The sequence below is a fragment of the Nycticebus coucang genome, chromosome 18, assembly GCF_027406575.1.
Source record: "Nycticebus coucang isolate mNycCou1 chromosome 18, mNycCou1.pri, whole genome shotgun sequence".
NCBI classification, from domain to species: Eukaryota; Metazoa; Chordata; class Mammalia; order Primates; family Lorisidae; genus Nycticebus; species Nycticebus coucang.
In genome coordinates this window covers 52,614,860-52,756,099 of record NC_069797.1, presented here as the reverse complement: position 1 = coordinate 52,756,099, position 141,240 = coordinate 52,614,860, and the positions used below count along the sequence as shown (strand labels likewise).

The 141,240-nt window shown below is 46.0% G+C and overlaps 4 protein-coding genes and 1 pseudogene across 6 annotated transcripts in view; 2 read left to right on the top strand and 3 right to left on the bottom strand.

The window, feature by feature from the left end:
- The window catches only part of UBE2Z (ubiquitin conjugating enzyme E2 Z), a 20,252-nt gene extending 3,347 nt beyond the window's left edge, over nt 1–16,905 (top strand). Inside the window, exons 3-8 of one of the 2 annotated variants that reach the window (XR_008375437.1) lie at nt 2,812–2,999; nt 5,677–5,788; nt 11,034–11,146; nt 12,272–12,362; nt 12,447–12,551; nt 14,886–15,022. Coding sequence is in view for 1 of the 2 variants with exons in the window: in XM_053568070.1 (XP_053424045.1) it covers nt 2,812–2,999; nt 5,677–5,788; nt 11,034–11,146; nt 12,272–12,362; nt 14,886–15,056 (675 nt within the window). In the remaining variant the exon portion in view is untranslated. Of the gene's footprint in view, nt 1–2,811; nt 3,000–5,676; nt 5,789–11,033; nt 11,147–12,271; nt 12,363–12,446; nt 12,552–14,885 lie in introns of both variants that reach the window. The other variant, XM_053568070.1, reaches the window with a different exon arrangement.
- Nucleotides 16,906–18,214: 1,309 nt separating this feature from the next.
- SNF8 (SNF8 subunit of ESCRT-II) lies at nt 18,215–31,924 on the bottom strand. Its single transcript, XM_053568071.1, has 8 exons — nt 31,771–31,924; nt 31,319–31,369; nt 28,239–28,377; nt 26,645–26,749; nt 23,452–23,524; nt 22,133–22,274; nt 20,491–20,565; nt 18,215–18,435 (listed from the first exon to the last, which is right to left on the bottom strand). Exons 1-8 carry the CDS (start codon nt 31,822–31,824, stop codon nt 18,298–18,300), a joined length of 777 nt encoding a protein of 258 aa, XP_053424046.1. The 5' UTR covers nt 31,825–31,924; the 3' UTR covers nt 18,215–18,297.
- Nucleotides 31,925–35,131: 3,207 nt separating this feature from the next.
- Nucleotides 35,132–41,926, bottom strand: GIP (gastric inhibitory polypeptide). Of its 2 annotated transcripts, XM_053568068.1 has the most exons (6): nt 41,881–41,926; nt 40,682–40,788; nt 39,319–39,465; nt 36,960–37,049; nt 36,099–36,200; nt 35,132–35,251 (listed from the first exon to the last, which is right to left on the bottom strand). In XM_053568068.1, the coding sequence occupies exons 2-6, from the start codon at nt 40,765–40,767 to the stop codon at nt 35,242–35,244; spliced, it is 435 nt and encodes a 144-aa protein (XP_053424043.1). In that variant the 5' UTR covers nt 40,768–40,788; nt 41,881–41,926; the 3' UTR covers nt 35,132–35,241. The 2 variants fall into 2 exon arrangements, with proteins under 2 accessions (XP_053424043.1, XP_053424044.1); XM_053568069.1 differs by lacking the exon at nt 35,132–35,251 and having other exon boundaries at nt 36,095–36,200.
- A 20,497-nt stretch (nt 41,927–62,423) lies between these two features.
- IGF2BP1 (insulin like growth factor 2 mRNA binding protein 1) lies at nt 62,424–113,911 on the top strand. Its single transcript, XM_053569009.1, has 15 exons — nt 62,424–62,887; nt 64,037–64,097; nt 93,367–93,415; nt 94,069–94,120; nt 98,251–98,314; nt 101,124–101,405; nt 102,222–102,356; nt 104,455–104,577; nt 105,409–105,544; nt 107,062–107,184; nt 107,583–107,702; nt 108,521–108,595; nt 109,374–109,505; nt 109,750–109,863; nt 113,819–113,911. Exons 1-15 carry the CDS (start codon nt 62,713–62,715, stop codon nt 113,909–113,911), a joined length of 1,734 nt encoding a protein of 577 aa, XP_053424984.1. The 5' UTR covers nt 62,424–62,712.
- An 11,331-nt stretch (nt 113,912–125,242) lies between these two features.
- On the bottom strand, nt 125,243–126,563 carry LOC128570093 (ADP/ATP translocase 3-like; annotated as a pseudogene).
- Nucleotides 126,564–141,240: the final 14,677 nt, after the last annotated feature.

Here is a 141,240-nt window from a genome sequence, read left to right as displayed (position 1 = left end):
TCGGCATTCTCTCATACTCAGATGTACTCCAATTTGGATGATAAATTATATGGTCATCTTGTCCTTTGTACTGCCCAGTTCTTCTCCTATCCCAGTACTCTTTTTTTTTTTTAAGACAGAGTCTCACCTTATTGCCCTCAGTAGAGCGCTGTGGCTTCACAGCTCACAGCAACCCCTAACTCCTGGGCTTAGGTGATTCTCTTGCCTCAGCCTCCCAAGTAGCTGAGACTACAGGCACCTGCCACAATGCCCAGCTATTTTTCAAATACCCTTTTATCCTAAAGGAGGACCTCTTTTGTCCTCCACACAGAAAAGTTAGTATATAATGTCAGACTTCTCTGGCGTAAGTACCCTAGGCTTCTCTGTCACTAATGCTTTGCTCTCAGAAGTGAACTTGCACTTAAAGTGATGCTGGGAAGAAATCAGATTTTCTAAATCTGGCATGCTTTAAGTGAAAAGTCATATTTTCCAATTTCTTATAGTGAAAGTTCAGATTTTGTATTGTCAGTACATCTTTTTTTTGTTGTTTGGAATAGCTTCCCTTCATTCAAATTGATTTTTTTTCTTTTCATGTGGTTAGAATGTTTTCTCTAGGACATCTTAACCTTAGTCAAGTACCATCATTAATGTGCTAGTCCCTGAGGTCCCAGAATTGATGCTCTGTTGAGAACAGTTAAGTTTGCTATTCCAGATAGCTGAGGACTAAAATATAATTTAGGGCCTTGCCAGGGCAAGGTAGGGATGAGGGTCTAAAGACCAAGGTATTGGATTGCCATGTCCTTTTTCATCTTGTTGTTCAAATTCTGAGCAGACTTAAATGCTCAGGAGCCTTTGTAGAAGAAATATAACTGAGTCAGTTCAGGTTTTCAGAAGGAAAATCTTTTTTTTTTTTTTTTTTTTTTTTTTAATTTGGCCGGGGCTGGGTTTGAACCCGCCACCTCCGGCATATGGGACCGGCGCCCTACCCGCTGAGCCACAGGCGCCGCCCCAGAAGGAAAATCTTATTCAATAATTCTGGCTTATAGAGGAAGAGAGTTTAGTGTTCTGTTTCCAGGGCTGCTGTTTTTTGGTTTGTTTTTTTTTTTTTAAACAGTGTTGGGGAAAGTTTTGGGGATGGCTCTGAGTCTTCCTCATTTTCAGTCAGACTGTGCTGCCTGAGCCACATCCTTTGCGGCAGTAGTAGGTTTGGTCTTCTGCAGAGGAAGCAGGTGCATACGTGAGACATCCATCACTACCCTCAGCTCTATACCATTACTGTGCTGGTGCTGTGGCCCCCAGTCCCTTTCTTCTTTTCTTTTGATATTACCTCTGCTTTGTGCCACGTAAATGTAGGGTAGAGTTGCACCATTTGCATGTTTAACAAATCCAGACATTATACACTCAGTAAAAAAAAATCTGTGCTATGTAACCTGGCTTATTGTACCCTCAATGAATCCCCAACAATTAAAAAAAAAAAAATTCTGTGCTAACTATTTTTTTGAGACGGTCTTCTTATATTGTCCTCAGTTGAGTGCTATGGCATCACAGCTCACAGCAACCTCAAACTTTTGGGCTTAAGTGATTCTCTTGCCTCACCTGCCAGCCCTGGTATATGTAGCTGGCGCCCTAGCTACTGGGCCACAGGCGCAGAGCCTGTGTTGACTTCTCAAAATTAAAAATTCTATAGGCCTGTAATCCTAACACTTTGGGAGGGATAGTTTGAGGGATCACTGGAGCCCAGGAGTTTGAGACCAGCCTGAGCAACATAGTGAGACACCCCATCTCTACAAAAAAATAGAAGAATTAGTTAGGTGTGGTGGCATGTGCCTGTAGCTTCAGCTACATGGGAGGCTGAGACTGAGGTGGGAGGACTGCCTGAGCCTAGGAGTTTGAGGTTGCTGTGAGCTATGATGATGGCAGTGCATTCTAGCCTGGGCAACAGAGAAGGACCCTATCTTGTAAAAAAAGTTTTCAGAGATACTCAAGGATGGCTCAGCACTTACAGCTTAGCAGCTAGGACACCAGCCACGTACACCCAAGCTGGTGGGTTCGAATCCAGCCCAATGACAACTACAACCAAAAAATGGCCAGGTGTTGGGGCGGGCGCCTGTAGTCCCAGCTACTTGGGAGGCTGAGGCAAGAGAATCGCTTAAGCCCAAGAGTTTGAGATTGCTGTAAGATATGACACCACAGCACACTACCTAGGGCAACATAATGAGACTCTCTCTCAAACAAAATAAAAATAAGTAAAAATTTTGGGCGGCGCCTGTGGCTCAGTGAGTAGGGCGCCGGCCCCATATGCTGAGGGTGGCGGGTTCAAACCCAGCCCCGGCCAAACTGCAATAAAAAAAAAAAAAAATAGCCGGGCGTTGTGGCGGGCGCCTATAGTCCCAGCTGCTGGGGAGGCTGAGGCAAGAGAATCGCGTAAGCCCAAGGGTAGAGGTTGCTGTGAGCCGTGTGACGCCACGGCACTCTACCCGAGGGTGGTACAGTGAGACTCTGTCTCTACAAAAAAAAAAAAAATAAGTAAAAATTTAAAAAAGATATAAGGATGATTTTGACTAAATTCAGTTTTCACCTTAGACTCTAACTTTAGAGTAAGTTAGTTACTCCTGAGTAAGACATCACTCCACTATAATAAGATTTCTTAAAATTCCAAACCTACCTGTTGGTATGAGTGAGTACAGGACATTCATTCTACATGGTGAGGATATAGAATATACATACCAGACTTTGGGCCCTGCTTCTGGCATGGGTAGCAGGTGGTAGCTGGGGGGTGGGGATGGGATGGGGCATCACCTCACAATTTTGAGATGGGGTTTTATTTTGCAGATTCACGCATTGATCACAGGCCCATTTGACACTCCTTATGAAGGGGGTTTCTTCCTGTTCGTGTTTCGGTGTCCGCCCGACTATCCCATCCACCCACCTCGGGTCAAACTGATGACAACGGGCAATAACACCGTGAGGTTTAACCCCAACTTCTACCGCAATGGGAAAGTCTGCTTGAGTATTCTAGGGTAAGAGGAGATTTCTTAGTAGCTGAATTAGCAGTTAGCAGATAATTACAGTAGAACCTCTGTAAGTTGACCACCCCGGGGACTGCAACAAACTGGTCAACATACTGAGGTGGTCAACATAAGGAACTAGGCCTACTATACTGATTGCATACGTGTAGTGCATTACCAGTCTATGAAAGTTAGGTCAACTTTGGGAGGTGGTCAATTGTGGATATTATACTGTACTCCAGGCTACACTTTTATCAACCAGCATTCCTCATCTGAACCACAGAACACAGAAAATGATTGAGTGACTTTTTTCAGTTCTCCCTAGAATGATACACAACTGGTATCTTTCTAAGTGCAAAGGAAAGAGGATAGTTTATTAACATCCAATGGATTCGTTGTGAGGTGGTTCTCAAAGTGTGGTCTCTGAGGAGCAGCATCAGGTAACTTGTAGCTATACAGATTCTAGGGCTCCACCCTAGACCTACTATTCCGGAACTCTGGGGTTGGGGTCAGTCATCTGGTTTTTTTACAAGCCCTCCAGGTGACAGTGATGCACGCTGTAGTTTGAGAACCACTCCCTTAGGGCATTAGGGCCTGTTCTCTCCTGAGCAGGTTGAGAAAGGCTACAGATCTGTGTCATTCCAGGTAGTGGGTGTCTTATTTCTGAATCTCTTCAACAAGTGACTTTGGAGGTAGTGGTAGTGGTGATGATTATATTTTAACAATTGAATGACAAATGTTTGAGATTGGAAATCCCATATAAAACATAGAAGTTTCAAGTACCACTGGGTGCTCCTGAGATTTTGCTTTGTAGAATTCTCATTCTGTTTTAGTTGCCTTTGGGGTTAAAAATTCCTCATGGAAATGTCTTTTAGCATATTTTGGATTAGTTTTTTTATTGTGGTGTGAATTTCTCTGGGGAAGAGAACAAGTGAGCATAAAATGGAGAAGGTTGCCCAAACTTGTGATCTTCTTTTCTTCCCATCCAGCCCTTTTCAGGTTCATGTAAGGGAAAGGCAGCTGAAACAAACTAGAGACATGATTCATTTTTCTAGAATGCGCAGATTCAGGGATATGTTCTGCTGTCATTTTGGCAGTGACGAAGTCCTTCAAAAGAGATTGTCCTTAAAGTCCTTTATCTTGTTAGGGTACTTAATTGTCTGCTGGTAGGATAAAGCCTACAGTGGTAAGGAAATTTAGTCATTGCTTCTGTATGAACTTTGTTCATGTCCTAGCACTCCGGGAGGTCAAGGTGGGTGGATTGCCTGAGCTCATGGGTTCGAGACCAGCCTGAGCAAGAGCAAGACCCAGTCTCTGAAAATAGCTAGGCATTATGGTGGATGCCTGTACTCTCAACTACTCGGGAGGCTGAGGCAAGAGAATCCCTTGAGCCTAAGAGTTTGAGGTTGCAGTGATCTGTGATGCCACAGCACTCTACCGAAGGCGACAAAATGTGACTCTGTCTCAGAAAAAAATTTTTTTTGTTCATGAAAATGTATTTGTAGTAGGTTTTCCCTCATTAGGCCAAAGAAAAGTCTTTTGAGCAGACATGAGCTCACAGTAGAAACAGGAAGTCAGATGGTGGGATAAAAGTAGCAGAAGTGTGTTGGGTACAAAAGGAGAAGCTTCCTTAAAATTGAAAATCTGCCACAAATCACAGAGTAGAGAATTCCCACATGTTCTTAGTTGACTATTAGCTTTATCAGCCTCTTTCCTTTTCTCTACCTAGAAAACTCTGTTGGGCTGATTCACTGAGGAAACAATGAGAGCTGATCCTGTATAAAGAATAGGAGGTCTAGAGTTCTGGGGGAGCAGAGCTGAGAAGAGAACAGCTTATGTTCTCTTACCAGTCCAGAGGCATGCAAGAGCAGTCCCTGATCAAGTTACTATTACATATGACTGACTGGGCTTTCCTCAAGTACAGCAGGGAAAAAGGAAGGAGCCAATTAACTTGAAGAAGCCAGTCCTAACTCAGATTGTGTTTGGCTTCCAGCTCTTGTGCCATCTCTCCAATTAATTAAGCTGAAAATAAATGTCAGTGTCTGAGCTGCCCCCTCACTTAATTATTGATAGCACTACGAAGAGAGCAGCAATTTTGGCATTTCTTACCATGTTTGAGATGTTTCCCATATATTATTTTCAGACCCATCAAAGCTTAGAAGTGCCCTTTATTATCTTCCTGTCCTTTGGCAGAGTTGTGTCATCTTTGGAGGTTATCCCTGATCATCAACCCCACCACATGGCCTCTAACCAGATGGCTTGACTCACTTGTGTCAACTCTCTCTCTCTGCTCAACTTCTCTCTCCCCTCACTATGTCACCACATAAGGACACTTCTGAAATCCATAGAGATTAATATTTAGACAGTCTTTGGAGCTATTTTCTTACCTTATTTCTTTGTTTTGATTATTGTAACCTTACCTGGCTACTGTTCTCAAGCCCAAAGAAATTTCATCAAAATTATATTACTTGTTTTACCTTCTTTTTGTTTGTCCCACTTCATATGAGGATTAGCCATTTGACTGATTTCTGGTGAATGAGGGTAAGACGAAGGTTGGGAAATTACAGAGTATTAATAATGAAAGAGAAACTTATGGTGAGTCACTTTCAGTGGTGTTGCCAAGTCCTGGATTATTGACTCTGGTTTGTCTCTGCCTCACCCTCTTCCCATCTCTCTGATGTGTTTGCAGTACGTGGACTGGCCCTGCCTGGAGCCCAGCCCAGAGCATCTCCTCTGTGCTCATCTCCATCCAGTCTCTGATGACTGAGAACCCTTATCACAATGAGCCTGGCTTTGAACAGGTAAGAAGACCAGGTGGGCCCAGCTCTGGGACATGGAATAGTAAGTGTTTTAAAGAGATCTGAGAGATCTGCTTCTGCTTGAGAGTCTTTTGTTTTTCTTCTTTTGATGTGGTACAGCCACATTATACTTATTATAGGAGAAAAGAGGTATGACATGAGTATTTCTTTTCTTTTTTTTTTTGAGACAGAGCCTCAAGCTGTCACCCTGGGTAGGGTACCATGGCATCACAGCTCACAGCAACCTCCAACTACTGGGCTCAAGCGATTCTCCTGCCTCCACCTCCCAAGTAGCTGGGACTACAGGCTCCCACTACAACGCCCAGCTGTTTTTTGGTTGCAGCCCTCGTTGTTGTTTGGCGGGCCTGGGCTGGATTCGAGCCCGCCAGCTTGGGTGTATGTGGCTGGCGCCTTAGCTGCTTGAGCCACAGGCGCCGAGCTGAGTATTTCTTAATAATGAGGAGTTTTTTTATTTGTAAGAGTAGCAGTAACATTGTTAAGTATTTGACTTGGATTAATCTACAGTGTAGAAATCAGTGGAGTTATTTGGAAATTAATTCTGAGCCTGCTTTCAGGGCTCTTGTAGCTGGGGGTGGTTCCATATGCCTACATTCTCCAGCGTCTCCTTAAGGTGCTCCTTGTGACCGCCACTCAGCCAGTCTTCTGGAGTTACAAAGGACCATTACCTGCAGACCAAGGAGCTAGTCGTGAGGAGGGCAAGAATATTTTAGTCAACACTGCTAAAGAGAAGGTAGAGAAAACTCAACATTTTTCTAAGAGTTTGCTATATGCAAGACAACATCAAGTGTTTCTCTGTAATTTGTGTTTAATTCTCATCCTAATTCTGTGAGGTAAATATTGTTATTCCCATTTTGAAGTGAGAACGGTGGCTCAGAAAGGTTAATTAACTTTCACAAAGACACACAAAATTTGCACCAGAGCCCAAGTTCTACCACTGTTCCAGTGTATCTTTTTGGATTACTCATGAGCAGAGGAAAAAGTGCCATGATATTTTCAAAAGAAATGATTCACTTGGGCGGCGCCTGTGGCTCAGTGAGTAGGGCGCCGGCCCCATATGCCGAGGGTGGCGGGTTCAAACCCAGCCCCGGCCAAACTGCAACCAAAAAATAGCCGGACGTTGTGGCGGGCGCCTGTAGTCCCAGCTATACGGAGGCTGAGGCAAGAGAATCGCTTCAGCCCAGGAGTTGGAGGTTGCTGTGAGCCGTGTGACGCCACGGCACTCTACCCGAGGGCAGTACAGTGAGACTCTGTCTCTACAAAAAAAAAAAAAAGAAATGATTCACTTTAGGTAATCAGAACAGCTTAATTTTTTTTTTTTAACTAAATAGTAACTTCTCTTGAGCATCATTTAATTCATTTTTAAACTACTTCAGGTAGGCTGAGCATGGTGGTTCACACCTATAAACCTAGCACTTTGGGAGGCCAAAGTAGGTGGAGCACCAGGAGTTTGAGACCAGTCTGAGGAAGACTGAAACTCCATCTCTAGTAAAATTAGAAAAACTAGCCAGTCATTGTGGCGGGCACCTGTAGTACCAGCTACTTCAGAGGCTGAGGCAAGAGGAGCACTTAAGTGCAAGAGTTTGAGGTTGCTGTGAGCTATGATGATGCCCTGGCACTCTTCTACCCAGGGCACAGAGTGAGACTCTGTCTCAAAAAAATTAACATAAAGAGGTTTGGCACCTGTAGCTCAAACAGCTAAGGCACCAGCCACATACACCAGAGCTGGCAGGTTCGAATCCAGCCCGGGCCTGCCAGACAACATTGACAACTACAACCAAAAAATAGCTGGGCATTGTAGCAGGTGCCTGTAGTCCCAGCTGAGGAAAGGCTGAGGCAAGAGAATTGCTTAATGGGCGGCGCCTGTGGCTCAGTGAGTAGGATGCCGGCCCCATATGCCGACGGTGGCGGGTTCAAACCTAGCCCCGGCCAAACTGCAACAACAAAAAAAATATCTGGGCGTTGTGGCAGGCGCCTGTAGTCCCAGCTGCTCGGGAAGCTGAGGCAAGAGAATCGCGTAAGCCCAAGAGTTAGAGGTTGCTGTGAGCCTTGTGACGCCACAGCACTCTACCCGAGGGTGGTACAGTGAGACTCTGTCTCTACAAAAAAAAAAAAAAAGAATTGCTTAAGCCCAGGCGTTGGAGGTTGCTGTGAGCTATGATGCCCCGGCACTCAGGGTGACAGCTTGATTCCCTGTCTCAAAAAATAAATAAAACTAAACTACTTCAGGTAACATTAACATTGATTATTCTTCTATGGACCTGAACAAAGGGTAATAAATACCCTTTAAATACTTTTCAAATAGGCCAGGCGTGGTGGCTCATATCTATAATCCTAGTACTCTGGGAGGCCGAGGTGGGTGGATTGCCTAAGGTTTGAGAACAGCCTGATACAGAGCAAGACCTCATCTCTAAAACTAGCCAGGCATTGTGGCAGGTGCCTGCCTGTAGTCCCAGCTGAAGCAGATCACCTGAGCCCAAGAATTTGAAGTTACTGTGAGCTATGACATCATGGTACTCTACCAAGGGCGACAGGTGAAACTCTGTCTCAAAAATAAAATAAAATGGGCGGCGCCTGTGGCTCAAGGAGTAGGGCGCTGGTCCCACATGCTGGAGGTGGCAGGTTCAAACCTAGCCCTGGCCAAAAAAATAAAAAAATAAAATAAAATAAAATAAAATACTTTCCATACAAATAATGTATCTGATTTCAGGAAGAAGTAGGAATGGGTTCTCAGTGCCCATAGCTCAGTGGTTAGGGCACCAGCCACACGCACCGGGGCTTGTGGGTTCAAACCTGCCTCGGGCCTGTTAAACAACAATGACAACTACAACCAAAAAATAGCTTTAGCCAGTGTTGTGTTGGACACCTGTAGTCTCAGCTACTTGGGAGGGTGAGACAAAAGAATTGCTTAAGCCCAAGAGTTTGAGGTTGCTATGAGTTTTGACACCATGGCACTCTACTAAGGGTGACATAGACTCTGTCTCAAAAAAAAAAAAAAGTGGGAATGGAAATGGATCATTGGCTAAACAAAGAGCTGATTTTTTAGGTCTTTACTTTGTAAATTAAAAGAGATGTGACTTTCTTAATACTACACATTCTTGGTTCACATTACTTATAGTATGTCCCTAGTGTTTTTCACAGTTTTCAAGACAAAGAGAAATATGAAACTCTTTTACTTATGAAGCAGTTAGGTCTAACTTACTTCTTTCTTAAATAACTATGATTACTTCATAGGATTTGTATACCTGTTGATACTGTACAACTTTTTTTTTTTTGTAGAGACGGAGTCTCACTTTAACACCCTCGGTAGAGTGCTGTGGCGTCACACAGCTCACAGCAACCTCCAACTCCTGGGCTTAGGCAATTCTCTTGTTTCAGCCTCCCAAGTAGCTGGGATTATAGGGGCCTGCCACAACGCTCTGCTATTTTTTTTGTTGCAGTTTGGCCGGGGCTGGGTTGAACCTGCCACCCTCGGTGTATGGGGCCGGCACCCTACTCACTGAGCCACAAGTGCCGCCTGACACTACAACTTTTGAAACCTGGGAACTAGATTGGGCCTTACTACTTCTATTTCCTATTCCCTACTATTTTCTTTTTTTGTCTTGCCACCCATTCTTTGTAGCCCCACTATTTTCATATGTTACTTGCTTTTTCTCACAAGAATGGTTGAAAATTCAGCTTCACAAAGATAGTATATCATTAAAAAAGTGCAATTTAACATTAAAACTATTTTTTTCTTTTTTTTTTTTTGTAGAGACAGAGTCTTACTTTATGGCCCTCTGTAGAGTGCTGTGGCCTCACCCAGCTCACAGCAACCTCCAACTCCTGGGCCCAAGCGATTCTCTTGCCTCAGCCTCCCGAGTAGCTGGGACTACAGGCGCCCGCCACAACGCCTGGCTATTTTTTGGTTGCAGTTTGGCCAGGGCCGGGTTTGAACCCGCCACCCTCGGTATATGGGGCCGGCGCCCCACCGACTGAGCCACAGGCGCCACCCAACATTAAAACTATTAACTACCTATCTCAAACTAGTAGTGTGCATGGTGTTCAACAGGTGTTGAATATTATGGTTTTCCTCAGAAGTTTTAAAATACCCTACTGTGTCCTGTAATTTTGCTGTGGTACTGTTTGGGAACGAAGGCAGTAGGCTTCCTGAACCAGGAAGTAGGCTCTTTCCTGGTCATCAGCTATTTTTATCAGGGGGCCAGGGCTGTAATTGACTAGAGTTGGTGTTAAGAGAAGAACAAAGGAAGAGATCAAGGAAAACAATTAAGTTCTACTTCTGATTTACGATAGTTGGTTCAGTGGTAGTGGAACCCTATAGATAAGTAGTTAATAAGAAACATCCTGGGCGCCTGTAGTCCCAGCTACTCGGGAGGCTGAGGCAAGAGAATCGCTTAAGCCCAGGAGTTGGAGGTTGCTGTGAGCTGTGTGATGCCATGGCACTCTACCAAGGGCCATAAAGTGAGACTCTGTCTCTACCAAAAAAAAAAAAAGAAAGAAACATCCTTTAGGGTGGTGCCTGTGGCTCAAAGGAGTAGGGCACCGACCCCATATACCAGAAGTAGAGGGTTCAAACTCAACCCCGGCCAAAAAAAAAAAGCACTGCAAAAGAAACATCCTTTTGGGTGGCGCCTGTGGCTCAGTGAGTAGGGCTCTCGTCCCATATGCCGGAGGTGGCAGGTTCAAACCCAGCCCCGGCCAAAAACCACAAAAAAAAAGAAAAAAAGAAACATCCTTTATTGGTTGATGCCTGAAGGTTTTCCACGCTGAGACTCCTAATATCATTGATACCTTTTTGTCTCACCATCATCCTTATACTTGGTTATTTCCCACTTAATTTTTACCCAGTAGACTTTGGGTTCAGGGAAATTTGATGGATCTATGATAGTTTGCTGGTTTTTGGTCTAATGACCTGTAACAGAATGGGTGTTGGTATGTATAGGGAAGTTGAGGGGGTAAATGTTCTCAAAAATAAAGGTGTAAGCAGGGCACAGTGGTGTGCACCTATATGCCAGCTATTCAGAAGGCTGACACAAGAGGATCACTTGAGACTAGGAGTTTCAGACTGGCCTGTGCAAAATAGCAAGACCCCATCCTTTAAAGAAAACTGTAGTTACTCTTCTTGAATCTCCATATAGTGCAAAATTTATTCTTAGTTCATGTGCTTGGGCCATATTCCTCATACTAACTAATTTTGTACTTGTATGATCTGACATCTGTCACATTATAGGAAAGACATCCAGGAGACAGCAAAAACTACAACGAATGTATCCGGCATGAAACCATTAGAGTCGCAGTCTGTGACATGATGGAAGGAAAATGTCCCTGCCCTGAACCCCTCCGGTATGTGTGAAGAGGGCCTGCTTGATATTAGCTCCTTTTGGAGATTGAGTCAGTTTGCACCATAGATGGCCTTTGGGGCAAAGTCCAACAATGTTGGGCACCAGAGGCGGGAGAGAAGGAAGTATGTGGCTCATGCTTTTTGTTTTTTTTTTTTCTTTTCCTTTATTTTGGAGATAAGAGTCTTACTATGTAGCCCTCAGTAGAGTGCGGTGGCATTACAGCTCACAGCAACCTCCAACTCCTGGGCTTAAGCGATTCTCTTGCCTCAGCCTCCCAAGTAGCTGGGACTACAGGTGCCAGCCACAACACCAGCTATTTTTTTGTTGTAGTTGTCATTATTGTTCGGCAGGCCTGAGTCAGGTTCAAACCCACCAGCCCCGGTGTATGTGGCTGGTGTCCTAGCTGCTGAGCTACAGCCTGGCTCATGCTTTTAAAGAGCAAGTAGCTGAGGAGATCCAAGAGGAAGTTCAGAGAGTTGTTTTTGCAGAATGCCCAGCCTATTGGGAAAGATAGTCTGTGCACTTAGGGAACTCCTAGTTTTATGAAGGGTTGGACATAGTAACTATTCAAGAGCTAAATGTGGTGTAGAGCACTTCTTAATAAGCCCTTTTCTTCATATTTAACTTTACTTCTAAGTGCTAAAACTAGGTGAACAAAGCCAGAGTTAATTAAACTTCTAGCTGGGTGCAGTGGCTCACACCCATAATCCTAGCACTCTAGGAGGCTGAGGTGTGTGGATTGCCTGAGCAAGAGCAAGACCCCATCTCTAAAAATAGCCAGGCATTGTGGTGGGCACCTGTAGTCCCAAGCTACTCAGGAAGATGAGGCAAGAGAATCACTTGAGCCTAAGAGTTTGAGGTTGCTGTGAGCCCTGATGCCACGGCATTCTACCAAGGGTGACATAGTGAAACTCTTAAAAAAAAAAAAAAAAAAAAATGGTGACTATTATCGTCACTTGTGTTTTATAATTCCCAAAGTGTAAGAGAAGTGGACAGTCAGGCGTTCCTTTTTCCATTTAAACATTTTTGTGGGCTTAGGCATATTAGCTGTTTAACTTGGGATTAAGGTTAGGTAGTGAAGGGGTGACCTGTTCCCAGGTTTCTAACTTCTCTACCTGTTTTTTAGGGGGGTGATGGAGAAGTCCTTCCTGGAGTATTATGACTTCTATGAGGTGGCCTGCAAAGATCGCCTGCACCTTCAAGGCCAGACTATGCAGGTAATACAGCCCTCGCTAGTAATTCCAGAAGCGCTACAGCAGACCCTGTCAAATCCCCAAGGGTGACATCCACATCTCTCATAGACTATCACAGCTAAAAGGAACCTGTGTCATGTGAGGAACTGAGGCCCAGAGAGGAGACTGACTTGCCTAAGTCATATGGAGTTGGTTCTAAGTTCCTGGCATAAAGTAGGTACTCAGGAGGTACTCAATTCTATCTGAATTGTCCTTCTTTCTAGGCTAGAACTCCTTTCCACTTTGGTCAGTAGCCAAGAACATTCAGCCCTTCCAAAACCTTAGGGATTGTAAGAGTTATCTGTTAGAATTACATCCCTAGGCCTTAGAACAGGTGGCTTAGAGAAATGATAGATGTATAGTGTCATTATGTTGGTAGATTCCAATTTCTCTGATGTTGCTTATAAATGGTAGCTTCCCTGTCCTTTCATTTAAGCTCAAAGGGCAAGTCAGGCTCAGGATTAAATTGTTTCCTGACCCTTCCTTAAGAGTACATAGATGATATATGTCCTAGTTTGTTTTTCATCAGGAATTTTCATTGTTTGTGTCCAATAGCACATTACCAATATTCAGTCCATAAAGGAAAAATAACTTGTGATGAGGGCTGGGAAGAAGAAACAGCATCAGGGGGAGGAGGAGGAGTTGGAGAAATGGAACCAAAGATGAAAGAAGGAAGATTTGGAGAATTGACAGCTCCCAGAATAAGCTTAACCTTTGGGGAATAGCCTCATGAGTGAGAAGTGTGGAGTATAGTCCCAGTGACTGACAAGCACCTCCTGACACCCTGCTCAGGAGGGTATTGTGTGGACAGAAATGTGGAAGGGGTTTTTGTGAAAGAGAAAATTGTGTACCTGTTTGAGACTGCCAGGGAAGGCTGTTTCCACTTACTTGAACTCTGGCCATACTACTTTGCTATTAAAGTCCCTATATAGTATTTGAAAATCTTTTTGTTTTATACTCTCCACCCCAACCATAGTTGCTTCTGAGACTTTGAGAACAATTAAGCCTTTCTATAAAATCTTTAGAGATCTTTAATCTAGAACAATAAGGACTAACTCGGATCAAGGCTACATGACCCTGGAGCAGAGCCCAGAAACATGGACAGCAGTGTAGTAATATGTAGTAATGAGTCCCTGGGCAAGAGTACGGGTGCTTATCTAGAAGTCAGAACTCTTGAGTTCTAGACCTGCCTGTGACCTTCAGAAAAGCAAATTAACAGGTTTGGGGGGGTATTTTTTAAGTATAGGGAATGAAGGACAATTTCTCCTTTCTAAGGCTTTTTAAATTAAAAACAGGCACCAAGGCTCATGCCTATAACCTCAGCACTTCGGGAGGCCAAGGTAGTAGGATTGATTGAAGTTAGGAGTTCAAGACCAGCCTGAGACTCTGCCTCTACAGAAAATTTAAAAATTGGCGCCATCCGTACTTCAGTGGGTAGGGTGCTAGCCACATATACCAAGGCTAGCAGGTTCAAACCTGGCCTGGGCCAACTAAAATAACAATGACAACTGCAACAAAAAATAGCCAGGCATTGTGGCAGGCACCTATAGTCCCAGCTACTTAAGGGGCTCAGGCAAGAGAATCACTTAAGCCCAAGAGTTTGAGTTTGCTGTGAGCTGTGACACCACGGCACTCTACCAAGGTACAAAGTGAGACTCTGCCTCAAAAAAAAAAAAAAAAAAAGGTAAATAAAAAATAACATAGACATTAAAAAAATTGATAACCAAAAAAGAAAAAAATCCAGAAAACACAGGCATAGCTCAAGTGTGGTAGTTTGTACCTGTAATCTCAGCTACTTGGGAAATGGATGCAGGAGGATCACTTTTGGTCGGGAATTCAAGACAAGCCTGAGCAATATAACAGGGCCTCGTCTTTTTTTTTAAGAAAAAAAAAAAAAAAAAGAACAGAAAAAAGGGCACACTTAATGATTGCAATCCTATTCTCTAGCCATCTCATCCTTGCCATGCCTTCTTCTGTGTATTGACTTGCTTTTGTGGAATATAGACACTTTTTTTTTTTTTTTTTGTAGAGACAGAGTCTCAGGGTACTGCCCTCGGGTAGAGTGCTGTGGCGTCACACGACTCACAGCAACCTCTAACTCTTGGGCTTACGCGATTCTCTTGTCTCAGCCTCTGAGTAGCTGTGACTACAGGCACCCACCACAACACCCGGCTATTTTTCTGTTGCAGTTTGGCCAGGGCTGGGTCCGAACCCGCCACCCTCGGCACATGGGGCCGGCGCCCTACTCACTGAGCCACAGGCGCCGCCCTAGACACTTTTTTAAGGTCACCCCAGACTAAACCTGTTTGGGGCAGTAAGCGTGCTGTGATAATCCTAAACAAATATTTTATTGTCTGCTGTTTGAGACTATCTGTGCCATGTTATGCCTTCCTTTGTTCCCATGACTCAGAAATTGAGCTTGTATTTCACATGGGCCCAAAGCTGCTTTTTTGGGATAAGCCACCCAGACTTGAATCTTCCATCCCCTTGTCTTCCTTTCCCCCACAGGACCCTTTTGGAGAGAAGCGGGGCCACTTTGACTACCAGTCCCTCTTGATGCGCCTGGGACTGATTCGTCAGAAAGTGCTGGAGAGGCTCCATAATGAGAATGCTGAAATGGACTCTGATAGCAGCTCATCTGGGACAGAGACAGACCTGCATGGGAGCCTGAGGGTTTAGACCCAGCTCCCCTCATCCCTTCCCCAACTCAAGAGTCCCAGCAGAGTCCCTTGCCCTCACCCCAGGGATGGAGAGGCACTGTGTACCTCCCTCCAAACTTGACATCATCCTGCAAGATGGCAAGAACCAAGCAAGCTCGGATCCCAGGGTGTGGGAGTGGGGGGCTGTTCCTGATTTGACCTCCTTGGCGCTGGAGCATCTGGGGCTTATTTATCCCATATCAGGGGCCAAGGTACCTTTACAGCAGCATCTAGAGCGAGGGCCTCTGGCAAAAACAAACCAACTAACACACCTCTCCACAGGGCCAGCTCCTTAGGGATAGGTGGAAGACAAAAATTGCAATTCCAAGAGGGAATGTGCCCAAAGGTTTTATGGGGCTATCTGGAAGGGAGCTTAGGGTAGGGAGCTGTCTGTAACACTTGAGCAGTCTGGGTGTTGTCTTGTCTGTCTTCAGTCTCGAAGCAGGGCTTCCCAATGCCCTTCTCTCCGTCCCCTGCTCCATTATTCCCCACAGTCCAGCATAATTTTGTTTTTCCTAATTTATAATCACTGTTCTAGACAGACCAAAGAGAAGGAACAGTGGTGGAGTTTAGGCTGCTGATCAGTAAGCTTTACCTAGCACCTGAGCACCTTCTCCCCTGCCCCCTATTCCCTCCCCTTTTTCTAGATGTCACACAGAAAGTAAATGTGACTGGGGCTGAAACAAGGTCTTGGTAAAGCCTGCCCAGGCACCATAAGAAGTTGAAAATACTGTTTGTTCCCACAATCACTGATTTGAAAAGTTCCCAGCACAGCCAACTGCTGTGTGTATGGGATTAGAGCCACTACATAGAATAGTCTCTTAAAGATTCTCATAAATACTAGTCATGATGAGGGTATTTTCTTTTGGGGGTGGGATACAAGGGGGAGACTGATGCTAGTCCTTACTTTGTTTGGCTGTCCTTGTGTATTCTCACCCCAACCTGTAGTTGCCCTCCTCACTTCAACCCCAGGGATATAATTACAGGGAGCAAGGGTAGCCAGTGGCAGAAGGGGATTGGGGCTGGGACTCTGGAGCCTCCTCCCTTTCTCCCTTCTTCCCCAGCTGCTCTCTTGTCACTGGCTCTGATGGGTGTTTACCTGGCCCTGTTGCTTCTCTGTATTTACCCACAGTGATCCTCTAGCTGATTGGCTCAGAAAAATGCTTTAGGTGCCCTGTAATTCTGGGTGTCAAGGGAATCCATTCCCCTCCTTTTGATGTGTCCTCCCCCACTTCCAGATTCTGGTTATGGCTCTCAGAGGGGTTTTGGTAATTCATGTGACATGGGGCCTCAGTTGCGTCCAGCCACGCAAAAGGGAGGTGATAATGCACACCTCTCCTGCCTGCTGCACAGGTCTCTGCCTTGTGAATCATGGGACTCCCCTGGGGGAAACTGTGGGGTGAGGGTGGCAAGACAAAAGAGAATGCCCTACTTGGGAGGGCAAGAAAAAGAAACTGGAGGGGTGTGGGGAACAAGTTTATGGATGCCTGAAGGCTGAGTGTCTTATCACATAGAGATGTGAAAAGGGAACCCCGATTCCAATTTCCCTCTTCTGTTCTGGGGACTAGTTGAGGGATTAGAAAGATGCCCTTGGTCTGTGGGTCCGGTGTTATCTGTCATCCATTTAAGTGTTCCCACTTTCAAGTGACAATCCTCTCCTTGGCCCTGCCATAGGGCAAAGCATGTCTGGCATAGCAGCCTGACGTAAGCCCTAATCTTGAGTTGAGGAAATATATGCACAGGAGTCAGAGATGTCTTTATATATGACTGTACATAAATGAAGTTTTTTTTTTTTTCTTTTTGGTGCAATAAAGTTTGTTTTGGCAGAAGGAGGAAGTGCCTGTGGGTATGGGAGGGTTTATGTAGGGAGGAATGGGATCATCTAGTCAACTGCATCTCACCTACGCCTGGAATTATCAGGGAGAAGGAAAAGTACTCAGCGAATTGTTGGGAAGTCGAAAACTTGCATTATACAGTGAGGGGCCAGGAAGAACAAGACTATTGCTGACAAGTTTTCCACAAATTGGAGAGCTCTACCTTTGAGGCTATGGCTCTGTCAATGAGAGGAGTGCCTTCTTGGTCTCAGTGGCTTCCAAAGAAACACCTATTCCAAAGCTATGGGGCATGAGTATGTACTGCAAGGGTAGGAAGAAATAGAAGCCCAGACTACTTACCTCTGGGCAGAAGAAGGGTCTTGGTAAGAAGCCAATGGCTTCTAGTTTTCCAGTAAATAAAGCAGCACTTCCTAGGAATTGAGCATGTAGGCCACAAAGAGTGAGACTAAAAGTCCTCGGGCCTCTTTCCTCATCACTGCTACTTACTTTAGGCGATTCTTGTTTTTCTGGGCAGAGGCTTTTTCCTCTTGGCTGAACAGGTATGTAGAAACAAATGTCTACGTACAATGTGACCTACTATCCTGTACTGTGCAAAGCAGTGAGATGGGAAAGCATGGGCTCTGGGATTAAGAGACCTTGTTTTAGCCTTGGCTCTACTTAAGCTCGTGGCCCCCCCAACAAATTACTTTGATCCACCACCAGTGAAGTTAAGGCTACCTACTTATCTTTTAAGGTGGTTATGAGGATAAAATGAGGTATATATAAAATATGGTACAAGGTGTTTAGTAAATGATTCCCTATCCCACCACTGAGGCTTAAGAGACCTACTAAAGAGTACAGGAAGGAAAGAAAGCTAGTAAGCAATCTGAGGAAATAGAACATTGACTAATTTTTTCTTTCCTCCAATTAAGCCACCACTGACTTGTATTTCCTTCACACAAAGCTAAGTCTATAGTAACAAGAAACCTGTACGAAGGAATAAGAGACTGAAAAAACAAGTGTTATTTACTAGTCCATTAGGGCCTGCTATTTTGAAATAAATATTTTATAAGAGGTCTGAATTAGCAGAGGCTGTAATTTGTCTCACAGCCACAGAGAAATTAGGCCAGGAGACCACATTCGAGGCCCAGCGCTTCCATGAACAATTTATATTTGGCTTACAGTTAACTTGTGTTACTCAAGTTATCATTACTAGATAAATGAGATTTTCTCCAATAAAAATGCAATATGAAGACACTTTGGAAAAATAAAATACTGGGAGAAGAAAGAAAAACTTGGTATCTTTTTTCTAATTTTTTTTATGTAAACAAAATTGTCCAGGTTTATTCACCAATAGGTCTTCCCTCTTCTCCCTGCCTGCTATTGTGTGCCGTTCCACAATCTCAGTCAGGGGAGGGCTTCTCTGGCCTCCTCAGCCGTAATCTCCTGGGAGTAGAGGTCAGTGAAGAGAGCTGGCAGCCAGTAGTGAGCCTCTCCTGGGGCCTGCAAGTCCAGCCAGGCCAGCCCTTCCTTCAGCAGGTGTTCCTGCAGGGAAAAGGTAGGAAGAGCATTTGAGAAGAGAAGTTCCACTGACAGAGTAGGGTAGATGTTCATTCTCCAAACCTGTTTTAGCTTCAGCGAGGCTTTCAAACTGAATCTACACACAGGTGCCTTTACACATTTATGCAACCAAACTGGAATGATCTGTCTGGCCTTGTCCTTTGCCTGAGGTATGAAAAATGCCACCAAATCTTTTTTTTTTTATTGGAGACAGAGTCTCACTTTACTGCCCTCGGTAGAGTGCCATGATGTCACAGGACTCACAGCAACCTCCAGCTCTTGGGCTTCCACGATTCTCCCGCCTCAGCCTCCCGAGCAGCTGGGACTACAGGCACCCGCCACAATGCCCAGACATTTTTTGGTTGCAGTTCAGCCGGGGCCGGGTTTGAACCCGCCACCCTCGGTCTATGGGGCTGGCGCCCTACTCATTGAGCCACAGGCGCCACCTGCCACCAAATCTTTTAACTTGTGCTGCTGAGGAAAAGAGTAAAGCAAATCCAAGCCAAGCACAGTGGGATGTAGTAGGGAGAACGTAGGGCAACAGAGATCGACTGAGCAAATCACCTTGCCTCTGTTCCCCCAGAAGCAAAATGGAGGTCATTTTTTCCCCCTGTTTCACTTTGTCACCCTCAGTAGAGTGCCACAGTTTCACAGCTCACAGCAACCTTGAACTCTTGGGCTCAAGTGATTCTCTTGCCTCAGCTGCCCAAGTAGCTGGGACTACAGGTGCACTCCACAACACCTGGCTATTTTTAGAGATGGGGTCTTGCTCTAGTTCAAGCTGGTCTCGAACTCCTGAGCTCAGGCAATCCGCCCACCTCGGCTTCCCAGAGTGCTGGGATTACAGGCGTGAGCCACCGTGTCTGGCCTCTTCTATCTTTGATTTAATTCACTGGGCAGTGGTTACAGCGCTGGCCACATACACGGAGGCAAGCGGGTTTGAACCCAGCCTGGGCCAGCTAAACAACAATGACAACTGCAACAAAAAAATAGCTGGGCAGGCGCCTGTAGTCCCAGCTACTTGGGAAGCTGAAGCAAGAGAATTGTTTAAGCCCAAGAGTTCGAGGTTGCTGTGAGCTGTGACACCTCAGCACTACAAAGGGCAACATAGTGAGATTGTCTCAAAAAAAAATAGTAATTTACTGGGTAACAGATGCTAGAAATATGCTCAAGATGGGTTGGTTCTGCCCAGTAACATGAAACAGGTAATTAAGTTATTGCCATTTTACAGATAAAAGTCCTGGATAAGGAAAAAGGTGCTAACACCCAGGCTCCTACATTCTCATGCTGCTGCTGCCTCTTCACAGCAGTCTTTTATCAGTACCATGAAGTCTGTATATATAAAATTATATACAATATGCAATATAATGCTTAGTGTGTAATTATAGATATGTAATTATCTTAAGTAGTTAATAATTCCCTTCACTCTTTGCTAACAGTATTATTGCTACTACAAACTATATTAACCTCCTGACCAGCAACTCCAGCTCAAGATATTCAGGAAAGGGGCAGCGCCTGTGGCTCAGTGAGTAGGGCGCCGGCCCCATATGCCGAGGGTGGCGGGTTCGGACCCAGCCCCGGCCAAACTGCAACAAAAAAATAGCCGGGTGTTGTGGCGGGAGCCTGTAGTCCCGGCTGCTCGGGAGGCTGAGGCAAGAGAATCGCGTAAGCCCAAGAGTTAGAGGTTGCTGAGAACTGTGTGATGCCACGGCACTCTACCGAGGGCGGTACTGTGAGACTCTGTCTCTACAAAAAAAAAAAAAAAAGATATTCAGGAAAGCAACTGGGTGTCTGTTCCCCTGGAGCAGAGGCAGCCTGGTATTACATGCATGCCAAAGTTAGAGGCCTGCCTTGGTGAGTTCTACCTCTTCAGTGCCATCTTCAGAGAAAAGTGCTGGGTTCCCTTCTAGCATGGCAGCAGTAGCCTTCAAGGCAAGAGACCAGCAAAGTGAGGCTGAAGCTTCTGACTAGGTGAAACCCATCCACCCGCCTCCTCCCATCTGAGATTCATCTTTTCTGGGCCATTCCAAAGTCACATACCAGCACTTGCCGCACTCGCTCAGTCTCCCATTTAAGACTAGCTTTGATTTCACTGACAGTCACGTAGCCATTTTTCTGAAGGAAAGAGGAATGGGGATGGAGTCAGTTAAGAGTGTGCTTTCCCTAAGAACTCAGCATTTGCCCAGGAACAGACCTAAGCCGCAAAAGCAAGAGCTGCCCTTGGGCCAAGCTTTCATGAGCATAGAAAAAGAACTTATATTAACTTTTTTTTTTAATTGAGACAGAGTCTCACTTTGTGGCCCTCAGCTGAGTGCTGTGGCATCATAGCTCACAGCAACCTCCAACTCTTGGGCTCAAGCGATTCTCTTGCCTCAGCCTCCCAAGTATCTGGGACTACAGTCATGAACCACAATGCCCGATTTTTTTTTTTTTTGTAGAGAGGAGGTCTCCCTCTGGCTCAGGCTGATCTCAAACTCCTGAGCTCAGGGCAATCCACCCACCTTGGCCTCCCAGAGTGCTAGGATTACAGGTGTGAGCCACCACGCCCAGACAGAAAAAGAACTTTCAAAGGTCCCAGAGAGGGTAGGGATGGGGATGGGGTGGAGGTGACTTTCAGGATGATAAAGATAGCTTAGTAGGGGCGACGCCTGTGGCTCAGTCGGTAGGGCGCCGGCCCCATATACCGAGGGTGGCAGGTTCAAACCCGGCCCCGGCTGAACTGCAAACCAAAAAATAGCTGGGCGTTGTGGCGGGCGCCTGTAGTCCCAGCTACTCAGGAGGCTGAGGCAAGAGAATCGCTTAAGCCCAGGAGTTGGAGGTTGCTGTGAGCTGTGTGATGCCATGGCACTCTACCGAGGGTGATAAAGTGAGACTCTGTATCTACAAAAAAAAAAAAAAAAAAAGATAGCTTAGTAGGTTCAATCTTACAAAGTGGGGACCCTGGTACTAAGATTAAGTTAGACTTCAACTGTATGACAATGGAATATTCAGAATAATTAACTGATAGGAAGGAATAGCGATAATCATAAAATATTAATCTAAAATTTTTCAATATTTAATCCTTGCTCTGCCTCATTCTACCATCCCCCAATATAGAAAAGCCCCTCCCTGATTTAGTTTTGTTTTGTATTATAACTAAAACTGAACTTGTCTTCCCTAAATACATGATGGGGATTTGGGGAAAATGGTATATGCTATAGGCATGCTAAAGGCATGTTGAGGGATGTGGGAGTGGCAAACAAGATTTTATAAAATCTGTTCTGAAGACTCCACAAAGTAGTTTCCAAAGACATCAAAGAGTCTCTCTATTCAAGGAAGTACAGTTAGCTGTCTGCATGTCTATGTGACTAGACTGTAAGCTCCTTGAGAGCAGGAACTATACTGCACCTATCTTTATATGCCCCACAGCCTAGCTCAGCACTATAGCTGATTAATAAATGTCTGCTGAACCAGCACAAGTCTGAGTAATTCATCCACAAGACAGTCACCCCAGAAGACCTGGGGAAAGCACAGAACAGCTCCCAACTCCCCAACCAGACTGTTCCTTTTTTTTTTTTTTGGTTTTTGGCCGGGGCTGGGTTTGAACCCGCTGCCTCCGGCATATGGGGACCGGCGCTCTACTCCTTGAGCCACAGGCGCCGCCCCAGACTGTTCCTTATACACACAGAAGGCCCACTAGTACCTCTGCCAGCTGCAGCACCACGGTGTGATCCATATTGAGCTCAGCTGGAACAGACTGAATGAGGTAAGTACCGCCCACAGGGATGATGCCGAAGCCAGTGCCAAGTGCCTTTAGTTTCTTGATGGCCCTGATCAGGTCGTCTCTGAGGTGAGGAAGAGCTGCTTAAAGACCTTTGGCAGATCAGACCCAACAATGCTAGTTTCAGCTCTACCCTGGGTAGGATACTCTGACAGAAGATTCAAAAAGCTGCACACCACTGAACTATGTCAGTAAAAAGGCAGGGATAAAAAGGGCCAAATGGTGCTTAGACAATCGAGGGAGATGTTACAGGAGTCAGGCTTTCCACTCAGCAAAGCATCAATTCCAACATCCAGAGATCAAAAATACACCTGCAGGAGCCCATCAGGAAATGTGAATGAGTGAGCTGCAGAGGACTATAGTGTGAACTATGGCAAACTAGAGAATTCTTATCCATTTCAAAAAGGGAAACCCAGCTGGTTATTGCCATTTGAAATTCAAGCCCAGTACTGCCACGTTTTCTGAGGGCTTAGCTGACAGCCAGCTCAAATCAGAGGAAAAAAAACCCCACAAAATAGCACATAGATTATACACGTATATCCAGCCCACATACTGAGAGTTTACAACCACTGCCAAATCTCAAAGATCACCTAACCAGCCAGGCAAAGGGGATTTTAAGGTAAATTGGAATGCTTTCTTCAACTCTCTAGAATAGCAAATTAAAATCTATTTCAAATGCACTAACTCACCCATTCCCTATGAGAATTAATCTGCAATGAGTATAACTAGTATCTTTTGTCATCACTTTCTTTTTAAATATTCCAGGTCTTCATGATCTCATCCAAGGCTGGCTCCTTATGAGTGACATCAAAAACAGCCTTTTATTTTTTCTTAAACCGGGCTTACACATAGAGGCTGGTGAACCAGATCAGTTTATACCCTTCATCTCATCCCCATCTCTTTCCCCATCCTTTCTAGGCACCTACTCTAGTCTACTTGGCCATCAATAATCTGAGGAGTATATACAGCCCCAAGTATACTAAAAAATAATATACAGGTATGCATGAAAAAAAATACCTAGAAGGAAATATATCAAAATATACAACAGCTGTCATCTCAAGAAATTAACAAATGATTTGTTTCCTTTTTTATATCTCTGCACTTTCAGTTTTCTAAAATAAAAATATATTTTATTCTGATCTTACAGATTCTTAAGTTAGCTTAGACATATGAGAAAATATTTCCATCTAATTTTTAAAGACCTCTTTCTGTACTCCAAGGGGTTTGAAGGCAAGACCTACTGGCTGACATCCTGGGCGAATTTGCCCCTTCCTTTTAACACTTGTTGATGTAGTTCCTCCAGAGTTATCAGACCTATTAGAGAGGGGGACAGAAAGCAGACAAAGCAATTAAACTTATGGCTGCAACCACTTAAAATAAATGAACAATCATTACTTTCCAGTAGCCTACAAGTCGCAAAACAGCATTCTAGTTCCTACATTTCTTTCACTTCTGGGCACATGCAAGAAATGGGTTCTGGGGCGGTGCCTGTGGCTCAGTGAGTAGGGCGCCGGCCCCATATGCTGAGGGTCGTGGGTTCAAACCCAGCCCCGGCCAAACTGCAACCAAAAAATAGTCGGGTGTTGTGGCGGGCACCTGTAGTCCCAGCTGCTCGGGAGGCTGAGGCAAGAGAATCACGTAAACCCAAGAGTTAGAGGTTGCTGTGAGCCGTGTGACACCACGGCACTCTACCAGAGGGCAGTACAGTGAGACTCTGCCTCTACAAAAAAAAAAAAAAAAAAAAGAAAACAAATGGGTTCTGAGGGGCAGCACCTGTGGCTCAAAGGGGTAGGGCGCTGGCCCCATATGCCGGAGGTGGCGGGTTCAAACCCAGCCCTGGCCAAAAACTGCAAAAAAAAAAAAAAAAGAAATGGGTTCTGAGACCTTATTAAGACCTTCGATAAAGTGAGACCTATGAAAATCTCCTAAAAACAAAGGCAGTATCTTTGAAGAACTGTAAAATGTTCCCTTGACATCAAGGCTATGTGAATTTATAGTGGATGATTTATTACAAGTTTTGAGTTATCTTTAACTTCAACACAGACCATTCAATGTGCTTATTAAAAAAGATGGCATCAGGCTGGTGAGGTGGCTCACACCTGTAATCTCAGCACTTGGGAGGCCGAGGTGGGTAGATTGCCTGAGCTCACAGGTTCAAGACCACCCTAAGCCACAGCAAGACCCCATCTCTAAAACAAAGCCAGGTGTTGTGGCGGGTGCCTATAGTTCCAGCTATTTGGGAGGCTGAGACAAGAGGATCACTTGAGTCCAAGTGCTGCGAGCTAAGATGCCATGGCACTCTACCAAGGGTGACTAAGTGAGACTCTCTCCAAAAAAAAAAAGTCATCACAAGACAACTATTCTTTTTTTTTGGCTGGGGCCAGGTTTGAACCCACCACCTCTGGTATATGGGACCAGCACCCTACTCCTTGAGCCACAGGCGCCGCCCACAAAACAACTATTCTTTTTTTTTTTTGGCCGGGGCTGGGTTTCAACCCGCCACCTCTGGCATATGGGACCGGTGCACCACTCCTTGAGGGATAGGCGCCGCCCAAGACAACTATTCTTAAGGTTGCATTTTAGGGAGCACAGATACTCAGGTGGCTTTATCCTATCTTGGAGACAGTGCAGGCCTTAAGTTACTAATAAGAAAACTGCCAGGTGTGGTGGTTGGCAGTTATAATCCTATAATCCTAGCACTCTGGGAACCCCAGGCAGGTGGATTGCTTGAGCTAAGGAGTTCAAGACCAGCCTGAGCTAAAGCAAGACCCTGTCTCTACTAAAAATAGAAAAATTAGCCAGGGGTTGTGGTGGGTGCCTATAGTCCCAGCTACTCAGGAGACTGAGGCAAGAGGATTGCTTGAACCCAAGAGTTTGAGGTTGCTGTGAACTACAATGACACTGTGATAATCAATCGTAGGGCAACAGAGTGAGACTCTGTCTCAAAGAAAAAAAAAATCATACTTTAGGGGGAAAGGCCTATTTCCTACCAGTCTACTATTTTCTTTTTTTTTTTTTTGTAGAGACAGAGTCTCACTTTTATGGCCCTCTATAGAATGCCGTGGCCTCACACAGCTCACAGCAACCTCCAACTCCAGGGCTTAAGCGATTCTCTTGCCTCAGCCTCCCGAGCAGCTGGGACTACAGGCACCCGCCACAACGCCCGGCTATTTTTTGGTTGCAGTTTGGCCGGGGCTGGGTTTGAACCTGCCACCCTCGGTATATGTGGCCGGCGCCTTACCGACTGAGCCACAGGCGCCGCCCTTTTTTTTTTTTTTGAGACAGAGTCTCCAGCTGTCGCCCTGGGTAGTGTCCCATGGTGTCAGCATAGCTCACAGCAATCTCCAGCTCTTTTTTTTTATTTTTTTGTAGAGACAGAGTCTCACTTTATCACCCTCAGTAGAGTGCCGTGGCATCACACAGCTCACAGCAACCTCCAACTCCTGGGCTTAGGCGATACTCTTGCCTCAGCCTTCCAAGTAGCTGGGACTACAGGCACCCACCATAACCCCCAGCTATTTTTTTGTTGCAGTTTGGCCAGGGCTGGGTTTGAACCCACCACCCTCGGTATATGGGGCCGATGCCCTACTCACTGAGCCATAGGCACCACCCTTTTTTTTTTCTTTTTGTTGAGACAATCTCACTTTGTCGCTCTCAATAGAGTGCTGTAGAATCACAGCTCACAGCAACCTTAAACTGCCAGGCTCAAATGATTCTCTAGCCTCAGCCTCCGAAATAGCTGAGACAACAGGCCCTGGCCACAGCACCTGGCTATTTTTAGCGATGAGATCTCACTCTGGGTCAGGCTGGGCTGGAACTTGTGAGCTCAGACAATTCACCCACCTCAGCCTCCCAGAGTGCTAGGATTACAGGCATGAGGCACTGCACCTGGCCACTCTACTATTTTCTGTAATGACTGAGGGACTCTAGGCCTCCCTGGCCAAAGATCTTTGGAAAACAGAAATAATCGCTCAGGTAATTTTATTTATCCTTGGTTGTAGAGACCTGTCACGGATTCAACTGCATGAAACAGCTAAGATTCAAAATCTGACAGACCTGGCTTGGTGCCTGTGGCTCAAGTGGCTAAGGCGCCAGCCATATACACCTGAGCTGGTGGGTTCGAATCCAGCCCAGGCCCGCCAAACAACAATGACAGCTGCAACCAAAAAATAGCCGGGCGTTGTGGCGGGTGCCTGTAGTCCCAGCTACTTGGGAGGCTGAGGCAGAAGAATCGCTTAAGCCCAGGAGTTAGAGGTTGCTGTCAGCTGTGATGCCACAACACTCTACCCAGGGCGACAGCTTGAGGCTCTATCTCCAAAAAAAACAAAAAAATATGACAGGCCTGTAGACAGTAGGATGGAAAAATAATCTCTCCATGTTTTCTCCCACTCAGACAAATTCACAGCCCAGTTAATAGGACCTAGATACCCTCACCTCCATTCCGGTGCTTTAGCGCCAGGCAGACTTCAATAATCTGGACACCCAATTCATAATAGAAGTCCCCCACACCCAGCATCTCAGACCAAAATCCTTTTCCAGCTACAAGACAGAAAAGTAAAACCTTGGTTACTCAGTAATTTACATCCTTTTCATTCAAAGCCGGATTAAAACATTTATCTCAGGTTAAGCCTTCTCTGCCTAGCCCAAAGTCATTCTGCTACTCAGGATTCTTTGAAATAATCTAAACTTTTAGAAATAATCTAAACTCAGATAATTTCAAAGGGTGGACAATCTAAAAGTCACTTCTACTTGGCTGCTACTTCTGGTTCAGGATCCTGAAAAAATGAGTTTTCCTTTCATAACACATACAGCGAAATATAATGGGGGGAAAAAGGAAAGAAAAAAGAAATACAATGGGAGATATAATGTCTCAGTCTTAGACAAGACTAAGAGAAAGAATATGCAAATGTGGCATTGGAAACCACTGAAGAGTGAAAAATGCAGGTTATATGGTAGTAGCAATGAGAGCATAATCCCATAAATGGAAAAGGAAGTTTATATATATGAGGAAGATATGCAGTCATGAGGTGATTAAAAACAGGGATACATCCTGAGAAATACATCATTAGGTGATTCTGTTGTGAGACTAACAGAGTGGACTCGCACCAATCTAGATGGTACAGCCTACTACATCTAGGTTACATGCTGTGACCTCCTGCTTCTAGGCTACAGAACTATATCCCATGTTATTATACCAAATACTGCACACAACTGTAACATTATGGTATTTGTGCATGTCTAAATGTAGAAAAGGTATAGTAACATTAGAGTATCATTATCTTTTTTTTTTTTTTTTTTTTTTGAGACAGAGTTTCAAACTGTTGCCCTGGGTACAGTGCTGTGGCATCATAGCTCACAGCAACCTCAAACTCTTGGGCTTAAGTGATTCTCTTGCCTCAGCCTCCCAAGCAGCTGGGACTATAGGTGCCTGCCACAATGCCTATTTTTTTGTTATTGTTGTCATTGTTGTTTGGAGGGCCCGGGCTGGATTCAAACCCACCAGCTCTGTGTATATGGCTGGTGCCCTAGCCGTTTGAGCTACAGGTGCCAAACCTAGAGTATTATAATCTTATGGGACCACCATCATCTATCTTATCCATTGTGACTGAAAAATTATATGGTACCTGACTGTACCTTAAACTGTCAACAATACTTATCTGTGTAATTATGGATAAGAATCAAGAGAATTTCACTTCCTTTATATAGTTCTTTGTTGACTAACTATACAATCATATACTACTTTTAAAAAATTGAATATTTTTTAATAAAGAGAGAAAATGCCATAAAAAATTCCACTGTAGATAATTCATGGGAAGATCATGAACACTGGCTACTTGGCCTGTACTCAGCCTTTCTGTATTCCCCAACAGATTGGGCACTAGCCATCCTGCTAGGTACTGTCTAAAGACTTTATCCTCTGAATCTGCCTGCAGGCTCTTCTAGAGGATGAGTGGTAATGACAACTGGATGAGCTTCTGTACATTAAGAACCCTATGAAAACACTGGACCCCTACAGACATCTCCTTACAGGCCAGAGGATCCACCCCAATGGTTGCACACATGTCCTGGAACTGCACACGGAACTCAGGATTCTTCCGGATCTCCTGCTTGTGCTTGCTGGCAAATTCCTCCAGGTTGGTCTTGAACATGTCCAACTGCTTTGACATCTTTTGGATGGACAAAGGGGAGATTAAGGGCCGCCCAGCCAGATGATAATCAGATGCCCAAAATAAGTCCCTGGCACAGTGGCAGGACAAAGGCTGAAATAACCTGTCTCCTTCAGGCCTACCATTACGTTGTTTACTATCTCTCTCTGTTTATCCCTGCTCCTATTTCACAGTTCTGTTGTCAGCAGAAATGTTATCTGTACTGTTTCCCCAATTCGAAAACACACATTTTTTTCATGTGTTCCTGTTCTATAACCAGGCTACACTACTAATGAACGTGCACATAAAATGTAACTTTTCTTTTTCCCGCAAAAAAGTACTATTAAGGTGTACCTAATAATCCATTTTTTCTTAGAAATGAGGAAATGCAGTGTTCATGCAGTAGAAAATCTTTAGCCACTGACAGAAAGGCTGGATAATAAAAAGTAAAGCCTGTGCCGGGTGCGGTGGCACATGCCTGTAATCCCAGCACTTGGGAGGCCAAGGCAGGTGGATTGCCTGAGCTCACCAGTTTGAGACCAGCCTGAGCCAGAGCGAGACCTCATCTCTAAAATATAGCCAGGCATGGCTCAGCACCTGTTACACAGCGGTTATGGTGCCAGCCACATACACTGAGAATGGTAGGTTCAAACTCAGCCTGGGCCAGCTAAACAACAATGACAACTGCAACCAAAAAAAATAGCCGGTAGCCGGGCGTTGTGGCAGGCGCCTGTAGCCCCAGCTACTCGGGAGGCTGAGGCAAGGGAATTGCCTAAGCCCAGGAGATGGAGTTGCTGTGAGCTGTGTGATGCCATGGCACTCTACCGAGGGCAATAAAGTAAAACTCTGTCTCTACAAAAAAAAATAGCCGGGCATTGTGGCAGGCACCTGTAGTCCCAGCTACTTGGAAGGCTGAGGCAAGAGAATTACTTAAGCCCAAGAGTTTGAGGTTGCTGTGAGCTGTGACACCATAGCACTCTACCCAGGGCGACATAGTGAGACTCTGTCTCAAAAAAAAAGGCGGCACCCATAGCTCAGTGGGTAGGGCGCTGGCCACATACCCCAAGGCTGGCAGGTTTGAACCCAGCCCAGGCCAGCTAAAAAAACAACAATGATAACCGCAACAAAAAAAATAGCCAGGCGTTGTGGCAGGCGCCTATAGTCCCAGCTACTTGGGAGGCTGAGGCAAGAGAATCACGGAAGCCCAAGAGTTTGAGTTTGCTGTGAGCTGTGACGCCACAGCATTCTACCCAGAGCGACAGCTTGAGACTGTTTCAAAAGAAAAAAAACGAAGCCTGACATGAATTTTCTTTAGGCTTTGATTATGGAACACCTTAGGGATCAACAACAGATAAAGAATCTCTCAGGTGTCACCTGTAGTCCCAGCTGCTTGGGAGGCTGAGGCAAGAGAATCACAAAAGCCCAAGAGCTGGAGGTTGCTGTGAGCCATGTGATGCCACGGCACTCTACCGAGGGCAGTAAAGTGAGACTCTGTCTCTACAAAAAAAAAATAATAATAAAAAAAAATTAAAAAAATAATAATAAAGCTCCGCTGTCATACTAAAAAAAAAAAAAAAAAAAAGAATCTCTCAGGTGGGGATGTGCTCTACCAGATTGCATTCCATGTTAAGTACAAAAAGGTCAGGAATTTTCTTTTCTTTTCTTTTTGAGATAGTCTCACTCTGCTGCCCAGGGTAGAGTGCCATGGCATCACCCCAGCACACGGCAACCTCAAACTCCTGGGCTCAAGTGATCCTCCTGCCTCAGCCTCCTGAGTAACTGGACATACAAGTGCCCACCACAAGTCCCAGCTAATTTTTCTTTTTTTTTTTTTTGTAGAGACAGAGTCTCACTTTATGGCCCTCGGTAGAGTGCCATGGCATCCCACAGCTCACAGTAACCTCCAATTCCTGGGCTTAAGCGATTCTCTTGCCTCAGCCTCCCGAGTAGCTGGGACTACAGGCACCCACCACAATGCCCAGCTATTTTTTGGTTGCAGTTCAGCCGAGGCTGGGTTTGAACCCTCCACCCTCGGTATATGGGGCCGGCGCCTTACTGACTGAGCCACAGGCGCCGCCCTAATTTTTCTATTTTTTTAATAGAGATGAGGTCTCGCTCTTGCTCACACTGGTCTCCCAGAGTGGTAAGGTTATAAGCATGAGCCACCACACCCAGCCAGGTTGGGAATTTTCTGATTTTATTTGTATTATCACTTCTCTTTTTCTAATTAATAAAGCCCATCTTTTACCCCAACAAAAGTAACCACTGGCCCAGTATCTCTTTCCCCTTTGCTACATAAGAAGCTCCACATTCTTCTAATCACTTTCAGTTGACTCCTATTTGTCACCTCTCCTTCAGCCACACAGCCTATTTTTCCTTAGGTCATGAGCCCATTTTTCTGCCTAACTGCCTACTCCCCCTCTTCGACCACCACAATAACTAGTTAAATCAAAGTATGTACAAAAAAAGCGTTAGAGAAAAAAATGGCACAGTGGCTGCATCCCCACCACTCACACACATTCTGGTATGTGCCTAGATGTTATAATAATGGTGGTGGTGGGTTCCACAGGTTAGGCAGTTTTCATTTTGTTCTGAGTCATTTAAAGTAAAAGTCCCAAAAGACCTAAACCAAACAGCTTTACCTTTTACTATCAATATAACTTTGGACAAATTAACACTTCGGTGTCCTTAATGTAAAACTCAGAATAACAGAGTTCCTTCCCTATGGGACTGTAACAAGAACTGAATAAAAGAGGATACCTGAGTAAAACAGACAAAACCGGGGACATTACAAGCATGTAATTATGCGAAGATGTTAGCTATTATTATTAGCAATCACCTAGATTATCTTAGCTGCCCAAAAATCAAGAGTGGCCAAATACTCCATATTTAATTCAATCTAAACAGTCACGTTTACATCAAAGTGTCTCCCTTCTTTCCAGGAGCCCTACAACCAACTCACCTGAGCCAACTGGTCCTCCGCTAAGACAGTCCCTCTCTCCTTATATTTGGCCTATCAGACAAAGAGACGAGCATGAGTTAAGTGAGTCGGCGCTGGGGGCCCCAACTTGGGCTGCCACAAGTATAGTATGAATAGAGGAGGGTCATTTTTCTTTTCTTTTCTTTTCTTTTTAGGGAGAAGTATAGCATAGGGTGAGAGTAAAATCAACGACTGTAGATTCTGGCGTAGAATCCCGTCTGTAGTCAAACCTGGGCAACTCGAAGAAAGGGCTGGCGGATCTGGAGGTGATGACCCTCCAAACTACCGAGTTGGAGAAATTCAATTCCCCGCGTTCCGAGAAGCCTGTCTTAGATTTTTATAGGAAGCGATTAAAGGGTACATCTGCTCCAGGAGACTTCAGTATCTCACGCGTCAGGAAGGTGTGGACTGTCGTCAGCCGTCTTCTTTCTTACCTCGGCAAGCTTCTTCTTGGCGATGGCGCCGGCTCCCACCCCTCGGCGGTGCATCGCGGCCCTGGGCCCGCGGGCCGCCCCGCTGCTGGGACCCCAGCCTTCCGCGTCCGGGGTTCCACTGCCTGCTCTCCAACGCGGAAGCCCCAGCCGCACGTCATCCACGCGCGCCGGAAGCCACACGCCCAACTTCCTGCCGCAGGGTGAGTTTTCCAGCCGCCACAGGCCCAGAGACCCCGCCTTCAGGTGGTGGCCAGGCTTCGCAAAACTCCGCAGCTAGGAAGGCGTGGGGATCCAGCACGTCCCAGGCACGTGGGCGCCTACGGCCCTGGTCATCTGCGACTGGTATTTCACCACCTGGTGTCAACATCTGTTCATAGACCAACTCCTACTGCTAGGCTGTTGGCCATTGAGGGCTCCATGTTGAGCTTAAAACCTGATCCATTCTGCTCTAAGGGAGTTAACCTGTTGGAATCACATGCAGAGATTGTGACTTGGAAAGGCCTTACAGTTAAAGAAGTTGAACTCTGAAGTCAGATTGCCTAGCTTCCTAGGTCAGGTCCATTACCTATGGTCCAGTGAGGCAAATTCCCTAAGTTCTTGTTTCACTACACACAGTTGTGAAATAGAAAAGCTACTCGTGAAATCATTGTGAGGAGTAAGTGAGAAATATGTAATAAAATGTATAGTCCAATACCTGGCACATAAATATCAATTATGATGGTTATTCATCATTGGGTGGAATCAATCATCTGTTTAGGAAGCTCTATAGGTGATTTTGATAGCATTATTGGACCTAACAAGGAGCAAATGGAGGACTCTTCAGTTAGGGAGTACTTAGATCTAATTTTCACTTTAGAAAAATTACTGGCAGAATGGCTTAATCCTGTAATCCTAGCACTCTGAGACGCTGAAGCAGATGGATATTCTAAGCCCAGGAGTTCAAGACCATCCTGAGCGACAGTGAGACTCTGTCTCTACTTAAAAAAATAAGAATAGGGCGGCACCTGTGGCTCAAGGAGTAGGGCACTGGCCCCATGTGCTGGAGGTAGCAGGTTCAAACACAGCCCCAGCCAAAAACTGCAAAAAAAAAAAAAAAAAAGCCAGGTGTTATGGGGCGCTTGTAGTCCCAGCTACTTAGGAAGCTGAGGCAGGAAGATCGTTTGAGCCCAGGAGTCTGAGGCTGCTGTGAGCTGTAAAGCCAGGGCACTCTACTCAGGGCAACAGAGTGAGACTCTGTCTCAAAAAAAAAAAAAAAAAAATGACTGTAATGTTGTAGTTATTAAATTAGAAATGATGAGGGCCAGAGCCAAGAGAAGGTCAGTGAGGGTAGACAGAAAAGGACAGATCTGGGAGATAATTAAGAAGGTAAACTGGGCGGCGCCTGGGGCTCAGTGAGTAGGGCGCTGGCCCCATATGCTGAGGGTGGCGGGTTCAAACCCAACCCCGGCCAAACTGCAACCAAAAAATAGCCGGGCGTTGTGGCAGGCGCCTGTAGTCCCAGCTGCTGGGGGGCCTGAGGCAAGAGAATCGTGGAAGCCCCCGAGTTAGAGGTTGCTGTGAGCCCTATGACGCCATGGCACTCTACCCGAGGGCGGTACAATGAGACTCTGTCTCTACAAAAAAAAAAAAAGAAGGTAAACTGATAAATGGAATCTGCAGAAGTGAGAAAACAGAAATCTTCAGTTTTCTAGCTGGGGCAACAGGGTGGTGCCATTCAAAGACAGGAGGGCACAGAATGAAGAGGCAGTTGGGGGAATAAAGAGCAGTTTTGAACATATTACAGTAAGGTCTGGCTGGCATCATGACTCAGGCCTATAATCCTAGCACTCTGGGAGACTGAGGCAGGAAGATAGCTTGAGGCCAGTTGTTGGAGACTACCCTGAACAAGAGTGAGACCCCCATCTCTAATAAAAATCGAAAAAAGTGGCCAGGAACAGTGGCTCATACCTATAATCCTAGCACTCTGGAAGGCCAAGGCAAATGTATTGCCTGAGCTCACAATTCAAAACCAGCCTAAGAGTGAGAGCCCATCTGTAAAAATAGCCAGGCATCCTGGGGTGCCTGTGTCCCAGCTACCGGGGAGGCTGAGGAAGAGAATCACTTGAGCCCAAGAGATTGAGGTTGCTATGAGCTCTGATACCAGGGCACTCTACCAAGGGTGACAAAGTGAGACTCTGTCTAAAGAAAGAGAGAGAGAAAGAAAGAAACTAACTCTAACCGGGCCTTGTGACAGGCACCTGGAGTCCCAGCTACTTGGGAGATGAGGAAGAAGGATGGCTTAAACCCTGGAGTTTGAGGCGCTAGGATGACAACCACTGCACTCTATGCACTGTAGCCTGAGGCAACAGAGTGAGACTTCAGCTCAAAAAAAAGTAAATCTTTTTTTTTTGAGACAGAGTCTCACTTGGTCACCCTTAGTACAGTGACATGGCATCTTGGCTCACAGCAACCTCAAACTCTTGGGTCAAGGGATCCTCTTGCCTCAGCCTCCCAAGTAGTTGGGACTACAGGTGCCCACCACAACGCCTAGCTGTGTTTTTTTTTTTTTTTTTTTTTGTAGAGACAGAGTCTCACTGTACCACCCTCGGGTAGAGTGCCGTGGCGTCACACGGCTCACAGCAACCTCCAACTCCTGGGCTTAAGCGATTCTCTTGCCTCAGCCTCCGGAGTAGCTGGGACTACAGGCGCCCGCCACAACGCCCGGCTATTTTTTGGTTGCAGTTTGGCTGGGGCCGGGTTTGAACCTGCCACCCTCGGTATATGGGACCGGTGCCTTACTGACTGAGCCACAGGCACCACCCCCAAAATCTTTCACATGGTCTTTAAGGCCCTGCCTCTGCCCCCCTTCCCATTCTGCACTCATGCCGTCCTCCCCATTGCCCATTTTGCTATATAATAACAACACTGGCTAATATTATTAAAGCTCTCTCCTCATTCTTTGGCTATTTATGCTTCAAATGTCACTCAACTTAAATATCACTTTCCCAGAGTAGAGTTACCCACTCTTCCTGGCTACCCTACTCCATCTACATAAGGCTTCCCTGTCACCTCTCATCGCACCTTTCTTCATATAACTTAGCATATTTTGTAATTATTAACGTATTCATGTGTTTAAAGGTTAAGGTCTTTGTTGCTGGACTTTAAGCTCCACAAGGACAAGGATTTTCTTCCTTGCTGTATATTGAGTGTTTAGCACAGCGCCTGCCATTGTTCAGTATCTAAAAAGTGCTTACAAAGTGAATAATTGAATTAACAGATTCAAGTAAGAACCATCTTTCCTTGTCATTGGGTGCAAAAGACATGCCCTGTTAGCATTCAGCTCGGTAAACATTTGAATAAGTTTTCACAATGGGCACAGTGATTTATCCCAGTGTAAACTTTATTGGTTTGCCTTCTCTTGGGTTCGCTAGAGGGGCTAAGGCAGGAGCTGAGTAAGGGAAGGGCAGAGTCCAGTCCTGGGCTTAGTCAGAGTCACTGAGACCTAGGGAGAGGGGGAAAGGAGAGAGGAAGGTCATTATTGACTTGGAGTCAACCAAGCTAGTTTATCCTGGCACTCAGCCATCATCAAACCACTCCTACCTCCAAGTCACCTTTTTAATGGTAAGGGATCAAAATACTTCACAAAAGTACAGAAACTGACCAACCTCCCTATGAAAATATTCATATACTCTTCTCCATTGGTCTGGTCACACTCCTCTCTTTTAATACCTCTTTGACAGGTTCCTATCCCAGATTTGCTCCCTCAGCTCCTCCCAGCATCAAAGTCCTTGGTGTCTACATCTTGAATGAGTGTCCTGTTTCATCCTTTAGGTAGATGGATCTTTCCATAATATTTAGTACCTTGATTCTGGGGATTTCCTTGCTGTTGAGGTGGATTTAAGAGATCATTGAGGGTAGAAGTGGTTACAGAGATGGGCACCATGCCACCAACAAAAGGGGTTCCCATCACCAGGAAGGTGCCACACAGCCCCAGCACACAAAGGGAAAGCTGAGAACAGGATGGACAGCTTAGCGCAGTAGGCAGGTAAGGTGAGAGCAGAATCTCACCTGGAGGAAGCTGAGGAGGAAGAAGAAATAGAAATAATAGCTGCTGACATTGCTGACCTTAGATGTGGCCCTCAGCTCTCCACTTGGATCATCTTATTTAAACCTCACTACAATCCCATGAAATGGTTTCAATAGCTCTGACTTAATGAAAACACTGAAGTTCAGAAAAGCTAAGTAATTTGCCAGCATGTGTTGGGGCCAAGATCTGAATCTGTGTCTGACCTTCAAACTCAACCTTATAACCACTGGGCAACAGCCCCAAAGCCACTCGACTCCCCTACCTGAGCCTGCAGGGCTCTGTCTGATCCACCATCCAGGCCAGCAGCTCATGAATCAGCAAGTCCCTTAGGAAATCTTCATCACTGGGGTTTGTGGGTGGGGAGCTGCAAGGTAGACAGCCTCAAGCTGATTCTTTTAGCCTGGGCCTCACCCAGAGAGAGTAAACACAGGGCCTGGGACACCCAGGGGCAGCCACAGATGGGGGAAGGAGTCAACACAGCTGCCTCTCACTTAGCTCACCTTTCAGATCCAGAGCCACCTCTCTGCCAGCACTACCCTGCACTGCCTGCCTGGGGAATATGGACTCTGATAAACAGGCAAAGCCAAGCAGAATTCTGCTGTGAGATAGTCCACCCATTCACCTCTGAGAGTATTCCAGAATGCATCCCCAAAACCCCAGAGAGAACATTAGAAACATTCACTCTTTGGAATGATCTGTGCTACAGATTCCTTGCTTCTCTCAGAGATAGGCTAACTGAAATCAGGACACTGACTCTAGGAGGATGCTCCATTTCACAGACAGGGCACCTGAGACTTACAAGAAGTGTGAGGACAGATCCTGAGGTCTCTCCTTCCTTGCTCCTCTCTTTGACTCAGTAAATGTCTGCATGCTGAGGCATCAGTCTTAGAAACCCTGGCCCAGAAACCCCTCTAAGACCTCTCTTGTTCCTCCAAGGCTTCTCTCTTAAGCTTGGGCTGACCTCCAGGACTTATCTCAATGAAGACCCCTCTTTGAACTCTGAGAGGAAGAGGATGCTTATGGCAGGTCCTGGCCCTGCTCTGGAGTCTGGGAGAGGGAACAATGAGGGGGGGTGGGGCAGGAGGCCCTGCTCCTTCCCTCCCTGGTGGGTGGACTGACTCACCTCTGCTGCCCAACTGCTGCCTCCTTCCTGTTAGATTGACTGGCCAGCTCTAGGGCCCGGGCCTCCCTCTGGGTGATGTTGTGTTTCCAGCTGGCAAGATAAAGATTAGGGAGTTGTGGGCTAGGGGAGACTCCAGTCCAGGGACGCTTAAATCTTTCAGTACCTCAGCCTTAAGGAGCAGAAGGTACTTCTTTCTCTGTTCAGCCAACTCAGTTTATCTTCAGCTCCCTCCACCAATGAACAGTTTTTCAGAATCTACTATTGCTGACCAAACAGGAAGGTCAGGGAAAGAACACTTGGCATGGAGAAGGGAGAAGAAAGAGACAGTCGATCCTATTTCCAAAGTCTAAAGCAGCCACCAAGCACCAGCCATTGGCAGCTGCTCAGCTCCTCCTGCCTTTGTCCCCATTCCCCTGGGGATCCTCTCTGAGCTCCCACATATTTTTCAACTCCTCCTTAGAAGTAAAGAATTGAGTTTAGGCTCGGCACCTGTAGCTTAAGGGGCTAAGGCACCAGCCACATACACCAGAGCTGGCGGGTTTGAATCCAACCCAGGCCTGCTAAACAGCAATGACAATTATAACCAAAAAATAGCCAGGCGTTGTGGCAGGCACCTATAGTCTCAGCTACTTGGGAGGCTGAGGCAAGAAAATCGCTTAAACCCAGGAGTTAGAGGTTGCTGTGAACTGTGACGCCACAGTACTCTACCTAGGGCAACAGCTTGAGCCTCTGTCTCAAAAAAAAAAAAAAATTGAATCTGGCTTGGCGCCTGTGGCTCAAGCGGCTAAGGCGCCAGCCACATGCACCTGAGCTGGTGGGTTTGAATCCAGCCTGGGCCGCCAAACAACAATGAAGGCTGCAACCAAAAAATAGCCGGGCGTTATGGCGGACGCCTATAGTCCCAGCTACTTGGGAGGCAGAGACAGGAGACTCACTTGAGCCCAGGAGTTTGAGGTTGCTGTGAGCTATGATCCACGGCACTCTACCCAGGGCAACAGCTTGAGGCTCTGTCTCAAAAAAAAAAAAAAATTGAATCTAAGCAAGAGCGAGATCCATCTCTACAGAAAGTAGAAAAACTACTTTTTCTACTGACGGTGCATGCCTGTAGTCCCATCTACTCAGGAGGCTGACAGAAAGATCTCTTGAGCCCAGGAGTCTGAGGCTACTGTGAGCCATGATAAGGCCACTGCACTCTAAGCTGGACAATAGACTCAGAGCCTGTCTCACAAAAAAAAAAAAAAAAGAAGAAAGAAAGGAAGAAAGAGGGCGGTGCCTGTGGCTCAGTGAGTAGGGCGCCGGCCCCATATGCCGAGGGTGGCGGGTTCAAACCCAGCCCCGGCCAAACTGCAACAAAAAAATAGCCGGGCGTTGTGGCGGGCGTCTGTAGTCCCAGCTGCTCGGGAGGCTGAGGCAAGAGAATCGCGTAAGCCCAAGAGTTAGAGGTTGCTGTGAGCCATGTGATGCCATGGCACTCTACCCGAGGGCGGTACAGTGAGACTCTGTCTCTACAAAAAAAATAATAATAATAAATAATAAAATAAAATAAGAAAGGAAGGAAGAAAGAAAGAAAAATCTGGGTGCAGTGGCTCACTTCTGTCATCCTAGCCCTCTGGGAGGCTGAGCTGAGTGGATTGCTTAACCTTGGGAGTTTGACACCAGCCTGAGCAAGAGTGAGACCCTGTCTCTAGTAAAAAAGTAGACAAAACTAGCTGGATGTGATGGCATGTGCTTATAGTCCCAGCTACTCAGGAGGCTGAGGCAAGAGCATCACCTGAACCCAATAGTTTGAGATTGTTGTGAGCTGTGATGACACCATAGCACGCTACCCAGGGTGAGAGAGTGAGACTGTCTCACAGCAACCTCAAACTCCTGGGCTCAAGTGTTTCTCTTGCCTCAGCCTCCCGACTAGCTGGGACGATAGGTGCCCGCCAGAACACCCAGCTATTTTTACAGATGGGGGGTCTTGCTCTTGCTCAGGCTGGTTTTGAACCCATAAACTCAGGCAATCCACCCACCTTGGCCTCCCAGAGTGCTAGGATTACAGGCGTGAGCCACTGTGCCTGGCCCAAAAAAATTTTTCGTAGCCATGGAAATGGAAAAAAAATAGAAAAAATTTAAAAAAAAAATAGAATTGGAGAACAGCCCATGTTCTGCCCTTAACCTGGACTGCTGATAAATATCCAGGGTCCTGGCCGAGGTTGCATGTCTAACTCCCCATCCTCTCCTAATGAAAGAAACCACCTGGAGTTGTGTATCTCGTGGCCTGTGTGGCCAGGGATAGGGCCCTAGTCCAAATGTACGTAGGAAGGCAGAGCTAGGCAAGTAAAAGGGTAGGGTGGGAACCTATCCAACAACTCACTCATTCTTCTTCCCCTTTTGGGCCAGCAACCAGTTCACAAAGTCTTGTTGGCGAATCTTGTCCATGGCAATACTGTAGTCACTGATGAAAGTCCCCTCAGCATACCTTGGGCCTCGAGGTTGGGGGCCACTCACCTTAGTATAGGATCTGAGGGGCGGGGAGGGAAGAGAGCTAGAAACCAGGATGCCAGAAAGGGGCAAAATTCACAATGCCAAGATCCTGATTGTCACTAAGAGAAGGCAGACATTTGAAAACAAACCAGCCCATTTCTTAGTTGTTATGGAAACCGCCTGTTGTCAATGCACGGACACCTGGGACTTTATCAGCAGTTCTAGCGCCCACTTCCTGCATCTTCAATGTATGTGGCTCTGGATTCTGGGTAAAAAGGGATTGGGGTCCCCTTCATCTCAAACGACTGAATCACACAGTTCCCTCTTTCATTCCTCTTGCCATGGCCTTTTCTGATTCCATTTTTCGGTTCACATTCAATAACAGTAATAGTGAACTCACATAAAAGCACTTCGTATGACTCAGAAACCCTTCACTGTGTAAAGTCATTTCATCCTCCCAACTCTGCTATCAAGTAGTTACTGTTTATATCCCCATTTTGTGAATAAGGAAACCAAGGTGCAGAGATGAATTTACTCTTGGCATAGGTGGCAGATCTAGGATTTACTCCAGATATCTGGGCTCAGGTCATGATGCTATCTCTCCTCATACATGTTTCTGACAGCCGTGCCTCGAATTTGCAAATTACATCTGCCAAATTTACGTGGGCATGTGGTTTATCCTTGCATCTGTGAAAGCCCAACTCTTTGCTCAGACAAGTCTCTCTTGGTCCTAAAAATACAACCAGGGCTCCCTGCTGTAGTCTCTGCTTTTCCTCACAGGACTCATGACAATGTGCAACATGCCCATGTGGTTCTTTGTGTGTTTCCTCCTTGGATCTGTGTGTTCGGTGAAGGCAGGAGTCACTTGTGGACCACTATGTACATACTTCCCCTGTGCCTGGTGCACAGGAGGCCCTCTCTAAAACTTGACTGCGTGCATAAAGGAACAGTTAACTCTATCACTAGGAAAGAAGATTCTGCCATCTTCTTCAGACACTTAATCACTGAAAAGTCCTTCCAGAGATCTAACCACAGTCTCTCCACTGCAGCAGGAGCTCATAAGAAACACCCTCTGGTTCTGTGTTCATTTTGCACAGTCTCACTCTCTGACTGCGACCAAGTTTCCTCTCCAGCTTCCTTCCTCTTAGCCTGGGATCCCTCCTTTTCTCACTTCTCCCTTAACTTGAACCAAGCCCAGAACCTGGTCATCCTAAGCCCCTCCTTTGCTCCTGACCCCTCCATTCCCATCACACCTGGAGCGACCCTCTTCCTTCTCTCCAAGCCCCACTGCCAAGAACAGGAGCACCAGCAGCAGAGAGAAGGTCTTCATGGCCACCATCTTCCAAGGTTATTTCTTGAGCTAAGAAAGAAAACAGCCAGGATGTTCTGAGGCAGCAGCTAGTATGTGATGCTCTACTGGGCCTCAGAGCCTGAGTAGACTCTGAATCTTGGGCAAAGCTGAGCCCATGGGTTTGGACCTTTTCTAAAGCAACGCCTGGGTAGATAGGGGGCACTGAGCGTTAGAGTTAGTGACTAGAAGGGACATGGCACCTGATCAAGAGATGAACCTAACGTTTTGCATGGTTTGATTTTTAAGTAGCATCTGAATAGGGTTGAAGGAGGGCAGAAAAATGAAGTGAAGACCCATGTGCCTGAACATCCCCACTCCCCTGGCTCCTAGACATCATAACATGTGGTTTGGAGAATTCTCCCCTTAGAACTCTCCAGAGATCACACCAGCCAACCTTCCCACCTTTCAATTGGTTGTTATTCTGTCATTGCAGCCCTCCTCCCCTAAATGAAAAGCACACATAGAACCATCTATTCATCCCTTTTTTTTTTTTTAATGTAGAGACAGTGTCTCACTTTATGGCCCTCGGTAGAGTCCCGTGGCCTCACACAGCTCACAGCAACCTCCAACTCCTGGGCTTAAGCGATTCTCTTGCCTCAGCCTCCCGAGTAGCTGGGACTACAGGTGCCCGCCACAACGCCCGGCTATTTTTTGGTTGCAGTTTGGCCGGGGCCGGGTTTGAACCCGCCACCCTTGGTACAGGGGGCCAGCGCCTTACCGACTGAGCCACAGGCGCCACCCCTATTCATCCCTTTCTCAGGCTTAACTATCTCCGTTCATGGAAGTCCTTCCCAAACCTGACATACACCCTTCTTCTGAGGGCTTGACTCGTTTCTTCTGGTGGATCTTTAGTAGAAATGAAAAATAGTGAGGAACTTTCCACCCAAGCCCTAAAAACCAATGCTACACCTATGGAGATGTGTCAAGACTTGATCTTCCTGCCCTGGTCAATGATGTGTTAAAAGAACCCACAGAGCTACCCTCTTGTTTCTCCTACAGAGGAAGAGACAGTGAGATGCCAGGGTGCTGAGCATCTCGGGGTTGCCAAGATCCACCTCCTCTCAAGCCATCGAGTCCATCCCTGTCCCACTTCTGTCTTACCAGACTTCCTTTCTGGTTCTTCCAGGACAGGACAGGGATCTCTTCCTCCTGCTTCTGGACCTTGAGAGACTGCTGCCCCCCTTATATCCAGGCATCTTAGACCTGCTGATTAGCCTAAAAGCATCTTATCTCAAGAAATTAAGCCCACAGCTCCTGCCACATTAAGTTCATTTTACACATAATAGAGTTGCCCTTTCCACCTGAATTGTGCTAATTGGTGATTAACATTTGGATCAGCTGTGGTTTGGGGCCTGCCTGTGGGTAGGTTACCCTAAGTACCCCCTTTTTTCTTTCTCCTCCCTTTTGGGCAGAGGACCCATTAGTCCATGCCCTACTTCATTAATAGGTGCCTTGAGTTAGAAAGGGTGCACTTGGGGTGAGGTGGTGCTAACTGGAAGAGAGGGTAACCCCACAAGGCTACTCCTGGGTGGGACCAACTGGGCTGCTGTCATCCAAACCCACCTCTGGATAGTTGCCCATGGCTTTGGCAGTGTGGCAATGCTACCACCACAATATCTAGAGGGGTGTCCTTGCAGGTTGGGAAGAGGGCTGAAGGATACTGAGGAACATGAAGGATGGGGATTTCCTGGTGATAGCTGGGTGAGCTGAGTACTTGCCCTCAAGATGTTTTCCTGCTTAGGGTCAGGATAGAAGGGTAGAAAGGTATGTTTGCACCTTGGGAACTCAGAGGCTGGTGGGGTAGCTGTAACCCTGTCTATAAAGATTTAGGAGATCCAAGCCCCTCTCCTCAAATGCCCTAATGTCCTATATGACAGAAGTATGTCATCCTATCTCCCCCATTAGAGTGGGGACCTGAGGACATGCTGTGCCTCCCTATCAGACTGGAGGGCTCTCCGAGGCAGGGGCTTTCTCTCCCAGATCAGATGGCGGGGACTATGTCCTCCAGCATACTGAGGCTTCCTGAAGCTAACGGCTGTGTGTCCCTTGCTCAGCCTAGAGATTCCTTGGGGTGCACTCTTTTGCTTTTCTCCACATACTGAGCATATGGCTCTGTCCACAGGGGCTCTCAGTCCAGAAGGGGCAGGGCACAGACTGCATTTTGGGCAGACCTCCAAGACTTCCTTTCCAGGCTCCCCTTTCTCCACTGCCATGGGTATTTGGAACCATAATGGAGCAAGCTCATGCTCTGCCTATTAGCTCCAGGTCCTAATAAAGGTCACTTTCCTTTCCAGGTGAACTCCCTAGCCTGGGAGCAGATCCAGCATGAAATTAAGTGCATGTGTGGGATGAGAGGAACTGGGACTTAGAGGGCTACTCACCTCTGCCTCCTGGAAACCTTACCTATCTGCCCACCTATTTCTCACCATCTAGAGAAACTTCTCCCTAGGCAAGCTCTCCAAATTCCATCTCCTAGCTACCAATGGGCAGACATTAGACATGGATTCCGAGTTGACCTCCAGAGTGGTTTTGGGGACTGCTTGTGATCTTGCTTCCTGCTATGTAACAGTTAATATGCTCAGAAGGGTTTGTGTCAAAACCTGATCGCCCAGGCGGCGCCTATGGCTCAGTGAGTAGGGCGCCGGCCCCATATGCCGAGGGTGGGGGGTTCAAACCCAGCCCCGGCCAAACTGCAACAAAAAAACAGCCGGGCATTGTGGCGGGCGCCTGTAGTCCCAGCTACTCTGGAGGCTGAGGCAGGAGAATCACCTAAGCCCAGGAGTTGGAGGTTGCTGTGAGCAGTGTGATGCCGCGGCACTCTACCGAGGGCAATAAAGTGAAACTCTGTCTCTACAAAAAAAAAAAACAAAAAAAAACCCTGATCGCCCTTACCTAGAGGCAGAAGATATTCAAGAAAAGGGGACACCCTTCTCTGGGACCCTGAAATATATCAAACTGGAGTCAAGGAAAGTTCTATGATGGATTCCAGCAGCTGTGAGTCCCTGCCTGGTACTCTGTCGATTGGTTTTAGGGGTGGTCTACTCGAAAGGCCAGTGTGCTTTAAGTCCACCCCATCCATTCTCTGCAGCCCCCTCCCAATTTCCCTTGATCTTTGGCCCTCAAGCAGTGGACAGACCAGAAGAAGTGGCCTGGGCTCTGGGGTCAGGGAGGGGAAGGGAGTCCAGGAAGAAGAGGCAGGATGGGCCCCCAAGCTCAGAGATCCTGCTCAAGTCTATAAGCTCCATACTTCCCAGGAGCAACAGAGCAATGTGGGAAGGGCTGGGGAAGGGGGGAAGGTCAGAGAATAAACCAAACATCCAGGGTATGCCCAAAAGCCCCCCCACAGAGTGTTGAGGAGGCAGGAAAAGGGAAAAATGACCTTGAGAAGTTTCTGGTGATTGGAAGGGCCTGCTGGATATGATCAAAATATTCCAATAAATCTAACTGGCAGCTCAGACAGCTTTTCTATGTTGTTGAAGAAGTGTCCCATCGTGCAGAGTCCTGTGCAGCTTTGGGGTGGGGAGAAGGCTCAGGAGGTAACAACCCCCCCCCCCCATTCCTCTATGGAGAATTTTCAGGATGTGAAGTGTCAGAGAGGACATTCCAACTGGCCTGAAGCCCAAGCAGGGGAGCAAGTATGTAGGGATGGGGAGTACCTAGGCAGTCACAGAAGTCAGGAAATCAGGCTTGGCATCCGTAGCTCAGTGGTTAGGGCGCTGGCCACATACACCGAGGCTGGCAGGTTCAAACCCAGCCAGACCTGCTACAACAATGACAACAACAACAAATAGCTGGGCGTTGTGGCGGGCACCTGTAGTCCCAGCTACTTGGGAGGCTGAGGCAAGAGAATCGCTTAAGCCCAAGAGTTTGAGGTTGCTGTGAGCTGTGACGCCATAGCACTCTACCAAAGGAGACATAGTGAGACTCTGTCTCCAAAAAAAAAAGTCAGGAAATCAGTGGAGTAAGATGCAGACCAGGGATGATGGGTGGTACTGTTGCAAGAAAGAGAATCCACAGCCCTACTTCCCAGCTCCTCTTGAGTTCTGAGTTGGGACCCCAGGAACAAGAACTAGAACAGCAGAGCATTACAGGGTTTGCTGGCTCTTCCAGCCCCCACTGGTGACTCACCGCTAACACCCCCCAAGGCCACTGCAGACATTCCAGGCTCAGCTCAGCAGCCAGGTCAGGGTGACTCAGATGGCTGGCTGCAGCCTCCCTGCCTTGGACTCTGGTTTTGAAGTGCACTTGGTTTTCAAACTCACTGGCTGACTCAGAAAGCCCAGTTCTCTCTCTGATCTGTCTAAGAGAAAAGAGGTGACATGATGCCTGGATGAACTCTGCTGGTTTATCCTGATTCCTGGGAGGACTACTTCCAGCTCTCCTTCCCAAACACATCACAAACACAGTCATGGTCCCAAACTGCCCATACCATTCCCCAACACCACTTAGGTCAAGATAGATACTTTCTGGAAAGGTCTTCAAGAAGAATATACGACAGCCTTTCCTGGCCATCTGCTGTGCTCAGTTTGAAAGTCTCTTCTTGGGCGGCGCCTGTGGCTCAGCGGGTACGGGCACCGGTCCCATATGCCGGAGGTGGCGGGTTCAAACCCAGCCCCGGCCAAATTAAAAAAAAAAAAGAAAAAAAAAAAAAAAAAAAAAAGAAAGTCTCTTCTTAGCTCTCCTAAACCCAATCTTTCTTGCTGTTTTCAAAGTTTGTGTTTGTCAGAAAAATAGCTCAAGCCCTTAGTAGTTGCCACCTACTCTGATCTGTGGGAGAACTGTAGCAAAGAGTTAGAATGGGAGGGGATGGCCACAGGGTTCTCACTTCCCGGGAGTCCTACTGAAGGGAAGGAATTGGTTGTGCATTTAGGATGAAAGGCCACAGGGGCGGGGCGGCGCCTGTGGCTCAGTCGGTAGGGCGCCGGCCCCATGTACCAAGGGTGGCAGGTTCAAGCCCGGCCCCGGCTGAACTGCAACCAAAAAAAAAAAAAAATAGCTGGGCGTTGTGGCAGGCGCCTGTAGTCCCAGCTACTCGGGAGGCTGAGGCAAGAGAATCGCTTAAGCCCAGGAGTTGGAGGTTGCTGTGAGCTGTGTGAGGCCACGGCACTCTACCGAGGGCCATAAAGTGAGACTCTGTCTCTACAAAAAAAAAAAAAGAAAGGCCACAGGGGCTGGACCTCTCAGAAAGGGCAGAGTTCCTGAGCCCCTCTGTCTCCCTGGTGGGAACACATCCCAAGCAAAGGAGAGAGGAGTGAGAGGGCTGGGCTTTTCCTTCCTTTCCCTTTCTGGATGGAACAGTTTCCAGAGACCCCAACAGAAACTCCCTGCTCCCCGAACTCCTGCATGGGTGAGTGGGTGAGTGAGGCTTCTGCAATTTCAGAAAACATATCACCCTTAATTAGATTAGGGAGAAGCTTAGTGGGACAGAGAGAAAGGATTAGGAAGTCAGGAGACTGCATTCAAGCCCCAGCTCCACTAGCCTCTCCACTCCCAAAGTTGTGTTTGGCTTTGGAAAAAACCCTTAACCAGCTGAACCGTAGCTTGCCCATCTCTGAATTGGACATAAGATGACAAAACCTTCCCTGCCTTCTTTACAAGTAAGTGTCTTGTAATTTGAAGGCATCCTGTTGGCTGGTGGTATCATCTGGAATAATCTTTCCTGCCTTACTCTATGGTGAAAATTAAATAAGCTGAAATAATAAAGCCAAGATGACTCCACGCAGCAACTGGGACAGAGAAGGCTGTGAAAGTCCATCTTAGGACCAAGGGCTTCAGAGACAGTCTATGCTATGCTTACTAGCAGGGTAATTTAGGGCAACTTGATCTTGTTGTGCTTCACTTTGCCTTTCTGTAAAACAAGGAATGTAATACTTCCTACCTCAACATAACTGATTTGAGAAACATGTACGTGGGTCATTAGGAAAGTTTTGAGATACACAAAAATCAAGAAACAGGCCAGGCACTGTGCCTCACATCTATAATTCTAGCACTTTGAGAGGCCAAGGTGGGTGGATTGCCTGAGCTCAGGAGTTCAAGACCAACCTGAGCAAGCATGAGGCCCCATCTCTAAAAATAGCCAGGTATTGTGGTGTGCCTGTAGTCCCAGCTACTTGGGAGCCTGAGGCAAGAGGATCTCTTGAGCTTAAGAGTTTGTAATTGCTGTGAGCTATGATGCCACATGACTCTACTGAGGGTGACAGAGTGAGACTGTCTGAAACACACACACACTCCAAAATCCGTGTGGACAGAAACAAATGAAATCCTCCCAGCAACATCAATAAGCCCAGTGAGTTGAAATTTGCACAGACGAATCGGAAAGGACACTGTCAATTGTGTTTCTTAGAAGTGAAATAATGGGGCGGCGCCTGTGGCTCAGTGAGTAGGGTGTCGGCCCCATATGCGGAGGGTGGCAGGTTCAAACCCAGCCCCGGCCAAACTGCAACAAAAAAATAGCCAGGCGTTGTGGCGGGCGCCTGTAGTCCCAGCTGCTCAGGAGGCTGAGGCAAGAGAATCGCGTAAGCCCAAGAGTTAGAGGTTGCTGTGAGCCGTGTGATGCCACGGCACTCTACCGGAGGGCGGTACAGTGAGACTCTATGTCTCTACAAAAAAAAAAAAAAAAAAGAAGTGAAATAATGAATCACAACACAGTCTCAAAATTTTTGCAGTGACCTATATATGTAGAAGATACATTATGTTACAATGTATCACGATTACATTAGTTATTTTTTGCTGTGTAACAAATTACTCCAAATCGTAGCAGTTTAAAACAAACACATATTATCTCACACAGTTTTTGAGGCTCGGGAATAATCTGGGAGCAGCTTAGTTGGGTGTTTCTGGCTCGAGGTCTCTCAGGAAGTTGCAGTCAAACTATTGGCTGAGCTATAGTCGTAGAAGACTTGTCCTGGGCTGTAGGATCAGTCTGAAAGCTCACTCCTATGACTTATTTGTGGGAGGAGGACGACAGTGAGGAGTTAGAAAGGGAAGTGGGGCGGTGCCTGTGGCTCAGTCGGTAAGGCGCTGGCCCCATATACCGAGGGTGGCGGGTTCTAAACCCGGCCCCGGCCAAACTGCAACCAAAAAATAGCCGGGCGTTGTGGCGGGCGCCTGTAGTCCCAGCTACTTGGGAGGCTGAGGCAGGAGAATCGCTTAAGCCCAGGAGTTGGAGGTTGCTGTGAGCTGTGTGAGGCCACCGCACTCTACCGAGGGCCATAAAGTGAGACTCTGTCTCTACAAAAAAAAAAAAAAAAGAAAGGGAAGGGGTGGAAGGCTTCCGTTTCTCACCATGTGGGCCCCTCCAAAGACTTTTCACTTCATGGCTTTTTCCCCTAGAGGAAGAAGACAGACACCCAAGATGAAAGCTGCAATTAGTTTTTTTTTTTTTTTTTGAGACAAGAGCCTCAAGCTGTTGCCCTGGGTAGAGTGCTATGACATCACAGCTCACAGCAACCTCCAACTCCTGGGCTCAAGCGATTCTCTTGCCTCAGCCTCCCAAGTAGCTGGGACCACAGGCGCCCGGTGTACAACACCCAGCTATTTTTTGGTTGCAGCCATCATTGTTGTTTGGCGGGCCCAGGCTGGATTCGGGCTGGATTAGAACCTGCCAGCTCAGGTGTATGTGGCTGGCACCTTAGCTGCTTGAGCCATAGGCGCCAAGCCTGCAATTAGGTTTTAAAACCTAATTCTGGAACTGATATACTATCACTTCGGATATATGCTAGACCAATCTTGGTACAATGTGGGAGGACTACATGCAAGTGTGAATCCCAAGAGGTGGAGATCACTGAGGACCAGCCTAGAGCCTGACTACTATACATGTAATCAGCCCTAAAATATGTTGCCCAACATTGTTTGTTTGTTTTTTTGAGACAGAGTCTCAAGCTGTTGCCCTGGGTAGAATGCTGTGGTGTCACAGCTCACAGCAACCTCAAAGTCTTGGGCTTAAGCCAGTGGTTCTCAATCTGTGGGTCGCGACCCCTTTGTAACAATGAAAATACATCCTGCATATCAGATATTTACATTACGATTCATAACAGTAGCAAAATTACAGTTATGAAGTAGCAACGAAAATAATTTTATGGTTGGGGGTCAGCACAACATGAGGAACTGTATTAAAGGGTCGTGGCATTAGGAGGCATTAGGAAGGTTGGAAACCACTGGCTTAAGCAATTCTCTTGCCTCAGCCTCCCAAGCAGCTGTAGTCCCAGGTACTCAGCGGGCTAAGGCAAGAGAATCATGTTAAGCCCAAGAATTAGAGGTTGCTGTGAGCCGTGTGATGCCACGGCACCCTACCCGAGGGCGGTACAGTGAGACTCTGTCTCTACAAAAAAAAAAAAAAAAAAAAAATGTCTTTTGACAAGTAGAAGTTTTTTTTTTTTGTAGAGACAGAGTCTCACTTTATGGCCCTCGGTAGAGTGCCGTGGCCTCACCCAGCTCACAGCAACCTCTAAGTCCTGGGCTAAAGCGATTCTCTTGCCTCAGCCTCCCAAGTAGCTGGGACTACAGGTGCCCGCCACAACACCCGGCTATTTTTTGGTTGCAGTTTGGCCGGGGCTGGGTTTGAACCCACCATCCTCAGTATATGGGGCCGGCACCCTACTGACTGAGCCACAGGCACTGCCCCGACAAGTAGAAGTTTTAAATTTTTGATAAAGCTCAATTTATCAGTTTGGCTTCTTAAGAATCATGCTTTTGGCATCACATTTCAGCTATCTTTGCCAAACCCAAGGTCACAAAGCTTTTCTCCCAGAAGACTTTATTATTTATTTTTGAGACAGAGTCTCACTTTGGCACCCTTGGTAGAGTGCCATGGTGTCATAGCTCACAGTAACCTCCAGCTCTTGGGTTCAAGTGATCCTCTTGTCTCAGTCTCCTGAGTAGCTGGGACTCTAGGCACCTGCTACAGTGCCTGGCTAATTTTATTTATTTTATTTTATTTTATTTTTTTCAATTTTTTCAATATTTTATTTTATTTTATTTTTTATTTTATTTTATTTTATTATTTTATTTTATTTATTTTTTTTTTATTAAATCATAACTGTATACAATGATATGATTATGGGGCATCATACACTCACTTCATAAACCATTTGACACATTTTTATCACAGTGGTTAACATAGCCTTTCCGGCGTTATCTCAGTTACTGTGCCAAAACATTTACATTCTACATTTACCAAGTTTCACAAATACCCCTGTAATATGCACCACAGGTGTGATCCCACCGATTCCCCTCCCTCTACCCACCCCCCCCTTTCCCACTTCCCCCTATTGTTAAGATGTAGCTGGGTTATAGCTTTCATGTGAGAGTCCCAAATTAGTTTCATAGTAGGGCTGTGTACATTGGGTATTTTTTCTTCCATTCTTGGGATACTTTACTAAGAAGAATATGTTCCAGCTCCATCCATGTATGGCTAATTTTAGAAACAGGGGTCTCGCTCTTGCTCAGGCTGGTCTCGAACTCCTGACCTCAAGCAATCCACCTGCCTTGGCCTTCCAGAGTGCTAGGAATACACGCATAAGCCACCACTGCTGGCCCTTCTCCTTCTTCTTCTTCTTTTTTTTTTTTGAGACAGAGTCTTATTTTGTTGCTGTGGATAGAGTGCCATGGTGTCACAGATCATGGCAACCACAAATGCTTGGGCTTAAGCAATTCTCTTGCCTTAGCCTTCCAAGTAGGTGGGACTACAGGCACCTGAAACAATGCCCAGTTATTTTTAGAGATGAGGTTTCACTCTGGCTCAGCCTGGTCTTGAACCTGTGAGCTCAGGCAACCCACCCACCTCGGCCCCCCAGAGTGCTAGGATTCCAGGCATGAGTCACAGCACCCGGCCTATTTATTTATTTTTTGGACAGTGTTTCACTCTATTGCCTGAGCTAGAGTGCAGAGGCATTGTCATACCTCCCTGCAATCTCAGACTTCTGGGTCAAGCAATCCTCCTTCAGCCTTCTAGAGTAGCTGGAACTACAGGCATACACCACAGCACCTGGGTAATTTTTTCTTTTTTTCTTTCTTTCTTTTTTTTTTGAGACAGAGTCTCACTCTACTTGCCCTGGGTAGAGTTCTGTAGCATCATCCTCTCTCACAGCAAACTCAAACTCTTGGTCTCAAGAGATCCTCTTGCCTCGGCCTCCTTAGTAGCTGGGACTACAGGTGCCTGCCACAGTGCCTGGCTAGTTTTTCTTTCTTTTTTTTTTTTTTTTTTGTGGTTTTTGGCCGGGGCTGGGTTTGAACCCGCCACTTCTGGCATATGGGACTGGCGCCCTACTCCTTGAGTCACAGGCGCCGCCCTGCCTGGCTAGTTTTTCTATTTTTAGTAGAAACAGAGTCTCACTCTTGCTCAAGGTGGTGTTGAACTCATGAACTCAAGCAATCCACACATCTCAGCATCCTAGAGGGCTAGGATTACAGGTGTGAGCCACCATGCCTGGCTTGATTTGACTTTTTCATAGTTTGTTATAGACATATACTAGACTCAGTACAGAAAATTTGAAAACTATGAGTCAAGAGGGAGTGAAACAGATGAGGTGGGGTGGCGAGGGAGAGGGAGAGAGAGAGACCACTAGTGTTCTCCAAGCCAAAGACAATCACTGTTTTTTTTTTTTTTTTTTTTTGTAGAGACAGAGTCTCACTGTACCGCCCTCTGGTAGAGTGCCGTGGCGTCACACGGCTCACAGCAACCTCTAACTCTTGGGCTTACGTGATTCTCTTGCCTCAGCCTCCCGAGCAGCTGAGACTACAGGCGCCCGCCACAACGCCCGGCTATTTTTTTGTTGCAGTTTGGCCGGGGCTGGGTTTGAACCCGCCACCCTCGGCATATGGGGCCGGCGCCCTACTCACTGAGCCACAGGCGCCGCCCCAAAGACAATCACTGTTAACAATTTCTTTCTAGGGCGGTGCCTGTGGCTCAGTCGGTAAGGCGCCGGCCCCATATACCAAGGGTGGCGGGTTCAAACCCGGCCCCCGCTGAACTGCAACCAAAAAAATAGCTGGGCGTTGTGGCAGGTGCCTGTAGTCCCAGCTATTTAGGAGGCTGAGGCAAGAGAATCGCTTATGCCCAGGAGTTGGAGGTTGCTGTGAGCTGTGAGGCCATGGCACTCTACCGAGGGCCATAAAGTGAGAATCTGTCTCTACAAAAAAAAAACCAATTTCTTTCTAGACTTTTTGTTATTCCAATTAGTTTTCATTATGAAATATTTATATTTAACAAAGATAATATCATGAGGCAAGAGAATCGCTTAAGCCCAGGAGTTGGAGGTTGCTGTGAGCTGTGTGAGGCCACGGCACTCTACTGAGGGCCATAAAGTGAGACTCTGTCTCTACAAAAAAAAAAAAAAAGAAAACAAAGATAATATCAAATTTACAAGTACAGTTTTAAGAATAAAATAGGGGCAGCGCCTGTGGCTCAGTGAGCAGGGCGCCGGCCCCATATGCCGAGGGTGGCGGCCAAACTGCAACAAAAAAATAGCCGGGCGTTGTGGCGGGTGCCTGTAGTCCCAGCTGCTCGGGAGGCTGAGGCAAGAGAATCATGTAAGCCCAAGAGTTAGAGGTTGCTGTGAGCCGTGTGACGCCACAGCACTCTACCTGAGGGCGGTACAGTGAGACTCTGTCTCTACAAAAAAAAAAAAAAAAAAAAAAGAATAAAATAAACACTGCATAGCTACCAATCAGATTGAGAACTAGAACATTCTCAATGTCTTTGAAGTGCCCTCTGTGTCCCTCTGCAATCAGCCCTGTACTACTTCCCCAGAATTAACCACACTCTGGAATTTTGGATTATCATTATTTTCTTATTGTCTTTTTTTTGACAGAGTCTCATTATGTTGCCCTTGGTAGAGTGCCTTGGCATCACAGTTCACAGCAACCTCCAATTCTTTGGCTTACGTGATTCTCTTGCCTCAGCCTCCCAAGTAGCTGGGACTACAGGCACCTGCCACAACACCCAGCTATTTTTTGTTGTCGTTGCAGTTGTCATTGTTATTTAGCTGGCCTGGGCTGGGTTTGAACCTGCCAGCCTTGGTGCATGTGGCCAGTATCATAACTACTATGCTATAGGTGCCGAGCCTATCATTATTTTCCTTAAAATTTTATCTCTTCTCAATGTATTCCTAAACAGCATATTGTTTAGTTTTGCACAATTTTGAACTTATCTAAATAGAACCATAATAAGTATATTTTTTCAGTCCTAAGTCTTTTTTTTTTTTTTTTTTTGTAGAGACAGAGTCTCACTGTACCGCCCTCCGGTAGAGTGCCGTGGCGTCACACGGCTCACAGCAACCTCTAACTCTTGGGCTTACGCGATTCTCCTGCCTCAGCCTCCTGAGCAGCTGGGACTACAGGCGCCCGCCACAACGCCCGGCTATTTTTTTGTTGCAGTTTGGCCGGGGCTGGGTTTGAACCCGCCACCCTCGGCATATGGGGCCGGCGCCCTACTCACTGAGCCACAGGCACCGCCCAGTCCTAAGTCTTTAAAATAATTAATTATTTTTGGAGCTGAGGGTCTCACTACATTGTTCAGGTTACACTTGAACTCTTAGGCTCAGGCAGTCCTCCTGCCTCAGCCTCCCCAGGTACTCACTGACACAGATACCCACTGACACGCCCAGCTTCCTAGGTTTTTGTTGATCAACATTATGAGATTCGTTCCAGTTGGAACCTGTTGGTGAAGTTCATTCATTGGCTTTGCTCGGTAGTGCTTCGTAGCATGACTATACCAGGCTTTGCTCATCTGTTCTCCTGGTGATGAACATTTGTACAGTTTCTAGTTTCATTATTATAAACAATGCTGCTGGGAATATTCTTGTACGTGTTTCTGGATACCAATGTGCAAGAGTTTCTGTAGGGTAATTTCTAATCTTGTGTGCACATTTAGCTTTAAAAAAAAGGTTCCAATCATATGAACTATATGAATACAAATATTCAATTTTGTGTTGTGCTTTATTTGGTAACATTTTCCTCAAAATTTTCTAAACCCTTTTTGAACATAATAGTTATTCCATCAAGTGAGTTACTTGAATATTCCTCTATTTTTGAACAAGGTGAATAGATTTTCGTCTTAATAGTTATAAATAATACATGTTTGTTAGCTTTTTTCTTTTTAGATTTTGAAGAAGCCAATTCCACTTCTTTTGCTTTGTAAAAATTATGATAAAGTAGACCCAACAAATTTACAATTTTAACTATTTCAAGCCTAAAATTCAGTAGTATTAAGTACATTCACACTATCATGCAACCACCTCACTCTCCATCTCATGAATTTCATTATTCTCAATTGAAACTTTGCACTAATTAAGAACCATAGGATATTTGTTCTTTTGTGTCTGGCTTATTTTACTTAGCATAATGCTTTTAGGTTTTGCCCATGACTAAGCAGGGATCAGAATTTCATTTCTTTCTTTCTTTTTTTTTTTGTAGAGACAGAGTTTCACTTTATTGCCCTCAGCAGAGTGCCACGGCATCACACAGCTCACAGCAACCTCCAACTCCTGGGCTTACGCGATTGTCCTGCCTCAGCCTCCCAAGTAGTTGGGACTACAGGCGCCCGCCACAACGCCCAGCTATTTTTTTGTTGCAGTTTGGCTGGGGCTGGGTTTGAACCCACCACCCTCGGTATATGGGGCCAGTACCCTGCTCACTGAGCCATAGGCACCACCCAGAATTTCATTTCTTTTTAAGATATGATGTTTGTTTGTTTGAGAGAGTCTCAAGGTGTTGCCCTGGGTAGAGTGCTGTGGCGTCACAGCTCACAGCAATTTTTTTTTTTTACATATTGGATTTTGGATAGAAAAGTTAATTTTTAAGTAAGACAGTATGAATTTTTAAAAGTTTCTGATGTTTAAAATTGTTCTCCCACACAGAAATATAGAATGTTTTGATTTCACTATATTCTTCCTAGTAATGTGTATTATAAATAAAAAAACCCCAACCTTACTATTTTCATGTCCTGCTTAATTTCAGTTTTAATTTAGCCTGCTGTAAAATTGGTTTGCCTTCTTTTTGACTGTTCATAGCAGTATTGATAGCTAGGACATGTAGTAAACATCTGCTATGGGCAAGGGCTAGACAGCCTAGGGGTTACTGAGAAGAAGCTTGTTTTTTTTTTTTTTTTTGTAGAGACAGAGTCTCACTGTACCACCCTCGGGTAGAGTGCCGTGGCGTCACATGGCTCACAGTAACCTCTAACTCTTGGGCTTACGCGATTCTCTTGCCTCAGCCTCCCAAGAGAAGCTTGTTTTGGAATGATGTTTTTGCTTTGGATGACATACAGAATGGCAAATCTTTACCTAGTTAATGGGGTGCTAGCTGCATTCTAAGAAGGAAACTCTAAGAGACTCTTGGCAGGTGTATGTAGTTTCCCACCTGGAGACTGTCATCCTGGCTGTGGGGCATAAGGGCAAATCAGAATGGCAAAGCGATGTGGGACACTGATGGTTGCCATACTGCCTGAAGCCCTGAGTTGAGGAGAATTCTGAGTTATCATGACCAAAAACAGGGGGAAAGTGTGCTGATTAACTGACATTAGGCATAGGACTGTTACGGGCATAGAATTTAGGAGTAATAATCTCAGAGATGCCCCTTGGTTGCACTTCTTGATGTATGCTAATTAGCCTTTTAAATTATTACACTTACCTGTATTTATTTCCTTATCTTTTTCTTGTTTTATCAAAGAGAGGGGGTCTCGCTATGCTGCCCAGGCTGGAGTGTGATGACTACTCACACGGTACACTGCAGCCTCAAACTCCTGGCTGCAAGAGATCCTCTTCAGCTTTCCCAGTAGCAGGGACTACAAACACATGCCGCTGGGCTGGGCTAAATTTACATATATTTCATCTGATGAATGTGTTGTATTTATTTAAAAAAAAAAAAAAAGACACGTTCAGACTTAAATGCAGCATCTTATCTGATCACGCTGATCATGTCTTAGTCAATGTATTTTTACTGGACATCTTTCAGCCTTGTGTTAGAATCTCTGGGCAATATCTAGTCTTTGCCCTCAAGGATTTGATACATAAAATGCTAATAACAAAATTACTTACAAGCAACACAAAACACAGAAAAGTAATACAAAGAAGTGCCTAGTGAATGTTCAGCACATAAAAACAGGGAGTCCTGGGGTCGGGGAGCTCTAGGGTCTGAATCACCCTGGGATTCTCCTCAAAAACATACCAAATTTCCCCGTTTGGTGTATAAAACAACGAAGGCATCTCTGAACCCTTCCCCTGCACTAGAAATAACAGTTTGAATGGGAATAAGTTACTGATAGTGGGAGAAACAGAGGAAAAAGGACAGAAAGTTTGGATAGGTTTATCAATTAAAAAGAGGGAAGAAATAAGTTGAGGGTCATAGGCAAAGGAGAAGAGATAAAAGGGGCAGAGATGCAACAAAGGAAAAAGAAAAATTGAAAAGAGGGTAAAGGTAAAGGGGGAGGAGGAAAGGAATTGACAGTGTCGGGAGCAGGAAGAAAAATGGAGGAACAAAAGGGGAGGGGGAGGAAGAGAGAGGGGAGTGGTAGGGGGAGGGGCAGGAGGATGAAGAAGGTAGGAAAAAGGAGGGATCAGAAACCTCTTTTCAAAATTTAGAAATAATCCTGATATTTGCTTCTACACACTTTATAAACACATTTTAGGAATGAAAAGAAAATCTTAAAAATGTACTCCATAATTTTATCATATAAATGCTCACCCAGTATTTTTAGGTTATGTTTAAGAGTGGAAATTCAGTTGTCCTAATAATATATATGTTTTGAAAGTTTATAGGAGAGGTGGGTGAGCTCAAATTCTTTCTAGATTGTTAACTCATGAACATCAGAAATCACTTTTAGAATTATATCTGTTTAGTTAAACAACCAGTTTTTCTTAAAAAAAAAAATTATTAGGCTGAATGCCTTTTCTTTGTAAACCTGCTTTGTATATGAAGACAGATTTAAGTGTGTTCAGTGAATATTTTGGCAATGAAATACTAGTAAATAATACATGTCTTAGTCTTTTAAACTTAGAAAAATAAAAAACTATTGCAGCAATATTCCTGAGGTACTCTGAACTATTTGCAGCAGCTCCTGAGGAAAAAAAAACTCTTAACTTTGAAATGGAGTAAAATCAATTAATTTTATCATCAGGAGTAAAAATTTTTAAAGGCAAACAAAAATAATTTACTTTTCAGCTAGAAAAATTCTTTTAGTCTTTAAATGCATACATGTTGTGTGGTTAAAATCAAATTAACCTCATGGAGTTTGACATTGTTATGGATTCATTTTGAATTAAAATAATTTAAATACTTAGAAGGTATGTAGTTTTTAAAAACAAAATTATCTCACTGAAGATTTCTGCCTTCAATGATATTTAGATATGAATTCCTTCTCTTTTGTTGCTTTTTATTATTTGCTTTATTTTGAAAAATAACATTTATTTCTTTGTCTTTTCTTGAATTATACAATTTTCCACCAAAAGAATCACTGATCTAGTTTGCATTTTGTGCTGTAGGGACTAAACAAAATTGTTCATTATCCTTTAACTACATGATTTTGGAGTAAAAAAATTGTAAAAGGCAGTAAGAGTGTAGTGTGAAGAATGTTAATGACCATTTCTTCTATATATGCCAGTCAATAGGGGCTGAGTGCAGTAGTTTAATTTACTAGCAAAATTAATTTGGAAACATCCACTTTTAAAGTTAATAAAATAAATGATTCTTTCTCATCTAAGACTTTCTACATTGCAAATCTGAGCCAAAACAGAAAATCAACAAAAAATTGAGAGGTTTTGTCAAACACTGTGAGACTCACAGAAAAACAAATAATTGTTCTTTTTTTCCCTCTTCAGTCCCTTCTGTCTCTGGAATAAATACATTTCTTTTTGAGGTTTTAAACACTGAACTCTTTTAAATGAATGAAATTTGAAGGAGGAAAATTTTCATTCCTGCTTACATTTTTCTTACATTTTGTGAGATATCCTAAACACATAATTATCCTTATTTATTTGACAGGAGAAAAAGCTGCATGTCCTTTTAAACTAGAACTAATTTACACATTCTCAAAGTTTATAGGCATTTAAAAGAACACTAAGACTTCAAGTTGCAGGAAGAAACAAAACATTCCAAGGCAGTAACAATAAAAAAACAAGCAAGCAACAAAAACAACAACAAAATAAATTATATAAAAACCAAACACACTTCTCCAAAAGCTTTAGAACCCTGAAGTCAAAGTAGCCATATATTAAGAAATGTGAAAATTTCTTTTTCTATATTTTGTAGCAACCATAATTTTATTCCTAAATTGATTGTTTCATTAGAAAATAAAACACAATACATTCTATTTTAGTGTATTTCTCTCCTAACTGCTTTCCATTTATTTTTTTGTCCTTTCTTTTGTAAAACATGCTGAACTTTTAAAACAGAAAAGTCACTGATAAATGTGAGATTTAAAATGCAATATACATTTTGGGGATTTATCCAAAGGAGTTAATCCAAATAAAATAAAACATTTGATGTAATATATCTAAAAATAAGGATTTACTATTTATATACATTAATTGGGCTGAATTAAAATGATATTTATGAAAACAATTGAGGCAGCATGGGAATATGATTATGGTACAAAAGTAAGTAAAAAATTAAGATACAAAAATGAGAAAGTTTAAAACTCTTTTAAATGGACAAATGCTGGAAAGAAACATTTTAAGTAAAATTAATTTTTTTTTGAGATGGAAAACTGTATTTTTTTTCTTTTTTTTTTTTATTAAATCATAGCTGTGTGTAAAATTAATTTTGTATGCCACTGGTGGAATTTTTTAATCTTCTACTTCCCATGTTTGAAAAAATTTTTTTATCCTCTTAAATTGTTTTTCTCTGCATATATTTGTGTTCACACTAAAGGAAAATGGATCAGAATCCTATCTTTAAAATAGAGTCAAGTTTCAGTGTTTCTGAATTCAGAGGGGAAGTGATTCTGTAACAGCTCTCCAGGAAAAATGAAAGAGGAGGAAAAGAATCAGGAGAGAGAGAAGTACAATAATAATTATTATTATATTACATAGGCTACACAGTATACATACGTCATATAACGTAATTATTGTTATTTTTCAGAAAAAGAACAATTTATCCTGCAGCTGTATGTTTAACTCTTACACAAATGTAACTCTGCATTGAAGATTCATCTTTCCCAAAGAAGCAGTGTAGAAAAAATTGTAAATACAATGTTTATTAGTTTCCCTTAATATTAAAAGAAGGAAAGGAAAATGAAAAGTTATGGTACTCCAGGTCTGCCCATTTGTGTCTTTAACCTAGGAATGTGAGTCTTGACAAGAAATAACTCTTCTTTCAGGTTAAACTGAGTGCTGAGCTCTCTCAGAGGGGAGAGTTAAAGCATCAATCAACATCATTTAGTCCCCCAAACCTCAGCCTAAAATAGCCAGGTCATTGAGGCAAAACTGATTTGGGGGCTAAAAAGATCTGTATCTCACCCCAGTTGCCTCCTCTCTCTCTTGTATTCTTGCAGCCTTTGCAGCTTCTGATTATACACACATAAGCCCTTTTTTGGGGGGGGAGGGGGTGTGGAGAGGATTAGAATTCAGTGAAACAGCTGATTAAAAAAAGAACTACTAAAAAAAAGAATTAGCCAGTTTCAATTTAGCAATAATTGATACATTTTTAGTTAAATAACTTGCAAGAATTTTTAAATAGTAGACTGTTCTAGTAAATTTATGTTTTCTCTTCTTGTCATGTTAAAAACTAATTTCAGCTAACATTTAGGCTTCTATTATATTTTTACATGGAAAAAAAAATCAGCCTAAAGGTGAACTGAATTCAATTAATTAAAAAAAAATTTCCCCTTAGAATCTAAGAGAGGAAAAGGTGGGCTTCATTTGACAGGAATTTAGAAGTCTGGATTGAGACTTTTGTGGGGGTTAACTTGTTTTGGGAGTGAAGAGATGGAGTAGTGGATATGCCCCCCAGGGAAAAGGAGAAAATCTGAGAAGTGCTTTTTATTAGTACCTAAAGATTCAAATTAAGTGAAGGAAACAATACTTAAAAGTTTCTGGGAACTGGGATGCTCTGCCTACTTGCCCTCATCCTTGTTCCCCAATATAACAGAACAGATTTAAGGAGTTTGGGACTCCTATTTAGGAAAAGGCCAAGAAATACAACAGGCTTTTTGAGACCATCTTTTGGTCCTTTCAAAAGTCCACACACATCACCAAGAAAAGTTCCCGGGCAACAGACCCACACATTCTGGCCAGATAATTTGTTTTTTTTTCTGGACTCTAATTTTCCTGAATTCTCTTTTCTCTGCAGATTGTGTTAAGCTTGCTGTTCATTTTAAAAAATGTCTACTGAGAGCCTACTATGTGGCAAGCACCGTTTATAGCTCATTGGATTGGTTTGTTTTAAAAGTATGTTTGTGATCAAGAGCTGACTAAATTTTAAGGGTCAGATGGGGGGAGGGTCGGAGATGTGGGGTGAGACACAGACGTCTCCCACCTTGGACAGAAAACATTCTTTTTCTAATCCACAACCGGTAGCTTATAGTATTTTAATTCCTGTTGTTCCACAGGAAGAAAAATACCACAAAAATAAAAACCCGACAAACACGTGGCTGGCTAGAACAGAATGCTGATTTGGGAGGGTGGGCTCTAAGGTGGTGGAGGAGACAGAGAAACCGATTTGGAAGTCCTCCCCGCCCCCACGTCCCAGCCCCATTTCTTTTCAGCGCGCCGGGAAAATGGGGAGGGGACAAAGGTGCTGCATGTCGTCTTTTAACTCCCGACTTTTGAAGGGTGTAAAATCATTCGGCAGAAAAGCGGTGAGCTGAAGTCGGAGTCAGCTCACTGCTCAGCAAATGAAAAATAATAACAATAAAAAAATTCAAAGCATTCATACTGATGTAGCCAACACGTGTTGCGGAGTCGGCCCGGGCAGCCGGCGACTGAGACAATGGGGTCGGGGACTGGGGAAGGGGAGAGTGACCCCCTTCCTCACCTACCCTCGCAGCACTGGTGCCCGGACAGAATTTTTCTCCCTCCCTCCGAACCCCGAGTAAGACCCCAATTTCCACCTAGTTAAGGGAGACTCCGGAATTTCTGGGGGTCGACCCCCACTTTTATCCCGTTCCCTGGGCAAGAGGGGTTCTGGGGTCCCCCGGCCGCGCTCTCCGCTCCTCCCTGGCGCCATCCCAGCCCCAGCCGCTAGAAACTCGTTGGCCTTGCTCGCCGTGCTGCCGCGATCCAGGGCTTGCGCGTGGAGCGCGCGTCCCGCTCTCCGCCGCGTATCCGGGACTCCTAAACGCGCGGCGAGCCGCCGCCCCCTCCCCCACCGCCCAAAGGGGGTGCGACAGCCCACGTGTCGCCCCTTGCCCAGTCGGGTCCTTCCCTCCGGCTCCAGGAGCTGGAGGATCCGGAACGAGTTGGTCAAAGCCGAGGGAAGGGACCAGGGCGGATCCACTTCCCCCTCCCCAGGAACGGACGGGGGAGGGGCCGTCGCCCCCTCCTCTAAGCTCCAGCCCCTAGTTTCCCAGTTCCTGGAGCGGAAATTACCCCCTCCCCCCGCAGGTCTGACCTGGGGACGTGGGCGGGGCTTCGTGCTCCGGCCCCAGCCCTCCGCCCCTCTCCCGCCTTCCTAGATCCGAATCCCGCACCCTAAACAAAGTTCGGAGATCCGAACCCAGCTCTAGGAGAGCCGCAGTCGGAGTCCCGAATGGAGCAGGCGCATTGGCCTCCACCTGTCCGCCTCCTAGTCAGGAAGGGAAAAGGGGAGCATTGGGATCTCCACCCGGTCACTCCCTCCCTGAGACCTCCCCCTTTGGTCCACTCGCTTTAGTCCCAGCTACCACCCTTCTTCCTTCTCTCGGGGTCATCTCGGGCCAGAACCGCGCGTTCCCCCAGGACCCCGAAAGGTTATCATTTAATAGCCGGACTCCGGGAGAGCCACCCTGTCTCCGATGGGGATCCTGAAACACGATTTCCTGCGGCTCCCTCGTTCCTAACCGCAATACCCCGGTGTCCAGCTTCCCGGTCCCGCACTCGTAGTGTGATCGGGTCCTGGACCCCCTGAGGCAGAGGAGTCTTGTGGAGTTGCGGTGGGAAGGCAGAGACCCCCTCATTAAAAAATCTCGGGGAAAGGCGCCTTTCTTTTTAAATCATCAGCTCCTGCGACCCCCTCCTGAAGACCCCAGAGTCCTCGGCTTCTCTTTGTCTGTCTTGGCCGTCCCCCGCCTGTCAGTCGCTAGCAGTTAACCGAGGTGGGGTGGGTAACCCCGCCCCCCCCGAATTAAAAAATAACCGTACATTTTACTCTTAAAGACAGAGATTCTGGGCTCCACCACCCTCCCCCAGTTCTGGCCCGGGTAGGAGGATGGGTGGGGGCTGGGCGCTTCCCTAGGGGCCAGGTTCTCGCAAAGGGGAGGGGGTGAGTAGAGCTTCGGAGACGCTGCCCCCACTGGCCCAGTTTACCCCAGGGGTGAGGTGAGTCCCCCACCCCCAGGCGGGAGATTGTTGGATTTGGCCTGAGGGCCGAGGGGCCCTTTGGCGTCGGGGGTCTTCCCCTGCAGGGTGGGTGGGGGCTGTCACCACGTGGCTTTGCCTTTTTTTTTTTTTCCGCTCCATTTTTTTTCAAGTCGATTTTATTTAGAGGCGGCTCCGGGGCGGCCGCGGAGAAACGTGACACACTAGCCTGCTCCGAGGGGTTTCGGACAGAAGGGCAGGAGCAGCGTCGCGTAGTCCGCCTCCCTGCGTGCCGCGGGCACTTCTCCTCCAACTCTCCCGCTACCTCTGCGCGCCCTCAGGCCGCCTTCCCAACCCAGGGCTCCGGACAACTTAAGGGGTGGGGTGCAAAGAAAGTTTGCGGCTCCTGCCGCCGGCCTCCCCGCCTCTAGGCCTAGGAGGCTCACCGCCTGCGCACGCTCGTTTGGCCTTGTCCGGGACCGCGTCCTGCCCTGAGACCGCCACCATGAACAAGCTTTATATCGGCAACCTAAACGAGAGCGTGACCCCCGCGGACTTGGAGAAAGTATTTGCGGAGCACAAGATATCCTACAGCGGTCAGTTCTTGGTCAAATCCGGTTACGCCTTCGTGGACTGCCCCGACGAGCACTGGGCGATGAAGGCCATCGAAACTTTCTCCGGTAAGAGCACAGCCATCTCCCCGAAAAAAACACAACGAAATCCCTGAACAACGGAGACCTGCACCTCCTGTTTTCTGGCCCGCCAACTCCTCTGTCCCTCTTCCTTGGCTTTGGTGCCGACCCTCGACCTACCTTCGACGCCCCCAACCCTAGCACAGCACACCCCCACCCTTGCGCGCAGAAATACCCGGGATTTCCTCACCGCCGCCTCCCAGAGCGAGAGCAGCTCCGGGTTCCTTTCACCCCCCCTTCCCACCGACAGCGCGGGAGCCCCCTTTGGCTGTAGTGGGGGGGGGTGGCAGAGACGACCCCAGGCTGGACGTTAATCCCACATCCAGCCCCTCCTTATCCGCTGCTGGACGGCCCCCCAGCTTGTACGCCCCCAGATCCCCTTCTCAGTTTTAGGCCTTTCCAAACGTTGAAGGGAGTCCCCGCACCGCGTCGGATCTCCTGGGTTTCTATTGGGACTGCAGCACTCCGCAGGACTGGGGAGGAAGGGGGTCCCGCCTTCCGCCCAGGGCCTGGGGCTTGAGCCATTTTGATTTGAAAGTGGGGCGTGAGCGGGGTGGCGCGGCGGCGGCGGCGCCGGGTCGCCATGCTGCTTCCCGAGACGCCCAGGCTGGGCCGAGAGGCGCGCGCGGCGGCCGCGAGGGACTCTCCCCGCCAGGCCCCGCTCGGCTCTCCCAGGTCCTCTCCTTCACAGCCAGCCCCGACAGGTGACCGCCCCACGACCTGAAGCCCTTCTTCTTGGCCCAACAGAAAAATAAAGTTTCATTCTGCACACCGGCCCCACCCCCCACTTTCTGAGAAATGGGGAGCCGTTCCTCCTGGCTCCTTCTGCACACATCTGGGAGCCGGACAGGCAGCGCTCACACAAATGATCTCGCGCCTTTCTCAAATTGGGCTTCCAGGATCATTCTCTAAACAAGGCTCAGTGATAAAACAAAACAAAAATTAAGAAAACAACGAAGTTATAGATTCCACTATTCCTAGAGCAACCTTTTCCCGTCCAGGGGCGGAAGCCACTGCCTGGATTCTCAGGAAGATCACGAATCTCTGTAACTCTTGAATTACCCTAGTGTCCCCAGACCCTTCTCATTCGGCCCCTTTTCACGCTCTCATATTAATGTTTTTCTTTTTCATCTTTAGGAAAAGTAGAATTACAAGGGAAACGCCTAGAGATTGAACATTCGGTCCCCAAAAAACAAAGGTAGGAAAGAGCTCTTCTCTGGGGGGGGGTGGGGGGGTGGAGAGGCTGTGTTCAGGGGTCCATAGCGTCTCCAGTGGAAGAAACCCATTACTGGCCTTCCCACCCCCAACTCCGGATGTTGGGGGCAGGGAGGGAAGATTGGCCAAGATCTTGTAATGGGTGGTTTACAGCTTGTTAAAAAAAAAAAAGTTGGGGCCAGGGTGGGCTAAAAGATGTTACTTGTAGAATTAACCGGGAGAGGGGACCAATAGGGGAGAAATCTTGTTGATTTTGTACAAGGTGTGGGGCCGTTTTTTGTGGGGAAGCTTAAAATCTTAAGAAGAGTTCAGACTCATGGCGATTTCTGCAACTTTCCAGCAGGCCTCAATTTCTCTGTTTATCCCACCCTTTTTACACCATAATTCTTAAATGGATTGGGGGGAATCCTCCTACTCCTTGGAGGAAGTGGAGTTTCCTGCCCACCCCCCCCCAATACCCTGTTTGTGCTTTACTTAAATTTTTGCAACAGGCAAAGACTTTTCTCCACAGACCCACAGTCCCTCATATCTCACATCACCACCCTCCCTTCAACCCCGCCCCAACTGGATTTTCCAAAGAATATGTCTTAGCTGTACTATCCTTTTTGAGCCCCCTACCCCCACTCCTTCAGGCCATTGTTACCAGGGGACCATCTGGGGTGAGATCTTTGTGTTCAGGCTGTGAGCTGGGGCTCTTTGGAGGGTCTAGAACTCCGTGGATGAATGGTTGTGTGTGTGTGTGTGTGTGTGTGTGTGTGTGTGTGTTCATTCCAATACCCTCTATGCTCTTTCAGCAAAATGGGGTACCTTCATCATGCTTCCTGAAAATTCACAGTGGATTTCAAATCATTCATTGAATTCTGAAATCTTTCCTAGCACTCTGGCTGGGAAGTTTAAGGGCAGTCTTTCTACCTTCTCAAATAGACTTTAAACATGTTGACAGTGCAGAGTTTGCACTCATGGTGCTAGTTGCCCACCCCCCCATTTCAGCTGGAAACATGCTGACTTTCAGAATAGTCCATGGCCTTTTTTGGGTGGGAAGGTGGAGGGTGGGGTGACTTTGGGGGGGCACTTAAAAGGATCTAGGAAGTTGAATGGGAGATGAAATCTGTTCAGTCCTTCAGTTTGAGATATTTAAGTAACTTGAGACCATTGTATCGATAGATGATCAATATGGCTTGTTACTACAGTTATAGAGCTTGTGATTTAACCTTAAATGCTTGAAATACTGTTATTGGAAAGGCAATTTGAGTTAGGAATAAAGAAGCAATAAAATCCAAAGGAAGAAGTCTTATTATTTTGAAACATTTCCTGGAGATGAGAATAAGAGAAACAAAATGACACTGACACCAGCATTGAGTAGATGATATTTGAATTGATGAAAAGTATCCAGAATAACTGGCATTCTGAAATATGTGGACATTTTTTTTCTTGTGCTCTTGAGGATGGTTTAAATTTTAAAGGGAATGAAGTGAAATGTAAGAGAAACAGCAAAATGTGATGAAATGGAACTCAAAACATTTATATTTTAATTTTCATGGTCCCCGGTATTTGTGGATCTTTTTCTCCCAAGCCATCTGCTTGCTTTTAAGCCTTTTCTAGGCTCATTCTTGTTCCCTCCAAAATGCACTACTGAGGGCTCTTTTTGGAGTTGGAATGGGGAGGGGGTTTTGTGAGATGACTGGTTTAAAAAAAATCTCCCTGTCCACACCCATATTAAATTAGATCTTTTGTGTTTTCTACCCCTTCCTGAAGTAATGTTTTGGTCTAAACATTCATTCAATTTTGTTTTCTTTTCTTTTTATTTTGGGTGATGATGAGAAGGCACTTCATTTTTCTAGAATGAATCAGTTTTTGAAGTCTCAGGATTTAAAAAAGTTTATTTGCATTAAGTCAGTTTGCTCTGTCATTTTGTGTTCTTTGAGGAAGCATGTTGTGGTATGTGTCCTTAGCTTGTGTCTGAAAAGTTTTTTTTTTTTTCTTCAGTTAGATTTGTTAATGGCTCTTTCAATCTCATGGATGTACAGAACAGGAACTAGTTGGTTATGACCAACCTTCTAAGTGAAATGAAAACTGTATATATTGTGACTATGCATATACTCCATAGATAATATTTTCACCGATGAACATAGAAGAGAATTCTGGATGCACTCACCTCCAGATGAATTGTGATTCATGAAAACCTAACAACTTCACTTTTTTTTTTTTAAAGGGGAAATCAAACAAAAGATATGTTTCAATAGTCACCTCTGAGCAACTCTGATTTTGAAGTGTTAATATATTTTGTTCTCATTTTGAATAATCTATTTGATAAATATGATTTGTACCTTTTTAAGAACTCAAGAGACTGGAAACTATACATTCAAACTGAAAACAGCAATTGGTTTGAATTTTTAAAATGCACAACATAAAATTTCTCTGAGGTCAACTTCCAGACTCCAAGTCAGTATTGGATTTTGATTTAACACTTTGGCTTTTTGTTGAGAATTTGTATGTATTCACTGTCAAATATTGGAACAAAGGAGAACAACCAAAAGAATTTTTTAAAACAGTTGTGGAAAGAGTTTATATATGTTTTTATTCTGAGAGACTTAACAGTAGTTGAGGTGAAGGTGTGAGTTGTTTACTCAGGTAAATGTTTGCTTTTTAAGGGAATTAAATTTTTGTTACACTTGCCACTGTGGTGTGTCTTTTTCTAGAGGAATGTAGCCTAAAGATACCATATTTGTCAATTGTCATCAAAAATAAAATGTTGCTGTTAAATTAAAAAATGAAGGGATGCACTGCATTAACTTCTCTAGGCAAAATGTATTTAAGTTTGGTGATTTCTTTAGGCAGGTTAATGGTGATTTTTTTCCTTGTAAGTTGACTTAAAACGATGTGGGCTAACACTGTCCCTTAACTTTCTAGCTATTAAACAAAAATTGGTCTTATAACCATTTATACAGGCGTGAGAACTCTCAAAAGTGTTCAAACTTGATTTCAATTCATTTAAATTTCTGAACGTAGAAGCTTGGTGAAGGGGATGTCTTGTAAATGGCCACAAATATTTTAAATTTTATTTGAAGAAATCGTTTGTGGAGCTTCTGAAGAAATAATTGGTTCACTAAATGTTTTTAAAACGAGCTAAAAAATTTGCTTTCAGAAATGGGTTTGCATTTAATGAGGGGAGAAAACCTTATATTTTTGGGCTGAAAATGAAGGGGAGTTAAAAATAAAAAAACAAGGGAATGAAAAACTGGAGTAGGAGGATTTTTCAGGCATTATTACTTTAAGGGCTTATAATTATGGATTAGTATCCAAATCAAAAAGAAAGTTTATAACTCATCTGAGGTGAAAGATACATGTGACCAGTCTTCAACAAGTAAGCTTAAAGTAGAAACAATTTATGACCCTTTTAGGAAAAATGTTTTATTAATATTTTAGCATTGGGTTAAAAAGATTTTTTTCTTTACATTAAGTGAAAAATGGTTGAATCTTAGTTTTTCTGAACTGTTCAGAGAAAAGGTAGAAACTGGGGCATATTCTCTTCATTTTAATTTCCATCTAGAAATTAAAACTTCACAAATTTATAAATCAAGTTTTCTTCTCTGCTAGAGAATCCTTAACTATTAAAATTTGGGTGATCGTTATATCAAGATGAGACATAACTAAGAATAGTAATATTTGGCTGTCCCTTGGAAGAGTTGTAGGTTTTCAGAACCCCTTATTTTTTGCCACAAATTAAGAGAAATGAAGTTTTACCCTAATAGTTTCTGAGATGGAGAACTTTTTCGTAAAGAAGGGAAAAGAACTGCAATTCCCATCACTAATTTATTTAAAGTATAGTTAACTGTTCCAAATGTACAGTTTTAATGGCACAGCTTTTGGTGGAAAAAAACAAAACATTCTTTCTTATAATTATGTTTCAGAGATGAAATACATGACATTAGCAGTTGGAAGAATCTTGATTCGAAGGTCCTGAGCTTCTAATCTTTTAAAATTACCTTAATATATATCATTTGACTCTATGTGTGTGGGTACTTTTAAGGCTTATTTTTTAAGAGTTTATTTATTCTGTACTTTAATGGGTAACAGCCTGTTGACAAAGATACTATTGAGACAGGCTAGTAACTATACAATTTGAGAATATTTTAAAATTCAGATCTGGTTTAGTTGAGTGGAAAGAGGGAGAACCCCGAGTACTATTTGTTTAAAGATTTTGTGTTGAAGAGTTACTTACTGGTTAGATTTGTGGATTTCTCTCTGTGGAGTGGTGGTGGTGGTGATGGTGTCCTTAGAATGAATGTCTGAACCAAAGGCATTTGAAGAACAGACATTTTTCCAGCTGTTAGAATTTAAATTCAGTCTTGTTTGCTCCCCATCCTCTTAAAAAGATTCTTAAAATGTGGCTGATGTCTTCCAGAAAGTGCAGCTTAGATTTTGGGATGGGAGAGTTGAGAAAAGGAGAGGAAAAAAGCAGCAGGGGAGGCTGAAGAAATCAGACGAGTTAGTCCTGAGTTGAAAATTCCAGACGGAGAGGAGGAGGGGGAGAGAGAGAGGGAGATAATGGGGTGGGTGGATTTCCCGCTTCTCTTTTAAAGGGGAGCTGCTGGACGCTCACTGTTAGCCACCCTGAGAGCGGGTCGGAGACAAGTGTTTAGACTGTGGTGGAGTCGGCCAGGGCAAGGCTATTTTTGCTTTCGGGGTTGCCTGGCTTCCCTTCCTCTTGTCAATAAAAAAAAAAAAGAGAGAGAAAGTCGCGTCCGTGCTGGAGGCTCTTCCTGGAGAACTCGCGCCAGCCCTGCTGCCCAAACCCTTCCCTGCCCCCGCCCCAGACCCTGCCTCCGCCTACGCTGCCGTGGGGCTACCGCCTTCCTCTTCTTAACGAGCCCCTGGCCCAGGGTATCCACAGGCTGGGCCCCCCACCCGGAAAAACTTCCCCTCCCAGGGCCCTAAGACCCCGGGCTCTGGCGCGCCTCAGCTCTGGGGACACCCCAACCCCAAATCCCTCAGTGGCTTCCCCACGTGGAGGGTTTCTCCTGGCTGCTGTGGCACGCAGACCCTTTCCAGCAGCTGGGCTATCTCAAGACCTTTCCATTTTAAGGCAAAAGGCAAGTGAGTAAATGTGAAATGAAAAAAGGTAGAGAGAGAAAGAAAGAGTGTAAAAAGGAAGATAGGATGAGGGAGTAGCTGGAGAGAAAATGGAGGTGCAAGTAGCTGTTGGTCCCTTCCAGCAGCCAAGGGGCCCTTGGCCTGGGGAACAGAACCTTGGAGAGGGAAGTGTCAATTTAAATAACCTGTAATCTTTACAGAATGGGCTGTGTCTGTCTGCATGTCTGAAGGCTGACTGAAACAATAACAAGATGTTCCATAGATGGATTTTATTTATCTTGAAAAGATAGGCAACAGGTCCTCCAGTTGGCCACTGGAGAGGCTTTGTGGATCTTTCCCAGGATCTCAGCCAGTGTTTGAATCCATGTTAGCATAAACTTTTGCATCTCACCCATTGCCACCTTTCCTCTCACCGGCTACACCTTTTTAAATGCTTGTCAAAACCAGAAAAGTCTCTCAAACATGGGCTCAAAGCGTGTGATTATTTGGTTATTGATAAAATTAGATTTGGCTAAAATTGATCTTGTGAATAGCTCCTCTGATAACAACCATTGCAAGGTGGCACTGTCAGCAGGAAGCTATGTTAGTCCCCAGCTGGTGACTCCACCCTAGTACAAGAACTTGGGTTGTCCTTCAGATTTTGATCAAAGAGGACTGTGGATGGAACGGGGTCATTCTAGCATTGACAGCTATTGGCAGAGCCAGCTTTGTAAGACCTGCTTCCTACCTTTGCAGCACAATAGGTTTGCAATAAATACAATAGGATGGAACAAGCTACCACCCTAAGCACAAAACACTGATAGAAGATGTGTGTTGAGAGGCTGTGATTGCTCACACCTGTAATCCTAGCTTTCTGGGAGGCTGAGGTGGGTGGATTGCTTGAGCTTGGGAGTTTGAGACCAGCCCAAGCAAGAGCAAGACCCTAGGCTTACTAAAAAATAGAAAAAATTAGCTGGATGTTGTGGGTACCTGTTGTCCCAGGGAAGCTGAGGGAAGAGACTCACTTGAGCCCAAGAGTTTGGGGTTGCTGTGAGCTATGATGACATGGCACTCTACCCACGGTGACAGAATGAGACTGTCTCAAAAAAAAAAAAAAAAAAAGAAAAGAAAAAAGAAAGGAAAATAGTACAGAAAATGTGTGTTTATTACAAGTAAATCATAGGGAAAAGTAGGTCTGGACCTCATAATTTTAATATAATTAGAGAAAATCTGATTGCAACACACTGAAATGTAACTGTACTAGAACAAACACTATCAGAAATGCGGTCCTGTTGTAGAAATCCAGGCTCTCGGGAGCATGGTTGGCTATAAGTAAACTGCTTTTGAATGAAATACAGAGCAAACAGCTGGATGATTAAAAGAATGGGTTGAATTGTGCAGATATTTTCAAGACCTCTTAGGACAAGTTTAGTTATAAGACAAGTGGCATTTTGATGGCTGGAAAGGCATATAAGGAATATGTCTGATATGGGATGGCTGGGAATTTTGCTCAGAGCTTAGAGGAGGAGGGTCATGGAGAAAAGTCAATTAATAAAAGGTAGGAGAAGTGGAGATCTCTCCCATTTTCTCTCTTTCTCTTTCTGTCATGTCTGTTCAGTGAATTCTAGTCAATTCTTTCCCCATTTGCTTAGGAAAAGAGGACTTCAAATTTTTATTTTCCATTTTGAATTAATTTCAGTTAAATTAATCATTCATCCAGATGTTTTGGCCACTTGAAATGGCAAATGTCAAGTCTGAGTGAAATTTGATTGGATAGTTTAGTTTAGTTGATTGGATGCAGTTAGACTCAGCAGAGAAATCAGAGAATTCAGAAATTTATGCTTAAGAGTTGTTTATGTGGTCTGAGTTCTTTGGCAAGAGGAGTGAGGAGAAGAGGAATCATTTAAGATGCTTAAGGCTTGAGGAAGGAGGAGGCTCTGCAAGGTCATTCGATCTTAGGACCTACCTTAGGTTCCTTATTCAGTCTTCCACAGGAGTCTGGAAGAAGGGTCTTTCTCTCAGGAGAATTCAAGTGTTTAGAAGCAGCAGCTAAAATAAATAAACAGCTGTGGTTAGCTCCATGGGAATCAGAAATGATTAAGTGCATAGATGCTTGACAGTGCACCCATGAGCCATTCTGTCTTTGGGCTGTATGTATACCTAAGGCACTGGGTTGAGGTGTTTAAACATACTTAAGGTGATGGATAGGCATGTTGAAGGGGATTTTTGTGCAGGGTGCTTTGATATTTCTACCTGTGTGTAAAATGGGAAAGTTACCTTTTGGGGAGAGCGGTGAGATTCACCAGGGCCACCCCGTGGAGCCCTTCCTAGATTATGCCCCTCTCCCCCGTACATCTCTTGCCCATCCTCCCAGAGAAAACGGTTTGGGGAGATGAGGCAAACATGGTGGAGTATGTGACAAATTGGTCATTAGAGGAAAAGTGCCATTTATTCTATTGTCACTGATGCTCTGAACCTAGGCCAGATTTCTCAATGAATTTCACACTAAAGGGCCACCGTCATACGGTGCATCTAGGGTGGGGACACTAACTGCAGATAAGGTAGGTGTAAGAATTTAGGATGTAGTAGACTGTGTGAATCCTCTTGGGGATCTGTCTGAGGTAGGAAGGAATGAGAGCAGCAGGCCCCATCTGGTGAGAGATGGGTACATTTGTCTTAATATTCTGCTTTTGATAAGCGAACAAAGTAGCATCGGGGATCCTGGATGTCTGGGAAATGACTGTATACATTGTTTCCTCCTTCTTTTGCCCTTGTAGTGGTCTCATATTCTCTTCTTGGTCCCCTGGTCTGGAAATAGCTCCTAAAGACAAGCTGAGAACCCGCCTTATTGCCCCCCCTTTCTCTTTTCAGTCCTCCCAGCTCGAGCGGTGCACAGCACACTGAACGCACGGGCGGGTGCATGCACATATGTGCACACATGCCCATAGCCCCAGCCCAAGAAATGAGGCTTAAACCTTTTCTTACTGGGGTGGGTAAGGGAAGGGCTTCCAATCTGGATGTGGTTTTTTGCCCTTTAACAGGCTTGTGACTTTAATCAGGTACTATAAAGGGTTTTACAATTAGTTTATGTGGAATGATGTGTGTTGCCTCTTTCTGGAGTGGCATTTGGGATTGCTTGGGGCTCGTCAACTTTCCATTAGGGACTCTGAGAAGGAGAAAATGAGAGGAGACAGGAACTGAAATGGGGGCCAGTGGGTGGAGTAAGCTTGTTGAGGATGTCTATTCAGAGTTCGAGGTATTTATTCTACTTCCTCTTCAAGGTCTCTAAGTTGCCCCAGAGAAGTTAAACTGTAATAGAGACCAGTTGCTTTGGCAGGATTTGGAGATGGAGCCTTAAATTAAAGGGCAAAGATGATTCTTCACAAAGAGACGTGGCCGTCGGTGGCTGCAGCCAGTGTATTCCAAGCCAGGACTAGGAGAACTAGGATGTTGGCTGGGGAAGCAGCTGGGTTCAGAAGAATGTACAATTGTTAAGTGTCCATTCCAGCAACTTTTTACTTAATGTAAAAGAAGAGGAAAATCTAGCTGATTGAATTTATCCATCGTACTTTCCTCCCTATGATTATTACCATTTGACCCACAGGTGCTGCTTCTGTTGGGTTTATAGAATAAGGTAGAATGATTTATGTTCAGAATGAGCTCTGGGGTTGGAGGGGATGGAAAAGAATGATCTTCACAAACTCCTCATATCTCTGAAATAATCTTTCTTTCACTCTCCTTCTCTTGCCTTTCTTGCTGGCCATCTTGAATGTGTAGTTTCCTTTTAACTTCTGACTAAAAGAAGAATGCTGCCTAAGCCCAAGCTCCCTTGCTCTCCTCTTCAAAATCCCATGGTCAGCAACTTTAGCCTGGGAGTGTGTGAGAGATCCTTGTCACTGTCTAGTCACTACCATTTAAAAAAATTAATTCGCCTTGGCACCTGTAGCTCAGAGGCTAGGGTGCCAGCCACATGCACCAGGGCTGGCGGGGTTTGAACCCGGCCCGGGGCCTGAGGCAAGACAATTGCTTAAGCTCAAGAGTTTGAGGTTGCTGTGAGCTGTGATGTGACAGCACTCAACCCAAGGCGACACAGTGAGACTGTCTCAAAATAAGTAAATAAATAAAATAATTCAAAAATAGACCGGGTGCAGTGGCTCATGCTTGTAATTCTAGCACTCTGGGAGGCAGAGGCGGGTGGATTGCCTGAGCTCACAGGTTTGAAATCAGCCTGAGCCAGAACAAGACTTCGTCTCTAAAAATAGCTAAGTGTTGTGGCAGTTGCCTGTAGTCCGAGCTACTTGGGAGGCTCAGGCAAGAGAATTGCTTGAGCCCGAGAGTTTGAGGTTGTCGTGAGCTATGACACTATGGCATTCTACCAAGGGCGACAAGGTGAGAGTCTGTCTCCAAAAAATAAAATAAAATAAAATTCAAAAATAAATATTTCTGGCTTAGCAACAGTAGCACAGTGGTTACGGAGCCAGCCACATACACCAAGACTGGCAGGTTTGACCCCAGCCTGGGCCAGCTAAACAGTGATAACTGCAACAAAAAATAGCCAGGCGTTGTGGCAGGTGCTTGTCCTAGCTACTTGGGAGGCTGAGGCAAGAGAATCACTTAAGCCCAAGAGTTTGAGGTTGCTGTGAACTCTAATGCCACGGCACCCTACCAAGGGTGACATAGTGAGACTGTCTCAAAAAAAAAATTTGCTTAGCTTCTGGGCGTTTGAAAAAAAATAAAAAACAAACAAATATATATTTACAACCAAAATGCATAGGAGAAAATATTTAACAAGATGGTGCTGACTCCTTTGATAGCTTGCATGTTGCTGCAAAGATTGGTACTTGTGATCATGCATTAATTCATGCATGCATGCATTCATCCATTTACTTTTATCTATTAAGAGCCTACTATTGGATGACAGATATCTCCTTAGCTAGGTACTGGAAATACAATGGGGAACAAGTGAAAGAACTTGGTCTGGCGCCTGTGGCTCAGTGAGCAGGGCACTGGCCCCATGTGCCGAGGGTGGCGAGTTCAAACCCAGCCCCAGCCAAACTGCAGAAAAAAAAAAAATAGCCGGGCGTTGTGGCGGGCACCTGTGGTCCCAGCTGCTTGGGAGGCTGAGGCAAGAGAATCGCGTGGGCCCAAGAGTTGGAGGTTACTGTGAGGCGTGTGACGTCATGGCACTCTACCCGAGGGCGGTACAGTGAGACTCTGTCTGCGGGGGGTGGGGTGGCGGGGGGAAGAACTTTGTCTGACAGTGGAGGTAGAAGGAAATATAATTATCAGATGATTTTTCTCTGGAAGCATTTAGATTTTTTCCCCTTTGTCTTTGTTATTTTTCCCCCCTTTAAAAGTTTTTTTTTGGCCGGGGTTGGGCTTGAACCTGCCACCCCCAGCCACGCCCTACTCCTTTGAGCCACAGGCACCGTCCCCTTTTAAAAGTTTTTATTTGCTCAATCCAAAGCAGGAGGGTTTTTTTTTTTTAAAGTATTTAATTATAAAATTCACAAAAGGTAGGGGCAGCGCCTGTGGCTCAGTCGGTAAGGTGCCGGCCCCATATACCAAGGGTGGCGGGTTCAAACCCGGCCCCTGCCAAATTGCAACCAAAAAATAGCCGGGCGTTGTGGCGGGCGCCTGTAGTCCCAGCTACTTGGGAGGCTGAGGCAAGAGAATCGCTTAAGCCCAGGTTGGAGGTTGCTGTGAGCTGTGTGAGGCCATAGCACTCTACAGAGGGCCATAAAGTGAGACTCTGTCACTACAAAAAAAAAAAAAAAAAATTCACAAAAGGTAAAATTCAGCATCTTAACCACTTTTTTTTTTTTTGAGACAGAGTTTCACTATGTAGCCCTTGATCGAGTGCTGTGGCATTACAGCTCATAGCAACCTCCAAGTCTTGGGCTTAAGCGATTCTCTTGCCTCAGCCTCCCATAGCTGGGAGGCGCCTGCCACAACGCCTGGCTATTTTGTGTTGCAGGTGTCGTTGTTTTAGCTAGCTGGGCTGGATTCAAACCTGCCAGCTTCTGGTGTATGTGCTGGTACTGTAATCACTGTGCTACTGGTGCTGAGCCATCTTTAACCATTTTTAAGTATACTGTTAAATGATAGTAACTACATTCAACACTGTTATGCAACCATCACCTCCATCTATCTTTAGACTTCATCTTGCAAAACTCAAACTATGTACCCACTTAGTAATAATTCCCAATTTTCCCTTTCCATGGCCATTTTCTTTTTTTTTTTTTATTGAGAGAGAGTCTCACTGTACTGCCCTGAGGTAGAGTGCCGTGGCGTCACACGGCTCACAGCAACCTCTAACTCTTGGGCTTACACGATTCTCTTGCTTCAGCCTCCTGAGCAGCTGGGACTACAGGCGCCCGCCACAACGCCTAGCTATTTTTTTGTTGCAGTTTGGCCGGGGCCGGGTTTGAACCCGCCACCCTACTCACTGAGCCACAGACGCCGCCCTCCATGGCCATTTTCAATGACCAGTAGTGCTAGGATTCAAAAATAGGGCCATTAAAAATGATTGCCAGTTTTGTTTTTTCATACATGGTGGTTACCTCTTCATCCTAAAGAAAATGGGAGCCTTTGCCTGATCCTTCTCCTGAATAAAATATTGATTATTTGTCCGGGGGGGTGGTTTATTTAGTATTTTTTTTTGTTAGAGACAGTCTCACTTTGCCACCCTCGGTAGAGTGCTGTGGTGTCACAGTATACAGCAACCTCCAGCGCCTGGGCTTAGGCGATTCTCCTGCCTCAGTCTCCCGAGTAGCTGGGACTACGGGCGCCTGCCACAACGCCCGGCTATTTTTCTGTTGCAGTTTGGCCGGAGCCGGGTTCGAACCTGTCACCCTTGGTATATGGGGCCGATGCCCTACTCACTGAGCCATAGGCACTGCCCTGGTATTATTGGGTCTTCTTTTCAGGATGGGAAAAGGAAACATAGGGGTTGAGAAGGAGTCTCCTAAAAGAGGGGAGGTACAACATGACTGCTCTGTAGCAGGGATTTTAGGTCCAGGAGAAGCTTCTATTTATTTGTGCTCATGCTCTCTTGCCCAGGGCTAGTGTGCAGTGGTGTCAGCCCAGGTCACTGCATCTTCTAACTCCTACCCTCAAGTTATCCTCCTGCCTCAGTCTCCCAAGTAGCTGGGACTATAAGCATAGGCCATCATGCCCTGCTAATTAAATCTTTCACTTTAGTTCTAGGAAAAGCCAAAAGACAACTTAGGCCAGGAGTTCATGCACAAAAATGGGAGGCCCACAACCTCAGCAACTTAGGAAGAGCTTGGTGCTAAAAGCCTTGTAGACAGGGAGCTGTTTTGGGGCAGACAGTTCATTTAGAAGAGGGAAGGCAGCATCCACCCAGAAGCATAGAAAGGAGGGTCTAAGGTAGGCCTGGTGGTTGTCCCTGTTTATTTCCCTTCTTTGTTCCTGAGCACTGTGCAAGGTGATAAGGGTCAAAAGACAAGCTCCTTCTATAATTATAGGAGCGTTTTTTTTTTGTTTTTTTTTTTGTAGAGTCTCATCCTATGGCCCTCGGTAGAGTGCCGTGGCCTCACACAGCTCACAGCAACCTCCAACTCCTGGGCTTAGGCGATTCTCTTGCCTCAGCCTCCCGAGTAGCTGGGACTACAGGCACCCGCCACAACGCCCGGCTATATAGGAGCATTTTTTAAGTATCTTCTCAGTATTATATTAAGTATCTACTGTTACTTCACTGAATCCTAGTAAGAACCCCAAAGATATTATTACTTTTCATTCTACAGAAGAAACTGAGGCTCTGAGTGATTAAAAGAATTCAGCCAAGGTCTTACTTAAACTCTTAGAACATGGGAACAGGTGATCCTGTAGCACTCAGAGAAGTTGAATTTTTCTTGAGCTTTTTTAGGGGGTAGAAAAGCTTAGCTAGTAAAAACATGCCTGACACAAATTTCTCCCCGCACCGAGCCTCCTTCTTCCCCAGGCCTTTCATACCTGCTTTGCATTGTATTTTCCTCTGCCATTTGCAGACCATCTTGAGTGGTTGAAGAAAATTGAGATCAGTGCTTTTGTCTGGTAAGCTAAGATGGGAAATGAGTGTTTTTTGTCAGAATAAAAGAACCCACAGTGAGGGAGCTGAGGGAACAGGAGGAAAAGCCTGGGTGGGTTTTTTTGTTTTTTGTTTTTAAATTAGAGACAGATCTCACTTTATTGCCCTTGGTAGAGTGTTGTGACATCACAGCTCACAGCAACCTCCAGCTCTTGGGCGAGGGCGGTTCTCTTGCCTCAGCCTCCCAAGTACCTGGGACTACAGGCGCCTGCCACAACGCCGGGTTATTTTTGTTGCAGTTGCCACTGTTGGTTTAGCTGGCCGGGGCCATGTTCTAACCCGTCACCCTCGGTATATGGGGCCAGCACCCTACCCACTGAGCCATAGGCGCTGCCTATTTTTTATTTGTTGTTGCAGTTTGGCTGGGACCGAACCCACCACCCTCAGTATATAGGACCGGCGGCGTACTCCCTGAGCCATGGGGACCCCCCTTTTTATCTTATTTTTTTGGAGACAGAGTCTCACTTGGTCACCCTTGGTAGAGTGCTGTGGCGTCTTAGCTCACAGCAACCTCAAACTCTTGGGCTCAAACTATTCTCTTGCCCAAGTACTTGGGACTACAGGCGCCTGCCACAATGCCCGGCTATTTTGTTGCAGTTGCCACTGCTGTTTTAGCTGGCCATCACCCTCCGTATATGGGGCCGGCGCTCCACTCACTGAGCCACAGGCACGGCCCTTTTAATTTTTTGGGGGGAGACAGAGTCTCACTTGGTCACCTTTGGTAGAGTGCTGTTGCGTCTTAGCTCTCAGCAACCTCAAACTCTTCCGCTCAAGCGATTCTCTTGACTCAGCCTCCAAGTAGCTGGGACTACAGGGGCCCACCACAACGCCCAACTGTTTTTAGAGATGAGGTTTTGCTTTGGCTCAGTCTGGTCTCTAACCCATGAGCTCAGGGAATCCACCCGCCTTGGCCTCTGAAGTGCTGGGATTACAGGCGTGAGCCCCCACACCGAGCCCCTGAGCTGGGGTTTGAATTTAGGTGTCTGCCTCAGCCTTTCCCAGATGTGTAAGCTGTGGGATCTGAGATCACTTTTCTAGGCATCTGTTTCCTCACCTGAAACTCCATCTCCCTAAACCTCATGACATAGCTGGATAAGTATTTTGAATTCTAAGAGCCTCCATCCTTTGACACTTCTGGAAGGCACCAGGGCTTGATGGAGCTTTTGGCTGGTTCCCCCTACCCCCTTTTGTTTGGGTTCAACCCAGAGGAAAATGGGAGCTTGGGGGAAGGGCTGAGATTGAGATGCTTTCCCTTCCCTCCCTTCTTCCTCCTCCCTGCAGGAAGGGACAAAGAGTTGACCTTTGTTACATGCCTACAGAATCATAATTCATGGTTTATACATGTTAGTTTCTAAGGACCAAGAAGAACCCATTTACCTTTTTTTCATAGCAAACACATGCACGATGTAGTCACAATTTGCTGGCTAATGTCACCTTAGGGTAGTCACTTGATCTCTCTGAGTCTGTTTTTTGATAGCAGAATGGAAATAATAATATTCCCAGCCTCTCTTGGTTGTTGAGAGGCTCAGTTAAGTCTCTTGTGTTCATAGAAGAGTGTGGGTATAAAGAAGTACTTTGTAAACTCTAAAGTGCTATGGAAAGGTGTTATTAATAAGATCATTAAGTGGGTGGTGCCTGTGGCTCAGAGAGTGGGGTGCCAGCCCCATATACCCGAAGGTGGTGAATTCAAGCCCAGCCCTGGCCAAACTGCAACAACAACAACAAAAATACAAAAATAAAGAAACTTAATTAAAAAAAAAAAATAAGATCATTAAGTGATGACACCCCCAAAGGGCTGACAGGTCATTCCCCTCCCAAACAAATGCCCTGCTCTGTATGGGGGCGAGTATGGATCTTGTATGGTAACTCTGCTGTAGAGTCTCACAGAGGTGTTGGGGACCTGCCCCGAGAGGGAAGGAGAGGAGAGGAGAGGGTTCTTTTATCTTCAGGCCCCCCGAAGGCTCCTGAGTTCCGTGCCTCCCAGGCCTCTCAGTTCCTGCCCTCTTGGTGGGAGGCCTCCCCGGCCCTGCTGGCCTCCTCCCATGCAGCCCAGCCGAGGTCTCTAAGGAATGCCGCCTCCCGGGCCATTTTCTCCCCTCCAGCTTCTGCGGCCCCACTTCCAGCCTCTTTGCCGGTTCCCTGGCTCCCTACCCCCAACCGGTTCCCACTTAAATGCTTGCAGGCCTGTGTGCTGGCGGGAAGCCCCCTCCCCCACAGGACCACCTCAGTCACGGCCCTGACCACAGGGAGGTCGGGTCTGGATTTACTAAAGGACCCCGGAGGGGGAGCTTGCCCCTCTCTGGCTGCCTGGCTTCGCCGTGGGGTCGGGTTTCGGCCGGCCGGTGGCTCTGGTGAGAGACAAAGGGCAAAGTCCTTGTCCCCACCCCCATCCAGCAGCCCCCGGCGCGGGTCCCCTCCCCCTCGGGGCCCAGCGCGGGTAGCCAAGGGCCCCTTGGGTCCCGCTGGACAGGTTTGGAGCGAGTCGGGGTACTAAGAGGCAGAACATTCTAGGCTGTACCGAGCCCTGCAGCAAGGCGAGTGGGGGGCATCTTCTGTCCCCGACTTTGCGCTGGGCCCCGGGTGAAGTGAGATGGGCTGGGGAAGGGGCCGCCGGGTGGGGCGCAGGCGACGCCGCCTCGGCCTCAGCTGCCTCTCCCCTCCCCCAGCCCCAGCTGCCGCCGCCCTTCCAGGCACCTCTCCTCCTCCTCCTCAGTTGCCACACTGCCCCGCCCGCCGCTCCCCCTCGGGCAAGGCCCAGTGCACTAGGCCCGAGACCTCCACCTTCCTGCCCATGGATGGGTGGAACCATCTTGTAGGGCGCTGTCAATCCTGGTCGCAATCCCTGGGCTGGGGAGAAAGGCCTCTCTACAAAGAGGGGGTTTTGCCCCTACCCCAAGCCAGACGGATTTCAGGAAGAGCATCCCTGTCGGCGGAGAGCTGTTCAGATGATGAACTACCCCACTAGGAAGAACAAACACCCAGCTTCCTCACGTTTCTGACCGCCAACAGGTCTTTGTTGGATCCCTCCAGGGACACAACCAGAGGTTGTGTCTAGACTAATAAGAGAGATTTAAGTTTTAAAAAAGTACATATATCCAGATATATTTTCATCCTTACACAGGGATCACTAAGGATTCCAAGAACCGCTATGTTTCCTTTATTTATTTATTTTTTTTTTGAGACAGAGTCTCGCTTTGTCACCCTTGGTAGAGTGCGTGGCATCATAGCTCACAGCAACCTCAAACTCCTGGGCTCAAGCAATTCTCTTGCCTTTGCCTTCTGAATAACTGGGACTACAGACACCCTCTACAAAGCCGGTTATTTTTAGAGATGAGGTTGCTCTAGCTCAGGCTAGTCTCAAACCTGTGAGCTCAGTCCACCCGCCTTGGCTTCCCAGAGTGCTAGGATTACAGGCGTGAGCCACCGTGCCTGGCCCTGCTATGTTTCTCATAGGGTCTTTTTCTCAGCGCAGTGTTGCAAGTTGCAGAAGAATGATTTCTTTTGAAGCTATTCCAATTTCCTTTCCTTACTTCTGAAATTTCCACCGCAAAATCCTTGTTTTGAGGAGCTGTCTTCCTCTGAGGATAGCCCCGTCTCTCTGTTTCCCAGGCATCCCTGAGGATGGGGTGTTCCATCCTCAGCCAGGTCTCTGGCCCAGAATGCAGGAGGTATGCTCACATATGGGGGAGGGGGCGGAGCTAAACCAGCATCTTCCGTGAGGCCAGGCTGGGCCTGAGATGTTCTTTCCACCCTCCCTTCACCTTTTCCTCTGTCAGAGCTTATTAACCTTCCCTACCCCGAGAAGATCCCAGAAACTCTCCCACTACCAGCCCAAGAGGGTTGGTGAGCAATGTCCCTGAGGGTTATTTCTCTAGGCCACACCCCCCACCCCCATCTCTGCCTCCAGCCAGAGATGTGAGCTCAGCTGCATTGCTCACATTGGGTCACCTGGTTCCCGTTTGTCCCCACACTTTAGGTTTATTCTGCTAGTTCTTGCTAGTTTCTCTGTCTCTCCCCCTACTCTAGGCAGAGATCTAGGTGCAAGGAGAGGGTAGCAGTTGGAATTTGGCAGACTTGGAATTTGTCTGGGAAGATCTAGGTTGTCCCAGTGCTTCTTTTTTGGCCTCCTGGTGCTGGCCAGATGGACAAGAAGAAACCTGTGGGTTTGCTACTTAAAACATTTATTTCCCAAACATGTGAATTGAGCAAAGTTTTGTCTTGTACCACCAGATCGCACCTTCCACACCTTTGGTTCTTTGCCTACTTCTAGACCTAGATAACATTTTGCAAGATGAGAATTTTTTGTGACTCCCCTTTTACCCTGCTAACAATCTCTGACAGCCATCCAGCCGTGTTATAGGGTAGTTAGCTTTTCTACAAGTTCAATCCTGTGCCCAAATTAGAGCCGCATGCAGTGAAAGCCATTTGGCACGCACTTAGCCATACAGAATATGGGCACTTTTCCTGCTACTTATATTGGGGCCATACAAGCTTCTGTTGTATTCACACTTCTCTTCAGAGTGAAAGCAGCATAATTTGGTAAAATGAGCACAAACTGGACTAGGAGGAGAGCTTGAGTTCTGGTCCTACCTCCAAGTTGCCAAGTCTTTTCCCTTCCCTGAGCCTCAGTTTCTCCATCTATGAAGTGAGAGTGACTATTTTTTTTTTTTTTTTGGCCGGGGCTGGGTTTGAACCCGCCACCTCCGGCATATGGGACCGGCGCCCTACTCACTGAGCCACAGGCGCCGCCCGAGAGTGACTATTAAGGATGATACTCTCAGGCTTGAGGGGCTTACCCCCCTCCTTTCTGCCTCAATGTGAATCTGATTTTCTTCAACGAGAGCTTCTTGGTGATGGGTTTAGGGTGTGTGTGTGTACATGTGCTTTTGTGCCATATAAATTTAAAAGACCTTGTGCATGGGGTCATAGATACATTCCAGTGGTGTCTTGGCCTTCCAGACCCTCCTCAACCCCTTTTCTCCCACTGACTCTCTTCTTAGTAGGGGCACCTGCTCTGCCTGGTCCCACACTTCCCAGTAGGTCAATGTTTTCTGGCCCCTACCCCTGCCTGCCTGCCACCTGATGGTCTGCCCGTCCTCCTGCCTGCCTGCCTGCCTGTCTGGCTGCCCTGCCTCTGGATCAGCCTGGCACAGAGCCCTGGGCATGGGGCCAGCTTCTCCTCCCCTCCCCGGCCCCGCCCCCTTTCTCAGCTACTGCCATGCCTGAAGCGTGCCAGGTCCGCCCCCTTCAGAAGTTTTCCTAGACAATTTTTTTTTTTTTTACCATCTCTCCACCCTGTAGGGATGAGGAGGTGGGGTGAAGAGAAAAGGCAGAAGTGGCACTCTAGGGCAACTTCTGGCTGAGAGGAACAGCTGGGAAGGAGGCCAGTTTTGGGAGGGAGCTTCTGCTCCAGTGTCAGCCACATGGGACTGACCCTCTTGCCGGAGAATCACAGAATCACCCAATTTTGAAGGGGTCCAGTGGACATTCCTCTCCTCTCCAGTTACCCTTCTTCATTTTCTTCTTTTGCCTTAAAGGAAACCAAACCGGGTCCCCTCTGGACTGTAGATTGTGGGAGGGGAAGAGTTGTGCTGTCTGTCACATGAAGTCACTCAACGCTCAACTCTGATAGAAATCTACCCATTAGTTTTAGTTTTCTTTCTTTCTTCTTTTCTCTCTCTCTCTTTCTTTTTTTTTTGAGACATTCTCACTCTGTCACCCTGGATAGAGTGCCATGGTGTCATCATAGCTCACAACAACCTCAAAATCTCTGGCTCAAGTGATCTTCTTTTTTGAGACAGAGCCTCAAGTTGGTCACCCTGGGTAGAGTGCTATGGCATCACAGCTAACAGCAACTTCAAACTCCTGGGCTTAAGCGAGTCTCCTGCCTTCACCTCCCAAGTAGCTGGGACTACAGGCGCCCGCCACAATTCCCAGCTATTTTTTTTTTTGGTTGCAGCTGTCATTGTTGTTTGGTGGGCCCGGGCTGGATTTGAACCTGCCAGGTCAGGTTATTTGGCTGGCGCCTTAGCCACTTGAGCCAAAGGCACTGAGCCTCAAGTGATTTTCTGCTTTAGTTTTTCTATTTCTAGTAGAGACTGGGTCTTGCTTTTGTTCAGGCTGGTCTCAAACTTGCTGAGTTCAAACAATCTGCCCACCTCGGCCTCCCAGAGGCTAGGATTCCAAGTGTAAGCCACCTTGCCTGGCCCTAGTTTTAATTTTTTAATAGTCACATTAAAAAAGAAATAGGTGAAGTTAGTTTAAAGGATATGTTTAACTTAATATATTAAAAATGCTCATTTGGACATTCAATCAATCTAAATAATTATTAATGAGACATTTTGTCTTTTGGGGTCTTAAAGTCTTAGGAACCCAGGTTGTGTTGTATTTTACACTGAATCCATTCCAAAATTCATTCAGATGCTAAGTTTCAATAAGAAATACTTCATTAAATAACAGTATTTAAACTTCATAAAGTTTACAGCTGGAAAAATGTTAAATTCTATAAACACTTAGAATTAAATAAAATTGAAAATTCGGATCCCTCAGTTTTCCTAGCCACATTGCCAGTGCTGAGCCAGCCACATGTGGTTAGTGGCTCCTATGTGGATGTTGCAGGCCCAGCACATAGTAGCTGCCAAGATAACATTTGTGGAATAAATGGCCAAGCAGTTGGATTCTCTCCAGAAACTGGGAGGAAAGTCAGAGGAGCCAGGTTTTTGCCCACTGACTAGAAGTTAATACCTGTTACACGGGAAGTTAGTATGTTCCTTTTCTGTGTGCTTAAACATCTTTGATGCTCACTTTTCCAGCATCCAAGTTGTCCCCAGTCGGGCTTTGTTGTCTAATGGACTTGAGCTAGTTTCTTCCCCACATTTTGAGGTGCCTTCAAGCTTGACTTACGAGGTGGCCATCGTTGGGATGAAGTTAAAAGGGTAGTTGGAGGCTCAGGGGTAGGGAGTATGGAGCTATGGATGGATTCCAAAGTCTTGATTATTAACCTCTGAAACCTTAAAATTGTGTGCAAATTGTTTGCCTTTTTCTGGTGGTGTTTTCTTGCTTTTCATCACAATTCCAATGGGAACCTTCTAAAAAAAAAAAAAAGACTAAAGACCAATTATTTAGACTTCAAGGTGCGGAGAAGTCACTCTAAGAAAGTGTTTCCGTATGGGTAGAAAGGGTTGATCCCTGTCTGAGGACACAAGACCCTGTAAGATGACTAATCCTACTCCTTGTTTCCCAGATGTGAGAAACTGAGGCTCAGGAAGTTGAGGGCTGTGACTTGCCCAGGACCACACAGGGAGCCAGAAGCTTGGTGTGGGGGAGGGGTGGAGGTGAAGGATCTAATCGGAAGATCCCAGTTTAATCCTACTTCTCTGCCAGAGATGAAAGCTTGACTCATGCCAGGGGCCCCAAGGGTGGGGGCAGTTGGGGCCTCAAGCTTAACAAGATTCCGAAACCTGCTGCTGTCTTTCTCACCCTCCTTCCTGCCTTCAACTGGCTTGTCCCACACTGGTTTAAAGGAACTCCTCACTCCGGAGGGGTGAGGCCATCAACGAGATTGAAGTGGAAAGAAGGAGCAGTTTTGCAGAGGATTAGAAAGGTCCCATTCCCGGGGGCTGTTTCTTTTTCTTTTTGTAGAGACAGAGTCTCACTTTATGGCCCTCGGTAGAGTGCCGCGGCGTCACACGGCTCACAGCAACCTCCAACTCCTGGGCTTAAGTGATTCTCTTGCCTCAGCCTCCCGAGTAGCTGGGACTACAGGCGCCCGCCACAACACCCAGCTATTTTTTGGTTGCAGTTCAGCCGGGCCGGGTTTGAACCCACCACCCTCGGTATATGGGGCCAGCGCCTTACCGACTGAGCCACAGGCGCCGCCCCCGGGGGCGGTTTCTTGTATGCACTTTGCCTTCCCGGGAGGCCTCATTCTGACAGGGTCCTAGTCAGTGTCTCTGTTCCTCCTCTGGACCCCAGGCTCACATCTCTTAGCCCCTAGTTAGTACCTTGCCAGGTTACAGATTCTTGCTAATAAGATACTAGTGGCAAAATGTTAGTTTAGATTTGTCTCCGTTTATTTCTGTTAATTAAAAACAGAAATAAACTTGTCTTTTTACTTCAGAGCTAGATAAGCTAGAATTATGTGTATCTGTGTTTTGTTTTTACCTTTTTTTTTTTTTTGAGACAGAGTCTTGGTAGAGTGCTGTGGCCTTATAGCTCCCAGCAATCTCAAATTCTTGGGCTCAAGCAATCCTCTTGTCTCAGCCTCCCAAGTAGCTGGGACTACAGGCCCCCGCCACAATGTCTAGCTAGGTTTTAGAGATGGGACCTTGATCTTGCTTAGGCTGGTCTTGAACTCCTAAGCTCAGGTGATCCACGTGCCTCGAACCTTCCAAAGTGCTAGGATTATAGGCATGAGCCACCAAACATAGACTTTATTTTTACCTTTTTATTATGAAAAGAAATATAAACATAGAAATAGAGAGGACAATGTAAGAAACCCAACTGTGTACCCCCTATCACTTAGCTTTAACAGTTACCAGCTCATCAAATATGTTTTCATTTTTCCCCACCCCCGGTTATTTTGAAGCAAATCCTAGACATGTTATTTTATTTTATTTTATTTTTTTTAACTATTTCAGTATATATTTCTAAATAATAAGACCTTTATAAATCATGATATTATTTATTTTTGTTTTTGTTGAATCATAACTGTGTACAATGATGCATTTATGTGGTTCAGTGTATTGATTTTTGATATACAATGTGAAATGCTTGTGTTGAACTGACTTAGCACATCCATCACAATTATACTCTTAATAGTTTTGAAATGTACCATTGCATCATGCACGTTAAGTGAGGTCCCCCCAAATACCCTCCCTCCTCACGCCTCCCCCTTCCCTCTCTCTTCCCGTCTACTTTCTGGACTATAGTTATGTTTTACCATTAGTAAGAATGTGTAGGCGATTATATATTGACTTCATAGTAGTGTTGAGAACATTGTATACTTTTTTCCCATTCTTTAGACAGTTTACCAATAAGAGTATGTTCACCTCCATCCAGGTAAACATAAAAGATGTAAAGTTAGCCGGGTGTTGTGGCAGGTGCCTGTAGTCTCAGCTACTCAGGAGGCTGGGGCAAGAGAATCGACTAAGCCCAAGAGCTAGAGGTTGCTGTGAGCTGTGACGCCACAGCACTCTACTGAAGGCAACAAAGTTGAGACTCTGTCTCTTAAAAAAAAAAAAAAAAGATGCCACGTCTCCATCTTTTTTAATGGCTGCATAGTATTCCATGGTGTACATATACCACCATTTTTTTTTTTTTTCCACTTTATGGCCCCCGGTAGAATGCCGTGGCCTCACACAGCTCACAGCAACCTCCAACTCCTGGGCTTAAGCGATTCTCTTGCCTCAGCCTCCCGAGTAGCTGGGACTACAGGCGCCCGCCACAACGCCTGGCTATTTTTTGGTTGCAGTTTGGCCGGGGCTGGGTTTGAACCCGCCACCCTTGTTATATGGGGCCGGTGCCTTACCAACTGAGCCACAGGCGCCGCCCCATATACCACCATTTGTTAATCCATTCATGGATCCGTGGGCACCTGGGCTGTCTCCAAGTCTTCCAAATTAGGAATTGGGCTGCAATAAAACATGCTGGTGCAAATGTCTTTGTCGTAAAATGATTTTTGATCATCTGGGTTTATACCTAGTAGAGGAATTGCAGGATCAAATGATAGGTCTACTTTTAGCTCCTTGAGTGTTTTCCAAACTTCTTTCCAAAAAGGTCGTAATAGTTTGCATTCCCACCAGCAGTGTAGATGTGTTCCCTCTCTCCGCATCCACGCCACATGATATGATTTTAAAAGATGAGCAATAATGATGTCTTTGTCATTAAATATCTAGTTAGTGTTCAGTAGGGCATAGGGTTACTTTTCAACTAACTATAGAAATATGCAGCTGGAAGACCAAGTTAATAGTTTAGAAAATTGGCCGGGTGTGGTGGCTCACGCCTGTAATCCTAGCACTCTGGAGGTCAAGGTGGGTGGACTGCCTGAGCTCAAGAGTTCAAGATCAGCCTGAGCCAGAGCAAGACCTCATCTCTTAAAAAAAAAAAAGCCAGGTGTTGTGGCAGGCGCCTGTAGTCTCAGCTACTTGGGAGGCTGAGGCAAGAGAATTGCTTAAGCCCAGGAATTTGAGGTTGCTGTGAGCTGTGATGCCATGACACTCTACCAGGGGCAACAAAGCGAGACTTTGTCTCAAAAAAAAAAAAAGAAAAATAGCTTAGAGAATTATAGGTGAGATGTTTTAATTTTTTTTTTTTCTTTTGTGGTTTTTGCCCGGGGCTGGGTTTGAACCCGCCACCTCCGGCATATGGGACCAGCGCCCTACTCCTTGAGCCACAGGCGCTGCCCCGGGTGAGATGTTTTGACTTATTTGACACCAACATCCATGTGGCAGGCCCATTGCGTACCATGTTCTGTGAACTCTTTATCATTTTTGTTTGGTCCTCCAGCCTAACACAGATGTATTTTGGCTCGGGCTTTTTGTTCCTTCATGCCATCAAAGGATACCTTCAAGCAGTGCAGGGTCAGTGTACTGCAACGAGTCCAAGATCAGACAGGCTTTGGGTTCAAATACTGGCTCCTACTATTAGTAGTTAGTGGTGCAACCTCCCCATCTTAGGGCTCTGGTGTTTAAAACAGCCTTGATGCCACCTTCATGTGTATGGTATGGGGGGATTATATGAGATGATAAATTTCAGAGCCTGGCTTCTGGTAAGCACTCCTTGCAAGTTCCCTGAGTGCCTTCCTTTAAAGTGTAAGTTAGACTCCTCCCTATTGTGACCTGTTTCCTTCCCCTGCCGTCCTGGTCAGTGACACTTCTCTGAACTCTTGAGTATAAAAGGATGACAGAACTTCCAGCCCAGTGACAGTCCCCAGTCTTGTCCCAGGCCTAGTGCTTTGTCTGTGCTTCCTTCTTACGTCCTACTAAACCCCTTAGGCTGTTGCAAGGATGCTTTCTCCCACTGCTCTCTCCTGAATCTCCCTTGGGTTTTCTTTCTTTCTTTTTTGAGACAAGAGTCTCACTCTGTTGCCCTGGGTAGAGTCCTGTGGCATCATAGCTCACAGCAACCTCAAACTCCTGGGCTCAAGTGATTCCCTGGTCTCAGCCTCCCAAGTAGCTGGTACTATAGGCGCCCGCCACAATACGCCCGGCTATTTTTAGAGATGAGGTCTCGCTCTTGCTCAGTCTGGTCTCGAACTCTTGATCTCAAGCAATCTGCCCATCTTGGCCTCCCAAAGTGCTAGGATTACAGGCCTGAGCCACCATGGCAGGCTCCCCTGGGTATCACTCAGTCTCCGTGGCCCTCATGCCCTCTGCTTAGCCTGGCAGCTTTAGAGAGTACATATACTCTCTGTAGTTGTTATGTATCTGGTGAGCTGCCCCCTGGGGCCTGATAACTACTGTAAGGATTAGGGCAGGCAGAAGCCACCTGAAACCACAGAATGTTGGCCCCTAGGGACATAATTAGGCTGGTGCACCCACTGCCATTATTGCCAGGGGCTGGCAGCTTCATTCTTTCATTAAACAGGTTTATCAGCTAGGGGAAGGTGAGGGAAGTTAATAAACTCTGGGAGTTCTCTTCCCTTTTCTGAACAATGAGTGTTGGTTTAGGCATTGAAGGTATATAGAAAGTGCTCAGGGGATATTGCCCCATTACCTGTAGTGCTGTAGTGCAGAGACACTGCTTAACCCTGGTTTACTAGGCTGGAGTGAGTTGTTGGGCCAGACCATAACCCTTTAATTGGGGAGGTCAGGGGACTCTCAACAGTGATACTTTCTACTGCTTTTCCACCAGTGCAGAAGTCTTTAAATATTTTAACAACTCTTAACCATCCTGCTAAGTGGCTCATGGTCAGCCTCCCTTCCTGACTTTTTTTTTTTTAATTGAGACAGTCTCACTATGTCGCCCTCTGTAGAGTGCTGTAGTGTTAAAGCTCACAGCCACCTCAAACTCTTGGGTTTAAGTGATTCTCTTGCCTCAGCCTCTCAAGTAGCTGGGACTGAGCGGTGCCTGTGGCTCAGTGAGTGGGCGCCAGCTCCGTATACCAGAGGTGGTGGGTTCAAACTTGGCCCCTGCCAAAAACTGCAAAATAAAAAACAATCAAGTAGCTGGGACTACAGGCGCCTGCCAGAATGCCTGACTATTTTGTTGCAGTTGTCATTGTTGTTTAGCTGGCCTGGGCCGAGTTTGAACCCAGCACCCTCGGTGTATGTGGCTGGTGCTGTAACCATTGTGCTACATCAAGCCCCTTCCTGACTCTTTGCATGATGGTCTTAACACCTGCAGCCGCCAGGGACGGGGTTTATGGATTGAGTGGTCACTACATGGCAGGCATCCTATCTTTTAAGACCTCAACAAAAGCCATATTTAAGCTCCTTGGGAGGTAAATAAGGCACAGAGTGAAGGAGTAACCAGTGAGGGTGCTCTTAGCAATTCTTCCAAGTCCTCAGGACAATCAGGCCCAGTCCAAACCGAGGCTACTCTTAGAAGTGGAATGAATGAGACCAAGACCTAGAATACGGGTTACAGTTCTCAGCAATGCTCCATGTGCTTTGAGCCTGAAAAAAATTAGGTAGCACCATACTTAATAGAAACCAGGCCAAGGGCTTAAAAGACAAAGCTTCGGCCTCTGAGCCTCCCTGCCGCCTGTTGTATTTTAATCAGGGCTGGGGGCTCTGTAAGAAGGAGGCCTGGAGGGGCCAGGAGTGAGTTCCCAGGGTGGGGTGTGTGCCCTGGAGGGCTGGGTGAGTCTGTTGGTTGGGGGTGGGGGAGTGCTGCCAGGATGTCTTTTCTTTCATTGGTTGGGTGGCCCTGCCCTCCAACCCCCTCCCTCTCCTGGAACATTCCAGACATTCCAGACGATCTGCCTGCCATTGCTTTCAGGATATGGATTAACATCCCAGCAGAGATTTGATTTCACCATTGCCACTCCTTTCTCCCTCCCTTCCACACTGTCCATGAAAAGAAAGCCCTAAAACTGGGAGTTCGAAGTAAGAGGGACAATATTGACCTTTGACCTTATACTATACATATTATACTAAAGGACCATTTTGAAAGCTCCCTCTTCAAAACTGGGCTCCTAAGCTACTGGGTTGATGTAGGTCCTTATTGGTTTGAGCTCCCAGGCAGGCAGCCCCCACTCCCCTCCCCCTCGCCCACGCTCTGGGCCACTGGGCCTGGGCGATACCTGTTATGGATGTTAAACGTGGGTGTGATCATTTCATTCCCCCAGTTCTCCAGCATTTTAGCTTTCATTGTGAGAATTTTTTGCATATTCATTTTGTCCATTTGGTCACCAAATGAGTTGTGTGAGAAGGCACTGACAAGGGCAGATGTGGGGCTCCCTCTTTGGCCAGTGAGTGGAATCACAAGAAAGCAGCCTGGGGGAATGTGAGGGCCTGGAACTGGATTTGTTTCTGATCTTTCCTATTTCATCCAGCTATAATCTGACCTCCTTAGGTCAAGTTCCTGGACAGACCAAAGAAGAGAGACACAAAAATACTTTTAAACAGTTACCCTCATTTTGCCAACTTATTTCATCCCAGGAAGAGATTTCGTTAACATATTTTGCGGATAAAGACTCTCCACACTCAGCATCACCAAACTAGAATGGATCTTAGAGACCCTGCTGATTCCACTTGCTAGCTGGAGACATTTGAGGGATGAAGTGAGATGGGACAGCTGAGGGTGACATGTTCACAGCTAGAGAGTTAGCATCCCTTTTCCCTTGTCCCTTGTGATTTGATGCCCTCTCTCCCCAGCTTGACCAGAGCTGGCGCAAGTCCCACTGCTTTTCAGGTAGGAATACGGAGGCCTGAATGTTATGTGCTTTAATCAGGGGCAGGTTAACAGCTAGAACTGGACTTTACTTGCTTTCTGGTTTAGCTTTTCCTCCAAGCCATAGAATTTCTCAGACCTTCTTGAACAAAGAAAGGGTTTGTGATCAAGGATATACAAAAACATCAATGACAATTGACTAACACATCAAATCAATATAAAAGTCTTAAATCCAGGGATTAAGGCATTGATTTGGGAGTTGAACAATTGTCTTGGGAGTCAACCCTGAACCTGACAGCTTTCCTCAGGGAAAATTACCTTTTTTTTTTTTTTTGGGGGGGGAGAGAGAGTCTCATTATGTCGCCCCCAGTAGAGTTCTGTGATGTCACAGCTCACAGCAACCTCATACTTTTGGGCTTAAATGATTCTTTTGCCTCAGCCTCCCGAGTAGCTGGTACTACAAGGATCTGCCACAACTCCTGGCTATTGTTTGTTGTTGTTGCAGTTGTCATTGTTTAGCTGGCCTGGGCTTGGTTTGAACCCACCAGCCCCGGTGTATGTGGCTGGCACTGTAACCACTGTGCTATGGGTGCTGAGCTGGAAAATTATATTTTTAAGAGGAATTTTAAAGATGGAGAAAAGGGAAGAAGACAGTACCACGTAGTTAATTGTGGAGGAGAGTAAGTGGTGGTCATTATGTTGAGGTGCGTGCCTGTTAATCACTCCCACCTTAGGGCGGCGCCTGTGGCTCAGTGAGTAGGGCGCCGGCCCCATATGCCGAGGGTGGCGGGTTCAAACCCAGCCCCTGCCAAACTGCAACAAAAAAAAAATAGCCGGGTGCTGTGGCGGGCACCTGTAGTCCCAGCTACTCGGGAGGCTGAGGCAAGAGAATCGCTTAAGCCCAGGAGCTGGAGGTTGCTGTGAGCTGTGTGATGCCACGGCACTCTACCAAGGGCCATGAAGTGAGACTCTGTCTCTACAAAAAAAAAAAAAAAAATCACTCCCACCTTAGTATCACACATACATCTGTTGCTATACTTGAAGTACTGAGTCTAATCCCTTTGCTAAATGCTTTATAAATATTTCCTAATGTCACCTACTACTCTGTGAAAAGGTAATATCCCTGTTTTATAAAGGAGGAAACGGGGCCTCAAGGAAGTTAAATTATCTTTTGAGATCAGCGCTAATAAGTGGAACATAGGTTGAAATCCATATTTGTGCCAAGGGCTTAACCACTGCCATAATTTGTTTGCATATAACATCTCCCCTAATAATGAGCACTTATAGGCCACACATTTTTGTCTGTTTTGTTGATTGCGGTGTCTCCAGCATCTGAAACAAAGTACTGCATGAGGTAGGTATGAACTAAATGTTGTTAGATTAGTTAATAACTACTGATGTCTTATTTAGTTTGTATTTCTAGTCCCTGGAACAGAATGGTGGTAACATGCTTGCTGAATAAAGGAATGAGTGAAAAAATAGGGAGACAACAGTTGTGACCTTCTAGGGCAGGGGTCCTCAAACTTTTTAAACAGGGGGCCAGTTCACTGTCCCTCAGACCGCTGGAGGGCCAGACTATAGTTAAAAAAAAAAACAACTATGAACAAATTCCTGTGCACACTGCACATATCTTATTTTGAATTAAAAAAACAAAAAAAGGGAACAAATACAATATTTAAAATGAAGAACAACTAAAATTAAATCAACAAACTTACCAGTATTTCAATGGGAACTATAGGCCTGCTTTTGGCTAATAAAATGGTCAATGTCTGGTTCCATATTTGTCACTGCTAGTCGTAACAAGTGATGCAAGTGCGCATCAGTTAGTCCCGAGACTGAGAGGAGTCGTCAGGAGACAGAGAGGAGGGCAGTTGGGGAGTGCCGCACACATTCCACACATGCCCGCTGTAGCAGGACAGGCAGTGGTGGCAAAAAACCCGGAGGGCCAGATCTGTGTCCTCGGTGGGCTGCATGTGGCCCGCGGGCCATAGTTTGAGGACCCCTGTTCTAGGGATTCACATTACCTGAATGTTACCACTTGTCTTTGGTAGCTCTTATAATGATTTTGGTTTCTAAAATGAGGCATCCTTACTCCGTTCCTGAGAGGTTATCATTCTTAGAGTCTAAGAGTATGGAATTGGTGAGCAAAAGTTAGATAGAAAGAAACTGGAACAAGAATTAGAAACAGTAAGGTCACAGGATGCTCAAGCATCCAGAGCTTTCTTTAACCCTGTTCCCTCTTTTATTTCAGGAGCCGGAAAATTCAGATCCGAAATATTCCACCTCAACTCCGATGGGAAGTAAGTGTTTGAGGGTAACTCTCAATGGGATGGGGTAGTGCAGCCGGAAAAGGAAGTCTTGATCAGCCCAACTTGGCAGAAATGACTGGGGAAAGTTCTAGTCTGGGGCCAGAATGTCCCCACTGGGTCTAACCCTTAACCTAGAAGTCTACCTTTGGACTGTCCTAGTGGTGAGAGGCATTAGGGAGGTGGGAAGGGTGCTCCTTGAGCGCTAAATGTGGTGACAGAAGTTGACGGCCAAGTGGCCCAGTTCTGCTTTCCCAAAAGCTCTTGATGCACACAGCTCCAGTACATTCCAGATACTCCTCAGTGTTAGTACCTCAGAAAAGGGAAACTGAACAAGTAATAATGTTCCATCCTCACCTACGGTTCTGCCTTGCCCACTGTTTTGGAGTGCAGGGTGTTCAGGGGCTACTTTCTGACATTTCTTGAATGCTCAGAGTTTCTTTCCTCTCTCTTCCAACTCACAGGTACTGGACAGCCTCCTGGCTCAGTGTTAGTACCTCAGAAAGGGGAAACTGAACAAGTAATAATGTTCTATCCTCACCTACGGTTCTGCCTTGCCCACTGCTTTGGAGTGCAGGGTGTCCAGGGGCTACTTGCCGACATTTCTTGAATGCTCAGTTTCTTTCCTCTCTTTTCCACACTCACAGGTACTGGACAGCCTCCTGGCTCAGTACGGTACAGTAGAGAGCTGTGAGCAAGGTAAGAGTGGGCATGAGCTGGGTGAGGGGAGAGTTTGGGGGACTTGTTCTATTTCACTTTCCCTGATTGCATCTACCTAGAAACCTAAAGAAGGACAGTGTGTTCCAGAGGAGATACACTGGCCTCGGGGCCTGGACACCTGTCTGGCTTTGGCTCTTTTGCTTGGCACTGGAACCAAGTTTCTCTTCTGTATAGCCTGAGGCTTGAAGAAAGTCTCTCCTTCACCGTATGGATTCTCCAGGCTCTTAGGGATCAGTCAAGATGGAAATGGATGCCCCAAGATGTTAGAAATAGTTTAAGAATTTTGTGTTCAACCTTAGTAATTCTGTAGTCCTTTTACTTTAAAAGCTTCATATTTCTTGTTTTGGGATTGTATAATGAACAGGTCATTTCTTTTTTATTAGAAGCTCTGATTGGCAGCTATATCTATCTTTGGTCAATTAAAATGAAAAGCAGAGGATTTATTACTTAGTTAATACAGTTTGATGGGTAGGCAAAATCAATGAAGAGTGGGCCTGCAAAAGGAAGAATTCTAGGTCATAAAAAGTTTGCTTTGGGGGAGAGATTTCTCCATTATGAAGATTACAAATTCTTTTCCAAGGAAATGAACCTAAATAAAATATGGAGTGGTTTTGGCTGGATATAAGGTAGATTTAGGTAGACATGATACTGGGTTGAGGTTTGGAGATCTCAAGAAATCTCACTTTGCTTGAGATTTAAATATTCATCTCCAAATTCTTTGTGGAAAGGGGCAAGCTATAAGTAATTATAAATGATGAGAATCTTTGCCTACCTGAGGGTAAAGTGTTGAATCTATCAAACAGGTTCTAACCTGTTCTAATCCTGTTGCTTGGCTGTTATCATATGTACCAGGACATAAATGGTCATACAGATAACCATTGCCCAGTACTGTTCACAGCTTAGACTAATGAATAAGTTACTCCTGGACAAATAGAGAGTAAGATTGAGCAGTGGCTTGGGAGTAAGTGCATGCTGAGCTTCACTGAGAACTGCAGCAGGAGTCAACACTAGTTTAAATTTATCCAAGGCTCACTAGGGAAGTGGGGAGCTGTATCTGGAAGGTTATCTGCTACCAGGAGACAACGGTATGGGAAATGTTTGACTTTGTTGGACAATAGAGAAAGTCCTTGAGTCTGTTCACATGTCACTGTCTAAGTGAGATCTACTGTATTTAAAATTGTCCCCACTCCATCCTCTTTAGTTTGATGTATATTTCTCCAAGCCACTCAATCACTTGAATATTCTATAGGATTTGCTTATTATACTTATTGTTGTCTCCCTCTTTTGGAACACATGCTCCAGAAGGCAGATTTTTGTTGGTTTTGCTGTATCTCCAGTCACTGGGTGATTGTCTTGCCTTTTCATTGAGGTTTGGCAGCCCTACTGATGCAGAACCAAGGGGTAAAGAGTAGGTCTGTACTGAAGTTTTGTGACCAGAGTCTTATCTTTCCTCAGTGTTGTGGAGGCAGAGGCTTGTGCCCCAAGGTTGAGGAAGCCCAGGGGACCCAACCATGTTCACAAGACATAGATGCATAAGAGAGGTTAATTTTTTTTTTTTTTTAAGAGACAGAGTCTCACTTCATCACCCTCGGTAGAGTACCGTAGCATCACAGCTCACAGCAACCACAAGCTCTTGGGCTCAAGTGATTCTCTTGCCTCAGCATTCCGAGTAGCTGGGACTACAGGCACTGGCCACAATGCCTGGCTTTTTTTTTTTTTTGAAACAGAGCCTCAAGCTGTCACCCTGGGTAGAGTGCCATAGCATCATAGCTCACAGCAACCTCCAACTCCTGGGCTCAAGCGAGTCTCCTGTCTCCTCCTCCCAAGTAGCTGGGACCACAGGCGGCCGCCACGACTCCTGCCTATTTTTTGGTTGTAGCTATCATTGTTGTTTGGCGGGCCCGGGCTGGATTCAAACCCGCCAGCTCAGGTGTATGTGGCTGGCACCTTAGCCGCTTGAGCCACTGGTGCCACCGAGCCAAGCCTGGCTTTTTTTTGTTGCAGTTTGGCTGGGACCGGGTTTGAACCCACCACCCTCCGTATGTGGGGCCGGTGTCCTACTCACTGAGCCACGGGTGCCACCCGAGAGGTTAATTTTTAATTGAAGTGGGAAATATGTGCCCAGATTGCTTGGCATGCTAATATCAGTGTTGAGAGCCCATTCTCTGTAGGAAAGAGTAGATGAGGAATCATGAAACCTAAAGATGCTGATAGTTAGAGCTGAGGAGTTTGAAGATATGGCTAATATCCCGAAGCTATGATAGCCCACTGTGTTCATGTTCACTGTCAAGATGAGAGTATTTAGAATATTAAAGGCAGGAAGCCCTTTTTCCTGGAAAAGATGCAGATTCTTTCCCCCCCCTTCTCTCTTCTTTCTTTCTTTTTTTTAGAGACAGAGTCTCACTTTATCACCCTCAGTAGAGTGCTATGCCATCACAGCTCACAGCAACCTCCAACTCCTGGGTTTAGGCGATTCTCTCACCTCAACCTCCCAAGTAGCTGGGACTACAGACGCCTGCCACAACGCCTGGCTATATTTTTTTGTTGTTGCAGTTTGGCTGGGGCTGGGTTTGAACCCACCACCCTCAGTATATGGGGCCGGTGCCCTACCCACTGAGCCACAGGCGCCACCCTCTCTCTTTCTTTTTTTTTCTTTTGAGACAGAGTCTTTGTCGTTCTGGGTAGAGTGCCATGCCATTATAGCTCACAGGAACCTCAAAGTCTTGGGCTCAAGAGACCCTCTTGCCTCAGCCTCCTGAGTAGCTAGGACTACAGGCATGCCAGTGACAATGGCCCTTCTGTTTTTAGTAGAGATGGGATCTCGCTTTGGCTCAGGCTGGTCTTGAACTCCTGAGCTCAAGCAATCCACCTGCCTTTGGCCTCCCAGAGTGCTAGGATTACAGGCATGAACCACCAAACTTGGCCTCTTATTTTTCTTTCTAGACTCCACAGTAGCCATTCCTGTCAACCCATTTGGCTGGATTAATACACTGTGTCCCTTTGAGGATACAGAAGCCTCTAGAGTGGATTTGGGTGTTCCCAGGTTTTTTTAGAAACCATGTATCTTTGCAAACCATTTCCTGGGATGTTACTTTTATAAATTGCTAATCTCACCCAATGTGGGTTGATTTTTCAATAGTTTTAACTTTCTTTTTCTTTCTTTCTTTCCTTTTTTTGAGATAGAGTCAATGTTGCCCTCGGTAGAGTGCTGTGACCTCAGCTCACAGCAACCTCAATTCTTGGGCTTAAGTGATTCTCTTGCCTCAGAGTCCCAAGTAGCTGGGACTTACAGGCACCGGCTATAGCGCCCAGCTATTTTTTTGTTGCAGTTGTCATTGTTGTTTAGCAGGCCCAGGCTGGGTTCAAATCCTCCAGCCCCCATGTATGTGGCTGCGCCATAACGACTGTGCTACTGACACCTAGCTTAGTTTAATTTGCTACAGGGATATTTACTCCCTGCATAGGAGGTGGTGTGTGTTACCCCTAGTGGGTGGTAGTGTTTGCCCTGCTGCACAATTGCTGATAGGGCAGCTACACGCTTTTACATGCCCACTCCCTTGGGAGCAGAGTGAGGAAACCAAAGGAAAATTCCAGAAGATTAATTTGTTTCTTGAGGGTTTTTTCTTTTTTTTTTTTTGAGACAGAGTCTACATGTCGCCCTTGGTAAAGTGCTGTGGCATCATAGCTCGCAGCAACCTCAAATTTTGGGGTTCAAGCAATTCCCTTGCCATAACTCCAGAGTAGCTGGGACTACAGGGGCCTGCCACAGCGCCTGGCTGTTTTTAGAGATGAGGTCTCCCTCTTGCTCAGGCTGGTCTCCCAACTCCTGAGCTCAGGCAATACACCTGCCTCTGCCTCCCAGTGTTAGGTTTACAGGCGTGAGCCACCGTCGCTGGCCTCCAGAAGATTAATTTGAATTTTCCAGTAGCTCAGGTGAAAGAGGTCTCAAGGGGGAAATAATTTTTTTTTTTTTTTGCCTCTTCACTCTTAAGTATTTTGTAAGCTATTAATGCCTTCTTGGCCTTAAAACATGGAGAGGTAGGATTCTATTTGTTAGTAGGGCTTCCAGATTTCCCTGTTCTGACGCTGGTCTCTGTTTTTCTCTGCAGTGAACACCGAGAGTGAGACAGCAGTGGTGAATGTCACCTATTCCAACCGGGAGCAGACCAGGCAGTGAGTGGGCGGGGAGAGCGCGGCTGGAGTGGGGCTGGGGGGGAATCCTCTGTGTGGGGTGTTGGGAGAAGGGGTCCAGGCAGGCTAGACCAGCCAAACCCAGGCTAGTTATAAAGGGTTTTTTTCATGTCTTCTTTACGATCTTTGCGATCTTTGTTTCAGGGATCTCAAAGGTTCAGAAATTTCGGGATTGATAGCAAAATACACTGAAGGGGGAGGGATCTAAAACCCTCCCAGGGGAGGTGGGAAGTCCTCTCCGGGAGAAAAGGTCGGCTTCTGATAGTCTGTCTGGTTGCCCCGCACCTCGGTGTCCTTTACTGTCTTGGTGGCGCCATCTAGTGTTGGTGAGGTAGAACTGCGGGGTGCAAAAAAGGATATGTTAAAGTTGCCGTGTGGAGCAGACATTTTATTGCAACGCTGATTGTCAGTCTAGTTGATACTTTGGTAGAGTCCTATCAGTCCCATCACGCCCACAATTTCTAGCTCTTTAGCTCTTTGGTCGAACAGTTAACTAGGCTTCCAACCCACTGGTATAGACAGACTACAAATTTTGTACATTACTCACTTAAAATCACATCTGACCTGGTTATGGGCCTTTGCCACATTTCTGCTTTTGGTTCGTTTTCTTGCTTCTTCCTGTGCTGCCTCCTCAAACCTAATGATACTTGGTAAAATCTGACCACTTTCTCAAATGCATAGCATTTTCTTTTTGACGTCTCCTGGGCTCAGAATTTTCTAGATATTCCTACTGCCCTTGTGGCCATCTAAAATCCTTTGCCCAGCTTTAAAGATCATCTGAACACTAGTCCATCCCCCACTGCCTATTGTTGCCTTCCTAACATTTCTGACTACAGCCTGTCCTGGGAATGGTTGCTGTTTGTTCCTCACTTCAATTTTAGCCCCGTTTTGCGGACCTTTGAAAGGCGGAGACTAGTTTTCAAGGGGTAAGCAAACCATTCTGTCTCCAGTTCCTACTTACTTTTCATTAACCAAGCAGTTTAAAAACAACAAAGCCCTTAATAATTTATCTCATGTGTTCACATGTGATTCTCACATGAATTCTATAAGAATGATGTTTGGCTGAAATTGACAAGCTGACTCGGTGTGACATAATGCAAGGGACCCAGAATAACCGTAATGCTCTTTATTTTTTTTTTTTTTGGCCGGGGCTGGGTTTGAACCCACCACCTCCGGCATATGGGACCGGCGCCCTACTCCTTGAGCCACAGGCGCCGCCCACCATAACGCTCTTGAATAAGAAGAACCAAATTAGAAGACATTTACTTCCAGATTTGAAAACTTATTTCAAAGCTATGGAGATCAAATCAGTGTGGTTATGGCGTCAGGATAGACATACAGAGCAATGACATGGAGTTGAGAGCCTAGAAATAAGACTCTACATTTATAATCAATTGTTGCTTTTTCTTTTTCTTTTAAACAAATGTGCTAAGAAAGTTCGGTGTTAAAGAAATAGTCTTTTTGGGGCAATTTGATGATATCCACAGGTAAAAAGATGAATTGAATCCCCTACCTTAATATCATACACATAAATTAACTCAACATGGATTACAGACCTACATGTAACAGTTGTATGATAGGTAGAGCATGGGTATCAGTTTCCCACTTGTACAAGACAATTTCCCTATCTCATACAGTAGGGAAATTGTTGATGAAACTCAGGTCTAGACTAAGTTGTGAGTTGCCTAGCTAATGTAACTGTTGAGCAGTGGAATTAAGGTTGGAATAGTGGTGCCCTAATTTAATTATCTTTCCGCTGCCAAGACAGGTTTAGTATTTGGATTCTGTGTACATGTATTTCAGTCTCCTCTGCCTATGTTTTCATTATCTATCAGGTTAAGATTTTTTTTTTTTTTTTGTAGAGACAGAGTCTCACTTTATGGCCCTTGGTAGAGTGCCGTGTCGTCACACAGCTCACAGCAACCTCCAACTCCTGGGCTTAAGCGATTCTCCTGCCTCAGCCTCCCGAGTAGCTGGGACTATAGGCGCCCGCCACAAAGCCTATGTATTTTTTGGTTGCAGTTCAGCCGGGACTGGGTTTGAACCCGCCACCCTCTGTATATGGGGCCCGTGCCTTACCGACTAAGCCACAGGCGCCGCCCCAGGTTAAGATTTTTATAGTAGGGCGGCGCCTGTGGCTCAGTGAGTAGGGCGCCAGCCCCATATGCCGAGGGTGGCTGTTTCAAACCCAGCCCCGGCCAAACTGTGACCAAAAAATAGCTGGGCGTTGTGGTGGGCGCCTGTAGTCCCAGCTACTCAGGAGGCTGAGGCAAGAGAATAGCGTAAGCCCAAGAGTTGGAGGTTGCTGTGAGCCGTGTGACGCCACGGCACTCTACCCGAGGGCGGTACAGTGAGACTCTGTCTCTACAAAAAAAAAAAAAAAAAAAGATTTTTATAGTAGTTGGTAGGACTCCGCAATCTAGCAAGTGTATGTGTCAGCTTTGCCAGGTCCCGTCTCTAACTGACAGGGGAGTTCTTCGAGATGTATGGTTTGGTCTTCCTTTTAGACTGGAGCACCCTGTACTCCCTATGGGACCGGATGCCCATTTCTCTGATGATCTAAATAGAAGGCCTTGTGAACAGTAAATCCCAAGCAAATGTCAGAAATCTATTTATTTGCTTTTCCTTTGATGTTTTTGATGCCATTGAGATTGGAAAGTCCTTGAAGGTGGAGGACAGACAGTTCTCTCCCTTTCAACTGTCCCAAGTTGTAACTCTATTGCCTAAAGAGCATCTGATGTGATTGGCTTGGATAGGCGTGATCGATAATTGACTCTCATTCTATCTGCAGAGCCATTATGAAGCTGAATGGCCACCAGTTGGAGAACCATGCCCTGAAGGTCTCCTATATTCCTGATGAGCAGATAGCACAGGGTCCTGAGAATGGGCGCCGAGGAGGCTTTGGCTCCCGGGGCCAGCCTCGTCAGGGCTCACCTGTGGCAGCAGGGGCTCAAGCCAAACAACAGCAGGTGGATATCCCTCTTCGGCTCCTGGTGCCCACCCAGTATGTGGGCGCCATCATTGGCAAGGAGGGGGCCACCATCCGCAACATCACAAAACAAACCCAATCCAAGTGAGTCTTGGCTACTTGGGGAGTGGAGGCTGGGTGCTAGGGACAATGGCTGGTTCCTGGGGAGGCCTCTGGGAAGCATGCTGGGGGCATTGATATTTACCTCCTAGGATATGTTGCTCAGAACATTCAGGGTCACTGCTTGCAATCTGAGTTCCTGGGTAGGGGCAGGCAGATGGGGAGGGAGAGCATGGGTCTGGGCCATGTCATTGGTGACAATGGCTGGGCCACCCACTCTAGTTAGCAAGAAAGGTTCTAAAAATTAAAAAAACTCCTCAAGCGAATCCAAACTTGGTGAGATATCCATTCCTCAGTGTTCTGATCAACCTGCCCAAAGTTGGGGCCCTCAGTGTTGTTTCCCCATTCTGCCACAGCCATCCCTTTCCCCCTATCCTTAGAGCTGATTGATGTACTCAGTAGCAAAGTACAGATATTATGTCCTTATTCGAAGTCCCATTGCTATTTACTTTTAGTTTGGGATAGCGTGTCTTCCCTTTATATTTGTTTCAAGGGGAACACATAGAATTTAAGGGGACATGTAGCTTTAGAGCCGAGGCCTGGTAATCCAGCCCTGCATCTATGTGATAGATTGCCTTGTTGTCACCAATTAACTCCTGGTTGAGACAGTACTGGTCTGCAACAGAATCCAGAGTAGTAGACAGGTCCTATTTCCCTGGGGCTTTCATTGTCCTTCCCAAATCTGCACTTGATCAGCTTTACTCTAAGAGTGAGTTTTACATCTTTGATAGAGAAGAGGTGAGAGCTTGAAAAACCAGTCCAGCTGGGAACAATTAACTAGCGTTGTTCTTGTGGTCCCAGGATAGACGTACATAGGAAGGAGAATGCAGGAGCAGCTGAAAAAGCCATCAGCGTCCATTCAACCCCTGAGGGCTGCTCCTCTGCCTGTAAGATGATCTTGGAAATAATGCATAAAGAAGCAAAGGACACCAAAACGTAAGGCTTCAACTTTTCTTACATCTTCAGGGGCTGCCAGTATCCGCCCCGCCCTGCCCCAAACTTGTTACAGCAGTGATGCAGAGATAAAGGACACATAGTCAGAAATTGTACGAAAGGATATAAACTCATTCCTACACCCCCCCTCTTTTTTTTTTTTTTTTTTGTAGAGACAGAGTTTCATTTTATCGCCCTCGGTAGAGTGCCGAGTGCTGTGGCCTCACACAGCTCACAACAACCTCCAACTCCTGAGCTTAGGCGATTCTCCTGCCTCAGCCTCCCGAGTAGCTGGGACTACAGGCACAGGCGCCCGCCACAACGCCCGGCTATTTTTTTGTTGCAGTTTGGCCCGGGCCGGGTTTGAACCCGCCACCCTCGGAATATGGGGCCGGCGCCCTGCTCACTGAGCCACAGGCGCCACCCCCTATTTTTTTTTTTTTTTAAAGAGAGTCTCACTTTGTCGCCCTCAGTAGAGTGCTGTTGCGTCATAGCTCATAGCAACCTCCAGCTCTTGGGCTTGGGCGATTCTCTTGTCTCAGCCTCCCAAGTAGCTGAGACTACAGGCGCCGGCCACAATGCCTGGCTATTTTTTTTTTGTTCTTGCAGTTTGGGTAGGGCTGGATTGGAACCCACCACCCTGGGTATATGGGGCCAGCACCCTATTCACTGAGCCACAGGCACTGCCCATTCCTACAAGTTGTAGAAGTTCCGTGCACTCACAGGATATATGTTCACGTGCGTGTGCATGTCTTACCTCCAAGGGGATCATACTGCACCTGCTGTTCTGTACTTCTTCCATTCTGTGTATCAGTATCTATCTCAGTACACATCAACATGTTCTTGCAGCTGCCTAGAATTCCACACTTAAGGCTATCCATAGTTCACTTTTTTTTTTTTTTTGAGACAGAACCTCAAGCTGTCGCCCTGGGTGAGTGCATTGGCATCACAGCTCACAGCAACCTCCAGCTCTTGGGCTTAAGCGATTCTCTTGCCTCAGCCTCCCAAGTAGCTGGGACTACAGGCGCCCATCAAAACAGCTGGCTATTTTTTGGTTGTAGTTGTCATTGTTGTTTGGCAGGCCTGGGCTGGTTTGAACCCATCAGCTTTGGTGTATGTGGCTGGCACCCTAGCCGCTACAGGCGCCGAGCCATATCCATAGTTCATTTAACCAATCCCCGGATTTGTTGATAGGTGTTTGGAGTGCTTTAAAATTTTCCTTATTAGGGCTAGGCATGGAGGCTCATGCCTGTAATTCCAGCACTCTGGGAGGTAGAGGCGAGTGGATTGCAGAGGCTAGGAGTTGGAGATCAGCATGAGCAAGAGCGAGATCCCTGTCTCTAAAAGTAGCTGGGCATCATGGCGTGTGCCTGTATTCCCAGCTACTTGGGAGGCTGAGGCAAAAGGATAACTTGAGCCCAAGAATTTGAGGTTGCAGTGAGCTGTGATGCATAGCACTCTACCAAGGGTGACAAGGGAGACTATCTCCAAAAAAAAAAAAAAAAAAAAAACCTCCTGGGCTTAGGCGATTCTCTGGCCTCAGCCTCCTGAGTAGCTAGGACTACAGGCACCCGCCACAACACCCAGCTATTTTTGTTGTTGTTGCAGTTTGGCTGGGGCTGGGTTCGAACCTGCCACCCTTGGTATATGGGACTGGTGCCCTACCCACTGAGCCACAGGTGTCGCCCCCCAATTTTTTTCTCCTTATTAGAAAACAGTGATCCTAAGGCTTACTTATATAAGCTGGAGGGGTGGGGGAGAGAGGGGAGCAAAAACAGTGATGTAAGGAATCTGCTTATTAGTCCTTTAAGAAAAAAGCTATTGGTATTTTATTGATGTATAATAAATTACACATTTTAAAAGTATATCATATGATGAGTTTTGAGATGTATCTATCTATAAAACCACCCTCACAATTCAGATGAAGAACACACCCTTGTCCCTTGACCATCTCCCTCTGTCCCCCTTTCCCTTTTCAGTAAGCAGCCACCATGTGCTGATGTTTGTAATCTTTTACCTGGAAACAATCTGGGCAGCACTATGGCTGTGCCTGCATGTCTCCAGCTGCTGAAGAAGCTCTTGTCTTCTCCACTTTCCCTAGGGCTGATGAGGTCCCTTTGAAGATCCTCGCCCACAATAACTTTGTGGGGCGTCTCATCGGCAAGGAAGGACGCAACCTGAAGAAGGTGGAGCAGGACACAGAGACGAAAATCACCATCTCCTCGTAAGGCCCTCTCCCGTGTCCCTCTATGTGAGTGGGGGATACATGGTGGCTTGGGGTCAGTATTTCATCATGCTGCCTTCAGCTGGGTGCTATTCCTGCCTGGTGAAGAAAAATAGTTAAAGAAGTGGTAAAGAGCAGTTTTGTTATCCCTCCAAGGGCTGGAGCTTGCCCAGCCCTACTTCCGTATGGGCTAGGGGGATGGAAGGGGCCTGCCTTTCTTTTTTTTTTTTTTTTTTTTTGTAGAGACAGAGTCTCACTTTATGGCCCTCGGTAGAGTGCCGTGGCCTCACACAGCTCACAGCAACCTCCAACTCCTGGGCTTAAGCGATTCTCTTGCCTCAGCCTCCCGAGCAGCTGGGACTACAGGCGCCCGCCAGGGGCCTGCCTTTCTGGGCTCTTCTCCTTCATATCACAGCCCTCCTACTCTGCATCTTAGGGTTTCAGGCCTGTCTGCCACCACAGAAGTGGCCCAACCTCAGTCCCTTATCTGTCTATGTCATGGGCTGCCTCTGCACGCACTGTGCTTCAAGCCTGGGGGAAAAGTAATACCTCTCTTCCAGAAAGGGGCAGGACATGGATTGCATAGGGCCCATGGGGAAACTTGGTGGCATAGTCCTCCTTCCTTTGTGACCAGCAGCATATCCTGTGATTGAATTTGTTGCTACAGGAGGGGTCTCAGTTGGGTATTCTCAACCCTCTGCACCTCACTCCCTGCCCTGCTTACAAACTGGGGCATGGAAGGGTGGGACAGATAGTGATATAAAAATGGGGGGCCTGTGACTCAGCTGGGCTTGCCAGTGAGAGGCTGACGTGGCTCTGCATTTGTGCCAGGTTGCAGGACCTCACCCTCTACAACCCTGAGAGGACCATCACTGTGAAGGGGGCCATCGAGAACTGCTGTAGGGCTGAGCAAGAAATCATGAAGAAAGTCCGGGAGGCCTATGAGAATGACGTGGCTGCCATGAGCGTGAGTGCTGGATGACTTGCTGAGCAATAGGAGCTTGGGCACAGAAGGCAGAAATTCCTGCCGTGTGCTGTGTGGCCTGGGAGCTTTACTTGGTGCTTGTGGACCTCAACTTATTAGAAATACTAAATCTTGTTCCTGGGGTGGGGGTCTGATCTTTGTCTTTGAGGTTTGTGCTTCTAAAGTACATAGAAGCACAAATATTTATATATATATATATTTTTTTTTTTTTTTTTTGAGACAGAGTCTCCCTCTGTCACCCAGGCTAGAGTGCTGTGGCGTCATAGCTCATGGCAACCTCAAATTCCTGGGTTCAAGTTATCCTCTTGCCTCAGCCTCTCAGGTAGCAGGGGCTACAGATCCCTGCCACCATGCCCCACTAGTTTTTCCATGGAGTTTCACTCTTGCTCAGGCTGGTCTCTAACTCCTAAGCTCAAGCAATTTACTCACCTCAGCCTCCCAAAGTACTAGGATTATAGGTGTGAGCCACCATGCCTGGCCTTATTTTTATTTTTTAATTTTTTTTACAGACAGGGTCTTAATTTGTTGCCCAGGCTGGAGTGCAGTGGCATCATCATAGCTCACTGCAGCCTCCTGGGCTTAAGTGATCCTCCTGCCTCAACCTCCCAAGTAGCTAGGACCCACAAGGGAGGACCACCACACCCAGCTAATTTTTTCTATTTTTTTTAGAGATGGGGTTTTGCTGTGTTGCCCAGGCTAAGTATGAACTCCTGGTCTTAAGGGATCCTTCCACCTCAACTTCCCAAAGTGCTGAGATTATAGGCATGAGCCATTGCACCTGGCTCATCTGATTTATTCGTTTATTTATTTGACATAGAGGCTCAAGCTGTTGCCCTGGGTAGAGTGCTATGGCATCATAGCTCACAGCAACTTCCAACTCTTGGGCTCCAGTGATCCTCTTGCTTCAGTTTTTCTATTTTTAGTAGAGATCAGGTCTTGCTTTTGCTCAGGCTGGTCTCAAACTCATGAGCTCAAGTCAGCCTCCTAGAGTGCTAGGATTACAGGCATGGGCCACTGCACCCTCATCTGATTTATTAAAAAGAGGACCCTCATCTGATTTATTAAAAAGAGTCTATCACCAAAATTGTTTAGAACCACCGAGTCCTGGAAGTCAAATGCAGCTCTGTCTCCAGCCCTTCTTCTCACACAGGGCATCAGTTACACCACAGGCTCTGTCTACAGTTTGTCTCCATCAGAGTAGACTGAGCAGCCAAAGAGGAAGGATTTCTGAGGGTGTACAGCGGGTTGGCTTCTCTGGTTGCAGATGCTGGTTTAGTAAGAACATCCCCTTGCTCACCATTCCACACCTGTGTGCATGTTTGAGTGTATGAGGAGCCTAAGGCCAGGCAGGTTTTTGTGCAAAAGCATGTAATTTTCATGTTTTTGGCCCACTCCTCCTGGAGCCACTCCCCTTTCTGGTTCAGCCAGGACCACCCCTAAGGGACCTCCAGGGCCTGTCAGGATGAGCTGATCCCCTTCTCCTCACCTTTCTTCCCCAGCTGCAGTCTCACCTGATCCCTGGCCTGAACCTGGCTGCTGTGGGGCTTTTCCCAGCCTCATCCAGTGCAGTCCCACCGCCCCCCAGCAGTGTCACCGGAGCGGCTCCCTATAGTTCCTTTATGGTAGGTGGAAGGTCTTATTCCAGGGGGCCCCTGGGCCTGCGGTGGCCTCCCTTGAGGTGTCCAACTGCCCATGGGTTTCTGATGCTTGGGAAGTTTGCAGGGAAAGGGAGGGAAGTTCTCAGGGAAGGTCCTTCCTCTGTATTTCTCCCAGCTACTCTCTCAAGTGTCACTTGTACAGAGCATGACCTAAGATACTGCGAGGTGCCTGCAGCTCTGTTCTTCTATTCCTCTCTGTTGGGCATAGGAAGAAGCAAAGAGCCTCATAGCATCCCTTCACAGCCAGGTGGCAGTTGGGTGCCTGTACCCTTCCTCCAAGAGGTTGCAAGCTGGGGGAAAGGAGAGGCTCCTGAGCCCTGCCCCCTCAGGCCCCTTGGTAATAACATACCCTGTCCTGGCAGCAGGCGCCCGAACAGGAGATGGTGCAGGTGTTCATTCCTGCCCAGGCGGTGGGTGCCATCATCGGCAAGAAGGGACAGCACATCAAACAACTGTCCCGGTTCGCCAGCGCCTCCATCAAGGTGACCTCTTCTGTGGGTTTGGGATGGGAGGAGGGTTGTCTTCTGCCACCTTGTACATCTCCCAGATTCCCATACTCTTAGAATTGGCACCTCGTGTTAAGGACTTTCCCTGTGGAATTGTGGTCCTCTTTGCTTTTGACCTTGCTTGGGCCTACGTAGGATACCTCTGGTGCTTTTGGGTTTTGAGGTGAGGCAGGAGGCAGGCTGATAGCACAGGAGAGCTTCAGATCAAATCCTAGCCCCACTCTGTCACCCCTCAAGTAAGCTGTATGATCTGAGCCTCACTGTCTTCATCAGTACAATCCTATGAGACCTCACAGCCAAATCCCCTGCCTCACACAGTTTATCACTAAGTAAGTGTTAGTTGTCTTTGAGTTTCCCCGGCCAGAGTCAGGGGAGAGAGAAGGGAGATTTTGTTATGGTGAAACAAATTTCTGATGTTAAATTTCACAAACCTAAATCCAATTGTTTTAGTGGTATTAAAAGCTTTGGGTAAAAGCTGCACTTGTTTTCCGGTGGAGGTGTGGTCACTGCCCTCCCTCCCCATTGTATCCGTGTCTCTAACTCTCAAGGGGGGACGACGCAGGGCCTTACTTACAGACACCTATCTCTGAAGCAAGTCCTTCTAACTGCCCTCTACCCTCCTAATGGTTGGTGTGCAGGGGTGATGACTTGGGCTCTTCAGAATCTTGGTTCTTCTCCCAGGCTTCAGAGTGGGTGGTGGGAATAAGGGTGGTAGTAGGGAATTGGAGAAGATGGGGGTGCTGGGTGTCTCTTCCCAAAGAGAGTCCCTCTTTGACCACCTGTTTCTTTTATAGATTGCACCACCTGAAACTCCTGACTCCAAAGTTCGTATGGTTATCATCACTGGACCGCCAGAAGCCCAATTCAAGGTTTTGATCTTTATTGTTTTTTCAAGCTGCATACAGGGGGATTGAGGTTGGATACTTTCCCTGAGTGCAGAAAAAGGGCTTGGGTGATTTCCCATCAACTGTCAAATCCTCGGCACATCTTTAAGCCCTCCCTGCAGGATAAGGGCTGCAAAGATACTTGGAAATTGGCATCGAACTCAGCTTCTTTCAACTTTTGCTTTCCTTACCACTTCTTGGAGGTCAACATGAATTTTGGACAGAAAGAACTCGGAGGGCAGCTTTGCACTCTGCCTTAGTTACTATGGAAGGCATTTGATGACAAATTCCTTTCTCTCCTTTATGTCCCTACTGTGTCCTTAGCTTCTTGAACTTCTGGTCAGATAGCTAAAGAGCTAACACTTACGCTTTGTGAGGATGGAGGACTGGGACAGCGCCACTGTGTCAGGTCAGGCGGGCATGCCTTCTGCGTGCCTCAGTGAATTGCCTTCCAGGGCCTTGAAATGCTAGTCAATGCCACATCCAGATAAGTGCAGTCATTCCAGACCCCGTAGGTCTCGTTTGTAGCTTGTGAATTATATTCCTCTGGGAAACAATTTTTTTTCCCTCTGGGACGTATGTATTTGGTTACTCATAATTCTAGTATTACAGATAAGCAGAAGGAACACTGACAAGCTCCTCAGCTGGGCCTTCCCTATCAACTGCCTTAGATGGTCGGCCCACCTAGGATAAGGTGGTCCTGTGAACCCGAAGTGGGTGAGCTGGATCTTGGAGACTGTTAACAATTACTTCCTCTTCCTAGGCTCAGGGAAGAATCTATGGCAAACTCAAGGAGGAGAACTTCTTTGGTCCCAAGGAAGAAGTAAAGCTGGAGACTCACATACGGGTGCCAGCGTCAGCAGCTGGCCGGGTGATTGGCAAAGGTGGCAAAACGGTGAGCCCTGAGGACTGTGTTGAAAGCCCTGGGCCCTGGTCTCCAAACCCAATAGCTCTGCTCTGGGGCCTGCTGATGCCCTGCCCTGTTCAACCTTAGGACTCCTGATTTGTCCATTTACTCAATTCTCTCTAACTCAGCTCCTGACTTGAGTTTCTGCCCACTAGTCACCTGCCCCTTACTCTTCCCCCATCCACACTGTGCTTTCTTGATGGCATCTGAGCCTCTCTCTGGCCACCCACAGGTGAATGAGTTGCAGAATTTAACAGCTGCTGAGGTGGTAGTGCCAAGAGACCAGACCCCCGATGAAAACGATCAGGTCATCGTGAAAATCATCGGACATTTCTATGCCAGCCAGGTACATAAATAAGGTGTTCCTCCAATGTGGGAGGGCTGCAGGAGCGCAGGGAGCAGAGAAGCAGAGACTCCAGTGGTTGATCTGTAGGACCATGACAAGTTCCGTCTTCAACCATATCAGCCTGCCTCTGGGCTCCCTTCTTGCAGGTACAGAAGTAGTATATATAGATGATTCGTAGCCTCTTAAGACTCTATAGGGAATGTGCTTTGACAATTTTCATATACAACATACATTATATATATAGCTCTCATGTATTAGATGTTATACATTATTTATTAACAGTCTTTCCTGTCGTCTAACCTTAATTCCTCCCTAACCCCTTTTTGCATTGGATATGAAAGGAAATTGGTATTATCCATTGTCCATTGTCCAGTCTTGTTCATGGAATGATAACATCACCACTAATGGGGTTGCAACAACACTGCGGGTTGCATTTTTCTTTTTTTATTTATTTTATATTATTAATTTCAACTTCCTTGTTCATTCTTCTTTGTTTGAAGTACTCTTTTTTGTTGTTCATTTTCTTCTTCCTCTGGCAATGTTCTTGATGTTAGTAGAGACGGGGTCTTACTCTGGCTCACTGCTGTTCATATACTGGTCTCGAACCTCTGAGCTCAGGCAATCCACCCTCCCACAGCGCTGGGACTACAGGTGTGAGCCACCACGCCTGGCCTGCATTTTTCAAATGTAGTCCCTTTGCTGTTCCCAGAATGACCATTAAGCACCCTGTTTCTGGCCTTCCTCCTTTCCTCTTCCCATAGTTTATATTATCATTGCCTAGCAATTGGGACTGGATCTAGAAGAGTATTTTTCAACCTTTTTTATCTCACAACACACTCGAACCTATAGATAAACTTACGCAGTACACTCAATTATGATGATCAAAAAGAAAAAAAAGTAAAAAAAAAGAATATACTTTTCTTTGAAACTTCTTTCAAAAAGATTTTTTTTTTTTTTTTGTAGAGACAGAGTCTCACTTTACGGCCCTCAGTAGAGTGCCGTGGCCTCACACAGCTCACAGCAACCTCCAACTCCTGGGCTTAAGCGATTCTCTTGCCTCAGCCTCCCGAGTAGCTGGGACTACAGGCGCCCGCCACAACGCCCGGCTATCAAAAAGAATTTAATTAATGATTTTCAAAATTTACTGGCACAGGGCAGCGCCTGTGGCTCAGTGGGTAGGGCGCCAGCCCCATATACCGAGAGTGACAGGTTCAAACCTGGCCCTGGCCAAACTGCAACAAAAAAATAGCTGGGCGTTGTGGCGGGCACGTGTAGTCCCAGCTACTCAGGAGGCTGAGGCAAGAGAATCGCCTAAGTCCAGGAGCTGGAGGTTGCTGTGAGCTGTGTGATGCCATGGCACTCTACCAAGGGCCATAAAGTGAGACTCTGTCTCTATAAAAAAAAAAAAAAAAAATTACTGGCACACTTAAGATCCTCTCGTGGCACACCAGTTGAAAATCCCTGGGTGCCATGGCTCACGCCTTTAATCCTAGCACTCTGGGAGGCTGAGGCAGGTGGATTGCTTGAGCTCAGGAGTTCGAGACCAGCCTGAGCAAGAGCAAGACCCTGTCTCTAAAACAAGCTGGGTGTTGGGAAGGATTGCTTGTGCCCAGGAGTTTGAGGCTGCTATGAGTTATGACAACACAGCACTGTGGGGGTGACAGAGTGAGACTCTGTCTCAAAAAAAAGAATCACTCTTCTAGAGCTTGGAGTAGAAGGCCAGTATCAGGTTCAAATTTTGCTGAACCTAAATAGGGCAGGGAAAGGGTGATTGAGAGCTAATGGGGTTTTTCTAAAATCTAACCCCCTCCCTCCCACCCCGTATTAAAACTGGAAGGGGACTTCAGAGACTATTAAATACACTATTAAATAAATATCCCCATGGGGCAGGGGTCCTCAAACTCCACATGAGGCAGTGATTGTATTTGTTCCCGTTTTGTTTTTTTACTTCAAGATAAGGTATGTGCAGTGTGTACAGGAATTTGTAAACTATAGCCCGGCCCTCCAATGGTCTGAAGGACAGTGAACTGGCACCCTGTTTAAAAAGTTTGACGACATCTGCCATAGGGGATAACCAAGTCTCCATAGGCATGGGGCCACTTAAAGCTGCTCAAGCAATCCAGAGCAAACGTGGCTGTCATGCCATATGGTGCAGCATCAGAACGTGGGTGCTAGAGCCTGGGGGCTTTGAGCTCAGACCCCACATAGATTTTCTTCTGTGTGTCCCTGGCTAAGTAACTTTCTCAGATAACCCTTTGAGAAGTATTGAAGCCACAATAATAATTACTAACATTTGGGCAGCACCTGTGGCTCAGTCAGTAAGGCGCCGGCCCCATATACCGAGGGTGGCGGGTTCAAACCCGGCCCCGGCCAAACTGCAACCAAAAAAAAAAATAGCCGGGCGTTGTGGCAGGCGCCTGTAGTCCCAGCTACTCGGGAGGCTGAGGCAAGAGAATCACCTAAGCCCAGGAGTTGGAGGTTGCTGTGAGCTGTGTGAGGCCACGGCACTCTACCAAGGACCATAAAGTGAGACTCTGTCTCTACAAAAAAAAAAATTCCTAACATTTATGGGTTCTTTGATACACTCACCTGTGTTGTACATGGTTTATACATATTAAGTCATTTAATCCTCACAACAACGTCATTTTACAAATGAGGAAAATGAGACCAAGAGTAAATGATGTATCCACGGCGGTACACAGAGCCTGGAAGTATTATAGACTGAAGCAGCTTCAGTTGATCAGAATGAGGATTAGATGAAAAACTAAAACATCAAGCCAGAGTTCAAAGAACTCATATAATAATTGATTTCCACATTCTTTACCCCAACCTAGATCACTTTTCTCTTTAGCCGAAGAAAACCAAGGATACAATTTATAAAGGAAAGACACTGTGGTAAATTTCCATGAAATGAATCTCATTTTGCAGTTGATTTCTCTTATAAATGTTTAGGGCAAAGACATTCAAGAAAGAATAAGATCCTGATCCCTTAGTATTTCATCCCCTTTGTCAGTGGTGCATACGTCATATCTGGGCCTTGTATCCATTCCCTTTCCTGGGACATTTTTACATAAATACAGGCAGTCCCCAGATTACGAACAACATAGGTTCTGTAGGTCTATTAAATTGAATTCGCATGTAAGTTGGAACAAGTACACTTACCTATTATCTGTAATAGTCTCCACTTGCAAATTTGAGTCATATGTTAGTCAGATGTTTGCAACTTGGGGACTTACTATCAGAGTCTTTGTTCATAAGTGGGAGTTGTATATAAATCTGATGGTTTTGTTTTGTTTTTTGAGACAGGGGTAGAGTGCAGTGGTGTCATAGCTCAGAGCAACCTCAAACTCTTGGGTTCAAGTGATCCTCCTGCCTCAGTCTCCCGAGTAGCTGGGACTACAGGTGCCCATCATAATGCCTGGCTTGTTTTTCTTTTAGTAGAGATGGCGTCTTGCTCTTGGTCAGGCTGATCTCAGATTCCTTGAGCTCAAGCAATCCACCTACCTCGGCCTACCAGAGTGTCTGGATTACAGATGTGAGCCATCATTTTCAGCCAAGTCTGATGTTTGTAACTTGAGGACTGCCTGTAGTGGATATGCAATGACCTCTCCTCATTTATGACCATGTACAAGGTGTAATATTCTACAGTATAAAAACTCTAGGTGTTCTGTGTTTGTGTTTAGTAACATGTGTCAACTTGGTCACATTTTATGCAACTGTCCCTCTAACCTCTGCCACCCTGACTCCTAATCCTCAGCCTTATTATCCAGTGAATACGCCAGCTCTGCTGGAGGCAAAGAAACTTAAGGTCGTTCTTACCCTCACTTTTCCTCTTTCTTCTGAGTCCCATGTGACCTGGTCTGTTGTTCCCAGTGCCTGGATCCCCATGGCTTCTCCCTGCGGAAGGCTGTCTCCTTAGCAGTCCTCACATTCTCCCTCTTACCTGTTGTTGCAGATGGCTCAGCGAAAGATCCGAGACATCCTGGCCCAGGTGAAGCAGCAGCACCAGAAGGGACAGAGTAACCAGGCCCAGGCACGGAGGAAGTGACCTGCCCCATCCCATCATGTCCAGGACAACGGGCAGAAACGGAGAGTGCGCTCTCTTCAGCAGGCCTGAGAATGAGTGGGAATCTAGGACACCTGGGCTGGGCTGTAGATCAGGTTTGCCCACTTGTTTGAGAAAGATGTTCCAGTGAGGAACCCTGATCTCTGCATCCCAAACACCCAACCAATTGGCCCAACACTGCCCACCCCTCCAGGATGTCACCACTGAAATTCTAGCTCAGGGTGCTTTTTAAACGTGGATTGTTTAAGGAAGTCCCCCAGCCCCATCAATAGGGTGAGGCTCTAGTGGGAAGAGAAATAAGATTTTCTTCAGGTTTTTTTTTTTTTTTTTGCAGTTTTGGCTGGGGTCAGGTTTGAACCTACCACCTCTGGTATATGGGGCTGGTGCCCTACTCCTTTGCTCCACAGGCGCCGCCCATTCCTTCAGGTTTTTAACACATACAGAAGAATGTTTTTATCAGCCTCAAAGGATGGTTTCTTTTTCGACCCTAAAATCTTTCCAGTCTTTTTTCCTCTATTTGATTAATTAACTAAAATACCTCCATTCTCATGCGCTGACACCACCTCTTCCTACATTCTTTTATTTTTACTGCTACCAGAAAAAAATGGGAACTAATGCTTTGCTTTACTTAAAATATTGACTCAAGGGAGAAGACCCATCTGTATCTGTTGTTTAATTCCAACCCTTCTCTAACTAATCAAAGGTACAGTAAAGAATAAAGAAGGGGAGGAGATGATATTTAAAATATATTATAATCCACGTTTAAAAGGAGTGCCCTGGTGGCTGATTAGTTCAGATCACTGGCTTGAAAAATTGGCACAAGTGAAATTCCCCCACTCTGCTGGGGCTTCCCCACCACATTCACGTCTCTGCCCATGCAGGGGCCATGCCATGTCCAGGTGCATGTAGGTGGTGTTGATTGCTCACAGGGTAGGGGCTGACCACTGTCCCTGATTCCCATCATTCTCAGGCGAATTTTATATTTTTTAAAAGTCTATTTTAATGATTGGATATGAGCACTGGGAAGGGGATGCCGACTCCCCTTGATAAAGTCTCAGTTCCATGGAGGACTTGAGTGGCCTCAATGGCTGCCATGGTGCCCTCACCCCAGCCCATTTGCTCCCAAAAGGGCTGGTTCCCAGAGTCAGGGCTTATTGGGCACTCAGCTGTGGCACTGTTTCCTTGGTGGTGGTGGGACTTAGAACCCAACCCTGAGCTCCCCTTAAAGCTAAAGTCCATCATCTGGCAAATTCAGTAAATTGGAGAGTACTTGCTTCTGTTTTTATATTTTAGAGAAATATTTTACTGATGGCTTCTGCCTCCATGATTCATTTATTGGCATGATAAAAAATATGTCTAAAAACAAAATTTAGAACACCAGCATTATCTACAAAGGGGTAAATAAGCTTAAGTTGTTAATTAACCAGGCTCAATAAGATCCGGTGGAAGTTCAGCCCTTGTGGAGGACAGCAGCCATCAGTTAAATGAAGTAAGGCCTCCCCTCCTGATATACTGACTGACAATGCATATTAGCCAGGTAATGCACTTTAGCTTCCCTGGACAATACTAGCAAGTGTGCTGGGAAGGAAGGCCTCTCTCTATACATGGAAAAGCCCATGTGTGGAGTTCTCCTCCTTCCAACATTGCAACAACACCAACAAGACAACCAGGACATGTGGGCGGAGTCAGGCAATGCTGTGTGCGAAGTAAACTACCTCAAGGTATGAAGTTACCTCAGCAATTATTTTCCTTTTTGTTCCCCCAACCCCATTTTTGGAAAAAAAATTTTTTTCTTTTTGATTTTTTTTTTTTTCTTTTTGCGGCTTGCTGATATTTTATATAAAAAAGAAAAGCAAAGTAAAAGAGAAGCTGATAGTCTTGAATATTTTATTTTTTTAATGAAAAGAAAAAATGAGAAAGTTATGTTTCATAATTTCTTACAACATGAGCCAGTAAATCTCTCTGGAGAACAGCCCTGGTGGGAAAGGCAGTGGGAACTGGCCCCTTGGGAGGAGGCTGGAGCTGAGAGGGAAGGCCTAGGTCTCAGAGACCCCACAGGGGTAGAGCCCAGAACTCACCTGGCTCTGATCTCTGGCTTCTAGAGCCCTAAGCTGCTGGCCCCTACTGGAGTATCCTATGCGATATGATTAAAAGGCCTAGCAGAGCTGTGGGCCCTCAGTGGCAGAATAACAATGCTCAACAACCAGCTGGCCCTTGGACCTCCCCTCTTTCCTCCTTTAGTTAAACAGTATCCCTGCTGGTTTTTTCCCACCAGTGGTGCTGTTGAGATATTTTAAAATATTGCCTCCGTTTTATCGAGGAGAGAAATAACTAGGAAATATACCCTTTTTAAAAAAAAGCTGTATTTCTCCATCTAAAAATATGGGAGCCAAGATTCTGTTCATGGAAGAAAGACAAGGCCACCCTCTCACCCTCAGAGAGGTCCACCTGGTTTGTCATTGCAATGCTTTTCGTTTTTTAATATCATGTTTCACTTCCATCCCATCTTGCTATTCTTCTTAGTCTATATCCATAGGCCAAGGGGCAAACAGACACTCAAATAACTGCCCTGTCTCCCTGTCTTCTTTAGATTGATTGATTTTTTTAAAAGTGGACCCAAACTTAGGGAATTCTTGATTTAGGGTGGTGGTGGGTGGCAAGGAGGGGCAGGGGATATGGGGACATGACTGGGACAGGTTCCTGCCTTGTTATGTTCTTACCACTTTCTCCCTACAACGTTTCTTTGCAGCCCCCAGAACTAACTGGCCCAAAAAGAGGAGAAGCAGGAAAGCATTTAGGGATCCTATCAGGCCAGTAGAAATAAGCCTCCCCAACCTGTCACAACCACAGAAAGGGTCTCCCAACATTCCATCTCTGGCTCTATGTGCTTTATCCTAAGATGAAGCAGATAACATTCAGACATCGGCCATTTAGTGATTAAAAGCGAATTTTTCAGCAAGCAAGCTTTGATATCTGGTTCAAAGTATCATCAGAAAGAAAAAAAATCCCACAGTACCTGAAATGTGATTGTTGTAGTGTTCAGTTTCCTTGGGGACCTGCTTCCTTCACACCTAAAGCCCCAGTCCTTTTCCTTTGGCTGATTCAGCAAGCAGAAGAGACCAGAAAGTGTAGGGCAAGGAGCTAGAAAACTTCACTTGCTTGATTAGGCAAGGCTCCACCCATCGCTGATTTTTTTGCCCAGCAGGAAAATCGTGGAAGTTCTACTACCAGAAAGCAAAAAGGAGTTTGGTGATTAAGGTTCAGCAGGAGGAAGGGCCTGCCTTCTTGGGGTCTTCCTTTGCCTCATAGGGTTTTAGAGCAACACCTTACCCTCCTGCTCAGCACCTCCATTTTCCCATCCTTGGTGAAATAACAAGCTATGGTGAAAAGCACTTGGGAGATTTGGATGATTTGAGAAAAGCGACTTAAAAAGAATGCTTCCATGCTCTAAGATATATATGTGTGTGTGTGTGCTACATATATATTTTTAAGAAAGGACCATCTCTTTAAGATATATTTTTAAATTGTTTGAAATACAGAGAAAACCAAATGGTTTGATTCACTGACTTACTTTGAAGCTGCATCCGCCAGTTACACCCGATGGCTTTAATCCCCTCTTGGGTCTGGTTGCCTTTTGCAGTTTTGTGTTGTGGACACGCAGCTCCTGTGAGGGGTCTGGGCAGGAGAGAGCCATTTTTTAAGGACAGGGAGTTTTATCATCTTTCCACTCTTTCCTCCCCTCCTCCCAGCCTGTACCAATCTTTTCCCCCTTTTCCCTGAGCTCTCCGTTTCTGAGGGCACTTGGGGAGCTATTCTCTTATTTATGCCTCGCTATTGGCAGAAAAGACCCTGTGTAAAACCCAGAGGACACTGGAGGGGGCGCTCCAATTGGTTCTACGTGTCCATTTTCCTCTGTGCCAAAGACAGACAGAGGCTGAGAGGCGGCTTCTGACCCACCTGGGCTGTCTCCGGGGAAGGGTTCCTGGAAGCCTGGTGAGTTAAGGGCAGGCCCCTCCCCTTCCGCGACCCCTGGGGGACTTGGCGGTGGTTTTGCCAAGGGATAGGGAGCTGAGAAAAGGGTCTGACGGCTCCTGGTTGCACTTTGGGGAAGGAGGGAAAGTTTGGGGCTCCAAATAACTCCCCCTTGTGGGACTGCTCGGTCCCGTGCCCCTACTGCAGAGATGGCGCCGCGTGTTCCCTTCAGGCCTGGCAGATGGGCAGTGAGGAGGGGCCTCAGTTAGCTCTCAAGGGTGCCTTCCCCTCCTCCCACCCCCCCATGTACCCTCTGCCAAACTGGGAATGAGCAGTGCTGCATAACTACCTCACAGAGTCCCAGAGGGCTGCTCCAGCCTTCCTGATCCACAAGAAAAGCTGGTGCCTCCAGGCAACCCCTTCCTCTCCCTCTCATGGGGCGGGCAGGGCCGAGTGGGGGAGGCTTCCTTCCTCCCGCTCAAATGTTTATGGGGAGATCCTAGTGGCTTTGCCATTTATACCACAGGCCACCATTAGAAGGAAAACAGCACAGCCTGACACAGCAATTGCTGGAAGATTCAAGAAAAACCCTCATCGATGCCAGGGGACATAAAAGCCATTTCCCTTACAATACCTGATGATTTAGATGCAGAACATTTTTCTTCTATTCAAACTTACTTAGAGTGACACCAGCTGAAACCTTCAGTTTCTTTCCTTTGGATACAGGTGGCTTCTCCATGGGGTACAGGACAGGGAAGAGGCCTCATGTCTGAAGTGGGGAAGTAGAGGGTGAAAGTCCCAACCCTGACCCTTGGGCCTGTGCGTTGCTTTGGGGCGCGGTCTGGTCTGATGGCGCCAGTACTGGTGCCTTAGTATGGTTGAATCCGGACTGACAAGACAAAAGAAAAAAGAATTTTTTTTTTTTTTTTCTTAAAGGAAATAGCAGGAAGCTCCTTGGGAGCATGTGTTTTGAGTAACCACAAGTGATGGATGCTACGAGTATAAATGGATTAACTACCTCAATCCTTACAGTAAGATTGGAACCAAGGGCAGGGACTCATGCATAAGGGTGTGAATCCCAGCCAGGAGGAGTGAGTAGAGGCTTGTGCCACAAAAGGTTTGTCCTTGGGGAACAGGCAGGCCTGCCAGGATCCCCACCCCCATATGGGCCCGGTTGGGAGGGCTGGCCATTAGGTCCCCCTTTCTGCCGCCTTTGCCCAGGTTTCACCCTCTTTGCCTCCAGTTTGCCCCCTCTCTCACTACTATAGCTTTGTCTGACCAGGTGGTGAGGAAAGGAGTTGCTTCTTCCCTTCTGCTAGAGGGGGCCTGGCTGGAGGTTAGACCCAGGGCTTAGCCTGGAACCCACCAGTCAGCCCCAAAGTCATGAAGCCTGGGGAAGCCAAACTTGAGACCTCTTCAACAGGGTTTCTTTGAGATCCTCCACCTCCACTGGATCCCTTCTCAGTCTTCAAGGCGGGGGACTGTTGCCTCTAGAAGGACTTGCGGTGGTGTGGGATCCTTTGCCCTGAGAGAATCTGAGGCCCAGTCCTTCGGACTCACTCAGGCCATCTTTGTAGTCAGGGGAGTTCCACTGGGCAACCCCCGCCCCTCCCCACCCTCTAATGGACCTCCTCATAGAAGCCCCATTTCACTTTTGTTTTATCTACCTCTTAGCAAAACAATAGAGATAAATTAGGTAGTGGCAACTCCACTTGCTTAGGTTAGGGGGGGAAAAAGATTTCTTTTTCCAAAGGAAAAAAAAATATTACCTTAAAAATACTTTCCAAAAAATTAAAAAAAAAAACAAAAAACCAAAAAAAAATTTTTTTTAAAGAGGGAGACATTTTCAGTGACCACTGGGTTGTTTTAATTTCCCATACTTTTCCAAACTCTTCTCTTTTTTTTTCCCCCATGAATAAGTTACACTTTTTGGTGATTTTTTTCATTTGTTTAAGATAACCTGCTAGCCCTTCTAACAGGTACAGGTTTCACAGCCCGCCCCTGGCTCATCTTACTCTCCACCCCACTCCTGCCAGTGAGTCCTACCTGTGAGTAGGTTAGTTCTCTCCCGTTCATCCTCCTGGCCTGGTGACTTTAGTCACTGCCCTCCCCACCCCTTCCCAAGAAAGGCTCTGTGTGTATTAAGGGTGCTTAAGTCTTGACTCACCATTTCCACCTGTGAGGCCTGGGGAACCACTTTTAACACTTCTGTGCTAATTTTATGTAAGCCACTGCTATATAAAGTCGCATTCAAAATTAATTTCAGCAGATGATGAGTTATAATGAATAAACATCCTCTACCACCATTTGGATTCTTTACTTTCTCCAGAATCTTGGTCCTGGTCCCTGAAACCAGAGTAAGTGAAAAGAGCCTCCTCCCCTGAGGCAAAGTGGATTGGTGTGCAGTTCTAAGACATCATTTATTCAGGAGAGGGAAACATTTATTTTTATGAATGTAAAACGGGAAGGGCTGGAGGGCTCCTGCTTGTGACTTTTAAAAAATAACTGCTACCTTCTGTAATTGCAGCATCTTTGAAAATTGTATCTTACTGGATATCTGCCAGCCATCACCACCCTGTTTTTTTATTGTACTCTTCCTCCCTCCTTTAACTGTTCTTTATTTTGTTGGGGGAGGTGGGACAGCTGGCTCAGACTTTCAGAGTTTATTTGTTTTTTGTTTTTTTTTTTTTTGATGGATAAACAAACACTCCAGTTTTCTTTCCCGTGAAGGTATTTCAGCCACAAACCTCTTCATTTTGCTGTTTCAATTTCAAAATAAAAGGAAACTTATATTGAAAGTTGAATGTGTCTGTGCCTAAGTGGTTTTGGATCTGGGAGTTGAGACCCAGGGTTCAGGGGTCAGTCTTAGCATGAGAGCTTAGGTTCCCATGGACCTAAGTTCAGGAGGCTTTTTTCTTACATTTACAGGACAGAGCCATGGCTTTTATTTTATTTATTTTTTTAGAGCCTCAAGCTGTTGCCCTGGGTAGAGTGCTCTGGCATCTCAGCAATCTCTAACTCCTGGCTTAAGTGATTCTCTTGCAGCTGGGACTACAGATGCCCGCCACAATGCCTGGCTATTTTTTTGTTGCAGTTTGGCCGGGTCTGGGTTGGAACCCCCCACCCTCGGTATATGGGGCTGGTGCCCTACTCACTGAGCCACAGGCGCCGCACCTCTATTTGTGTTTTTATGACTGCTCTGGATATGTAGATCAGTGAAATACATATATATATATATTTTGTTTGTTTTGTTTTTTAATAGTCTTGCTCTGTTGCCCAGGCTAGAGTACCATGGTGTCTGAGCCAGCCTAGCTCAGAGCAATTTCAAACTACTGAGTTCAAGTGATCATCCTGCCTCAGCCTCCTGAGTAGCTGGACTACAGTTGTCTGCCACAATGCCCACCTAATTTTCCTATTTTTATTATTTATTTATTTATTTATTCTTTTTGTAGAGACAGAGTCTCACTTTATCCCCCTCAGTAGAGTGCTATGGTGTCATAGCTCACAGCACTTCCAACTCTTGGGCTTAGGCGATTCTCTTGCCTCAGCCTCCTGAGTAGCTGGGACTATATAGGCGCCCAGCTATTTTTTTGTTGCAGTTTGGCCAGGGCAGGGTTTGAACCCGCCACCCTTGGCTGGTGCCCTATCCACTGAGCCACAGGCGCTGCCAATTTTCCTATTTTTAGTAGAGACGGGGTCTCATTTTTGCTCAGGCTCAACTCCTGAGCTCAAGGTATCCTGACTTGGTCTCCCAGAGTGCTGGGATAACAGGCATGAGCCACCACCAACAGCTAAAACTGGATATTGAGGAAAGGAAAGTGAAGGCAAAATCTGTTGTCTTCTACCAAAAGAAGAAAATCTTAAGTACTGTGACATTTCTGCCAAAAGTAACAACTGAAAATTCCATCTTCTGGCTTGCCAGACCCTAACTTGGAATTTATTGGACCCTAACTTGGAGTTTATTGCTATGCCTGCTCTTGCCCCCAGAAGTGGTTATGGACTCAACTTTGGCAGCACAGTTTGAACATGACTTAGAGTTTGCTCAGACAGCTGCTCTCCTAGTGAGGAGGACCATGACCTGTGAGAATGAAGCTGGAGCCTAGCATCAGAAGTGCAAGTTTATAGGCTGTCTTATGACATCCAGTGGTATAGTGTGTGTGCCACTTTATTATCTAGCTAAGCAGCACATGTGCTTCATCTGTGGGACACTGAAGGACATGAATGGACCTAAGATTGAACGCAGCAGTTTAAAAAATACCTACACTGTTTGGACATGGATCTTTAGCTGTTTGGAATGCAGTTAATTCCTCAAATACAAGACTGCTACAGATGTACCACAATATCCAGTGATGAAATCTTTTTTTGTTACTTTCATTTCCAATCCTTTTCATTTAGAATCAGAATAAAATTTTTATTTTAAAATCCAAAAGAAAAAGAAAAAGGCCAGCTGGGGTGGCTCCTGCCTATAATCTCAGCACTCTGGGAGGCCGAGGTGGGTGGCTTGCTTGAGCTCAGGAGTTTAAGACCAGCCTGAGAAAGAGCAAGACCTAGTCTCTACTAAAAATAGGAAAAACTAGCCACTTATTATGGTGGGTTCCTATAGTCACAGCTACTCAAGGAGACTGAGGCAACGGGATTGCTTCAGCTCGAGTTTGAGGTTGCTGTGAGCTATCATGCCATAGCACTCTACCTAGGGCACTATTGAGACTGTATTTCCAAAAAAAAAAGTGAGTTTGAGGCTGAGTTAATGGCCACTTAAAACCAAAAATGAATGCAAAACTGCTTACCATGCATGTCGCTCCCTCTACCCCTGAGGTACCTGTGTTAAAACTTGGTGTGTTTCTGTAAAAAAAAGAGTTAACATCACAAAGTGAGGCTTCAGCCCATTCATTGTATGAATAAATGTAAAGATGAGTTATGTTTGAATTGTGAAAGTGCATAAAGTACTGGAAAGTTCCTCTGGTGTCCAACATGTTCACTCCATAATGATGCCTTGTTTTTTTTTTTTTGTTTTTTTTTTTTGGCCGGGGCTGGGTTTGAACCCACCACCTCCGGCATATGGGACCAGCGCCCTACTCCTTGAGCCACAGGCGCCACCATGATGCCTTGTTGATTGGCAAGTTAAAGGTCTCATTCTTGGTGGCTGTGGTTGATGGCACCATAACCCATAAGACCCAACAAAATTCTGGGCCTGCTTGCCAAGTGAAGTGTCTTGAAACAATGTAGGTGGATTTACAACACCAAACGTCTCTGGCACTCAAGGAATAACTTCTTTTACAAAGTAAGAAATTCTGTGTTACTAATACAAAACTAACTCCTAGCAAAGATTAAAGAAGGCCTGATTGTCTTGTTATAAAAGAGGCTGTATTGGTTTCCTAAGGCTGTTGTAATGAGTGGTGACTTTAAGTGCTGACTTTAAGTACCACAAAGTTAGTGGCTTAAAACAGTTCTGAAAGCCATAGGTCCAAAATCAAGGTGTCAGCAGAGTGGGTTCCTTTTGGAGGTCCTTAGGGATAATCCATCCCATGCCTCTCTCTTAGCTTCTGCTGGTTGCCAGCAATCCTTATCTTTCTGTCTCTTATAAAGATAACTCATTGTTAGATTTAAGGCCCTTCTAATTCATGATGATCTCATTCCAAAATCCTTACCTTAATTATCTGCAAGAACACTATTCCAAATAAAGGCACATTCTGAGGTCCCAGAGGGTATACCTTTTGGGAGGGATACCATTCAACCTCCTATAGACTGCATATTACAAGGAATGTTGGCTCACCTGCTCCTGACAGGTTAGTTAGCAACACTGGATTTTTAATTCCCTCCCAGAGGTTGATAAGATCACATTGCCCTTTTTTGGAAAAGACCGGTGAGACCAGTAGGCCAACCAGCCAGATTGGATCCGAATGCTTGGGTAGTAGTGACTTTAAGTGCTGATGCATTTGGTGACAAGAGGTCCAAGTGATTTAACCTGTTGCCCTGAGACACACAATGGTTTGGATTGGTGATTAAAGGGGAAAAGAGCCCATCAAGTTAAGAAAAGCATACAGTGCAGGTGCAGTGGCCCAGGCCTGTAATCCTATAATCCCAGCACTCTGGGAGGTTGAGGTGGGAGGATAGCTTGAATTTAGGAGTTTGAGACCAGCCTGAACAAGAGTGTGACCCCGTCTCTACCAAAAATTAGAAAAACTAGCCACGTGTTGTGGTGGGCACCTATAGTCCCAGTCCCAGTTACTTGGGAGGCTGGGGCAGGAAAATCACTTGAGCCCAAGCCCAGTTTTTTCTTTTTTTTTTTTAAACACAGAGTTTCACTTTTTCTTTTTTTATTTTTTGAACTCAAGGCTGAATCCTTCATTTCCCACAGCTTCAGGTAGCTGAGAACCCAAATTGAAACCCTGGAGTTGATGGGTCAGAGCCCAGGGAACCAGAGTTCCTCTGTTAAGACCCACGTGGGGGTGATAGGTGGAAAGTCTTATTTGGTCACTCACCCACAGAATGAACCACGTGACTGCAGCTGAGACATGACTTGAATATCCTGGCCCTAATCTAGTTTCATCAGGACAGAAATAATGGCTTGTACCTGGCAATGCCTTGAGATTTCTGATAAAAACAAATCCTGCCTTGGAGCCAGTATTTTTCAAAAGCTCAGGAGGCAGGCTCTTAGGAAGACATGTCTTTTCATAAGCAATTAGCATGAATGCTCAGTCTGGTGGAGAAAATTTCAAAACAAGCTTCTCCTCCTGCAAAACAAGCTTCTCCCCCTGTCTGTCACCTCTGGGATGTCCACTACAGCCATTGCTGGAACAGAAGGCAGAAGGCGGCCCAAGGAGCCACCACACAGTGGCAGAACTCCTTACCCTCAAGGCGATGCCATCAGGTAGGGCCTTAGGAAGCGTGAGGGCTCTGCCTTTGTGAGCAGGGTTAGTACCCTTAGAGAAGGGACCTCTGAGAAGTTCCCCCCCAGACTAACACAGGGAGAAGACGGCCTTCCCAGTCACCAATCCTGCCAGGCCCTGGTATCCCACTTGCAGCCTGCAGAACTGTGAGAAACAGACTTGGTCATAACCACTCAGTTCATAGCACTGATACAGCTGTATGAACTGAGTAAGAAACTGTAAAGTAGTGCCCGCAAAGACCACTCTCCAGAGCAGGGAGTTCAACGGAAGCCTGGAGGGCCCTGCTCCCGCGTAGGTCTCCATCCTACCTCTTCCAAGCTGCTGACACTCGACCCTCCCTGCTCCACCCCCAGGGTGGGTGGGAAGCACCACAAGACCTGTCACAGACCCTGCCTGCCTCCCCAACAGGCTCTCTGGACACCCCCAGGCTGCTCTGCTCACGCTGGAGGTGCTGGGTGTGCCCCATTTATTGTTCTGCAGGAATGCCCAGCAGAGGACAGCATCTGGAGCGCTCACTGTGCAAAGAGGAGCTAGTGCTTAAGTACAAATGGGAGACGTGATTCTTTTTACGTAAATACTTAAACACGACATGGGTCCTACAAGCGTCTGGACTCTAGGTCTGAGTGGCCCACATGTCAAGATCCCCCTCCCCCCGTAATCAATGGTCATCATGATCTGGAGCCCCTTTCTAGAGCCTCCCCAGCCTCTACATGATCAGGCCAGGATAACTGGAATTTCTCGAAGGTTGATGGTCCGTGACGGTTAGGGATTCTACGTGGCTCTCCTGGTCCCCACACCGCATGAGTGTAGCTGTTCTTAGATGACTTTCTTGAGCTCATCATACAGGACTAGCACGAATCACCCCCCATACCCCTGAGGACGTTGGACCAGGCGCCCTTGAAGAAGGCTGTGCCCCCCTCATCTCTGAAGATCTTCCTCCAGCACTCCACAGTGCCCTTGTACATGATGTCAGCTCCTTTGCGCCCCAACTGCATCATCATCCTTCGCCTCACGGTGTCCAAGGGATAGGACACGATACCAGCCACGGCCGTCACAGTCTGGGCTATCATCCAGCTGACCACAATGTGGGTGTTCTTGGGGTCGGGGAGCATGACTTTGGCGGTGTCCTACACGCCGAAGTAGGCAGCCCGCCCAGTAGATGATGATTCTCTGCACTGAGACGTTGAAGCCCTGGTACAGGCCGCGGACCCCATCTGACTTAGTGATCTTCACCAGACAGTCTCCCAGGCCCTTGAACTCCCGTTCTGCGCCCGACTTCCCCACGTCGGCAGCCAAACGGGTTCTGGCGAAATCCAGCGGGTACACGAAGCAGAGGGAGGTGGCCCGGCGGCCCCTCCAGAGGCCAGGTTGCTGGGGAAATACCTCCAGAACTGAGTGTGTTTGTCCACACCCCCCAGGAAGATCTGCTTGTACTTATCCTTGAAGGCAAAGTTGAGGGCTTGGGGGGGGAAATAGCGGATGACGTTAGCCAGGTTGCCCCTCCTGAAGGACAGCACGCCCTGCTCCCTGGGGATGCGCACGACGCAGTCCACGATGTCCTTGTACTGCTTATCGGCCGTAATCTGCTTGCTCGAGTGCTGCACCTGCAGCAGCAGCTTGACCCGCTCGATCCGGGCCACGGCCGTCTTGGAGATGGTAGAGGCGATGCCCCCGGCCAGGAAGTCCTTGGCGAAGGAGATGGCCTGTCCCGTCATGGTGGCGGCGCGGGCGAACGACCGGAGAGCGGGCGCGGAGGACAGAGGGCGGGCACCGCTGGCTCAGCACTGCCGCCGCTAGGACCGAAAGGCCAGAATTTCACTTTTTCATCCTTGGTAGAGTGCTGTGGCGTCATAACTCACAGCAACCTCCAACTCTTGTGTTCAAGAGATTCTCTAGCCTCAGCCTCCCAAGTAGCTGGGACCACCACAATGCCTGGCTATTGTTAAAGACGGGGTCTTGCTCTTGCTCAGGCTGGTCTCAAACCTGTGAGCTCAGGGCAATCCACCCATCTCGGCCTCCCAGGAGTTTGAGGCTGCTGTGAGCTAGGTTAAAGACATGGCAATCTAGCCTGGGCAACAGAGTGAGACTGTCTCCAAAAAAAAAAAAAAAAAGAAAGAAAGAAAAGAAAAGAACCACAAAAATAACTGCGTTTTTTGTTCACACTTTTTATACCACTGGAAAAGTAAAACTGCTTCCCTCCAACTCTTAGCTATGACCCCAGATGAGATGTCTCCTGCTCAGCAGGGCTAGTCAGCTATGCAGAGGTATAGTGTGGTCTCCTCTTGTAGTGAGTGAGGGGAAAGAAGGAACTTTAGAGAGATGTTTGGGCAAAAGCCCAGTGAGACCAGAGAGGTTGGCTTCTGGACTACAGGTTAGTTGTGCTATTTGAGAAGGAGGGAAATCGGTTGACTAATGACTGATCCAATGCTCCAAGCCAGCCTGGCCACGTCCACCTTGATGACATGAACATGGAGGAAGAATACGTGAAGACCACCCAGGGCTGCTGCAGTCAGTGGATCTTTATATCCATGGTGAAACAGCAGCTTATTGAAGCAGAGTTTTTGTTGTCTGGTAAGGACCCATGAGCAAAAGACCCTACAACTCTTAGGGTCTTTGTCACCTTGGCCTGGATCTGTAATGGAAAACAGGAATGTCTAGTGATGGATAGTTACTGAGGATCAGACCGACCAGTTTGTTCAAATGGCTCTGTCATGGACAATTAAATTTAGAAAATTTACTGGGCAACACATTTTTGTGACTAGAAGTCTGGATATAGGCCAAGGTAAATGCCATTCAGGGTAAATGGGAAAGAAACAAAGAAATTAAAGGTCTAGAACACAGGACAATGTGGACCTGGCAATTATACCATGGAGTCCCCAAACAGGAGGTTGATGATTTACCCCTGAAGGAAATTCTCACTATTAGGCCATAGAATTTAAAGTTCTGGGCTGTAGCAGGGGAAGATACCTGTCGCCAGCTTTGGCATTTACTGCAGATGAACACAAGGAGGACCAAAGGGCCCTTAGACACCCTCACCGAGTCTGTGCTGTTTGGACTGTGTTGATCTAATGCCTTCACGTTACCTCTCTACCCAGAGATTACTGCCCTCAAGAACAAATGGGACTCGGGCAGAAGCCAAGGTCCTCTCGTCCCTCAGAAGAACCAGAGTCCTCATGCTGGGCCAGGTGTGTCTGGATTTGACAGCAACTGAGGATGCTGAACCTTTTCAGTCCTTTTGGACACAAGTCCAAGTTACTGTGTTGCCAGGAAGCACTCCTGGATGTGGCTGGAAAATTAACTGGATTTGGAAACAACTCTCAAACTGAACAGTGGACCGACACAACTCTAGGAGTGAGTTCTTCAGGCCAAGGCACACTCAAGTAATTGTCCCTGATGTGGCTTTTGCTGTGAGGGAAGTTCCTGATGGAGTAATGCCACAATTAGAACAGTTGTAGTGGGACCAGTACCCAATCAGGAACCCATCAGGCTTCCCAGCCTCTTCTTGTTACTGGGAACCGACAAGGAACCGAGGGCAGGGGTCAGCGGGTGGGGAGTGGGAAGGTCACCGTACTGACCAAGCAGTTAATGGAGGCAGGGGTGTTGTAGTCCCAGCTACTCAGGAGGCTGAGGCAAGAGAATCCCCTAAGCCCAGGAGTTGGAGGTTGCTGTGAGCTGTGACGTCACAGAACTCTACCGAGGGCGATAAAGTGAGACTATCACTAAAAAATAAATAAATAACAAAAAATGGCCGGGCGTGGTGGCTCACGCCTGTAGTCCCAGCGCTGTGGGAGGCCGAGGCGGGTGGATGGCCTGAGCTCAGAGGGTTCGAGACCAGTATGAACAGCAGTGAGCCAGAGTAAGACCCCGTCTCTACTAACATCAAAAAAAAACATCACCAGAGGAAGAAGAAAATGAACAACAAAAAAGAGTACTTCAAATGAAGAAGAATGAACAAGGAAGCTGAAATTAAAAAAAAAAATTAAAAAAATAACAAAAAATAAGAAATGATATCACCTTGGGTGGTGCCCTTAGCTCAGTGGGCAGGGCGCTGGCCACATACACTGAGGCTGGTGGGTTTGAACCCTGCCCGGGGCCAGCTAGAACAACAATGGCAACTGCAAAAAATAAAAAAAAATAGCTAGGCATTGTGGCAGGTGCCTGTATTCCCAGCTACTTCGGATGCTGAGGCAAGAGAATCGCTTGAGCCCAAGAGTTTGAGGTTGCTGTGAGATATGACGCCACAGCACTCTACCTATGTCTTAAAAAAAAAAAAAAAAGAAAAAAAATGATATAACCTTATAGTCAGCCCTGTGTGGCCAGGAAAGAAAAGCCAGTGGGACATGGCATCTCCCTGTGGATTACACTAAGCTCAATGTGGCACGTTCCCCTGGTCCTACAGTTCCAGACATCATCACAATTCTGAGTCCATTGTGCAGAATGAAGAGCCTTGTCTTAGGGGATGAATGCTGTTAAAGCCAGGACAGACTGTCTCCTTTGATCTTTAGTCAAGCTCCTCTAAGTCCTCTGCTTGACTAAGCCTAAGCTTGAGTTTCCCTTTCAGTATCTGTTGAATCCAGTTTGAGCAGGTATTATTTATTATATTGTACACTTTCTCACCCTTGGTAGAGTGCTGTGGCATCATAGCTCACAGAAACCTTAGACTGTTGGGCTCAAGTGATCCTGCCTGCCACAACACCCGGCTATTTTTAGAGACAGGGTCTCACTTTTGCTCAGGCTGATCTCAAACTCTTGAGCTTAGGTGGTTAATTCGCCTCAGCCTTTCAAAGTGCTGGGATTACAGGCATGAGCCACTGCGCCTGGCTTATTCTTCTTTTCTCTGTGACATTAAAAGACTGTTAAACCCAAGAGTGGCTCACTGTATCTTCACTGGTTTAATGAGTCAGGCCTTGCCCTTGCCTTGTCTTGGATATATGAGTGTGACAATCATCAGCCCCTGTCAGGGCACATAGATGCTCAACAAGTATTTGCTGAATTAATAAATGAATCATGCAAGGCCATATGAAGACTGCTTTCCTAAAGGCAATAGGAAGCAGGAAATTGACACGATTAGATTTACATTTTCTTTTCTTTTCTTTTCTTTTGAGACAGAATTTCATTATGTAGCCCTCGGTAGAGTGCTGGGGCATCACAGCTCACAGCAACCTCAAACTCTTGGGCTTAAGTGATTCTCTTGCCTCAGCCTCCCAAGTAGCTAGGACTATAGGCACCTGCCACAATGCCCGGCTATTTTTTGGTTGCAGTTGTCATTGTTGTTTAGCTGGCCCGAGCTGGGTTCGACACGCCAGTCTAGGTTTATGTGCTCGGTGCCATAACCACTGAGCTACAGTCATGGCCTAGTTTTACATTTTCACAGATCCCAGTGGACATGGGGTAGAGAACCAATCAAAGGAGTTGAGAACAATATTCTCTTGACCCCACCATTTCTCTCTTCTGCTTTTTAGCAAAACTCTTTAGAAGAGCAGTCTTATCTCTAATTCTTGTTAAACACACTACAATAAGTCTGTTTTTTTGAGATAGAATCTTACTCTATTGCCCTGGGTAGAGTGCTATAGCATCATAGCTCAGGGCGACCTCAAACTCTTGGGCTTGAGCAATCCTCCTGCCTTAGCCTCCCATATAGCTGGGGCTACAGGTGCCTGCCACCATGCTCAGCTAGTTTTTCTATTATTATTATTTATTTATTGAGACAGATTCTCATTATGTTGCCTTCAGTAGAGTGCCATGGCGTCACAGCTCACAGCAACCTCAAACTCGGGCTTAAGAGATTCTCTTGCCTCAGCCTCCCATGTAGCTGGGACTACAGGTGCCCACCTATTTTTTGGTTATAGTTGTCGTTGTTGTTTGGCAGGCCCAGGCCGGATTTGAACCGGCCAGCTCCGATGTAGTGGCTGGTGCCCTAGCTGCTGAGCTACTGGCGCTGAGCCAGTTTTTCTGTTTATTTATTTATTTGTTATTTTTTTTTCTGTCTCACTTTGTCACCCTCAGTAGAGTGCTGTGGTGTCACAGCTCACAGCAACCTCCAGCTCTTGGGCTTAGGTGATTCTCCTGCCCCATCCTCCTGAGTAGCTGGGACTACAGGCGCCCACCATGACACTTGGCTATATTTTGTTGCAGTTTGGCCAGGGCCAGGTTTGAACCCACCACCCTCGGTATATGGGGCCAGCGCCCTATTCATTAAGCCAAAGGCGCCACCCCAGTTTTTCTATTTTTTTTTTTTTTTTTTGTAGAGACAGAGTCTCACATTATCGCCCTCGGTAGAGTGCTGTGGCATCACACAGCTCACAGCAACCTCCAGCTCTTGGGCTTACGTGATTCTCTTGCCTCAGCCTCCCGAGCAGCTGGGACTACAGGCGCACGCCACAACGCCCGGCTATTTTTTTGTTGCAGTTTGGCCGGGGCTGGGTTTGAACCACCAACCTTGGTATATGGGGCCGGCGCCCTACTCACTGAGCCACAGGCGCCACCCTACAATAAGTCTTTTGCACTGAGCAGTCTACTAGAGCTGTTTTTTATCAAGGTCACCAATGGCCTCAAAATTGCTACATCCAAAGGTCAAGTCTCTGGCTGGGTGTGGTGGCTCACGTCTGTAATCCTAGCACTCTGGGGAGGCAAAGGTGGGTGGATTGCTGACCGAGAGCAAGACCCTGCCTCTACAAACTAAAAAGTAACTATAGGGCACCTGTAGTTCCAGCTACTTAGAAGGCTGAGGGAGGAGGATTGCTTAAGCCCACGAGTTTGAGGTTGCAGCGAGCTATGATAATGCCACTGTCCCCCAGCTTGGGTATGAGACGCTATCTCAAAAACAAACAAACAAATAGATAAATAAAATAAAAGAGTTTAGCTGGCCTCTTCCTTGTTCCTAGGAGGTCACCTCTAAATTCACAGAATTTCCTAAGTGATAGAAGTGTCTTTGTTATTCATAAGCTCCTGGGAGTTGTTTTTTCTTTTTTTTTTTTGCAACACAGTCTCACTTCATGGCCCTTGGTAGAGTTCCGTGTCATTATAGCTCAAAGCAACCTCAAACTCCTAGGTTCAAGCGATCCTCCTGCTTCAGCCTCCCTAGTAGCTGGGACTACAGGTGCCTGCCACAATGTCCAGGTAGTTTTAGAGACAAGTTCTTGCTCCTGTTCAAGCTGCCTTGAACTCCTGAGCTCAAGCAATCCACCTGTCTTGGCCTCCCAGAGTACTAGGATTGCAGGTGTGAGCCCCTGAGCCTAGCTGGGATCTAAACTGAGTTTATAAACAGGGCGACAAATGAAACTGTCTCAAGATGCAAAACTGACTCAGGATGGAAGTGGCTGAAAGACCAAGCCTGTCAGAGTTTCAGTCAGGTAATATCAGTCCAGCCTTCAGGGAGGAGAGGCTGGCTGGAGATGAAGTTCAATCACATAACTAATGATTCCATCGATCATGCCTATATAATAAAACCCCAGTAAAACCTCTGCATACTCAAAGCTTGCTGAGCTTCCTGGTTGGTGAACACACTGATGTGCTGAGAGGGTAAGGTGTCCCGATTCCATGGGAGAATGTCTAGAAGTTCTGCATTTAACAATCGCTCAGGTCTCTCTCACCTTTTCTCCTTCATGAGAGGGACCCACTTCCAACTCACTTTGGAAGTGCTCTAAGCTTTCTCTTCGTTCTTTCTAAGTAAAATCTGTTACCCTGAAAAAAAAAAAAAAAGAAAAGAAAAAGAAAACCTCTCAGACCTTGCCCTATGTGTCTCTTCTGATTTGTATCCATTAGAATAAAACTTCAATCATAAGCACAGAATTTTCTGAGTTCTCCGCGTCATCCCAGCAAATTTATGGAAACCAAGGGGGCATGGGTATCCAACTTGTAGCCAGTTGGTCAGAAGTTCAGACGGGGCTCAGCGCCTGTAGCTCAGCGGCTGGGGTGCCAGTGACATACACCGGAGCTGGTGAGTTTGAAACCAGCCCGGGCCTGCCAAACAACAATGACAACTGCAACCAAAAAATAGCTGGGTGTTGTGGTGGGCGCCCATAAAAATAATAATAATAATAATAAAGTCATTATCACTTTGAAAAGGAAAAAAGTTTAGATGGCCTAGTCACTTCAGAATGGGGCCTCAGAAGCGAGGGTCATCTTTTTTTTTTTTTGAGACACAGTCTCATTTTTTTGCCCTCAGTAGAGTGCTGCGGCATCACAGCTCACAGCAACCTCAAACTCTTGGGCTTAAGTGATTCTCTTGCCTCAGCCTCCCAAGTAGCTGGGACTACAGGTGCCCGCCACAACGCCTGGCTATTTTTTGGTTGCAGTTGTCATTGTTGTTTAGGTGGCCCGGGCCGGCTTGAACCTGCCAGTCTCGGTATATGTGGCTGGCGCCCTACTCACTGAGCTACAGGTGCTGAGCTGTAAGAGTCGTCTTGTTTGGGACTGTGCCCTTAAACCTTCGTTGTCTGTGCTAACTCTAGGTGGTTAGTGTCAGAACTGAATTACAGTTGGGGTTGGGGTTGGGGAAATGGTAGAGAAACAGATTTGATAGTCATTGGCAGGGAGATGGTGTTTCATGCCTCGGTCTGCACAAAATTTCTTTGGCATTTTATAAGGCTTGAAAAAAACGAGTCTCAGGAATGACCTGGGGCACTGCAACACCTTGAGCTTAAGCAGAAAGGGGGCAGTAAGGAAGAAGGCAGCTGCAGAAGGGATGTAGGAAGGAAAACCTGAAAGATGTGCTGGGGTGGAAGCCAAAAGAAGGATGAGTTCCTAGTCAGAGGGAGCAATCATTGTGCTAAAATCTCCCAAGAAGACAAACAGCACAAGCTCAAAAAAATACATTCCCATTCCATTTAGCTACATGAAGTTCTCAGTGGGATATTTACCACCTGAGCCTTTCCCATCAGGCCTACCTCACTATTCAGGAGCTCCTTCCTTTCTCATTCTCCTCCTCAGTCACTTTGGAAGAGGGCACTGAAGAATAAGCCGTCTGTGTTGGCTGAGCAGATTTTTTTTGCCCCCTTCGATCTGTAGAAGTGAGAGGCATAGAGGTTATTTTACATCTTCAGTCTCTTTCAGTCCAAGTTGGGGGCACTTTGCCAAAATAGCTCTCTCCAAACCCAGTATTTTCTCTGTATTTGATTTCAGACAACTTCATGGGCCAAAAGCTGGGCCCGCAATTCTTTCACGTCTTTCCCTCTAGACTGAGTATCAGATAGTAAATAATAGGCATATCAGGCTTCTGTGGGACCACACAGTTAATCACTCCAGGAACCCTTTTGCCTGGTTGAATGGAGCTATAGGCACCACCGCAATCCTTTCAGAAGTCTTGAAAAAGGGTGTGATAGCCACACTCCTGATTTGGTCTTTGTCTTTTGTGGCAAATTGCGGAAATGACCACAAATTCCTCCAGCTGCTGTATGTGCATCCCCTTGGCATTGTGCTTCTGCTGATCCTCACAATAAGAGGTGGATTCTATTTCACAGCCTTTTAATCTGGGTTTAGCCAGGCAGCTTGCTCTACTTAGCAAAGGGACAAAAGCAGAGACTCGAAAAAGGTTTACCCTCTCTTGCTGATATGCTGATATTAGGGACCTCTGCGTCATTTGTGAAGAAGACTGTTAGAAGATGGGAGACCATAGCCGGGCGTTGTGGCGGGCGCCTGTAGTCCCAGCTGCTCGGGAGGCTGAGGCAAGAGAATCGCGTAAGCCCAAGAGTTAGAGGTTGCTGTGAGCCGTGTGACGCCACGGCACTCTACCCGAGGGCGGTACAGTGAGACTCTGTCTCACCAAAAAAAAAAAAAAAGAAGATGGGAGACCAGATGGAGTGGGAGTCAGCATGTCTGGCTGGGGCTTCCTTAGACCACTCAGTCTGCCAACAATCAGACACAGGGATGAAACTTTTAGATCACCCAGCCTTAGCCCCAGCCAAGCCAGTTCAGACCAGAAGAATTGCCAGTTAACCTACAGAATCATGGGAAGGAAATGCTTGTTTTATGCTGCTAAGTTTTGGAGTAGTCTATTTTATTTTTAAATTGAGACAGAGTCTCATTTTGTCACCCTTGGTAGAATAACGTGGCATCATAGCTCACAGCAACCTCAAACTCCTGGGCTCAAGCGAGTCTCTTGCCTCAGCCTCCCTGGTAGCTGGGACTACAGGTGCCTGCCACGATGCCTGGCTATTTTTGTTTTTTTTTCCTGTTTAGCAGGTTCTGGCCGAGTTCGAACCCACCAACCCCAGAGCATGTGGCCAGCGCCCTAACTATTGAGCTATAGGCGCTCCTGGAGTAGTCTGTTATGCACAAAAGATAACTAATACAGGTTGTGTCTTTTTTTTTTTTTTGAGACAGAATCTTGCTCTGTCATCCAGGGTAGAGTAGAGTGGCACCATCATAGCTCACTGCAACCTCAAACTCATAAGCTCAGGCTATTCTCCAGCCTATCAGCCTTCTGAGTAGCTGGAACTACAGGCATGTGACACCACTCCTGGCTAACTTTTCTTTTTTTTCACAGATAAGGGGGTCTCACTCTTGCTCCGGCTGGTCTTGAACTCCTGACTTCAAGCAACCTCCTGTCTTGGCCTCTCAAAGTGCTAGAATTATAGGTGTCAGCCACTATGCCTGGCCCAGGCTATGTCTCAATGGCAGCATCTTGTTTTTTTCTGAGGCTGTGTTTTGATGGCCTACTATTTCATATGGTAGGAAACAGTTTAACTTCAAAGTCCCTGGGTGGCCCCAGTAGCTCAGCGGGTAGGGTGCCAGCCACATATACCCAGGCTGGCAGGTTCAAACCTGGCCCAGGTCAGCTAATCAACAATGACAACTGCAACCAAAAAACAGCCAGGAGTTGTGGAGGGTGCCTGTAGTCCCAGCTACTTGGGAGGCTGAGGCAAGAGAATCTCTTAAGGCCAAGAGTTTGAGGTTGCTGTGAACTATGACAGCACAGCACTCTACTGAGGGTGACACATAGTGATAATCTGTCTCAAAATAAATAAATAAATAAATAAATAAATACATAAGGCAGCTCCTGTGGCTCAAAGGAGTAGGGCGTTGGCCCCATATGCTGGAGGTGGTGGGTTCAAACCCAGCCCCAGCCAAAAACTGCAAAAGAAAGATAAAATAAAATAAATAAGTAAAAATTTTAAAAAATTAATTTCAAAGTCCTAGAACATCTACACTGCCCATATTTCCTCTTACCTGTTTGCAAACTGGCCAGTTCTTTGATGAGCTCATCCTTTTCATGAGTTGTTTTATCAAATGCCACTATTAGCAATTTTCTTCATCTTTCCTTTTGTTCCCCACTATTAGCAATTTTCATCATCTTTCCTTTTGTTCCCCATTATTAGCAATTTTCATCATCTTGTTTTTTTAGACAGAGTCTCACTCTGTTGCTCCCAGGCTAGAGTGCTGTGGCATCAGAGCTCACAGCAACCTCAAACTCTTGGGCTCAAGTGATCCTCCTGGCTTAGCCTCCCGAGCAGCTGGGACTATAGGCACCCACCACCATGCACAGTTCAGGCAGCTTGTATACTGTCTTGAAGTTAGAGAAAGAATGGGGTTTGGATTCTGGCAAAACAGGTTACGGGAGGAGAAAGAAGAAAACCGATTAAGACAGGGGTTAACTTGTCATTCCAACTCATCATTTGGAATTTGAAGGAGCCTGAGAGACATCTTGTGAAGGGATCTGTTAAGGTACGTTTCTATTCTTGGCCTTCCAGGGAGGGAAAAAAAGAACAAACAATTGTTTTTTGTTTGTTTTTTTGGTGGGTCTAGACTTTAGGCAGATAAAGGAACTTCTGAGAATAACTTTCATGCTGGCTTTGGGAGAGCCAGGGGGGTGGTGGTGGTGAGGATTCTTCTTTAGTTCACATGTCAAGGAGCCATATTCCGGGGTATCAATTCTTGAGCTCCAGTAGGGGCTTAGACAAAAGGAGAATATTATCCTTTCGGGAGTACATTATTAACACTGTAATGCCAAAAATGTGAGAGTCAAACTGTGTAAGTACATTTCAAGGCTCTGATCATTTCACATTTGCTTACATCTCATTGACCAAAGCAAGCCACACGTGGTTGAGGTTAGAGTCAGGGTGTGGATATGTAATTCCACTGCAGAATGTAGGATAATATTTTGAAATAAACATATCCTATATCAAGCACACAAAGTGAATTCAGTATGAGTTTAAAATGACTTGCTTTTCTTCCTGAGGCTTAAGGGACTTAGACCCCCCTGGGTCACACACAGAGTTGGCTTCCTGGAGTTAAACATTCCACAAGTCCATTCTCCAAAGCTGTGCACCCCATGAAGCCTGAGATCAAAGGGCATGCCGCCTTTCCTCAGAGATATGGGCCACAGAGTTGACGACATATGTTAACAACATATTGTCAGAGGTCTATAGGTACTCTGCCCTGAAGGAAAGACACAGTTATTACTTCATACTGAGTAAACTGAGTGAATGCTTGAAGATATTCTTCTATTTACTCTGTTCCCCTGTAGCTACTTTCTTCTTTGTGATCTTTCTTTAGATACCTGCTCAGAAATTAGTCAATGTTTAGAAGAAGAGGTTTACTACAAAGGTGATTATATTGATATGATAACAAAATATTTCCTTTCAAGTTAATTTCAAATAAGTAAAATAAGATAATGATGAAACTAATAGATAATAAATTAAGTGTGTATGTGACTAGAAAAGTATAAAGTCAAAACCTAGAATAAAGATTTTTGCTACACGCCATCTCATTTTGTGTAGCCTGTTTCTTAACTTAATAATTACAAGAACGAGTTTACACCCATGGCAAAGCTGCTGTTCGTTCGCATCTCCGGTCAAGCAACACAGGAGAGTGAAGAATTGGGGACGATTCTTCCACACTGTGTGACATTTCTTTACTTATAGGTCTCAAATTGGGTCAGAGCCTGGAGTCCATATCAGCTATTAGGATCCATGAGAATACTAAAGAAGGTACTTTTAGGGTAAGTAACTATCCTAAAAATGGCATTATTTTCAGGAATGTTAGTTAACAACGTGTGTGGACTGGTAACACAGCATTACAGTGTTACTGACAGCATTTAAGTTCTGTACAAATCTTCATTCTTTACCATTAGGCTTTCGATCTCTTCTTAATATAATCTTCTTTATGGGTTTAATTTCCTCGAGTACCTTTGGTCTCAAAGGATATGCCTTGATGTTTGGTCGAGGTTGTGAAGGGTTTTTTTTTTTTTTTTTTTGTAGAGACAGAGTCTCATTTTACCGCCCTCGGTAGAGTGCCATGACATCACATAGCTCACAGCAACCTCCAGCTTTTGGGCTTACGCGATTCTCTTGCTTCAGCCTCCCGAGCAGCTGGGACTACAGGCGCCCGCCACAACGCCCAGCTATTTTTTGGTTGCAGTTTGGCCGAGGCCGGGTTTGAACCAGCTACCCTTGGTATATGGGGCCGGCACCCTACTCACTGAGCCACAGGCGCCACCTGGTTGTGAAGGGTTTCATTCCACTTTAATGGAAGTGACCGAAAGAATCTCCCCAGTGTTAGTTGAAGACTGGGACCATAAATAGTTGTTGCTTCTCAATCCCTTGTTGGTTTCCTTAACCCCACTCACATCTCTGTAAATAAGCCCTTATTCAAATTCTCTGCAGGTAAGCCCTTTTAAGTGTGCCATATCTTTTTTCTGTCAAATTGACATTGGTTGATGCATATGATTGTTTAAGGAAGTTTAATATTAATCAACTCTTCTTTTTTGTTTTTTTTTGAGACAGAGTCTCACTATGTTGCCCTCAGTAGAGTGCTGTGGCATCACAGTTCACAGCAACCTCCAACTCTTGGGTTTAAGCAATTCTCTTGCCTTAGCCTCCCAAGTAGCTGGGACTACAGGCGCCTGCCACAATACCTGGCTATTTTTTTTTTAAGGCTAAAAAAATTTATTGTTGTTAATTTTCAGCATTACCAATACAAAGGGTGATAGGATTCTGTAGTTCTTGGAAAACATTTTCAAGCTGATTTTCAGTAATATAGCAATCACATCTGTTATCCTACTTTTCAAGTCTTCTAAAGATCGAGGTTTGGTTGAACAAACATTAGCTTTCACATGTCCGCATAAAAAGAAACCCAAAGGAGTTAAATCTGGTGAATGTGGAGGCCAGGAAAATGGTCCACCCTTTCCAATCCATCTGTTAGGGAATTTCTCACGTAGAAATGGTCTAACATGCAAAGCAATGCAACAAGAAGTATATTCTTGTTGGAACACTATATTCTCTATCAGTCCTAATTCTTTAAGCTGAGGAATAAATAATTTTGCAGCATTTCTAAATAGCTATCACCATTAACACCCCCTTCAAAAAAGAAGGGCCCTATGACTCGATTTTTGCCCAAAGCACACTACACATTAACTTTAGGAGAATCTCTTTCATGTTCAACAGACTCAGTTCCCAAATATGACAATTATGTCTGTTGACTTTGCCACTAATGTAGAATGTTGCTTCATTGGAGAACATTAAATTACTCAAAAATGCATCATTGCTAAGTTTTTCATTGAATTGGTGACAGAAAGTTAGTTGTGCATGATAATCCTCTTTCTAACATTTGATGCACTTGAATTTTGTATGCTTTTATGTGAAGTCTTATCTGCAGAATCTTCTGTACAGCAGACTTTGGAAGCCTCAGCTCTAGGGATACCTGTCTTAATGACTTTCTTGGATTTGCCTGAACGATTTCTTCTACAGATGCTACAGTTCCTTCACTAACACATGGCCTACCAGACCATGGCTTATCATTGACAGAGCCTGTTTCTTTAAAATTTTCCATCCACTTTGATATGGAATTCCTGTGTGGTGCTTCTTTCTTGTAATGGGTTCTCAATCTCTTTGGACAGCAGTGGCAGATTTTAGTTCAATCAACCAAAGAACACAATTTTCTTTCTCTTCTAGTGAAGCCACAGGTCCATGATTAAAGTCAAACTATTTCAAATTACAGAAGAACTTTATGGACACCCTGTACAGTTCTTTCCTCAGGAGTTAATGGATTCATTAGCAAATTCCCAGGAGTTATTGGAATCATTAACTTATTCTCAGGAGTTAATGGAATCATTAGCAATTTCCCAGGAGTTACTGGAATCATTAGCTTATTCAGATCACAAAAGCGACAATTGCGCACTTTCCCAATACCTGGCTATTTTTTGTTGCAGTTGTCGTTGTTTAGCTGGCCTGGGCCAGGTTCGAACCCACCAGCCTTGGTGTATGTGGCTGGTGCCGTAACCACTGTGCTATGGGTGCTGAGCCAATCAAAGCTTCTCTTGAAACTTATTATTAAAATTTATTAGAATTGGCTGGGTGTGGGGCGGTGCCTGTGGCTCAGTGAGTAGGGCGCCGGCCCCATATGCCAGAGGTGGTGGGTTCAAACCCAGCCCCGGCCAAAACTGCAAAAAAAAAAAAAAAAAAAGGAAAGAAAGGGGTCACAATTGGGAGAGACCACCCTCGGGCTGATTCCAAATAGGGCCTGCAATGTGATGCACACAGGCCGGCAGCTATCAGGGCTCCCCTGTTCTCTAGTGGTCATTTCTTCTCCAGTTCTCAGAGCAGCAGCAGACACTGCTTGGCTGTGGATCTGGACACCAAGGGACTATGGCCAGCTCTGCTGTGGACAACTGGCACAGAGCCTGTGATCAGCTGAAAAGAGCAAACCCATCCTCCCTTCACTAACTCCCGCTTCATGCTAGTCAGCCCCAGAGCTGAAAGAGACACGGAAGGAACCAACGCAAGAGGATTCACCTTGGAACCACAATCACAGATCAAGGCTGTGAGACAGAAGTTATGGTTGAACCTGTCCCTGCTTCCAAGTCACAAGAAGAGCTGGTGGAGGAAGAGCTTTCCTAATTAGGAAGCTTTCCTATTTAGATAGTGTTCAAAGCAGCCAGCACTGGCTTTAGAGACAGAACTCCTGGGTGAAAGTCTTAGCCCCATTATTGGGCACAAAAACTCAAACAAGTCAGGAAATCTGTCACAGGCTGAGGTTTTCATGTCTGTGAAGCACCTGACAGATTATTACAAGAGCTGAATGAAAGAGGATAATGGAAGTGAAAGCTCTTTGTAAAGTCATTTTACAGATGTCTTTTACTACCAGCACATGGTCAGTACAAATTTGCTGATTGGTCTTGTTAAAGAGAGGATATCAGGGTGACGCCTGTGGCTCAAAGGAGTGGGGTGCCAGTCCCATATACTGGAGGTGGTGAGTTCAAACTCAGCCCCTGCCAAAAAAAAAAAAAAAAAAAAAGAGAGGATAGCATTCCTTTTTCCATCCAGAGCTAGAAAATAGTTATCTGCAATCACCACTTCAGAATCCCCTCACTGAGAGACTCCCTTGTCTTTCCTGCTGGCTGTTGAGAAGCTTGGATCTGAATTTAGGACTCACCTGCACCAAGGTTGTAGATCATGCTGGCATTTTTTTCTACCCGTTTTCCACATTCATTTGGTTAATTTATTGATTACC

Excerpts from the sequence above, each read along its gene's own strand:
- SNF8 (XM_053568071.1), bottom strand. The coding sequence starts at position 31,824 with ATGCACCGCCGAGGGGTGGGAGCCGGCGCCATCGCCAAGAAGAAGCTT. Across the intron at positions 22,275-23,451 it reads TTCGCCCAGGATGTCAGCCA|AGACGACCTGATCAGGGCCA; the intron begins GTAGGTCTTGCC and ends TCCTCACCTCAG. Across the intron at positions 20,566-22,132 it reads TGGTGCTGCAGCTGGCAGAG|AAAAATGGCTACGTGACTGT; the intron begins GTACTAGTGGGC and ends TCTTTCCTTCAG.
- GIP (XM_053568068.1), bottom strand. The coding sequence starts at position 40,767 with ATGGTGGCCATGAAGACCTTCTCTCTGCTGCTGGTGCTCCTGTTCTTG. Across the intron at positions 39,466-40,681 it reads AAGGAAGAGGGTCGCTCCAG|ATCCTATACTAAGGTGAGTG; the intron begins GTGTGATGGGAA and ends CCCGCCCCTCAG. Across the intron at positions 36,201-36,959 it reads GCAGCAGTTGGGCAGCAGAG|CTCCCCACCCACAAACCCCA; the intron begins GTGAGTCAGTCC and ends TCTACCTTGCAG.
- IGF2BP1 (XM_053569009.1), top strand. The coding sequence starts at position 62,713 with ATGAACAAGCTTTATATCGGCAACCTAAACGAGAGCGTGACCCCCGCG. Across the intron at positions 93,416-94,068 it reads CACCTCAACTCCGATGGGAA|GTACTGGACAGCCTCCTGGC; the intron begins GTAAGTGTTTGA and ends CCACACTCACAG. Across the intron at positions 94,121-98,250 it reads AGTAGAGAGCTGTGAGCAAG|TGAACACCGAGAGTGAGACA; the intron begins GTAAGAGTGGGC and ends TTTTCTCTGCAG.